Source organism: Glycine max, chromosome 13 (genome assembly GCF_000004515.6).
Source record: "Glycine max cultivar Williams 82 chromosome 13, Glycine_max_v4.0, whole genome shotgun sequence".
NCBI classification, from domain to species: domain Eukaryota; kingdom Viridiplantae; phylum Streptophyta; class Magnoliopsida; order Fabales; family Fabaceae; genus Glycine; species Glycine max.
The window spans coordinates 12,332,555-12,476,733 of NC_038249.2; the positions used below are offsets into that span (position 1 = coordinate 12,332,555).

The 144,179-nt window shown below is 35.7% G+C and overlaps 6 protein-coding genes and 2 pseudogenes across 7 annotated transcripts in view; 5 read left to right on the forward strand and 3 right to left on the reverse strand.

Moving 5' to 3' along the window:
* Window positions 1–18,835: 18,835 nt before the first annotated feature.
* SWEET30 (sugar efflux transporter SWEET30) lies at window positions 18,836–21,666 on the forward strand. Its single transcript, XM_003541477.5, has 6 exons — window positions 18,836–18,955; window positions 19,055–19,091; window positions 19,312–19,534; window positions 19,994–20,155; window positions 20,604–20,723; window positions 21,191–21,666. The coding sequence occupies exons 1-6, from the start codon at window positions 18,919–18,921 to the stop codon at window positions 21,377–21,379; spliced, it is 768 nt and encodes a 255-aa protein (XP_003541525.1). The 5' UTR covers window positions 18,836–18,918; the 3' UTR covers window positions 21,380–21,666.
* Window positions 21,667–51,151: 29,485 nt separating this feature from the next.
* LOC100794839 (pentatricopeptide repeat-containing protein At3g02650, mitochondrial-like) lies at window positions 51,152–51,975 on the forward strand (annotated as a pseudogene).
* Window positions 51,976–54,824: 2,849 nt separating this feature from the next.
* Window positions 54,825–61,477, forward strand: LOC100778533 (polypyrimidine tract-binding protein homolog 2). Its single transcript, XM_003541467.4, has 11 exons — window positions 54,825–54,998; window positions 55,904–56,109; window positions 56,227–56,436; window positions 57,307–57,369; window positions 57,452–57,525; window positions 57,922–58,017; window positions 58,254–58,311; window positions 58,515–58,619; window positions 58,722–58,803; window positions 59,858–59,970; window positions 60,838–61,477. Exons 2-11 carry the CDS (start codon window positions 55,924–55,926, stop codon window positions 61,135–61,137), a joined length of 1,287 nt encoding a protein of 428 aa, XP_003541515.1. The 5' UTR covers window positions 54,825–54,998; window positions 55,904–55,923; the 3' UTR covers window positions 61,138–61,477.
* A 3,135-nt stretch (window positions 61,478–64,612) lies between these two features.
* On the forward strand, window positions 64,613–65,508 carry LOC102662159 (protein MAIN-LIKE 1-like). Its single transcript, XM_006595196.1, has 2 exons — window positions 64,613–64,768; window positions 64,849–65,508. The coding sequence occupies exons 1-2, from the start codon at window positions 64,613–64,615 to the stop codon at window positions 65,506–65,508; spliced, it is 816 nt and encodes a 271-aa protein (XP_006595259.1).
* Window positions 65,509–68,748: 3,240 nt separating this feature from the next.
* On the reverse strand, window positions 68,749–69,246 carry LOC106795611 (uncharacterized). Its single transcript, XM_014766202.1, has one exon. The coding sequence runs from the start codon at window positions 69,244–69,246 to the stop codon at window positions 68,749–68,751; it is 498 nt and encodes a 165-aa protein (XP_014621688.1).
* A 2,946-nt stretch (window positions 69,247–72,192) lies between these two features.
* Window positions 72,193–86,906, forward strand: LOC100794322 (ATP-dependent zinc metalloprotease FTSH 11, chloroplastic/mitochondrial). The gene is made up of 17 exons (XM_006593693.4): window positions 72,193–72,892; window positions 73,600–73,753; window positions 75,433–75,525; window positions 75,682–75,767; window positions 75,867–75,990; window positions 76,435–76,554; window positions 76,885–76,935; window positions 77,287–77,348; window positions 78,491–78,548; window positions 78,668–78,793; window positions 78,866–78,946; window positions 81,527–81,656; window positions 81,763–81,911; window positions 84,527–84,808; window positions 85,074–85,163; window positions 85,281–85,334; window positions 86,430–86,906. Exons 1-17 carry the CDS (start codon window positions 72,369–72,371, stop codon window positions 86,583–86,585), a joined length of 2,340 nt encoding a protein of 779 aa, XP_006593756.1. The 5' UTR covers window positions 72,193–72,368; the 3' UTR covers window positions 86,586–86,906.
* A 17,021-nt stretch (window positions 86,907–103,927) lies between these two features.
* LOC100793800 (nuclear transport factor 2-like) lies at window positions 103,928–112,593 on the reverse strand (annotated as a pseudogene).
* A 31,410-nt stretch (window positions 112,594–144,003) lies between these two features.
* The window catches only part of LOC100813825 (abscisic acid receptor PYL8), a 3,863-nt gene continuing 3,687 nt past the window's right edge, over window positions 144,004–144,179 (reverse strand). For both annotated transcript variants that reach the window (XR_417452.4, XM_003541451.5), the window contains one exon: window positions 144,004–144,179. This exon is cut by the window's right edge. The gene's annotated coding sequence lies outside the window, so the exon portion shown is untranslated.

Sequence of the window (144,179 nt, forward strand, 5' to 3'; positions counted from 1 at the left end):
AGTTTTGGCCTATTAGAGGTTAATGTGAATCCTGTAACACCTCAAATTTTAAACTGAAAATATTGCTTGAAAACACTTTAATTTAATTTATTTTAGAATTATGCGTCACTTTTTTTTAACTGTTACTTATAAATAATAAAAACATCTTCCTATACTATTTTTTAAAAAGAAAACGCGACAGTTAGAAAATACTAAATAGTTGCATCAAATTAAAATAAATGCAAATGTAGAGTAGTTCAGTTTCTATACATAAATAAAATAAAACTTGTCGGTGGAGAAAAAATCTCTCAAAATACATCAAAGCAGTAAAGAAACAAGGACTAGAACATTACCACTTATCACACTAGAAGGACAGAATTAACTAAAATGTGACCTTGGAAGAATCGTCTCTCTCCTCCTCAGACGTCGGTTCCAACAACTTCAGTAATTCTCGGTACTCCTCCATCCCCTCGAATGACATGACCGAATGGTCACCTCAGTCCTCTATAACCTCCATTGGGTGTACTCGATGCACGTTGTATCTGGTCTATCAGTTGGAACTACATGGACTCAAGTATAGCAGGTGTAACATGTTGTTCGTGTTATGGTGCAGGGCCATACCTGCTCTCTTTGTAAGCTACACTGAGCCTACAGATGCCTCAATGTACTTGACATCATCAATACCTAAAAGTTGTTGGTTGTAGGGGTAAGTCATCTGCTCCTTGAATGCCACAAACAGCAAGCAATAGTAACACAAACTTAAAACATACAATCTACGTAACCATTGTATGTGGTTATCTAAACAAACAACACTCTCACATCCTAAGCGTGTAACTATCACACTTAATTCGTAATAGGGCTCAACCATTGCCATTAGTCCTCCTAGGTCTTGATGGTCTTACAAAATCACGTGGAAGACCATCGGGAGTAATCGCTACATACGGATACATCATACACCGACCCCTCATCTCCCAACTCAAAAAGCATAGTCTCGAATCCCGTCAAGAGTAGCAAAGTGGGGCCTGTGAGTTACCCGCGCCAAATGAGTGCACCAAATGCCAGGTAGCAAAGTGGGGCCTGTGAGTTCCCCTAGGTTCTTCGAACGTCTCCACCCACTACACCTCACTGTATCTTTGTCCATCATTCACTTCCTCAATGAACCTCACCTTCTCACAGAAGGAAATAAAACCACTAGTTCTTTTACTCTATGTTCAGTCCTCTTGAATCTTGTCACCGCATCGCATGCACAATCCTTATTCCACATACATCAATGAACACATACAAATAAGCAAACAAGAAAGAGAGACGAGGCTCAGGCCTATGTACTACTCTCGGGGAACCACTCACGCCCCCTTAAGTGATAGAACCATTTGTCACACACCAATAGTTGGACAACATAATGACTATAATTATAGCCACCAAACATAGCAACACAATTTGTTGAGGGTCGAACACCCCTGGACCCAAACCATAGCGCGTACAAATAAAAAACAACAATATGCAGACATATATATATATATATATATATATATATATATATATATATATATATATATATATATATATATATATATATATATATATATATATATTAGGAAATAAATTTGCATGCCACATGCATAATTGTTGGAGTTCACACTCTGTCAATCTTATCATTCAATACTACTAACAATAAAATGCAGGCACACCTTTAAGTAATTTTATCAACAAAGAATCATCACAATTTCTGAACCTGCATTAGTAATCAGATCTCGCATTTATCTCAACAATATAATAGTAAATAAATCAGTAGTTCCAGAAAATAAATATTTCTCAGATAATTTATAAAGACAAGGATTCCAAAATTAAGTTATCTACTATCTAAAATCACTATTGCTTAGCTTTTCATAGTTTTGCTCTAACTTATTTTTAGCGTTCTCGGTGTTTTGGGAGTCAGATTTTCACAAATCATATATGCTACCCTAAATTTTCAAACCTAACAAACTCATTTGTAAGGTAAAAAATTTAATAAAAATAGTTCATACTACTGTAACTCAATCCAAATTCGTGATAGATTTTTCATTTTGCTAAAAGTCCTTAAACTAGTTTTGTTTGCACTTTTGCTAGGAAACTTTGATTTAAGTGAAATTTAAGGCTAACTTTATATTTTAATATGCAAAGAACTCATTTTTGGCATCAAAATCAAGGAAAATAGCTCAACGCATAGATTCAAGACATGACAATATGCTCAAAAATTTCAAAGCAATAGCATGTTCAAGACCCCCCTTACCTCTTGATGAGCTCAAGAAATATTGAAGGAGAACGAAGAATGTTGAGTTTTTCAATGTTTTCCTTCATGAGTAAAACAAAATGATAGTTTTAAGTTGTTAGGGAAGTTAGAACAAGAGAATGAAGAAGAATCAAGTCTAGGATGAAGAATGGAGCTCATTTACCTAAACTTGATGACTCAAAGGCAAAAGAACACTAGGAACAAGCTTGGAAGAAAAGCACAGCTGAACTCCACTCCCTCAAGATGGAATTAGTACAAAATGAAGGGATGAAGGCTCCAATAGAATTTTTTCCTCGCAAAGACCAATAAGCTATGGTGTAGGCTTAAATTGTCAAGGCTTTGTGACACTTGAATGACTCCCTTGGCTACCATTTTGAACATGCAAATCTATACCACAAATGGGTTTTTTTTTTTTGCAAAACTACCAAAAATAGAAGAGATAGTATTTGCAAAAAATGGGTATTGTTACTTTTTTCCAAAACTAGTAAACCTTATCTTAATCACCTAGGTTATTGCACTAATCTCCCTAGGAATACTTGTACCCAAAGTGATCCTCACATAGTGAACACATTCACACAGAATTAAATTACATTGTCACTTAGTGCGCAATGGAATTTCGCTACAGATAGAATTTTTTTTATTCAGTCAGTTTTCAATTGATGGTTGATTAATACATTCCACAACGGTTACAAAATCATCTTTGAAGCCATCGTCGTGGAAAGTGAACACTCTTGATCTTGTGGCAAGCAAATTGACGCTCTTGATCCTGCGATGGGTTTTACTCAGCCCAGGTCACTTGCTTATAAATTTTAATTTTAGAGTAATGATTGAACACATTTTTTAAAATAAAAACTTTTTTTAAAATGTTGCCTAATTAAATAATTATTTTTTGTACATATGCATTGTCATATTTAATTTAGCCCAATTTGTCAATTATATACTAAGCTTAAGAAATAGGAAATTTAAGAAAGATGTTGTCAAAGAAAGCAGCTAAACCTATACCAAATCTTTAGAGATTGTAGTCAAAATGCTTCTAACATCACCAAAAATGAAAAATAACCTTCAAGTTTTTTTCTCTTAGACGTCTTTTAGATAATAAAAAATGGTGGCCATATACTCATCCACTCAGGGAAATATAAAAATAACCTTTGAGTTTTTTCCATTTCCTATCTTTCTTGGAGTTTTTCAGTCAAAGTCAACTCCATCAAGGTATGTCATCTGATTTTGTCCTATAGATATAGGGTTTATAGTCAACATTTGCAGATGAATTATAGTAAACAAATATATATATATATATATATATATATATATATATATATATATATATATATATATATATATATATATATAAGTAAACCAGTCACTGATGTAGGTCATTTAGATTTGATTCATACCTTGTTTTGGTGAATAAGCTTTATGGCCCATAACCATTCTCCATTTTCAAAAACACAAATTCAGAAAAATTAACATTACTAGAAAATAGGCTTTCAGCATCGGTTATTAAGTACTTTCAACATCGGTTATTAATCGATGTTGAAACTACCGACGTTAAAAATCTCAACATTAACATCAGTTTTACAAAACCGATGTTAAGTATTTTACACAACATCAGTTTTATAAAAAAAATGATGTCGTATCATAAAAAAATAACAAAAAAATACGTGGTTTTTTTTTATGAAAATCGATGTTGTCAGTCAACAGATAAAAAATCGATGTTATTGGTTTTCATAAAAAAAATTGATGTTATTTTGAATGATAACATCAGTTTTTTGGAAAACCAATGCTGTCAATAAATTACTAGCAAAACAGGCCACGAACTGTGCTGAGTGCTTAAATTGTCATACAGATTCGTTTCATCACTGGTCAGTCCAAGCCTAAGATTTCTTTTCTCTTTACCAAATTTTGGATACAAACTATTAATCTTCTTCCACTGAGAGGAATCATCCAGATGGTAGAGCATTCTATCACAATTTCTCCTATTTTCATGCCATGCCATGTAAGGTCTTTTGCGTCATCTGCATTAGCAAACAGATGCTTGGACCTTGGAATGATCGGAAGATACCATAACACCTTTTCTGGGGGGCCTTTCTTGGTGCTTTCATCACTGCTACACTCATCATCATCCTTCACTTTGTACCATGATACCCCACACGTGGGGCAATTGTGCATTTCTTCAAATTCATTTTTGTACAATATGTAATCATTAGGCCATGCATGAATCTTCTGGTACTCCATACCCATCAGCAAAGTATTTTTTTCACTTGATAGTAACTTTTTGGCAACGTGTTTTCCTCTGGAAGCATATCCTACACCACCTAAATAAGTGAAGTGAAGATTTTGTCACTCCACCCATATTTGGCCTTGACATTAACCAGACTTAACATTGCTGACAACAATGTCAAAGACTTCTTGCACCCCAGATACAAAGGCATCTTCGAATCACTTTGCAATGTATCATACATAGAGGCAAATGCTTGCTGAAAAGATTCTTGTCCAGAATCACAAATCATTTCCTCTAAGCAATCTCCCATTTGTACATCAACCAATTCAGATTAGGACTCCCTCTGCATGTCTTTCAATTCACCATGTCATAGCCATGTTGTATAATTCTTCTTAATCTCATCACACAGTAGATGTTCTCGTATGTCATTGAGTAGTTGTTGTCCCTCGTTCAAACAGTTTATACAAGGACACAAATATTTTCCATCCTTATTCGGTTGACTTCTTTCAAAGGAAAATTCCAAGAATTGTTCAACACCTTCCCCATACGCAGGACTCATGCGACTTGCGTTCATCTAACTTCGATCCATCTAATTATTAACTATGTGATACTTACAAAGTTTTTTGATGCATGAAAATCTAACTTTTCATTAAAGGTGTGGACTTATCTCATTCAGGAAGACATATTTTTATAGTAAATTCATACGTTAAGGTTAAGTCTGTTTTCTTAAATTTGATGAAATTTTGGAAACATTTCGCATTGTTCTCCAAGTACATGATATGAAAATGGTGAGATTAATTCCATGACAATCAAGTATGCACTCAGAGAACAAAGAGAAATGCATTGTACCGGAATTTCATCAAATTTAAGAAAATAAACTTAACATTTATGCATGAATGTATTGTAAAAATATGACTCTTCCCAAACTGTCCAAACGGACAATTCAAGATTCAATACAACGATTAATGCAAATTGTCCGCAAGAATCATTGTATTCAATCTCAAACAGGATTTTAAGGTTCACTCATCATGAACATAACTTGTATATAAATCAATACTCATTAATCACAGTCAAGAAGTAATAAACGCATTGTTACCAAACAACAACATCAAAACTTTATGAAAAAAAAATGCACCTGTGATGATGATCAATATAATGTCCAACAATGAATGTCGTGATCACAATGCAAACAACAAAATGAAAAAGGGCTTACAAATTACATTGAAGATTAGACACCTTTAACTAACAAATCTTAAGCAACAACTTCATGACCACTGACTAGCAACCAATAAAATTTTATCCCATTAAATAATGTCAGCTACAAGATTAACAAAAAAATACACCTACTTCTAAAAGAAAAAAAAAGGAAAAACTAAAATAATTTTTTTGTAAGTTAAAATTAGCTTATGCATAAGCTAATATGTAGACATTCTCTCTTATTTACTCTTCTAAAAGTTGATTTTAACTAATGCATAAGCTAATTATGGGAGAAGCATTTTTCATTTTTCTCAAGTGGAACCTTAGGAGAGCAACACTTGTTTACTCCATGTTATCTCTTTTTAATGTTTAATTTCAGTTCATTTATCCATTTATAAACGTGTTTAACACAAATAAAAAGAAAATGAACTGCTAAACCCCAAATCCAAATTATCCATATGGACTGAACTCAACATATCATAAACATAGAAAACGAAAAAAAAAAAATCAAAATCAAACCTATACTATAGCAAAACTAGGACAAATCAAATCTTGTGGAAATTAGAAGAAACCAAGTTTATGAACTCACTGTGATGATTATATGATTAAAGTTTTCAACTTTTTTTTTGGTCTTATATAATTAAAGAATAATAAAAAAGGCAAACCTTTAGCTGGTGCAGCTAGGAGCTAATTTACAATGATTCAACTAATCAAAATGATATACAATACCATTCACCACCTCTACAGCAAACAAGTACACCACATAGAATGAAAACATGCTAAATCATAGACAATTTTTCCTTAGTTCATATTCATCTCCTTACAGTTACAAGTTACAACATCCTAGCATTAACTTATTTACCTCTTCTACTGAGAGGGAGGGTGTATGGATATAAAGTTTCCTGGCGCAGTCAGCACAGTCCAAAAATAGAGCATCAATCCAAGAAACAAGTCAATCACCACATGCATCAATCATCATTCCCATAAACATACATACATATACATACACCATAACTTGAAAATGCATCCAGTTTCAATTAATGCCTGATGAATGACACCTGCATCTAATTTCAGAAAATGCACCGCAACTTGAAAGAAAATGCTTCAAACATATATACATATAGATACTCATAGTCAGAGCTAGCTAGTGAGCTTAATTAATAACAGAAGAAGTCTTCATGTTGCCTCAAAGGCTACATAAACCAACAACATTCAATCCTAACCATTAACTAGTTGGTGGTCTAGGAATGAATATGCAAAATCAGTTGCTTCATAAACTAGTTACACATACACATTTCATCAAATACATTGTAAACAATATATATATATATATATATATATATATATATATATATATATCAAACACTTACCAGGCTTTACTTCTTTTATATTGCGTCTTGTCAAACTAACTGAAGGATGAAGACATGAAGACAAAGGAAACGATAAAGGGTCCTGTGAGACTGAGAAAGGAAGAAGGAGTTCAAATGACAATGCAAGAAGGAGAACAAAGTACCGAAACACGAAGATAGGAGAAGAAACCTAACCTTTCGTGAAAACAAAGTTGTAGGACCGCGAGAGTCACAATGAGGTTGCAGCGTGGCACGACTGAGGGTGACAGTGATGTTGCAATGTCGTGAGAGGTTCCAATGCTGGCGGTGACAGGGTTACAGTGCCATGAGAGGTTGCAAATTAGAGTGCCAAAGCGTTCGAGTGAGACTGATTAAAATGAGAGTAAGAGTGATGAGAGTGAGAGGTTTCAAAGTTACTGAACTTCAAGGTTTTCGGTGCCATACAATGATTAAAAGATCCCACAATATTGTTTTTTTTTAAAACGATGATAACGAAGTAACCTCAACATCGGTTTTTCAAAAAACCGATGCTGAGTTTTCTTTACATTCTTCGGTAACATCAGTTTTTGGTAAAACCGATGTTAACTTAACGATGTTAAAGTCATTATTTGCATTAGTGAAACATATATATATATGTGTGTGTGTGTGTGTGTGTGTGTGTGTGTGTGTATTTTATGGTCTCGATGTCTAACAGTGTTCCATCACCAAACCATTACAAAATATAAAATATACAAATTAGTCACGTACATGTAAAATGATTAAAAAGTGATAGTAGAATAATAATTGAAACTTGTTAAAGTAAATATACCATGATCCATTCATTCTTGACACCTCCACTGACTATGTTCCACATCCAATGCATGACATAATAGTCACACTCATAGCCTCTGCTTTGAACATGACTCTAAATTCAATATGAAATATACTTAAATCCCATAATTACAAAGTTACAAAATATCACTAGTCGGATTAAAACATTGATTAAATGACTAACCTTTACTTTAATCCAGTGAGGTTCAAGTTGATCAAATTTACCATCCAAACTAGTCTTCAATCTCTTCATTGCATTGGTTAAATTAACATCAATGTATATAGAAGGATAACAAGATTTACGTATCCATGATAAGAATAAAGTAAGTGAGTTATAATTTAAAACTTAACTTGTTAATTGTGGCTTTGATGCGAAAGCTTCTTATGCAAGGAACAAAACCATGCAACAACATTGTTCCTAGGACATACAACGACAAGCTACCAATAGCCTCTGCATGTTAGAATAATTAGCTACTTATAATGCAAACATTTTTTTCATAGTTTGTTATATTTTACTTATTGATTTAAGTAAGGTCCTAGGCAGACCTCTTTTTGTGATTCCTTCACCCATGTTTCAATGTAATGTTGACATTCATCGCGTCTATCCTTTGCATTGTGTATGGACTAAGGCTCAAGAAATACATACCCGGAACCATGACCCAACCTTATACTAAACTCATCCATAAACCTATTTTTAACATTACAAATCAAAATTGTTAATCATACATATCATAATGAATATTAATTATTAGTTAATGAAAGTAAACCTTGAAATACAAATCACTTACATCATCCAAAACTATAGTATAAATATGTTCAAACATTTTTAACCTGATATTATCTCAATAAAATTAGAATATGCTATGAAGAAGGATGCTTCTACATCCGGAATCCCAAATTTAGTCCCATCCCACAACAACATAAGAGGATTCTCGTAAAGATCATACAGATTTTTAATCAAATCACCCAAGGGATCAACTCCATCAATGATTTTCGACCTATGAATAGGTTCAAGTTGTTTCTTTGGACATATTTGTGAATCCTATTTAGGTAATAAACAACAAAATTAAGTAGTGAAAGTAAATATTTTTTAACAATATAAGGAATGGGCAATGCAAATAAACATAACTAAATACCTCATTTGAAACAGGTTTCACAAGATGTCTCGACCATGCAATAAATGTGTCAAGGGTCTGTTGGACATACTAAATTCTTTGAGGAGGGAAAAGGGACTTGAGCGTCACCGTTGTAAACTTTTCCATTACTCACCTTGACCACATCATCTATATAAGACACGTTGTGTATGGTGGACGCCCACTCATATACTTTTCCCAAGGCCACCAGGCGTGTAGAATGATCATGTTGAACGTACAACCCCATAGTAGGCCTCACATCAGCAACATGCTCTTCCTGTGATGGATTGACAACAGTTTCAGCATAACTCTCCTTTGTGCTCACATGTGCAACTAATAATTGTATATTCGCCTCAATCGGGGGTGAGTGTTGCAGTGCCATTTGGGATAAGTCAATTTTGATGGCCTCCTTCAACTCTCTTTTCATTTTCTCCAAACTGTATTTGTTTTTCTCTTATGCTTATCTCCTCCACTCTTCCCTAAGGTTTCCGATTATTTCAACCAACTGTTGTGAGCTGATTGATGTAGAGGAACTGTTGGAGGCCAATGGCTGTCCAAAGTATTGGTTGATTGTCACACTAGCCCCCGCTGTAGTCGCCTAATGGCAGTATTGAGTATATCGTCATAACCATGAGGGACAAAGCTGCCTTGTGTCGTCTGTTCTTGTAACGAGTTTTGTAACAACCACGACATGTACATAGATCTAATGAGGTTGTTGTTATTATACAAAAAACTTGCATGAAAATAAACCTTAACATGAACTCACAATTTTATCAGAAATTTCTTGTGTTGCCTTAGATCTCATCTGCATATATAGCTTTGTGTGTGCCATCTTCCACTTTGCATGTCTTGCAATGGGAGATGGAAGGTCGATGATCATTGTTGAATCCTTAGTAAACATTGCTTCCTCTTGTCTTCTCTTCATTTTCTTCTCCATGAGGTTCTTTTCAAGCAAATCATAACCCCCACGAAACAGTAAGTAGGGGTAGTCATTGAATTTTTGAATTTCCTGATGCAATCCTACCCCACAAGGGCATTGGATAGAAGACTCCAAGAAGATTGGGCTAGAGACGCAAGAGAAGGCCCTAGGATTCTCATGAACCTCAGGGTAGATTTTTTAGCCCATGGGCCAAGGTTGGGTCCACTTATCTTTGTACATATTAGATTAAGGTTTCATTATTTTTGGGCCTTGTATTTAGGGCTCCATAATATAGGTAAGGTACCCTAGAAATGTAGGAATTTTCAGCCCTTGTATTTTAGGGCACCTAGACTAGTTTTTGTATTAGGGGTAGTTTTGTAATTTCACATTGATTAAGTGAATATTTGATGTGTGTGGTTAGAAATAAACTTAATTGAATTGAGAGAAGTCTAATCCAATTAATTTTAGAGGGGGAGGTGAGAATTTGTTTGCTACACCGCATTGCCACATCATATAGTCACACTTTGTGCATGTCCTTCATGTTTTACATGCCTCATGACACCTAAGCACACTTAGTGGTGAATCTTAGACTTGATCTTGGATTTAGGGGCTGGACCATAGCTAAAATTCACTAATCATAATTAGTGAAATTTTGGCTCCAAAATTTGGCTCCACAAATTCAATATAAAATTCAAGTGAAATTTGAATAGAAATTCAAATTTCCCTCCAATTTTGTGTGACACTTAGGCTATAAATAGAGGCCATGTGTGTGCATTTTTTCAACTTTGATCATTTGAGAATTACACTTCAAAGTTCAGACCTCTTTTGAGGAGGCACAAAATTTCGTGCTCCTTTTCTCCTTCTCCCTCCACTCATCTTCTCCTACCTTCAAGCTCTTATCCATGACTTCCTATGGTGGTGAGCTTCTTCTTGACTCATCTTCTCCTTGAAGTGGCGTCTCCTCTCAACTCTTCTTCTTCATTCTGTTGCCATTAAAATTCAAGAAGCAAAGGACTCCATTGATGAAGAAGATCCAATGCCTACAAGCTCCAATGGAGCTACTTCATTTCCTAAGCCTTTTTTCTGACTCCTTGTGATAAATTACATAGAATTTCAGCAAATTAATGAAATAAAATTATAAATTTCAATTTCAATTTAAAGAAAAACACATCCACATTTGACCTGCCAATTAGGGGTTTTGCGGCTTGCAACAAATTCATCCCAAGTTTGTGGATCCAAACCATACTTAACAGAAGGATCTTGATTATCTTGTCCTCATTATCTGCTTATACGTATTTAGTGGTCAGGGAAGACTTAAATTGCCTCCATCTAGTGGTCACCGATAGCATCACCTTCTTCTTGGCATTGGATGCTACGAGAGAAGATATTGGTGGTGGTGATAGCAATAGCAAGTTCAAACCTCTTTCAAGTAATTTATAAGTTGAGAAAGAAAAGAAAAGAAGAAAAAAACACCAAATTTGTTTATTAAGTTATACATTTTTTTACCTTAATTCAGGTTTCAATGTTGTTATTTTGTACCTATTAGTTCATGGAGCATGCGTGTGACTGAATAGTTTCAAATCCCAATATCTTTAAGATGTTCGGGATTTGTTCTCTTCTCTTTTTTACATAGTCAACTTTTCATGTGATCCTATTGAAATTGAGAATCCATTGAACTAAAAATTAAACTAAAGTTATTGTGACAAATGAGAATATTAAATATGTTTATTTGATTGTAAGACTTGTTTTCTGCTAATAAATGGTTAAATAATTTAAAAATAGTATAATTAAATTTAAAATTTGCATTGATAAATTATTAAAAATAAGTGTTTCTTTTGTGTAAATTTTTGCACACCTAAAACACATGAAAAAATATCATATATTGACAAAAAAAATTTATTAGGTACTAGTATTTGGTACGGTTAAGTTTCATTCATATAATTCTTATATGAGAATAATAAATTAGTGCTTTTAGTCCTCTCTTTTTTAATTGAGATATTTCATCATTCGATTTTAAAAATAAAATATAATTTTAGTCTCCTATTTTTTAATTGAGACATTTCGTCCCTCATTTTTTTTAAATTACAATTTTATTCCTTATGATCAATTTCAAACGTTAATTTATATACTTTGTAAACATTAACCAACAATTGTTTGTTTATTATACACGTGACACATGTTTTTTTAAAAAAATTTAATTGCTAATAAACTTACTTTATTAAAAAAAGTATAAAAGTAAATAGTTAACAAGTCTAAAATTAACCTAAGAGATTAAAATCGTAGACTTTTTAAAAATGGAAACAAAATGTCCCAATTAAAAAATAGGAAAATAAAATTACAAATTTTTTAAAATGAAAGAAAAAAAAATTTAATTAAAAAATAAAAAAACTAAATTTACAAATTTTAAAAAAAGAGGACAAAAATTATATTTTAACCTATATACTAAGTGTAGTCAGATATTATACATCAAGACCACATTGGAGTCTTTGAGGAAAATTGTCCCCCACTGACTTTAATTTTTTGTTAACGTAATATACATGTATAATTTGAAAATTGCTCCCATATTTAAAATGTATTATAAAATTCAATATATATTAATGTAATGCCCCCATAAATTTATGTACTTGGGTATTGCTCCCAAGTCATAAAATTTCTGGATTCCTTAGTAATTATATATCTACATAAATAACATAATATATATTACACTAAAAAAATGTGTATTGTATTAAAAACATAATATAATATAATAACATATTTATCTACTACTATAATAAATCAAATTATCTAAGACACAATATTTATATTAACATTTCAATATCAATCATAAATATACGTCACCTATTCACACATGATATATATTGATTTTTGTCACAATTGGTCATTAGATGGTTTGGTGCATGGATGATCTTTTTCTTTTTGTTACATTTCACTCAAAGGATTGAAGGGAAATAGTGCATCAAGTTGTTCCTCCAAATGAGGAAAACCTAGGAGAGCCACTGACTCCAACTACAGTTGATGTATGATCCATACTAGACCTGACCAGCTGTCCATCCTACCTCTTTTACATTCTTGATAGTTCGTCTTTGTCTCAGTAGAGTCTTTCAATGACATGTTTCGATTCTCTTTTTCATTACTTAGAAAAAGTGAACCACCGATTCACATACAAGATATTATCATTATCGAATATGAAATTATTTAATCTTAATCAATAATTTTCAAATTGAATTTTAGATATATAATTATATCGCACATACTTAAAGGGAGAGTATTACTATTCATAATAATGTTGTCAGTCTCAACAAAATTATCTTATGTAGAAAATGCCTATTATATATTTGTGAGAAAATAACTTCTTAACTTTTATTTTATTTTTTGCTTTAATTTAACATTTTTCACTATAATTATATCAAACTGTAGTTGTATGGTTCCATCCTAATCTAAGAGTGTAACAATATATTCTCCAACATACTCTCCTCTTTGTATCACATTCTATATTATCAATTAAAATTTATAATTTTATAAGAGAGATTTGTTAATTAAATAAGATATTGGACCCATTAAATTCTATAAATTTTAATAATAAGAGAAAATATATTTAAAATATTATTTTATTTTTCTTACAATTACAACAATGAGAATCAAACTTAAACTTTCATGCATTTACTTAAATCCACTAGGTCTAGTTCGAATTATTATAAATCTATCACTGTGTTCGATTCTCAAATAAAAAAAACGACTCACGTACCAGTAAACTAACCGTATTGGTTCCATTAAAAAATGTGTTTGCCAACATTTTTTCCTAACGTAAAGAAGGTAAGAGACCAAATTAAAGAAAAGTGCACGTACCCATGACCACCGAATGATTAGTTAAATCACGAGGCTGCATGATTAGCTCTGATATTTAACAAAAACTCTGAAGTATGGAAGAAAGACCAAAGTGAAAATGATATATGCCATGCGTATTCGTGGATAATAATAATGATAAAATAATAATAATAATAATAATAATAATTGTGGATATCATATTGCCATCTACAGAGCAGTAGCGCAGTTGTGTGTTCATACATGGACACATGGCAATGCATGTCACTACATCATGTTATGAATTACTTCTTGTTTTGATATGCCTCCTAATACAGCAGCATATATCCATATATATCACTTAATTATTTGTTAGTTACGCTATAAGATTTTGATTTTTTAGGTGCAGACCCTGTTGTTAGTCGAGACAGAAATTACTAGAAGTTGGAAAAAGGTTTTGCACATGTGGACTTGAAAAGGTATTGGAAGAAACTTGATTGGTAACTTCAGAAATATGGAAAATAAGAAAATAAAAAAAGCAAGAAAAACATTGCAAGTAATGGAAGAAAGGACAAAGATATTTAATTTCCCTTCGCCCGTTAATATGCAGTCATTTTATTAAACTAAAATAAAATTTAATTAGGTGAATCTTGAGGGAAAAAAATTAGCCATGACATGTCAAAAGGAGAATGCTTTTTTTTTTTTTTTAAATGGTAAGATTGGAATGGGTTGATCCAGAGACTATGGTTTCCTGCTTGATCGAGACAAATCTATCCTGTCATGAGATCTCTATCTCTCTTCGAAATTCAAATTCATATAGAAGTTGTTCTTTAATTTCTGGTGAATTCCCATCCATTATTTTTTGGTCAATATAGAAGTTATTCGGTACATAAAAATCCGAGTCCCAATTTTTGTTTGCATATGCATGTGACAAATAAGCGTGTATGTGTTACTATAATAGCGTCAACGTCAGTGTGGATTTTGTGCTTCACAAAAACACTACGCGTTAGCAATGCTTCTTTTAATTGGGATTAGCTAGGAACATATTCTGTGTTCTAAAATATAGATATTTTGTCTTGGGAAGTAAAACACACTGTGTGCACAAGACTATAAATTATTAGTTGATTTATTAACAACACGATATTTATGATCTGATCTTAACAAATAAACATGTAATACGTAAATAATTTAATATTTTAAATTGATTAAGATCATTTAAATTAAAAAATAATATAATTAATTTTTATTAGGTGATTAATAAATATATATTTAAATTAATAAATATATCTTTAATTATTTATGTGTCATATAATTATTGATTAAAATTATAGATAATATAATTATTTTAAACCATCTAATAATTTATCACACATATAAAGCATCCCCTGCTCGAAGATCAATATTCCAAGAATGGTGTAGATCAAAAAGTGGATATTGGATCAATGGTCAATTCAAATAGATAAATAATTTTTTTTCGTAAAATAGAATAACATTTTTCCTTTAGAATTTCCAAACCGTCTGATTAATTCTTCTAAAGAAATGTCTGATTAAAAATAATATAAACAATTTAACAATTTCAGTGAATTATATTTAAATTACACATACTTTTTTAGCCTTACATACTTATATTTTACAATTGAAATCACATATTTTATTCATTTATCCCTTAATTTATTTATTTAGTTTTGCTGAAATATTTTTTTTAGGAATTTAAAGGAAATACACCAACAGTATAATATTTTTACATTGGCATTTAATAATATATCATTATATAACAAAAACAATTAATTTTTAATAATTACTTAAAAATTATTTCAAAAATAATTTTTAATTAATTAATGATATAAAATATTTACTAATGATATATCAAAAATAAACTATTTTCTTAACGATAGTTAGAAAAATAAATAAAAAAAATAAAAATGAGGACAAATGATTTAAGGATGCTAATTAAAATTAAAATTTTGCTCCAACAACTAATAAAAAATTTAACATATATATATATATATATATATATATATATATATATATATATATATATATAAACATGTCAGTGAAATATGACTCAATCTTATTAAACAAAATGGTAAGTTCAAGTCTTATAGGTGAAAAAAAAAGAGAGAAGATCTTTCGCTGAAAATGATCAATCCGACAAAGATTAATCATGTGACGATTAAAAATAAAATAAATTTAACATTGTCTTTATATATCCAAAGTTATTAAGATAAATTTTACTTTTAATTGAAAAAATGTAATATAAAATGTCTAAGGTAAGGTAATTAAAATATATTCTTTACATATAATTGAGAATTCTAATTGATTTTTGAATTTGAAATAAATTATATTTGAAAAAGAATATTCATGTGTGCTCAAGAACTCAGACAAAAATTGATCACCATTTTTAACAAAGTTACCTGGTAACAATATCATTTTCATAAAAAAAAAAAAAAATTATTATAAGTTCCCTAGTAATGGAGAAATTGGCCCCACCTGCACTGTATATGATAAAAGTTGCACTGTATACGATCATTCAAGTCAAAAGAAAGCCGTGCTGTAAATTTGACACAGTGGCTAGCTGCAGCTGAAACATGCAACTGGAGAGGATTTTTGTATGGACAACGATGCTAGCTACGACATAGCCTATTCTAAGTCATTAAATAATAATATTCTTCTTGCCTAATACTACAGCATCACAAATGCAGAACCAAACACACAAGAAGCATCAGAAACCCTTTGCCCTGTGGTCTGGGTTGCGGATATCTAATTTCCAGTCTGTTAAGGCCATTAGCAAATTAGAGGGTACATTGACAAGACTAACAAAAAAAGGGGTTTAAGATCACATCCTAATTAACAAATTTTTGAAAAATTTTTTCTGGCTGTTTCCCGTTGAATTTTAGGAGGGTATATGTCTAACCAGAAACATGAAATACAGATACGATACGAATATTGGATACATACGTATTCAATACAATGATACGGTAATTTTAAAAATACACCCGACAAGATATGGGTAAGTTATATATTTAGATGACTTAAATATGTTTAACTCCTTAGAAAATTATTGATTTTTGTTTTAGTTATTTTTATAAATTTTTTGGTTGTATCAAATTTTTTATATATTAAAATTTTTATTTAAGTTTTTATCATCGATTAAGTGATTAAGTGATGTCTTGATATTATCTTAATGGTTGAGATATATATTAGAAAAATTTGAGATCCAATATAACAACAAAATTATTAGATATTTAAAATAAAAATAAAGATTTATCAGGAATTTCAAACATATTAATTTAAGATTATTTGCATATATATAAAAATTCATAAAACATAATACATATATAATCGTAGTTCTATAAATTCAAATTATGAGCATATATCAATGAGTGATTGGTTTATTTCATAAGTAAAATTTGTAACTTGAATTTTATGAATGGAAATCTGGGTTAAAAAGGAACATTCAACTAAAAGTAGTAAGATAAATTTCCTTAATCATCAATAAAGTTAATATAAAGTTAATGAATATTCAGACCAATAACATAGTTATTGAAAAAAAAATAAAAACATACTTTTTGGACATTACTAATTAAAAATAAATAAAAACTATAAATCATTGTGACTATAAATTATTTCTTACTATTTATAAATAGAAATAATATTATTAATCTCATTCCTATCTTAAAATCATCTATAAAGAGGACAATATTCATTTTTAGTTCATTAATGGACAATTCTTCATGTTTTTATATTATACATGTTTATAGATCTAATGTATCTTAACTGAATTTTCATAAATTTTCTATTAGGCTGGGATACGTCAGCCATATTGTTCATACGTATGAGAGAAGTATCCAAATGTATTGGTATTAAATATGTATAGGATAGAGATACGTGCGTACGTATAGTAAATTGAAGTATCGGTATTTCATTATCTGAATGATTCCCACCTTAATTTGTGGATACCATAATTTTTTCTTTCATGATCTTGAGGCATCACCATCATCATCCAAGATAAACCCACTTTTTTTAGCAGTGAACTGGAATAGTGTTGAGCAACTGAGTTGCTTAACTGCGCATCACTGAAATCCTTTGGGTCAGATGAATTTTTTTATATTCCATATACTAGAAATTCTTCTTTGTAAGGTTCAAAGAATTCTTGGTGATGCGTGAATGAGAATAATATAATAAAATCTATATCATGCAACTGTACAATCTGATCGTTATTTCCTTTTCTATTGGATGTTCCCATTAGGTTATTGGCTTAGCTAATAAAGAATTGGTGCATCTGATACACACGTATTTGCTTGCTGTAGAAGACAAACAAAGAGTGAAACCAATGATAATACAATACCATGCCACACCCTATTGACATGGAAGAATGAAAAACAAAAACTTTGCCCCATGGAGCAAGATATTTTTTTTTTCTTTCTTTTTTTTGCTTTCTTAATACTTGAAAAAACATGAAGATGAAAAAAAAAAGTTTTCATTCTAAACATAGTAAATTCTGAAGCAGTAATCCACAATGATCTTAATCCGTGGCATGCCGATTAAATTCCCATATCTCTAGAAAATGGGAGCCACATCATCAAGAGCAGAGAGCACTTCATTTAGTAATGTTTTTTTAACGCATTATTGGTATTATTAATGCTTTAGCAACATAAAAGCAGAAGGCACTTATCAAATCATACCCATAAAAATAAAGAAGTAACATACATAGCCAACAACAATATTCAAGATTGTTTCAATTTTTAAAATTGCACGCAGGAGATTTTGTCCAAAACGGAAGGTACAAATCTAGTGCCATCTACCACTCTCATCAAAGTTAGTAGCAAATATGAATCCATGCTATTCAGTAATATTAGCCATTAAATTAACGGAAAAAGAAAAAAAAAACAAATACAAAGGGGAATTTATGTTAGCCGTAGTATTGAGCAAGTTGAGAGAAAAGCTTCTCAATTTGAACAATGTTTTGCGTCCACAAGTTTATTAAAGACACAGACAGCACTTCCTCTCTCTCCCTCTCTTCCTTTTTTTTTTTTTCATATTCTGCTTTCATAATATTCTTATTTTACCGCAATATTTTAACTGCCACTTGTCGTTGAATAGTGCCCTCAAAGCCTTATAAATAGAGCATCCTCAAAAGGGTCTCTTCATTGGTACACATAACTTACCCTTAGTATTAGAGAGAGAGAGAGAAACTCTTAAGTGGCACTCTCACTTCACAATAGAGTAAAGAGGTTAACATGGCAGAGACCCTTCGTATGGTTGTTGCTGTTATTGGTACTTGTTTGTTCATTCATTCCCTAGCTTTTTAGCATTATTGGCCATTAGTATAAGTCTTCGACAAAAAAAAGTGACACATTTGGGTGTTTCTTGCAGGGAATGTTGCCTCAGTGTCTCTTTATGCTGCACCAACGTATGTTAATGTTACATTCCACCACTCCAAAATTGTGTTTGTATCCGCGTTTAGCACGTTGAACGCCAAAGCTTCCTCTCAGGAAAACGAGGAAACTCTAGCGTTCAAGGTGCATTACAATGCGAGAAATACTTAAACCAAACACACTAATAGTTGTTTTTATCTCCTCTCTTTTTTAGTGATCATAAATTAATTAGCATTGACCTTTTTGCTTGTGCAGGGTTACCTTCAAAAGGGTCATAAGGAAGAAAAGCACAGAGGAGTTTTCATGCATTCCTTACATCATAGCACTGCTGAATTGTCTCCTTTTCACTTGGTATGGATTGCCAGTAGTAAGCAACAAGTGGGAAAATTTCCCCCTTGTCACAGTTAATGGAGTTGGGATTCTTTTTGAGCTATCCTATGTTCTCATTTATTTCTGGTTTTCTACACCAAAAGGAAAGGTAATTTGTATACATGCTCTAACACCCTCTTTTAAGACTAAGTTCTTCTCTCCATGCATGCATAAAAAAAAAATCTTACTAAACTTTACATCATTTTCTAAGTCAAAATCAAAGGATTCATACCCAAGCAACATCAGTGATACATGCATGGAAAGTTTTCATCATATATTAAATTTCTTCCAAAAACATAGGGAATGGTCAAATATTAACTCTAGTTACCAAAAGAGTTTAGTTGAATCTTCTGGTGTTCAATTTCTACGATAAAAAAATATTAACTCATTTCTTGGTCACTAAACCACGAAATAAAAGAAATTAGATAAAAGGCACCATGTGACTTAAGAAACACATATTTGGATTTGTGCTTGAACAATATTAATTTATGTGTTCTCTATCAGATATAAAAGATAATGCGTGCTTCACATGATTGTATGGCTTCTGAAAAACTTGAAATTTTTGCAGGTGAAGGTGGCCATGACAGCAGTACCAGTTCTTATAGTGTTCTGTGTGATTGCTGTTGTATCAGCTTTTGTCTTCCCGGATCATCGCCACCGGAAGCTTCTGGTGGGTAGCATAGGCTTGGGGGTGTCAATAGCAATGTATGCATCTCCTTTGGTTGTAATGGTGAGCCATCTTCGTCTTCCACCGCACCGCATCTTTTCCTTATAATATATAATATTGAAACACGGAAACGCAAAACCGAAACAGGGGAACAGAGTAGTTCCATCATGAATAATCCTAGTAGAAAAGAAAGGAAAAAAAAAAAACCTTGTGCTTCTTATCTTATTTTGCCGTTTTCCATGTTTTTTTATTAGACTAAAATGATTCTTGATCAGTTTATCACACTTAGTGACACATGACAAATTCTACTTAAGCTAAAATTAACATTGTTTGAAAAGAAAAATCTAAGAGAAAAACTAATTTATTACTTTAAGAAATTAAAGTGAAATAGATAAGGAAAGTATAATAGCCTAATAAAAGAAAAAATGCCATTAACATGTTTATCCTCTGGTGTTTTATTTTTGTCATTAGCCTATCGTTACATAATCTAATTTTTTTGACCTTATTGCAGAAGAAAGTGATACAAACCAAGAGTGTGGAATTCATGCCACTACCTTTATCTTTCTGCTCATTCTTGGCCAGTGTACTGTGGCTGACTTACGGACTCCTCATTCGGGACATTTTCGTAGCGGTTTGTAACATAACTATTATTTAATTTAAGAGTTTAACAATGATACACTAACAATCAATAATAATTTTATACTTTTATTTAATTATAAATTATAATTATATAATCTTTAAAATAATTATCATAAAAATTAATAAACTTATTATTAAAGATGATAGATTATAATTGAATGATGATATAAAATTATTTAATTTACATTGTTACATAATTTTTTTATTTAATTAATCATTAGTTATATTATTAAAAAAAGGTTAATGTTTATGTATTGATAATATAAAACAAATTTATAATGTTATCTAATCACAAATCTCTATTTAAAATTTTTTAAAATAATTATTTTAAAACACAATAAATTTATCATACATAAATAAAAATAAAAATGTAAGACTTTTTACACTTTTGTGCCTAATTTTTCTCTATTATAAATTTCACAAATCTTAGGATGTTGTGTTAATGCTCATCTGTCACAGGGGCCAAGTGTGATTGGAACACCCTTAGGCATACTTCAACTAGTTCTCCACTGCAAATACTGGAAGAGGAGAGTTACGGAAGAACCTACCAAGGTGGAATTGCAGAAGGGGAACAACGCAGAGAAATTGGACTTGGAAAATGGACATGGAAAAGAATGTGTCACAGTTCCTAGTAACTTCAACTCATGATCCATGACAACCAAGATTGAAAGAGATTTGAACTGGTTCCTCTAGGATTAAGGATTCCAGTTTTTATATATGTTCGTTTCATTAACAAAAAATAAAAAGGCAAAAAAAAAATAATTGTATTAATTAACTTGGTCCATTCAGCTAGTGCGCTTGTGGATATATTGACCACGCAAATTAAAATCATAGTTGCCAAGTGAATGCCCTGTTACATGCTTTCTTTTCGTGGGAACTGGTTTGTGCCACTTGGTTATGTTTATGAATTAATCGAATATACTTCGATTTAACCAGGCCATATCTTTATAGAATTTTAATGAGGAGATTTATATACAATGGTGCATGATTCTTAGATTTATGTTAATAGAGGCTCGGCTAGACAAAGCATGATGAGGGAGTATTATAAATTATTTGGAGGTAAAATAAATGGATTTCTACACATGCGGATGTAACACTGTTCCTGGTAAGTAATATATTCGGCGGGAACATCCAAACTTTTGAGGGGGCAATAACTTGGACATTGCATATAAACTTTGGCTTTTTTAAAATTTTGTTTATGATGCGAATAATTATGATTATACAATTTCTTTTACTACATCATTATGGTCAAATAGTAAAAGGTTATTATTAAATAAATCTCGCTTATAAAAAATGTAAATAGAAAATATTTTTGAATTTAATAATAATTAACATAAAGTTATACTTAAAGGGATTTTAATTAGTTGACATTGTAAAAATAAGCTTTTTTTACAAGCTGGAAAAATACACTTAAAAGCGTATCAAAATTAAACTCTTGCTTAAATATACTTCTACATTACTAAAATAATAGTATTTCATGACGCTCCATCGACAATGATTTCCCAAAAATCGTCGTCAAAGAAAATGTAGTGATAATATTGTAATTAAAATGAAATGGGTGACATCAATTTTAATAAAACCGTCGTGGTTGATTATGTTCAACAATGTTTTTTTCGAAAACCAATTGCGGTCTTTTGGAGTTCAATGACAGTGATTGTAAAACCGTCGTGGTTTTCTAAAATACATGGATAAGGACGCACCCTTGTCACTACTCAAACCTCTAGGTCTCTCTCTTAGCCTCTCACTACTTAGCCTATAGGTCTCTCTCTCAGCATCTTGTGCCCTTCACAAATTGTTTATTGTCACTGTGGTGTGTGGTGCCTTTTCTGTTGTGCTGCTAGCTTCGTGCATCTCCCACTTGGCAAAGTTCCTCTATCTCGTGTCCTCTTTGTGGGGATATGCTAGGTGCACCCAGCAATTCATTGAAAGGTCAATTTTGCCCTTCATTTAAAAAAATAAAAAGCATTTTTTCCCTCTTTCGGAAGCATTCTTTCTTTTCACTGAGTCTCTTCCGCAAAAGCTTCTTCTCTTCTCTCTTCCCCGACGAGCTTCTTCTCCGCGAGGCTTCTCTGGCAGCCCTTGGACCCATTTGCATTCGAGGTAGGTGGCCTTCTTCTTAGCTTTGGTTTTGTTATGCACTACATTAGGGTAGGTTAGTGGAACCTTAGGGTAGAAGACGGAACCTTAGGATAGAAGACGAAACCTTAGGGTAGAAGACGCCGGAAAAATGGCGACAGCTTGGTGACGGTGGCTCCTTCCGGAAGACCCGTTAGGGGTTCTTCTGGAACTTCCGGAAGATTTCCGAAAGAATAGTTGTTCTGGAACCATTGAAACGTCTTTCAGAAGTACTGGTCTTCCGGAAAGCTCCCGGAACACCTATTCCGAAAAGTTTCCGGAACAAGTGGTTGTTCCGGAAACATTCCGGAAGAAGGGTTCTTCCGGATGACCTTTCAGTGGTTCCGGAAGCACTTTCCGGAAGAGCCCTTCTTCCGGAATATTTCCGGAAGAACCACTTCTTCCGGAAGTTTTTTTTTTTTTAAAGATTGTTTTTGTTAATTAAGTTTGTTATTTTTGTTACTTGTTTCAGTTTATTTTTTATATCATTTTAGTTGAGTATTTTACTAATTATTTAATTTTAAATTACTTATGTATGTTTTATAAATGAAGTAGTTAATTTTTATAAATAAAGTTGTGTATGCTTGGAATTTTTTTTCCCATTTTTGTTTTATTGTTATATATAATTTAAGTTGTGTATGTTTACTAATTATATATTTTGAAATTAGTTGTGTTTTTTTTGTCTATAAATAAACTTTTTTATTTTATTATAAATAAAGTTGTTTATTTTATTATAAATGAAGTATTTTTATTTATAAATGAAGTTGTTTAATTTTTTTTAAAAATTAAGTTGTGTATGTTTAATAATTAATTATTTGTATATTAGTTGTGGTTTTTTAGAAATGAAGTTTTTTTTTTTAAATTAAGTTGTGGATGTTTAGTAATTAATTATTTTTATATTAGTTGTGTTTTTTTTCTATAAATGAAGTTGTTTATTTTTTTTTTAAATTAAGTTGTGGATGTTTAGTAATTAATTATTTTTATATTAGTTATGTTTTTTTATAATTGAAGTTGTTTATTTTTTTTAAACATTAAGTTGTGGATGTTTACTAAATAATTGAGTTGTGTTTTTTTTATAAATGATTTTTTTAAAATTAAGTTGTGGATGTTTACTAATTAATTTTTTTTACATTAGTTGTGGTTTTTTATAAAAGAAGTTTTTTTTTAAATTAAGTTGTGGATGTTTAGTAATGAATTATTTTTATATTAGTTGTTTTTTTTTATAAATGAAGTTGTTTATTTTTTTTTTTAAATTAAGTTGTGGATGTTTACTAAACAATTTAGTTGTGTTTTTTTTAGAAAAGAAGTTTCTTATTTTTTTTTAAATTAAGTTGTGGATGTTTACTAATTAATTTTTTTTTACATTAGTTGTGTTTTTTTTTAAATGAAGTTGTTTAATTTTTTTTAAATTATGTTGTGTATGTTTTAAAATTATTTGATTTAAGTTAGTTTTATTTGTTAATAAATAAAGTTGTTTTTTTTATAAAGAAAATTGTGTATATTTTGACCGAAAAAAATACGTGTTCGACATGATTTGCAGATCATGGCCAGAACACGAGGTTTAGGTCGTGCCATAGGTAGAGTTGTAGGCAGAGATAGACCTGCTGACCAGGATGCTGCTGATGTTCCCGAGAGGCGTAGGCCTACTGCCTCAGCCCGTAGGCTACGCGTTCATCAGATGACTACGGAGGGACGTGATATGGCTGAGGACGTCGCTGACATGACTGACGATGTCCCTGAGCAGGCTGCGGAGGCACCTGAGATGCGTGCGGACGCACAGGGTGCTGATAGTGGTGAGGGGTCAGATGGTGATGATGCTGCTGAGGGATTCCCTGGTGGTCCACGTGACCCGTCAGTGCTCACATCATTTGCCGAGCATGTTGCACATGCCGTTTGGAGTGGACAGGTATTTTAATTTGTTAATTATTTATGATTGTTGATTTATTTGTTTGTGATTAATTTTTTTTAATAATTGTATAATTTGTACTTCAAATCAGGAACGTCCTGATTTGAAGTTAGTGTCACATGGGAGGAAGGTGACACTGATTGGGAGGCCAGTGCCTGAGATTGAAGACCTAGTGGCTGCCACAGGATTAAGTCCACTGATAGATTGTTCAGTTATTACTGGCGATCCTGGACTTATATCCGCATTTGTGGAGAGGTGGCACAGTGAGACTAGCACCTTCCACCTTCCTGTAGGAGAGCTGACGATCACATTGGATGATGTGTCGTCAATCCTACATTTGTCCATCACTGGCGCCTTGCACAGTTTCCACGCTCTTTCTACGGAGGAGGCCAGATTTTTGCTGACGAAGTTGCTGGAAGTGTCTGCCGAGGAGGCCAGAGCCGAGACAACACTCACATGTGGAGCATATGTATGATTAGGATGGGTTCGAGACATTTATGAGACGAGATGTCAGGCCCGGCGGTTGATTGTCGCAGCTCGCGCTTATCTGCTGCACCTTGTCGGTTGTACTCTTTTTGCTAATAAGAGTGCAACATACGTGCATGTGGTTCACCTTGACGCTTTCCGGGACCTCGCTCGTAGTAGTGGTTACGCTTGGGGAGTTGCCGCGCTGGTTCATATCTATGACCAGTTAGATGAGGCTTGTAGGACCACCACCCGACAACTTGCGGGGTACTTGACGCTACTTCAAGTAAATTTTGTGTTTATTAATATGTTACGTTCAATTATGATTTAAACATGTTTTTATGTTATGTTAACCTCAATTATTGTGTAGTGCTGGATCTATGAGCACTTCCCTAGTGTGCATCAGTGCGTGACTGATGATACATACCAGGAGACGTCCCCACGTGCTTCCCGGTGGTTGACGTCGAAGGCGCACATGAAGGGAATCACAGGAGCACCCTACAGGGCACGTTGTGATGGTTTGACCGTCACAGATGTGTCCTGGTTTCCGTACACGGAGCATCGGGGGGTTAGGGCGTTTCATGAGATTTCATCTTTCCAGGGTCAGTTGAGATGGGGTCCTATGGTCGTCACAGCTCGACCGGAGAGGGTGGTACGCCAGTTCGGTTACATCCAGAGCATCCCTCCGCCGCCTGTTAGTGCACGATTGTCACACGATCAGATAGATGACAAGTGGATGCAGTTTGCGGATCACTTACTACCTGCGGGTCAGCTTTGTCTAGTGCCTGGGCAGGTATCTGCGGATTACATGGAGTGGTTTTTTCGCATATCTCACCCATTCATGAGACCGACTCAGGCAGGTGACCAGCCGAGGGATGCACCAGCTGCAGACCCTGAGGACTACATACAGTCGCCCAGCCCCCAGGTTCCAATAGCATTTGACCCCCCTCCACATGTGGTAAGATTATTTGCGCGTTTAATGTTTTATGAGTTGTTATTTATTTTAAATTTCATAATAAATGTTTTTAATGACTTTGACAGGATGATTACGAGGGATATGAGACGATTGCACAGAGGTTGGAGCGTGTGCTCAACCTTAGGATAGTCACTGCAGGCACAGAGTTATATGACATTATGCAGGATTGCCTGACGATCGCGAGAGGGGGACCTAGTGCTGATGGGACTGTCAGGGCTCGTCAGAGACACCGCACGGACCATTGATCATTGTATTTATTTTTTGTGTTGTAGTTGACATGAATATTTGTAATTATTACAGTTTTTGTTTAATATAGTTGACGTGTTTTGCATAGTTTATTATTTTATAATATAGTTTATTATTCCGATTGTTTGTGGTCCTTAAGCGAAGTTTACGAGTGTTTTAAATTTATTTTTAAAAAAGTGAACCTAGAATCATGAGTTTTGTTTGTAAGAATTACATAAAAAATAAATGTTTTTAAAATCATTCATAATTCATAATTCATAATTATGTGTTAGTAAGATTTTTAAAGTAATTATGATATATAATAAATTATGATTCGATCATAATTTACACCATCAATATATAAGGTCGTACAAAAAACTAAATATTAAAAAAAAATTGACATGACAATGAAATCGCCATATAAGATACTACAAGGATGACTTTAAAAAAAATTCATGTTCAAGTACCCATGTTTGGGATTTTTTTGCGTGGGTGTGCCAGTGCCGTGAGACAATGGAGGGCGGCCATTTCTCATGTTTGGACATCAAAGAACCCAAAAAAAAATAGTCCCGTTCCCCGGTTCCGTCAACTAACACGTAAAAACAAAGCCTGGAAATAAAAAAAATAGGAAATCGACCCTTTTCCATGTTCAAGTACCCATGTTTGAGATTTTTTTGCATGGGTGTGCCAGTGCCGTGAGACAATGGAGGGCAGCCATTTCTCATGTTTGGACGTCAAAGAACCCAAAAAAAATAGTCCTGTTCCCCGGTTCCATCAACTAACACGTAAAAACAAAGCCCGAAAATAAAAAAAATAGGAAATCGACCCTTTTCCATGTTCAAGTACCCATGTTTGAGATTTTTTTGCGTGGGTGTGCCAGTGCCATGAGACAATGGAGGGCGGCCATTTCTCATGTTTGGGCGTCAAAGAACCCAAAAAAAATAGTCCCGTTCCTCGGTTCTGTCAACTAACACATAAAAAAAAGCCTGAAAATCCAAAAAAAATGGGAAATCGACCCTTTTAACAATTAATTTTTTGGACCACTGAAACAACACATTCAACTTTATTATGGGAATTAAACACGCCGTAAACAGATAAAAGTTACATCAATGAAAAAGCAAAAAAGTAAACATCACATTCAGTTGTTTAGCGACGTCCCAGTGACCTCGTCTTCGATTTTCACAACATATTTAGTAAAGACAGCTAAAATTTCTATTGGTCCATATTTTTTCCAGTAGTTAGATTGTACTAACACCTTTAGCAGTTCTTTGTTGGTCATCAGCTCATTTATTTCATATTTTATAACCGTATCTGAATACTCAAAGTGAGCTGGTTGGCAGAAAAACAATCGTCTTACCGTTTGTGATTCATGAATTCCAAGATGGGGAATCCCTTTAGGTGCAACTTGCTTGATTAAATTCTTCAGTTCATCGATGGTACATGTTGAAGGAATTTGAAATTTCTTAGGATTTTTTCCTGTGAATGCGCATCCAACAAATTTGTTCTGCGGTGACATGTTCCATTTCCCGTTGTAATACAGGATCGCGTCATGAGTACGAGCCATAGTGCGTTCAAGTAAGTTTATTATTCCATCTGGTGTTCTTCCAACGGTGCATAATAACTCAATCGGATCAACAAAAGAAAATTGATCATTACACATTAACATTGTGTTGACATCGTCATCATTTATCAATTTCATATACTCAAAGCGAATTTGGTTACCTGTATCGGTGAATGGCTTCCGGTAGTGAATTTCATCCAAAAATTGTTTGTTGGATAGCTGAAGGGTATTGTGTATTCTGGTTTTTAGGCTTGCAAAATCACAGCTATTTGGTACTCGAATGGGCACCGGAGTTGAAGTTTGGAAGTAAACCCCAGTATCATTGTGAATAATCGATCCATTTGGAAAAATGAAAGCCAACCTTGAGTTGACAATCGTCTGACTGCTAGTTTCTCCTAAAAATGCCATAGTTTGTGTATCAGTTGGGAGACTATTTGAAAGCAAGATAATGTGTGATTTAGTAGCCTAGTCTGTCATATATATAGATGGTTGTGACCGAGCCATTGTTTAACTTTGTTTACAAAAAAATAGACACGCATAAATGTGTAGTCAAGTCAGCCAATGTGTTGTCGCCAATGTGTAGTCAAGTCAGCCAATGTGTTGTCGAGCGACTGCTAGTTTCAGAATGTGTAGTCAAGTCAGTCAATGTGTTGTTGCGCTCAAACTATAATACGCATGCATGTCATTATGTGTTGTCAATTATGACAATGATGTATGCTGCACGCGTAAATGATTTTTGTTGGACCAACAATTTCCTTGCTTAACCAAACGAGTACTTAATAATATTAATTGGTTAGTAACGGGTTACAACAAATTATATCGCATAATGAATACAATTACATAAACAATGCATGTTTAGTCTTCATTTAGGTCTATATAGTGTGTTTTGAATGACATCAAGCTTGTGTATTGTTGCATTCTACTAATATATGGAATTGCCCACTGCTTTGCCTGAGAATAACAATTGCTTGACCACAACAACGCTGGAGGCGGCAAGGGACAATGGTATTTCAAATAAACCTGTTGTACATGAACAAACATTATATCATGCGCTGACCGTGCCAAACGAACCAGCGAAGTCATTGCATAATTGTTATACTAACTATATTCAATGTACCTGAACAAAATGATTTTCAAACATGTGACCGACACATATGATGCGGTGGCCAAAAGAATCAGGTGGTGGTTGACTTCTAAGAGGGAAAAATGTCATGCTTTGTTGTCGGGACAATGATACAAGGATTACGTTATACCGTGAAGCAATCACATATCCTATGTCCGTTATATCCATCCACTTGTCCACACTAACCTGAATGAACCAAACATACATATGTAAGTAATTTAAACATTGTTATTAAAAAAAATTAACCTAAAAACATACCTTTGAAAAGCCATCAACAAGTAGGGACAACTTTAATTGTTCAAATCTCTCTGTGCCACCGAAGAGGTTCATGTACTCATGCGACCACGAATCTTCCCCCATACCTAATAAAGTGGCAATGGACCGATATCCACAATTACCGTCCGCTTTCACATCCACAACGTCACGAATGAAACCTTGAAAGAATGACGCAAATTGATCCAACATCGGGATGATCCTTGTTGGCTAAGGCAGTTGAGAACATGATGCACTTCGTTTCACTGGAGAGTTGCTGCTTTGAACAGAATGAAAAGCATCAACATACTCCCAGTAAGACGGATCACGCTTTGTGGATCTTTGACTTCTTTTCATCGGTTTCTTCAGTGCACCTTTAGTGTTGACCTTTGACGGAGGAGGGCACATAGAGTTATGATTAGGTATGCAATTTGTCGAAGTTTACTCTTCAGAGTTACTTTGCCAGCCACATCAAGTTCATCAAACCTTTTAGATATGATCTCTATCTCTTCCTTGATGGTGACTTCCGTCTCACATAACCCTTGGTCTGAAAAGCAAAGTCTCCTCCAGAAAAGATGGACTGACTCCAATGGGATGTTGCCAGCAGTATACCTAGAAAGCTCACATGCACAAGGAAGACCGTGCATGCTTCTCATCACACAACCACAAGAAGAGAGATTGTTGTCGAGATAACGTAGACGGTCAACCTCAGAAGCAATCTGATTTAAAGCATCCCTTGAAACCATCCCAAGAAGCCTCTTGTATAAGGTTTTTTTATATACATGCCCAACCACATGCGTACTGGTTTCAAAGGATGCTTTAATTTCGATGTGTTGCAGCGTGATCATATTGTTCATGGCATCGCAAACACTACATAGGTCTCCAACGCTATTTTGTAGTACTCTTTTGAGAGCCCAATGAGCTGATTCAACCCTACATTTAAAATACACAACAAACATGAAAATATACAACAATTAAATACCATTTAATACTAATCCTTACTAACAAATAAAATCAGTTCTTAATACCTGTTTGTTGTTGTGTTGCCTAGGTGCATGACCTTATTCGTCCATGCTGTAATAAATTTTTCCTTGTGGGGGATAATCCATGTGTCGTTAACATAGTCAATGAACATCGGCCAAGGCAAACAAGCAACTTGAAACTTCTGATGTGACTCATGGAACTGGTGTTCGGACGGACAATCAACCAAAGTATCCCAGTTATCCATTACATAGTCCCATGCATTTTTTTCCCGATTAAAGATTTGCACTTCGCCTTCACATTCTTATCGATATGAAACCTGCACAACAAATTAGTAGACTCGGGAAACACAGTTTTCACTGCATTCATCAGTGCTAGGTCTCTGTCAGTGACAATAACAAGAGGGAGGCGATCGTTTCTTAAAAATAGGCCTCGAAATCGTTCCAAAGCCCATACAATATTATTAACACGCTCAGCCTCCAGATATGCAAATCCAGCAGAGAATGTCATCGCCGTTGGTGTCACTCCAACAAAGTCAAGTAGTGGGAGTCTGTACCTGTTTGTTTTGTAGGTACTGTCTATAAAAAACACCAGATGACATGCATTGCATAACTTTACTACATCTGGGTGACACCAAAACAAATCACACACCACAACTTCATCCTTCAATCTATGCCAATGAATGTATTGATCACGTTCGAAAAGCTTCATCAGATGCTGCATTTCGGTATCAGCTCCTCTTATTGAAGAACGATATGCACTTCTTGCATTATAAATTTGCTTTATCGTGGTGCAACTGTCGGCATTGTGTTCCTTCAACGTTAGCAAGATGTTTTTCGGTTTCACCATCGACTTTTTCATATTAGCAATAATTTTCTTTTCTTCCTTAGTCAATCGCCCGGCGTATGGATGTCCAACTAAGGACTTCGCCAATTCATGATTGTGAATCCCACAGATCAACTTCACCATCCAACCTTCCCCTCCATGCACTGGTTTCCCACGAAGTCTGAAGGGACAACCACATTTCCTACTCCCAGTGTCTTTTCTAACGAATTCTTTATTTCTACACTTGTACGTACCACTCCTTTCACACCCAATTAAGACAAGTGAACTTCTTCCTCTGCTACCGGTCTCTGTGTCAGACCTCATAATCACTGCAACAAATCCATTTTCATGGGCAACTGTTCGAGCCCATTGCAAAACATCATCTCGAGTAGCGAATACCTACAACGCAACCCTAACATTTTAATTTTCATACAAAACATCAATTCAACCAAATGACTCAAATTATCTATGATTACCTGAGACGTATTAAAAGCATTTGAACAATCCACATGTGGTTCATTCACCCCACATTCTTCTTGATTATCATAATCATAATCCATATGAACTTCTTGTGACATCGCAAAGTCATACCTCCATTGATCTTCGTCCATCTTAAGGACATATGCATCATACACAAGTACATTCAAATTATCATATAACCACATCCAAAAATTTACTACACCTTAAATAACAAAAATATTAACAGCACATATGCATCATACACAAGTATATTCAAATTATCATATAACCACATCCATAAATTGACTACTTACTAACTAACAAACATACTAACAACTAATACAAATATATTCTAAATTTATAACTATATTATTTACTTAAACTAAACTTATCACTATAATAAACAACTAATAAAACATTTTTCTACTACAACAAAATACAATTAAGTTACCTAAATCATTTAATATTATACCATTATACCTAATTAAACCAATAATCCACAACATATATATATATATATATATATATATATATATATATATATATATATATATAAATTTTAAAACAAAAATAAAAAAATTTGCTAATAATTCAACATTCCGGAAGAAGGTCTTCCGGAAGTTACTAAGGCCTATTCTGGAAGAAGTGATTCCGGAAAACACTTCTGGAAGACCTTCTTCCGGAATGGACCTTAGTAACTTCTGGAAGCACATCTTCCAAAAGTTACTAACATTCTCATTCCGGAACTTCCTCCTGCTGTGCCTAAAATTTCTTCCGGATACAGCTTTTTACTGTTTTTCTTCTCTAAAAACTAGCCGAAAAACGAAAAAAAATACTCATAAATGCGTACCTCCGACGAAATAGGAAGAACAACGACTAACAAAACTTCAAATACAGAACACCTGCTTCACCGGGACCACCAAATCTTCAAATATTTCACGGGACCACCAATGGAAAGCGCAAGGGACCACCACCGAAAGCAACCGAAAACAACAGCAACCAAAACCACCGAAAGAAAGCAGAGAAGGAAGAAGCAGTAAAAAAAGTGAGTAACGAAAGCGTGAAATCCAACCGTGCAACACGTAAATTTAAAGAAAATTACACAGGGGCAAAATCGTCATTACATATGCATTAAATATTATTTTATTTTTACTTATTATTATAAAATGAAAATTATTTTTTCTTCACTTTGTTATAAAATAATAATAATTTTTTTTATTATATATTAACTTTTGTAATAGAAATTAAATGTTATCATAATAAAAAATTTATATTTTTAATAAAATTTACGAATTAATTAATTTTTATGGTTTAAATTATACTAAATTGTCACACAAATTAATATATTAATATTTTACATGCGCGTAAAAAACAAATTATAAATATTAGTCGTAATTACGTTCACTAATTATTTAATTATTTATGTATAATAATATTAATTATTTTATAATTTAGTTTATTCATTAAAAGTAAATTATTACAAAATAAAACATTTTTTTAAAAAAAACTAACTTCCGGAAGACCCATCTTCCGGAAGAAGCTTCTTCCAGAAACATTCCGGATGACATTCTTCCGGAAGGAGTTTCTGAGTATTTCCGGAAATCACAAATTCTTCTTCCGGAAAGTTTTCGGAAAAAGGGTATTCCGGAATGTTTCTGGAAAAAGTGTCTTCCGGAAGAAGAATTCCTGAAGGGCAGTTTCGCCACTTCACTGTTTGCTGGGTGCCCCAGCAATAATGCTGGGTGCACGTAGCAACTCCCCTCTTTGTGCGATCGTGGTGCCTCCGCCATCACCACTACTTCGTCTCTCTCCATTGAGGTAAGAACCTATATCTTTAATTCCTTACTTCAAAACACAATACCAAGGACTTGTATGTATAAAAACCATTATCAAGCACTTGTTATATCCAAATTATATCGTCAATACCAAATTCCTTGCATTAGTTAAAGTTCTAAGTTAGTCATATACCGAGGGAACTCATGGAGGTCTGTGGAGAAGAAAAATGTCTGATTTAGATGGAACCAAGGATGAAAAAGACTTCCCCTTGTGGTGTTTGGACTCTGTATTGAATAATTGGTTACCTAGCTTCTAGAGAAAATGTGAAGTAAATAACATTTTGCCTTCTTGTACACTCTCATTGTTTGGTGGAACCTATGGTTGTAGTAGCAAGGAAGATATCTTTTAATGCTTCTCTTTATCTCTCTTCTTCTCTCCATTTTTATTTTCCAATGCAATAGCCTAACAGTGAATAGGCCTTATTTATGTAGGAGAATGTACATGGAGAAAAGAAATGAAAACTTTTTTGTTTGCTCAGTATTGAATGTTCACAAGATTGGAAGATTCGTCATGTTTCATTGCTTGGAAGCTTTAACATTCTCTGCTACCTACTTTTTAGCTACTTTTTTGTCACTGGTGACGGTGTTTCATTGGACCAAAATTGTTCAGTGTTGTTAGTGTGAATTAAACATTGCTTTTAATGATACTTTTTAAGATAGAAGGGTCACTCGGGGTTATAATGAAAAGATGTATACCTTCAATTAATAGTCTTTTTTTATATATATTTCAAATGGTTATAATGAAAACTAAAGAGCATGTAATCCCAATGTCTAGTCACTTTAGTTATGCTAACCAGCTAATGTATACAAATGATATTTTGTTCTCATCATTTTCTCACCGATCTAGCTTGTACCTTATGATTTAAAAACTTATATATAATGACAGGTTGGGAAGTTTTACAACTCGCTTCAACTTTTATTGGTGGCTTTGTGATTGGCTTTGTAAGAGAATGGTGTCTCACTCTTGTTTTCCTCTCATGCATACCATGCGTTGTTTTAATTGGTGGAGCTTTGTCCATGGTGATGACTAAGATGGCAAGTCATGGTAAAGCTACTTATGCAAAAGCAAGAAATGTGGTTGAGCAAACACTGGTGTTGTTGGTAGGCAAAGTATGAAGAGACACGTCCGGTGGCAAATGATGTTGTTGGTAGCATCAGAACCATTGCATCATTCTGTGCCAAATCAAAGGTGATGAATATGTACATGAAGAAATGTTTAGAGCTATAAAAACAAGGTGTTATATTAGGGCTTGTGAGTGGTACAGGATTTGGTTTCTCTTTTTTGGCTCTATACGGCACAAATGCTTTTCGTTTCTACATAGGATCTGTTCTTGTGCAACATGGGAAAACAACTTTTCCAGAGGTTCAATGTTGGAATGTTGTCTCACCAATTTACATTAAAAATACATTCATTAGACATCTTGTATGCTTTTTATTTTGTACTATTATCACTTACAAAGTTTTATATAACGAATCCAACTACTTAGTTATTGTCAAGAGGAACTCCATTACATTCATTAGACATCTTGTATGCTTTATATTTTGTACTATTATCACTTACAAAGTTTTATATAACGAATCCAGCTACTCAGTTATTGTCAAAAGGAACTCCATTCATATTTCAATACATGGATTGTAAGGCATCTTACACAAGAGAGCTATATATGTGGTAACTCTTCTATCTCCATTTTCCTCGTTGTTTACTTCTAGATTTCTTTATTTGATTTTCATTCTGACTTGCATCATAACCTTTTCTTTGATGCAGCAGTATGAAGTACAGTTTCATCTGTTAGTCAAATGTATTTTATTTCTTAGCTAGGGAGGGCTTTCGACAAGCTTGCTTCTGAATGGACCTGAAATTGTGATCCCTTATGCTTTTCAAATCGTAAAAAAAATAGTTTTAAAACTTTTGTTGCTCAAAGAATTGTATCACAACTTTCTGTTAAAACAATATTCAATCAATCACCCGAACATAGTACCCTTTTGTTAAAGTGCATCAATTTGAAATATCTTTGAAACTTAGCAAATTTATAAAGAATGCAATAGAGAGATGAGAGTTAAGGAGAAGATAGAGAACAAGATTTATACTAGTCCACTCTCTATTTCTAGAGAAGCTAATCCAGTTATCTAATTCAACCCGAATTAGATTTTCACTATGCAATGTGAGTTTTACAAGCAATCATAATTTCAAATTCTACCTAGAAAATGAAACTTAGGCACCCAACCCTAGGGTCCTTAGTGAATCTAAGCCTAAGAAAAACCTACTCTTAGCTTCAAACTAGAAACACCTATTCTAGCATGCAGTAAAACTCTTGCATATGCAGCAACAATGTCTAAAAAGCATATGACACAAAATTAAGGAGAGATACAACCTTTTCATTCAAATGCAAGAACAAAAGACTTGATTGAATGAACCTCTCTTGATCTCAAGTGTGTTTACAACTCACTAATCACATAATATTTAGAGAAACTTTGCTTTAGAAATCTCCAAGAAACAAAAACTGAAGTTTGTGAGTTGTAAAAGTTCGTTCAAAGATGTTGAAATTGAGAACACAAGGTGGGAATATCTAGAAAAAAATTATAATTGTATGTAATCGATTAAATTGGAAATGTAATCAATTATCTTTTGAAAGTAATCAATTATATTTCCCATTTAATCAATTAAAGTGTTCTTTCCCAATTCTAGAAAACAATCAAGAACAATGTAATCAATTACAATCTTGATTTAATCGATTAAAGTGCTATTGATCACTTTAGGGAAGACTTTCAAGAATCATGTAATCAATTACTATATCCTTGTAATCAATTAAACCAGAGACCTAAAAAAATAGACATAGTCTCAATATGAATTGTGTAATCGATTACAAGTATATGGTAATTGATTAAACCAGAGACCTAAAAAAATAGACATAGTCTCAATATGAATTGTGTAATCGATTACAAGTATATGGTAATTGATTAAACCAGAGCTATGATCTCTATGCAAGTTCTCAAAGACTTGTGTAATCAATTACACATTGCGGTAATCAATTAAACTAGTGAGTTATATAGCACAAATGATGTTTCTTATCTTAGAAACTATCTTCCTACTTCTATATGATGATGCACAATGTACACACAGATAGACTAAGGAAAATAAACAACAAACAATACAAATGTCACTCAATATGGAGTCAGGCATGTAAAAGTCAAAACTCTTCAAGTTGCTCCCCTATCTCTAACAGTCTGTCTATAAGTCCATTAAGCTATCTTATTAGTTAGAAGAAAATGGTTACATAAATAGGCAAAATAAGATTGTGTAGAGGGCATTCAGTGTATTTGGCAGGTTTTTGAGTGAACGAAGAGATCCTTTGTGAAGGGGAACCTTTGGGAAGACTTCTACTCTCCATTTTCAGTTATTTTTTTCAATAGTACAAGTTTACTCTTTTGATTCTTTCCATCTTGTTTTCTGGCTTCCTATGATCCTATCATCAAGTTAGTTTGGTTTAATTTAGATTTCTTACTTGAATCCTTCTTAGTGATTGGGCTTCTTCCATGCTTGATGATGAGGTATATGTTAGTTCTTTTGATGCCCCTTTGATTATGCTTGTATGATTTTAGGCTACTTTTTGTAACATGCTTTAAAGGAAAATGAGTTTTGTGTTAGGTTCAAAGCTACGGATTCATATGTGAGTACTAAGTGCTGATTGTTTTATGATGCTTTGGATAAACTATGCTACTGGCTGGAGAACGCATGTGTTGGAATTATATTAAAAAACCTGTTTATAGTTTGGTTGAAAGATCTAGAAAAAAGTTCAATTAAGTCTCTTGAGAAAATTAAATTTTTGCAGAGAAGGAAAAGTTATTGTATATTGTTAACCTTTCAATCCTTTTAAAAATTAATCCTTCATGAAAGAGAAAAAATAGTACTTGTATGGTTGGATACACCATATAATCAAGCAATATATGAACCAGTGGACAAATTAGGTTGAAAAGATAGTACTTCTTAGACAGTTCTTTGAAAACTATCTTAGAAAATACACATTCTAAGATAATTTTCAAAGAACCATCTTAGAATGTGGACTTTCTAAGGCGACTTAAGAACTTTCATGGAAAGTGTTGACTTTCCTTGATGATGGTTTCAAAGACGGTTCAAAATCGTCGTGTAAAGCATAAGATAACTATTTTTGAAAGCCACTTTTGTAGTAGTGCTAGCTATGTAAGGCTTTACTATTTTTTGAGTTGAGAATTCAAGCAACACCTATTCCTTAAAGGAAGGATAGAAAAGGTTAATTAGGTTAATAATGTGTTTGGTTCCACCTTCCAAACCTAATTTTTGATACAGTGAGAAGTTAATAATAATAATAATATCTCTATTTTGTTAATGGAATTGACAAGATTTTTTACTTTAAAATTTTCCAAACCAGAAGTAAAAGTATGAGCTCAAAAATAAAAAATTTAGGAGGGTAGTGTTAGAGGGGCAAGTAAGATTTTCTAAGTATGGAAACTTGAAATTTTATAGAAGTTGATTCCACTTGAAGAGCATAATAATATTAACGTTTAATTACCCATTTAGTCCCTATAGTTTCCAAACTTATCCATTTTAGTCTCTATAGTTAATAAGTGGCTTTTTTAGTCCTTGTAGTTTACCTTTTAATTCCTAATAGGTCCCTACCGTTAAAATTGTTTAGCACCGTTAAATTATTGTTGCCAGGACCTTGGCTCTTCTCTGATATGTTATGTTGAAGAAGAGACGACACGTTATAACCAGAGACATGAATGTTGTGTTGCTTTCTAAATATTGTGTCCCGCTGAAAACAAATCAAAATATGAAACCATTGCATAAACACTGAGAATTGCGCTTATAGCACAAAACAGAAAAGGAACCTCGAGTTTCTTATTTTGTTCCTTCTTCTTATTATTATACAGTTCAACGGACTCCTCAATGACTCGAACTTCATCATTCGACTGCGCCACAGACGTCGAACTTCTGAACACATTGAATCCTTCAACCGTTTCTTTTGTGTGTTTACAAAAATGAAGCAAAAGTGAGATACATAACATTGAATGCAAGAGATAGCATAGTGTAGTAAGAGAATGTAAATTACCGGAAGAGGTTCCCTTGCGCTTCCTCTTCTTCATCGTTGACGTTGCAACTTTCTCTTCTTCCAGAGGTTCTATTGTTTTCACGCTGAATCAGTATCACTATCTTTTTCCTTTTCAAATTTAATGGAAAAATAACAGTTCTTAGCATGTGGCATAAGAGAGGATAGATGAACGAGTAAATTGGACGAAGAGGAAAAGAGATTGGTACCTAGAACTTGGCAATATCGACACCGAACTTCTTTATATGGAAATGAATGCCGACGAACAAAAATGATGAGTCGTTCACCATTGGGAATTGGGGGAAAACAAAGCAATTAAGATTTAGGGGTTCATGTGATGAGTAAGAGTAATGGCTTTGCGGACACTTGCACTCTTCGTTTGTTCACTGCGGCCGGCCACTTCTACTGTGTTCTGCAAGGCAACCAAACCCAACAAGACAAATGTAGAGAAGGGAGTTTTGCGGTGTGGTGCGAGAAGAGCAACGAAAACACACCGGTTGTCGGTGCGGTGCGAGAAGAGCAACGAAACCTAAAGTCATGGCAAACATATCACAGAAGAGCCAAGGTTCTGACAACAATAATTTAACGGTGTTAAACAATTTTAACGGTAAGGACCTATTGGGAATTAAAAGATAAACTACAGGGACTGAAAAAGCCAGTTATTAACTATAGGGATTAAAATGGATAAGTTTGAAAACTATAGGGACTAAATGGGTAATTAAACCTGATATTAATGTTGTGTTTGATGGTTGATTGAAAAGGTATACAAACATGATGTAGTATTTGAGGTGATCAAAATAATGAAACTTTGAAGATCATGTCATGTATTCATTGGACGGTGTTAGAATCGTTAAATTTAAGATAAAGTCAAGTTATAAGGATAAGTTTGTGAAGTTGTATGCTCCTCGAAGATGTGAACAGAGGCTTAACATAGACACATGGTTTTTTATGGCAGTTATCAATGGTTTTTTTACAAGAGGTGTGAAGATACAAATGTCAACATCGTAGATAAGCTATTCAAATAAGTTGTACACTTGCACAAATCTTCTAAATCGACTATTGAGTCAATTAAACTATAAATAGGCATGACAATAGTCATATTTCCTTGGTTACAAAGATCACATGGCTCCTTTACACCAACATGTCGCACAAGGAAATGATTACCGATAAACAGGAAAATGTGTATGTTGAACTCATATCTTCTCTAATATTTCCTTTAATTTAAAGTTATAACAACTTGTAATTTAAATAAAAAGAATTTACAATTGCGATTGTGTCACACTAAAAATAAAATAAGTTGTTTGTGATTAATAAAAATTAACTATAGATAAAAGATGAATCACATTTTTTATTACTTAAACAAATTTTCACCATAAACACATGATTAACACCCAACATGGCAATACCCTACCTTTTTTTATACAGAAGGCGATATCCTATTAGAGATAAGGGGAGCAACATGAAAAAGTTTTGGAGCTTGAAGAAGTTTTGTCTTTTTACATGCTCAACTCTTTGAGTGACATTTGTATTGATTGTTGCATCTTAGTCTCCATCTTTTCATGTGTACATCATGCATCATCATGTAGAGGTAGAAAGATTATTTCTAAAGTCAAAAACTTCTTTAGTGCATAAAACTCTCTGTTTTAATTGATTATAAGGCTAATTGTAATTGATTACACAAGTGTCTGCACCATTTCATAAGGGTTTTTACCCCCACGGACCAAACTAACCTCTCGGGGTGTTAACTGCCTAATAAATTAATGCAATTATGTGTAATCACACCATGAAAGAGATAAACCTCTTGTTGGGGAAGATTCGAGAAATTCTTTTTAGATGGAAGTTTAGATGATAGAAGTAGAAGAGAGACACCACACAAATGTTAGGATATGGCATCACTCTACGACCTTAAATAAAGAAAGTTTCACTTGGTCATATACCAAAGTGTAACAATCCATTGCCATCCTTCAATGGTGCATGCGATTGGTCCCAAAGCCTTAAATCAAGAAAGTTTCACTTGGTCATATACCAAAGTGTAATAATCCACTGCCATCCTGCAATGGTGCATGCGATTGGTCCCAAGGCCTTATATTTCTCTTGTTGTGTAGAGTAATCGATGTTTTAAACAAAAAAGGGGGGGAAACCCTAGGACCCTTATTTCAATTGATTGATTAAGTGTCAAACGGCTCCACTTCCATCATCCAAAATGGTCAAGTGACTGAATCAAACAAAATATACACACTAAGGGAGTCCCCGAAGAGGTTTGCAAAAGATAGGATGGGGTTGCATGAGTTATCACATCTTTTGAAAAAAAACAGTCAATCTGTCTTTTCCACAAAAAGAAAAATCAAATCAAAATCATAAAAATAGGAAAGAATGTCATGAACATTGTACAAATTTCCATTGCATTGCATTATTGCATACAAAGCCTGCATTTACTGCATTTCAAGATGAAGGTTGCATACATCTGCATCCCAAAAAAAAATACCATGTTCATATTAGGTAATAAGTGCATAGATGAGAGGCCATCTCAAAGAGTCAACCTCTTGCTTTCTTGTAAGGTTAATGTCCTTTGGTACTTGTACCTACTGGCTCACCTTTAGAGGGATCAAAGTCCTCATCTTCAGAGGGCTCAAAGTCCTTGCCTTTAGAGGACTCAAAGTCCTCGCCATTAGAGGACTCAAAGTCCTCGCCTTTATAGGACTCAAAGTCCTCACCTTCAGAGGACTCAAAGTCCTCGCCGTCAGAGGACTCAAAGTCCTCGCCCTTAGAGGGCTCAAAGTCCTCGCCTTCATAGGACTCAAATTCCTCACCTTCAGAGGGCTCAAAGTCCTCGCCTTCATAGGACTCAAAGTCCACACTTTAGAGGATTCAAAGTCCTCGCCTTCAAAGGGCTCAAAGTCCTCACTTTTGTTTCGAGGACTCAAGGTCCTCGCCTTTATAGGGCTCAAAGTCCTCGCCTTTAGAGGACTCAAAGTCCTCGCCTTCATAGGACTCAAAGTCCTAGCCTTTAAAGGACTCAAGGTCCTCGCCTTCAAAGGGCTCAAAGTCCCCTCACTTTTGTTTCGAGGACTAAAAGCCCTCACCTTCATAAGACTCAAAGTCCTCACCTTTATCTTTCATAGGACTCAAAGTCCTCGTCTTTATCTTTCACAGGACTCAAAGTCCTCGCTCGCCTTCAGAGGACTCAAAGTCCTCGTAATTATCCTTGTCGAAGAATCAATGTCTATCGACCGAGACTACTTTAGTCTCCATTCGCTATCCAGAGACAGTCAAGTCCGATGGAACGTAGAGACAAATATGGTCATCTCCTATTTTGTCGAAGACTCAATGTCTATCGACCAAGACTACTTTAGTCTCCCCTTTGTCAACCAGAGGCAAGCGAGCCCGTTGACACGCAGAGACAAATATCGTTATCTACTCTTTTTTCGAAGACTCAATGTCTATCGACTGAGACTACTTTAGTCTCCCCTTCGTCAACCAGAGGCAAGCGAGCCCGTTGACACGCAGAGACAAATATGGTCATCTGCTCCCTTTGTCGAAGACTCAATGTCTATCGACCGAGAATACTTAAAGTCTCCCCTTCGTCAACTAGAGGCAAGCGAGCCCGTTGACACGCAGAGACAAATATGGTCATCTACTCCCTTTGTCAAAGACTCAATGTTTATCGACCGAGACTACTTTAGTCTCCCCTTCGTCAACCAGAGGCAAGCGAGCCCGTTGACAACCAGAGACCAATATGGTCGTTGTTAGTCGTCTTATACGACTAACTTTTGTATAGAAAACATTTTCTAAAACTTGTATAATTCCCCAATTTATAGTTATTTTGTAGGAATTTGTATATAAATCTTGTTTTGTTTGAATAGTTGTCTTTAGAGTATCTCCCATGTGATTTAACAATAAAATTTGCATAATTTCAGGTCAAAAGAGGCTAAAATCTTGAAGTGCTAAAAGGAGTAGTCGCGCTAAGCGGACCCTGTGGGCTCAGCCCGCATCCATCACTAAGCGCAGCTTCAGCGCGCTTAGCATGACAAGGGAATCTGGAAGAGCACAAGAATCAAGGCAGCGCGCTAAGCGCGAGATCAGCCCACTAAGCGAGACGTTTGTCTCTTGCCAGGCTCAGCGCACGATTGGCGCCAAGCCCAAATCCACTTACTCGCGCTAAGAGCGAGGGTGGCGCTAAGCGCGACGTTGCGATTTCAGAGCCTATTTAAGCCTGAATTGTTAGAATTAGGGCGAAGAACAGAACAGACGATCTTGAGAGACCAGAGCTACATATTTTTGCACAGACTTCGAGAATAGTGCTCTGGAGGCAACAAAGAGGAGTAGTTGTGTAGAGAAGCCTAAGGTTCTACATTTTTAGAGAGATTAGTGAGTGTTAGAGTGATTGTGAGGTGCAAGAAGAGGAGAAGGGATCCCCCTTCTTGTGTAAGCAACAATTATTTTGTACTCTCTATCTCATTTGTGTTAGGGTTTCTGTGTATGGCTGGCTAAAAACCCTAGTTGGGGATTTCTAATGAATAGTTCATGTAATTACTTTTCATATCTAATTAATTGTGATTTGTGTGTTCAATGCTTCTTTCAATGCTTAATTATTGCATGCTCTTGGTCTGATCACCCATTTGTGTGTACTGTTAGGTAACTTTAGCATTAGGAAATGTACCGTTGCCTTAGAACTTGATAGAAGTAGGACAAAATAACTACATTACCAGGGATGGATTGTGGGGTTTTGGTTTTTTGAATATGTTGTGATGATAATGCTGTTTAAGTTAGGCCTAGTCTTACAAGAGGGATTTGCGGATGAAGATTAGGTTAAATTAGTCTAAACTTACGAGGGATTGAGGTTTAGTACTTTAGGCTATAACATAGAACACAAGAACATGATTAATTAGAGAAATATCCTCATATGCATCAACTTGTTTGTTAGAAAGACCCAACACTTTTTACCTATTGCTATCAACTTTTACTTACTTGCATTTACTGTTTTTACCATAAGAATTAGTCTATTTTTGTTTTTAACCATTAATTATCAATGTTTGTTCCGACAATGCCTTACTTCCGAATAAAACTCTGTCTAGTAAGCAAGTTCCCTGAGTTTGATACTCAGATCACTCCGTTTTAATTTTAAATACTTGATGACTCAGTGCGCTTTTCGGTATTTCATTTCCCTTGAATATATTTGTTGAAAATTGGAGAAAAAGGAACCATATGGGAAACTGAACAGTCGTCTACACCCTTTGTCGAAGTCTCAATGTCTATCGACCGAGACTACTTTAGTCTCCCTTTCATCATCCAGAGACAATCAAGTCCGATGACACGTGGAGACAAATATGGTTATATGTTCTTTTGTTGAAGACTCAATGTCTATCGACCGAGACTACTTTAGTCTCCCCTTCGTCAACCAGAGGCAAGCGAGCCCATTGACACGCAGAGACCGACATGATCATCTGCACCCTTTGTTGAAGACTCAATGTCTATTGACCGAGACTATTAAAGTCTCCCATTCGTCAACCAGAGGCAAGTGAGCCCGTTGACACGTAGAAACTGACATGATTGTCTGCACCCTTTGTCGAAGACTCAATATCTATCGACCGAGACTATTAAAGTCTCCCCTTCATCAACTAGAGGCAAGCGAGCTCGTTGACATGCAGAGACCGACATGGTCATATGCACCCTTTGTCGAAGACTCAATGTCTATCGATCGAGACTATTAAAGTCTCCCATTCGTCAACCAGAGGCAAGCGAGCTCGTTGACACGTAGAGATCGACATGGTCGTCTGTGCCCTTTGTTGAAGACTCAATGTCTATCGATTGAGACTATTAAAGTCCCCCCTTCGTCAACCAGAGGCAAGTGAGCCTGTTGAGACGCAGAGACCGATATGGTCGTCTGCACCCTTTGTCGAAGACTCAATGTCTATCGACTGAGACTACTTTAGTCTCCCCTTCGTCAACCAGAGGCGAGTGAGCCCGTTGACATACAGAGACCAAATAAAGTCATTTTTTCCTTCTCAGAGACCTCAGTGTCTTTCGACCAAGACTATTGCAGTCTCCATGACGTCATCCAGAGACATTCAAGTCCGATGGCATGCAAAGACCGTGATGGTCACTCGCGTTGCTTCGAGACTATCAAAGTCCCCTTACCATCCAGAGACAATCGAGTCTGATGGCATGCAGAGACAAAATAAAAGTCCTCTGCCCCTTTTCAGAGACCCTAGTGTCTTTCGACCGAGACTATTGCAATTTCCATATCGTCATCCAAAGACAATCAAGTCCGATGACACGCAACGACAAAACATGGTCATCTGCTCACTTTGTCAAAGACTCAATGTCTATCGACCGAGACTACCTTAGTCTCCCCTTGCCAACCAGAGACCATCGAGTCTGTTGGCACGTATAGACAAATTATGGTCATCTGCTCCTTTTCGAAGACCTTAGTGTCCTTCGATCGAGACTATTGAAGTCTCCCCTATCAACTAGAGACAAGCGAGTTTGTTGGCATGCAGAGACCATCATGGTCATTCACTTTTATTGTTTTCAAGACTATTGTAGTCTCCGTCTTTATCCAGAGACAATCAAGTCCGATGGCATGCGGAGACCATCATGGCCTTCATCTACATTTTGAAGACGACTATGTCTTCAGTCATTGCATTCCTTCAAAAGGAAATAATGTCCTCATTTGCATTTCGAAGACGACTATGTCTTCAGTCATTGCATGCCTTCAAAGGCGACAATGACCATCATTTGCATTTCGAAGATGACAATGTCGTTAGTCATTGCATGCCTTCAAAGGCGACAATGACAATCATTTGCATGTTGAAGACGATAATGTCTTCAGTCATTGCATGCTTTCAAAGGCGACAATGACCCTCATTTACATGTCAAAGACGACGATGTCTTCATTTATATTTCGAAGACGACAATGTCTCCTGTCATTGCATGCTTTCAAAAGGCAATGATGACCTTCATTTACATTTCAAAGATGACAATGTCTTCAGTCATTGCATGTTTTCAAAAGGCGACGATGACCTTCATCTACATTTCGAGGATGACAATGTCTTCAGTCATTGCATTCCTTCAAAGGCGACAACGACCATCATTTGCATTTCGAAGACGACAATGTCTTCAATCATCGCATGCTTTCAAAAGGTGAGAATGACCTTCATCCACATATCGAAGACGACAATGTCTTCAGTCGTTGCATGCTTTCAAAAGGCGACAATGTCTTCATTTGCATTTCGAAGATGACAATGTATTCAATCATTGCATGCCTTCAAAAGGCGACAATGTCGTCATTTACGCTTTCAAAGATGACAATGTCTTCATCTCAAAGACTTCAATATCTTTTGTCCTTATGCCTTATAGGACTCGATGTCCTCTGTTTCTATGTTTTTAAAATATAAAAATAAAAAAAGTAGATATATAGAAAATAAAAAAAAGAAGAACTTCAATGTCTTCATGCTTTCACGGGTTTTGCTGCTTGGACTTCCGCTACTGGCCGGTTGGATGGTGAAATTCAGCTCGAACGAAATTGGTGTCTTATCTTTACTTCCCTTTTATCTCCAATAAAAGATAAGTAAAGAGGGGCAACTTTCATACCCTAATTTCATCTGGGGACAATTGTTTGTCGACATACGGGTTTTTGCTGGTCATGTTGAGTTTCTTAGAGCCAATTTCCATGCGATCCGTAAGATTTTGCGATGTTTCGAAAGGAAATAAGCCAAAAACTCGGTGAACTAATCAATTTAGGGGGTGTTCTTTAGCCCTGGGCCCATCTAGGCCCATCAGGAAGCTTCTGCGTGAAGCAACCAGCTCGCTTGGGCGAGCATGTTACTTCAGGCTTAAGCCACCAGCTCGCTTAGGCGAGCAGGACGGCAAGCTCCTCCCCTATTTTGACTATAAAAAGGTGTGGGAGGCTGAAGGAAGGGGTTCAGCACCCTGGGAAAGCATATTTCACTTAAAATTAGTGAAAAGAAGGAGAAAAAAGAAGAAAATCAAGGTCGAGGCGCTTCCGTAACGCTTCCGTAACATTTTGTAACCAAATCCGTGAATGTTTTTCGCCGTTCTTCATCGTTCATTGTCCTTCAACCGGTTAGTTTGCGATTTCGAAGCTTTGAATCCATTCTTGCTTTGTATGTTTTCATCTTCATCTCGTCTACTTTCGGTATTCTTGTTCTTCGTTTTAAGCGAGTTTTGACCGATCATTCGTACCGTAATCTCACTTAATCACCGTTTAAATAAAATTCAACTTATCATTTGTGTTGGAATCTCACTTAATCACCATTTAAATGAATTTCAACCGATCGTTTGTGTTGTAATCTCACTTAATCGTCATTTAAATAAGTTTTGACCGATCATTTGTGTCGTAAACTCTTTCCATCAATGTAAAATAAGTTTTAACCGGTCAATAACGTTGCAAGTTATCTTTAAAAAAGGATTGAAGATTAATGAGCCAAAACCAAATAAAAACCAACTCATAAACTTCTTCATTTCATAAAAAAAAAATCAAGAGATTGTTTCAAGGTCCAACACCTTAATGATTCTCTCCTTTCAAAAATCAAGAGAACGTTCAAGGTCCAACGCCTTAACGATTCTCGCCTGTCATAATTGAGAAAATCGTTTCAAGGTCCAACGCCTTAAATGACTTTTGTTCGCAACTAAAATCAATCTTTCATAAAAGATAAAAACAACTTAAACAAAGTTTAGTTCTTAAAGAACTACGTAGGTATGATTTCCTCATCGCAATTGAGGAATACATAGGAGCGAGAGAAACACCCTTGTCGACCCCAAAAAAGTAAAAAACATAAAAAGGGAAAAAGATAACATAAAAATGGAAAATACATAGTTTTGAAGTCATGATTTGTACACTCGATTAGAGGTTGTTGTCCCTTGTGGCGGGCGTGTGGGGTGCTAATACCTTCCCCGTGCGTAAGCAACTCCCAAACCCTCATTTTCAAAATACACAGACCTTTGACCTTTTCCATTTTTGATTTTTCCGACGTTTTTCTCGAATAAACGCTGGTGGCGACTCCGCATGTTTTCCTTCCTTGGAAGATGCACCCTTGGCCCATCCGAGAGGCCTTTTTCACGCCCCCGCCAGACGACAGGTTGCAACAGGTTGCATCCCACTAGATTCAATCCATATGTTCTGGAGGAGACTTAGTTTTTCAGACCAAGGCTTATCTGAGCCCGAAGTGACCATCAAGGAAGAGATGGAAACCATATCTAAAAGATTTGAAGAACTTGATGTTTGTGGTAAGTTTACTCTAAAGAGTAAACTTCAGGAAATTGCATACGCTGATCAAAATTCTATGTGTCATCCTCCAGCAAAGGTTAACACAAAAGGTGCACTGAAGAAACCGATGAACAAAAACCCAAGGTCAACAAAGCATGATCCATCTTACTGGGAGTATGTAGATGTTTTTCATTCTATGCAAAATAGCAATTCATCAGTGAGGCATAGTGCATCATCTTCTTACCAGCCCAATCCAAGAAGGATCATGCCTATGTTGGATCAATTTCAGCGATTTTTCCACGACTTCATTGACAACATTGTGGATGTCAAAGCTGATGGAAACTGTGGATATCTGTCGGTTGCCGGTTTATTAGGTATAGGTGAAGACTCTTGGTCGTTGGTCCACAACCACTACTTAAAGAACTTGGCAAATTCTCATATGACTATATCAAGCTCTTCGGTGGCACGGACAAATTTGAGGAATTAAGGATGTCACTACTCGTTGATGGGTTAACCAAGGTATGTAATTTATGTTTTGTTTTTTAAGAGTTAACTTTAAAATTAACTTTGACGTCTATATTTGTTTCATTCAGGTGAATATGGATAAGTGGATGGATATAACCGACATGGGATATGTCATTGCATCAAGGTATAATGTAATCCTTGTATCATTGTCTCAATAACAAAGCATGACATTCTTTCCTCTTAGAAGTCAACCACTAGCAGATTTTTCAGTGCATCGCATAATTTGTATCGGTCACATCTATGACAATCATTTTGTTCAGATACATTCTAGATATAAAGTGTTTTTTTTATATTTATGCAATCAGTTGTGGACAGTTGAGTTAATATTGTTTTTGCATATACAACATGTTTATTTAAAAGACCGTTGTCCTTTACCGCATGTAGCATTGTTATGGTCTAGCAATTGTCTTCCTCAGGCAAAGTAGTGGCCAACTAATGCAGCATTACAGAAGCTTCATGATGACATAAATGATGATTGAACATGTACCTTTTAATGGCTGATCGTTATGAATTTTAATCTCACATTTGAGTTATCTGTCTTTGTATATTTGTTGAATTAAGTTTGAACACATTAATTTTTAATTGTGTTTGCTTACATGGACAAAGACTTGCCACATAGACATATGACTAATAGTGGAAATTGGATTTTAACGGTAGGGACTTATTTGCATAACGGATGTAAAGATAGGGACCATTTTTTATATTTCAAAAAGATAAGGACTAATTTGCAAAAGGGGCCAAAAGTTAGGGACCAAAATGTCTATTTACTCTTATTAAAAATATTAAATTTAATCAAAGCTTTTTTTTAGAGAAATTTAACGAGTTTTTTTTTTAAGGAAAAGATTTAATGAGTTTTAAGAATACTAAAATTGTAGTTAAAATGCTGTAAGTAGTTAAGAAATATTTAAAGTTGCGTTAAGAAAAAAATTCTTACTTAATTGTTGCGTTAAGAAAAAAATTAATTGGTGCTACTAAAATAAAGTGCGAATGTATGATAAATCATTGTCTGAGTTGATAACACATTATGAAATGCATGCGTATTAACATAAAGCGTGACAGGACATATTAAGACTTGACAACACATTTTAATGCAAGATAAAGCATGTCATGACATTGTTGTAGTTGACAACACAAACAGAAACCATCTGCATGCGTCTCTATTTTTTAAAAAAAATTGAAGCAATGATACTGAAAATCATCTATATATATGACACACCCGAACACTGTAAAAAATCACACATTCTCTCCCAAACCAATTCTTAGAACAAAGTATGGCATTCTTAGGAGAAACAAGCAGTCAAACAATTGTGAACTCGACATTAGGTTTTATTTTTCCTAATGGATCCATTGTTCACAACGGCAGTGGTGTTTATTTTCAAATTCCCACTCCAGTACCCATTCGAGTACCTAACACTTGTGATTTTCAAAAGTTAAAAACCAGAATACACAATACCGTTCAGCTAACCGACAAACAATATTTGGATGAAATTTACTACCGGCAGCCATTCACAGATACAGGTAACCAATTTCGCTTTCAATGTATGCAAGTAAAAAATGATGATGATGTTAACACAATGTTAATGAGTAATAATCAATTTTCATGTGTTGGTTCGATTGAGTTATTATGCACCATTGGTAGAACACCAAATGTTATATTAAACTTACTTGAAGCGACTATGACCCCTACTCATGATGTCCTGCTATATTACAACGAGAGGTGGAACATGTCACACCAACATGAGTTTGTTGGTTACTTGTTCACAGGAAAAAGTCCCAAAAAGTTTGACATTCCTTTCGGATGTACCATGGATGAGCTGAAGGATTTGATCAAGCAAGTTGCGCCTCATGGGATTCCCCCTTATGGTATTCATGAAACACAAATGGTAAGGTGATTGTTTTTTCGACAACCAAGCCACCATAAGTATTCAGATAAAATTATCAAATTTGAAATTATTCAACTGAAAACTAATGATGACGTGCTAAAGGTCTTAGTGCAGTCTAACTACTGGAAACAATTTGGGCCAATAGAAATTTTAGTTGCTTTTAGTAAACATGTAATGGAAATGGAAGACAACGTGTCCTTGTTGCAAAATTAGCATTACTTAGTTGTAGTATTTCACGCAAATTTTATTTCTTTCCACTATGTTGAAGTTAATGTAATGTTTGAATTCATGTCCATTACAGAATGAAACCGTATGATTATTATTTTATGTTCATGATTTACCTAAATCAAGAAATTCGTTAAATTAAAATGATAACAGTGGGAGGAGAAAATAAATTTGTTGGTAAATAAAAAAGTATAGAAAGATAAAAAAGACAAAGAGAGTAAATAAAAAAAAACTCGTCATCTATCAACTTATCACATTTTTTGTTTTAGATTGAGGTTTAGTGATACCTACCAAATTTCTGCACCTTCCTCCCATGGGAGGATAACTTCAATTCAGGACGTTCCTGAATTGAAGTATAATTGAACAGACACTTTATTAATATTATAATTTAAATGATGAAAAATTTCAATAATAAGAAATTGTTAACAAATAAGTTAACTTAAAAATTATAAATACCTCTCTGTTCCATACACTGACTGCAACATGGTCAGCATACTCGGTAAGCACTGATGGGTCACGCGGCCCACCTGGAAATCCCTCAGCATCATGACCAGCGTCTGCACCAGGTGCATGTACGTTTGCAGCTACCACAGGCTCATCCGCTACCACAAGGGCAGCTTCCCATTGTCTACGTGTCGATGTTGTAGGCCTTCGTTGCTGGGGAGCATCATATGAATCATGACGATCCTCTCTCCCCAGAGCTCTACAATTAACCCTACCTAAGGCACAACCTAAGCCTCTAGTTCTAACCATGATCTGCAAATGTCTACCACAAATTCCATCACTAAACCACACAAATTCATCGCAATATTAACTTGTTCAAACAAAACAAAATTCAACAACTTATACCCTTCAAAAAGTAATTTGATTTTCAGGTGCTCATAAACTCTATAGTGTGTACTCGTTGTGGGAGTTAGTTAACGACATTGGAGAGAAGAAGGAGAGTGGACTCCTCAATGTCAGGATTCTAAATCAGTTCATTATTTCCTTCTCCAAGTTGCACAAAGGGAAGGCTGCATTGGAGGTGTTTGATAAATTTGAGGCTTTTCACTGTTTGCCTGATGCAGACACCTATTACTTTACAATTTTGTTGTTACGGCATATTCGAAGGTTGGGGAAATGGGGAAACCTATGGAGATGACGAGTTTGAGGGAAAGTACGGGCTGCATACCACATGTGTACACTTACACTGTTCTTGCTAGCGCTTATTGAAATGGTGGGGATATGGAAGAGGCTCCAAAGATCTTGGCAGAAGCAAAAAAGAAGCAAGTTAAGTTGAGGCATGTGATGTTTCACACTCTGATTCGTGGATATTGCAAGTTGGAACAGTTTCATGAGGCTTTGAAGTTATCTGCTGGTGTAAGATTATGGTGTCGTCCAAGCGTTGATGAGTATGACAAGTTAATACAGTCTCTCTGCTTGAAGGCTTTGGATTGGGAAATGGCAGAAAAGCTACTGGAGGAAATGAAAGGGAGTGGTTTGCATCTCAAGGGAATGACGAGGGGTTTGATTAAAGTTGTCAAGGAGATGGACAAGGAGGTTGTCAAGGCTGAGAGCATTGTTGCAGGGGTGTAAACATTGGTTGCTCCAAAGCCTTCAAGCAAAGAGACTCTATTAACTTGTCATACTCATCAACGCTTGGGCGGACACCATATACCATTTTGTTAGCAAGTTGCCATCCTAAACATATACACCATACACCATATGTTTAGCAAATTCATCACAATGTAATTAATAGCCTAAATACTTATCTAAAATATGTGGTTCGGTATTCCAATGAAATTCTCCATAACTACTTATAGGATAAGTAATTAAAAAGGTAAGAAGATTGAGTTCCTCCTATCCCCTAAAATCAACTTATGCCCTTAAGGTTTTCACTTAACCCATGGTTTGGCTTCAGGTATGCGCTTAATTAAAGTCATTTGGCTTATCTCAGATTTCATACTGCTAGGAACCAAGAATAGAAATGGAAAAGATGCTGGGACAGGAAGTCATATGGCTTAATCCTCATATGTCGTGACTGGAAAAAATGCTGGGACAGGAAGCCTCTTAGCAGCCCTAGCTGAAGCTAGCTTCCTAATTGGACTGGAAAAGAACAAGTTTACACTTATAATGAAGTTTTCATTAAGTATTTTATCTAGGCCCAGGTTTGAAATTTTGCACTTTTGCCCAAACCACATATGCAAGAGATTTTTTATATTATATGGGCAAGTTACCCTTCTGAGTTATAACTAAGTTTGGCTAGGCCATAAACAAAGCCCAAACAGGCAACATATGAGCTTAAGTAAATCAAGTCAGTTATGAGTGTTGTTAAGCTAGCTTGACTTATCTGTTAAACAAGATTCACTTCAAGTTTTATGGTCACTTTTCTTTCAAATGAATTTTTTGTTCTAGTGCCTTTACTAATTTGAGCTTAGGAAGTTTGACTTATCTATTAAACAAGATTCCATTTCTATTCTTGGCTTAAGGTTTTCCACTGAAGTCAAAAGTAATGCAAACTAAACAAATTTCAAACCAATATTAACATGTTCATGTTCAAACAAATCAAACAGTACAATACAAACCAAACAATGTAGCATAAAACCTATTTGTTCAAAGCAATATCAACATCATCAAACAATTAAAGTATGATTTGAAACTTATTTCATCATTCATTCATATTCTACTTCATCCTAAAACCCTCAAAACTAACCCTAAACCCTAATAAAAAACATTTTTCATAAATTTAAACCTATTTGACATTTTTTTAATTGATTCGTATGCTTCTTACGGATCAATTTGATCCGTATGCTTCTTGCGGATCAACTTCATCCGTAAGAAACATACAGATCAACTTGATTCGTATGTAGCTTATTTCATCCGTAACCTATGCGGATCATCTAAAGCCTATGTGGATCATCTAAATCCTAACCTATCTCTACTGCGGATCAACTAAATCCCTATGCGAATCAAATAAATCCATACACACTACACTACACCAGCAAAAATGGAACCAGAAACGCAAACGCCACCACAGGGAGGGAGAAGAGGGCTTACCTCGACAATGCCGACAAAACCCGGATGAGAAGAAGCTCCAAAGCACAACGAACACGACTCAAGAACAAGAAGACAACATGGGGCGCGCACAACAAACGGGGCTAAAGAAGAAGACAGGGGCGCAGGGGCTCAAGAAGAAGAAGGGGCTGAAGAAGAAGAACAGGCTGAAGAAGAAGAGAATCAGAGTCACGGCGTGAAAAAATGGCTGGGTGCACAAAACTTTTTTAAAAAAGGTAGGAATATTTTTATCTTTTACCTTTAAGTGCTGGGTGCACCTAGCATCACCCTAAATACAACTAGCAAAGGTCATTCCGATAAATTACAGCTCTCAATTCAATCCATAAATTATGTTTTAAAAACACATCTTTAACCGTCCAAATTATTTACTATAGATCCAAAAGCTATTTGTTTTTAGAAGAATAGATCCAAAGGCTATTAAAATCGCAACAACACCTAAACGGCTAAACCACTTGCGACAAAGTTTAAAACTATTTATTGCCTTTTCGTAGGTGAACCATTTAATTGATTGTTCACCGTAGATTTTATTTTATTTTTTAAAAAAAGCACCAACAAACATGACAAACTAAAATTTTCGAACTCAAGATTTTAAAAAAAAACTCTTCTTTCCTATCATATAAGTTTCTTAGGAATATAAAAGTAAAATAATATATTAATCACATTCTTTAATTATTTACCTCATTAAATAATTTTTTTATAAATCCTCATTTAATAGTTTAATAAAAGTAATATAATATTTTTATTATAACTAAACATATTTTTAATTTAACATAGAACCTACATTCTCACCTCCCTATGAGAATATTTTTAAAGGAAATTTGATCAAAAAATTCTCAAAAAATATTATTTCACGGGAATGTTATTTTTAGAAATCAAACCAAATATGAGGAACTGACCTTCTCAAATTTAAAATTTCTGGGAAACTACAAATTTATCTTGTACCAAACACTCCATAACACTCAAAACATTAATTATATAGTGGGATCAAGTATTCAGATTTTTTAAAGCTATGACACTAAGTCTAGAATTAATTTTCAAATTTAAGTGTATGTTTAGTTTATACTATTTGATAATTGATTCTAAGTATACAATTAATTTTTAATCATTTTTATATATTTAATTTTTATTAAAAAATAATATAAAATTGATTCTAAGTTTAAAAATAATTTTAAATTAAAGTAATTTTGAATAATATTTTTATGTTAGATCTTTTGTATTAAATTTTATCTATAACTTAATTTTATAGTAAAAAAGATAAATCACGTTATTTCAAAATTAATTTTAATAAAAATCAATTCCATTAAAACACACTAATAGTTAATTGAAATAAAAAATAGGGATAAAAATTATATTTTAGTTTTTTTTTAATTAGCAAATAATATTTAAACAAAAATTAATATGAGTGTCGAGGCTGAGCCTCTCGCCGAACACCATTGGGTTGGGTTATCTGAAGCTTTTTCAGCGGAGGAAACATAACTGCGCACGTTTGGGAACCCTATTTTGGTGAACATCTCAAGAATCAGAGTTTTTTTTACCACTATCAGGTAATTTACACCATTTCCCTAATTGCCTTTCTCGTTTTTTCCATTTTCACGCATTCCTCTGAGTCTTCGTTGAATGAAATTTAAGTGGCTCGTGTTTTGATAAATTGAACTTAAAACGGCATTGGAGATTTCGCCTATCCGATCTCCGTCAAACTGTTTCGATTCTATGCCTGCGAAAAATTTATATTTTTATTCCTTAAATTATTATCAATTTTCTGTTGTGACACGATGAAGGGCAAATTAGTCTATATAGGAACCGATTTTCTTAAAAAAGAAACATGTAGTAAGGAGACTCGATTATGTTCTTGAATGTTGATACTGTTAATTTCTTGATGGGATGCTGGTGGAATTGAAAGTTTATATAAAGCATGGTGTCTGAATTAGTAGGAACTGAGTGTCTCTTGTTGAAAACATTTTAGATAAAAAAAAAAAAGAAGATAAATTAAGCAGAATATTTATGCTTATATGATGGAACCTATGAAGCACGAACACTGCACACGGACATTTTGACACCGTTAATGTCTAAAATATAGGACATGGGGACACTGTATACACACACAAACAGGGAGATTCTAATTAAATGAAATATGGGTAACATATAACAAAATACCCAAATTGATGGTATATTCATCTTTTTAAACGAACCTTTTACGTTTTTTTAAAGTGTATTAGTGTATAAAGGTAACAGTTTAAGTCTTCAAGCGAACAAAAAGTCATTTTTGAATCAGATACCTAATAAGAAGTGTCGAACAAGTGTACAAATGTTTGGGTGTGTCGGTGTCAGAAACGTGTTTGACACGGCAACACTTCCAACAAGAGAGGTGTCCGTTCTTAATAGGATGTAACACCTAATTGTCATTTTGAAAATTCTAAGGGAATGTGTATTTGGTGATTTCCTTCAACAGGTTTAGGATTATTATCTGAAATGGCATCGGTGTCTACTCAGCAACAGTTCCGTTACACGCAGCCACCATCAAAGGTGCTTCATTTGAGAAATTTGCCGTGGGAGTGCACAGAGGACGAACTAATTGAACTTGGGAAGCTATTTGGGAAAGTTGTGAACACAAAGTGCAATGTCGGAGCAAATCGGAATCAAGCTTTTATAGAATTTGTGAGTTAATGTGCTGTTTTATTCCTTGGTCTTGTTTTGCCTTTCATATGAAGCTACCGATGTAATGGTATTAAACTATTTAATTATTAATTATAAATCATATACTGTAACCTTTAGGCAGATTTAAATCAGGCGATCGCAATGATATCATATTATGCCTCATCGTCGGAGCCTGCTCAAGTACGAGGGAAAACTGTGTATCTTCAGTATTCCAATAGGCAAGAAATAGTGAATAACAAAACTGCAGCAGATGTTGCTGGAAATGTACTGTTGGTAACAATCGAGGGTGAAGATGCAAGGCTTGTCAGCATTGATGTTTTACACTTGGTAAGTGATTGCATGTGTGCCTTGGCTATATATGCTGAAATTGTCATCATGTGTGGATGCTGGTTGTTTAGTTTCGTGATTAGGTTGTTCTTTGTCAGGCTATGGAAAAATTGTTGACATGTATGTAAATGAATCAGCAGGCCAATGTCAAGGCAATATCTGCGATGGCAGCTTACTAGCTTAGTGCTTTGGGAGAAAGAGTGCATGTGTGTTTGTCTCCTTTCTCCTTCCCTTAACGCTGCCTCTTTCTTCCCTATTCTCCCCCTTGACTCCTACCATGGTTGTAGTTTAGGATGTTGCAATTATTTTTTCATTTGTCCATCTATCTTTCATATCCATGTCGGCATTTTGCTTGTACAGTGTCTGGATTTAGATTTTGACTCTGCTTTTTAAAGTTTTTTATTTAGTGTTTGGTTGTGTTGTATACCATTTGGGGGTCTTATTTGAAGTAGGTTAATCCCCTTCTGAACATGGCAATCAGATGCTGAGTTTTCACCTAACCTGTAGGCTGTAGTTGAGGAGCTAATTTTCTTCAGAGCTTTGTTTGAATACAAGTAGGAAAGAAAATAAAACCGTTACCTTCAAAATCATAAATATTAATGTTATTTTAATTATATATTTGAAGCAGTTATTCAGTTAAGAAATTTGTCTAAATTGAGTTCACTCAGTTAAACTATATTGTTTTACCCCCCCCCCCCCCCCCCCCCTCCGGCCTGCTTCCAATTTTTTGTATGGTGAATTATCTTACTTATTTGTTGATGCTCCCAGTTCTCTACATTATACCTTAGATTACACCAGACATTGTTCATTTCATGTTCAGTTAGTAAGATTGTTAAACATCATTCTAAAAGTTGTTGTTCCCTTATGTAGGTCTTTTCAGCCTTTGGGTTTGTGCATAAGATTACTACTTTTGAGAAGACAGCAGGATTCCAGGTTTAATGATTGACCACCCTTATCTATTGTGACTTTTTCTTTTCATTCTATGGCCACAAGCTTATGCAATATACAATTGTAGGCATTGGTGCAATTTTCAGATGCAGAAACTGCTACCTCCGCAAAGGATGCTTTGGATGGAAGAAGCATACCTAGGTGACAGTTGTATTATTTGTCTGACATGGTATTTAGTTCAACTGTGATGGACATATTGGCTGTGGATGTGGTGCATATCCTCAGATTGGTCAACTATAGACTGTTGTAACTTGTATATTCACACTCTCACTTTGGTTTATTTATTATGTAGTTTATATGCTGTTTTTGAAATTGTAATTATGAATCATTGAATGTGTAAAATACGGTTAGCTATATCATTCCAACTGGACCAATCATAAGAATAAATGTGTTGAGTTCAAGTTTTTTCTACTAATTAGTAGTTATTAGCACATTCATTGGCTCTGCTGATATGGTTATATACCTTATGCATTATTATTGCTTAACTGTTGGTTGTTAATTATGATTGATCTTTGACTTTTGCTCCCTTGGTATCAGGTACCTGCTTCCTGAACATATAGGACCATGTGGCCTTAAGATCACATATTCTGGACATTCAGACTTAAGTGTCAAGTTTCAAAGTCACAGAAGCAGGTTTCCTGATTCCTCTGGACTCTGAGTTTCTTAGGCCTACATGGATCCATATTTTTATAGAATTTGTATTGCTCTTTTTACCTGTGTTCTCTCTTTTCCCTGCTGGTATTTAATTTATTCCTTATCACGGGTATTGCTGTCCATATAGTTTCTTAGCCTTTATTTTTATGGTTATTATATCACATTCTTTATTGTTTTTAATTATTGTAACTTTTCTTGGTTTTTTCTTCTTCTAGAGACTACACTAATCCTTACCTTCCTGTTGCTCAATCTGCCATGGAGGGAAGTGGACAGGTAGTGTTTTGATCATTCTGTTTTCTCTCATGTGAGTCATGACCCTTTTAAATGTGCAAATGGAACCCTCCGAATTGCTTATTGTAACTTGATATTCACCTCATACACATCAGTGAGGTGTGCCTACTACCAAGGGGTTGCCATTCATGCTGACTTCCTCAATGAGGAATGTGTTCTTAACTTATTATTTTTAATTTTTGCAGCCCATGGTGGGTTTGGATGGGAAGAGACTGGAGGCCGAGAGTAATGTTCTTCTTGCATCTATTGAGAACATGCAGTATACTGTAACCTTGGATGTCTTACACATGGTACTTTAAGTCACAGTGGCAGTTGCTTATTTCTGACATTACTGACTAATGGTACACTTTAGCTGATAATATATACCTTCTTTACTCTGTTTTCTGTGGCAGGTTTTCTCTGCCTTTGGACCTGTCCAAAAGATTGCAATGTTTGACAAGAATGGTGGTTTACAGGCTCTGATTCAATATCCAGGTTAGGTTATCTGAAAAGCTTTACCCATCTTTGTTTTGATATATATGTTTATATTATGTTTTTACAGTTGATCACTAGGGTTGTTCAAACTGGTGTGGCTGTCAATATTCTTTATATTTCCTACGGTTTGAACATTATATTTGGGAACGGTTTGAACATTATATTTGGGAAAGTATTTGAATCAAATGTGCTTTTGTGTTGCATGGTTCTGTGAAAATCTGGTTTATATGATCTACGAATTGATGAGAGGAGCTAAGTGTTACTGTGTGCGTTGGTATATATACTCTGATGAATTCCCTTGTTTGATTATTTGCAGTTTTTTTCTTAGGGTGTGTTTGGTTTAGAGGATGGAAATAGAGAAGATAGAAATAGACGAGAAATTTTTTAATTAAAGTAAGTGTAAAAGGTGAGTCTCACAAAAAAAGTACAAAATTTCTCTCCTCTCTACCAAACACACCATTAGAGTTTCTTCCCATTATGAATAAAATCTAATGTTACTTGATAACAGCAGTGATACATTGTTGAGATGATTTATTTTGGATTGAAATCTGTAAGAAAGATGACTCTAGCTTCACCTTATTCTTCTGCAAAAAAATTGTCCAAAGACACATCCTAAGGATTATGGATACTTCTCACAATCTCCTCAGCAGGGTAGAGCTATAAATTTCTTGTTGGAAAGTCCAAACGCAAAATTATACAAGGAATTTTTATAAATTTTAGAAAAATTTAGATGGTACCCAACCAGCACATGATTGACTTTTTATCCTTCGAGACTAGCTATATACATGTTTATGATTATGAGTTTGCACGATGATTTTGGCCTAGTTGATAGTTAGCAGAATTTTGCATGTTTTATTTTATAATATTATATGTTTGCGATCTTGGTGACTTGTTGGTCATGGGTTCGAATCCGGAAACAACCTCTTTGCATATGCAAGGGTAAGGCTGCGTACAATATCCCTCCCCCATACCTTCGCATAGCGAAGAGCCTCTGGGCAATGGAGTACGAAGTTTTTTTTATATGTTTGCGATCTTGATTTACTTTGGATTACAGATATCCAAACAGCTGTTGTGGCCAAGGAAACCTTGGAAGGACACTGCATATATGATGGAGGTTTTTGCAAGCTTCACATCTCGTATTCACGTCATACTGATCTTAGTATAAAGGTAACCAACCTACACAGTATAGATGAGGATTTCATGAGTAATGTTTGTAAGAGTTCAGTGTAATGATGAAAACCAGAAAAGTATAGTAACAAATCTTGTGCAACTATGATCAGACAATGGTCCATCCGTTATACAAGCAAATCATATCTAGACCTATTTGTTTTGGGATATACAGTTTACTGAACTCAACATGAGACCTCTAGTTTTGGACCGGTTTTCAGGTTGAAGTAAGCATGTAGCTGTGTCAATATATGCTGAAAAGACTTCCACTGGATCTTTCCCGATTTCCCTTGTTATGGAATTTCTTGAATGCATTAATGTCAAGTATCCTATTCCAAATATTGAATTCATATTTTCTGTTAATTATGCTTGGCAGGTGAGGGGAATTCCTTATTCTATTGGTATTGTGATAGGAACCAAGAATTGAAATGAGAAAGAAAAGAAAAGATTTTTTTGACTAGTAAGAAAAGAACAGAAAATAAGAGAGAAAACTCTCCTCCTTGGGTTTCTCCTTCACAAATGATTTTTCCTTTCACCAAGAGCTAATGCTCAATCTACAAATGATAAGATCCCTCTCTCTCCTATCCTTCTTCCCCTATTTATATCTAATAAATCCCTTTAACTAACTAACTAGCTCCTTAACCAACTAATCAATCCTAACTGTAGTAACTAACTATTAATAGTCTAACCATCTTAACTAACTTTTCCTTCTCCTTATATCCTAACATATTGATTATTGGATATTATGAAATCTTTTTCCAAGCTTTCAGCTAGTATGAGTCCATATATGGTTATTTTACTTTTAAAGAAATGCACTTCTGTTATGTGTTTGGAGGTTCAAATGTTTTGGGATTTGTGTGATTACAGGTGAATAATGAGAGAAGTAGAGACTATACCATTCCTAATGTACCTCCACCTGTAGTGAATGCTCAGCCCTCAATTTTAGGGCAACATCCAGTTCCGATGACGGGCCCTCCTCCTCAACATTACAATGGAGCTCAGTACGCACCAGTTACTGAGCAAACTCTGATGTCTCATTCTCAGGCTGGATGGGGGACAGGTCCACCTCAGTCTATGCAACAGATGCATAACCATCCTTACACGCCATCCGCCATGGTGCCACCGCAAACAACCCCTGGAATGCAGTTTCCAAGTCACATTCAATAGCTTGCATCTCATGTCTCATACACCAAGTGGTGAACAAGGTCAGTGCCATCTGCAGAAGTGAGGACTACCATTTAAATTGTTGCTTCCTATGATGTGAGGAAACTGGCGTTTGCTGATGTGATTCCGAAACTCTCATTCTCCCTTGGTTTATTATTATTAGATGAGATGAGATTTTGATATTGTGTGTAAGCAATTGGTCAAGAACTTTAGGTCGGCTGGCTAACATTGGAAAAAACTACACATTCTATTTTTCGTTTATTTTGACTTGGTTTGGTATTTGTTTTTCAGATATTGCTTTTCATAAGTTAATCAGTCAATGAAATAAAAGTTGTTAATGAAATTCTTAGGTAATATATATGTAAATCCAAATTCTGAATGAAGCCCAACGTAGTTTAGGTAATATATGGAATTTATGCTTTACATATTTGCTCGTAAAAAGTTTTCTTTTGGGGAAAAGTTATTACATTTCTCTAACACACCATTCGATCCTCGTTTCTAGCAAGTTAATCAATTTGTATAGAGAATAAATGAACATCTTTCACAATAAATTAAGGATATTTTTTTAGCAAGTAATACATCTAAAGTCCATGTTTCTTATTATTATGACCAAAATAATATACTTATTTGTTTATTATACTTCTTCAATCCTTAATTATAAGATCATTTCAGCTGATTAATGTCTTCTAAGAAAAATAGTTAATTTAGTTAATCACATAACTTTTGTCACTTATTTGTATTATCATTTTAAAATTATTTTCTTATCTTCCTATCCACTTAATTGTTTCTCATTAATATTTAGAAAGAGAATAATTAAGTAAATATGTAGGAAAAATAATTAATGTTGAGTGATAAGATAATAATTAGGATCTTTGAAATCTCGAGATATTCCTACAAGCTTGAGTCTTTGTCTCGACCATGAGACTGATCCTTATCCAATACTTAGTTATACAGTTACACTTAAACTCCTTTCCCTTACCACAAAATACATCCTTAGAGAGGGGTGAAGAACTTTAAGTGTGATGAAGTCCCTGATCAATTATTAGTCCCATGACCAACTTAAAAGATCAAAGTTTGTGGGATACCTTGAGATCCCATCGAGAACCAAAGGTCCTAATTATGATAATTAAAAAAATTACTATCATATATTGTAAAATTTAACCTTCTATCACTTTATCTGTGACAATGTGTATAATGTAAAATCTTTTTATCCTAAAAAAAGGAGCATTCAATTGATAAGAAAAATGCTAATTAGGAAAAAGTTAAATAACTAAAAGGAGAATTTATTTTCAAGTAAATATTCAATTTAGTCTTTGAATTTGCAAAGCGCTAACACTTGGGTCCCTTGATATTGAAAAATGAAATTTTGTCACTCAATTTGTAAAAAGTGTGACAAATTTGTCCCACTTTAACTCTCATTCATTAACCCAAACAAACCTGCGTACGTGTCATGAGGCTTGATTACGTGTGATGCCATGTGTGCAAATAGATAGTTGCGTCGGTGATGAATGAGATGGATTGATTTGTCACCAAATTTTCAACAAATTAATTTGTCATCATGACACCAAATTCCCCCCTCCCCCACCTCTTCTCCTCCGATCATTGTTTTCCGTGCTAGAGGATTTTCGACGATGACATTGCATTGTGTTCAATGTTTTTGAGAACATTAGTTGTGTTTCATTTTTTTTCCTTTCTTGCCACTTACTTCCTCTTGAGTGATCTCTCCCTTTGTTGAAATTTACTTTCACAAACCACTCATATCCCAAAACGCCAGATTGAGGCTATTTCCCAAAACCTAAACAACATCAAATTGACACATATTATTGGAAGTGCATTATACTTGACTAATCATCAATACAACAACAACCAAATAAAAATGAAAAAAAATCTCAAAAGAAGAAAAAAATTTAAAAATCTCAACAACAACCATTATGGTCCCTCAACCCTACCATTTTTGTTGATGACACCCCTTTGTGCCACTAGAAGCCATCGAGGAGATCCTTCTGTGCGGTGACTTCTCTATCATCCTCCCCTAGTAGGGTGACGACATCATCGCCATGTATGCGCATGTCGCTAACGAGATCCAATGGCCGCACTAGATCCATGAGTAATCAGTTATCCATAACAACAACAAGTTTCAATAATGGTTCTCTTTCACCAGACTCAAAACTTCTTTTCCATCCAAAGCTCCAAATCTTAGGAAAAGAAATCATTGACTAAGAACTTGATAACCCAACAGATGTTAGGCTTCACAAGGTGTTGTGTTCTAACAAGAACAAAAAAATCTCAAGTAACGAGACAAATTTATTTTTTTATAATTTAGAGACACAAGTATCAGCATCTTACAAATGGCAATTGCTTTGGGCACCTGCCCAACTGCTGGTACACCCAGCATCTTTGGTGAAATGGCAAAAATGCCTTTCACCCTTTTTTAAAAGCTTTCGAAAATCCCCCCCCCCCCCGGCTGCTACAGTATCTAGCCCACAGTACCATTGGTTCTCTTCATCCCCGTTCGTGTTTTCATCGTGCCACCGCCGCTCATGTTGTCGCCTCGCCGTCACTGTAGTCGTCATCGTGGTAAGTTGGTTTTTATTCCATTTACCTGGTTTTGCATTCATGGTGGGGGGGATTGGAGGGGATGGTGGATCCGTATACAACATATGGATTGGGAATCCGTATGCATCATACAGATCCCTAATTTGTAATTTTTTTTGTTTGAGTTAAAAATAAAATTTTAAAATTAAATAATATTTTAGTTTAAAATTTGCTTTTGTAATAAGTAAATGTTGTTATTTTTTTGTGTAATTTTAATTAATTAAAAATAATTATTTTTTGTAGTTGATTTTTGTTAAGAAATTAAGTAATTTGTTTATTTTAAAACAAATGTGTGTGTGTGTGTGTTGTGATTTAATTATTTTTAAAAAGTATTAGTAAATTAGAATTTGTTAAATTTGTTATTTTAATTACATAAATATTAATATTTTGCATTAAGAAGTTTAGTAATTTTGTTATATTTGATAGTTTAAAAAGTGTTTTATAAATTTGTTATATATGATAAGTTTCAAATGTTTATTAGTATATATTTGACAATTTAGTAATGATATGGAACTATAAAAAAAATGATCATTAGTCAATTTTCATTACTTTAAGTTTTCATTAAAATTTAATTGAAAATCAAAATTGTAGTTTTATTTTGACCATTACTTTAAGTTTTCAAAAAAATTTAATTTTTTTATTGTGATAGTAATTTGGGATTGATTGAAGTATTGTTCTTTTGCTTACGAATTTTTATGACTCCTTTAATGTGCAGATCATGGTTGGAACACGAGGTTCAGGTCGGGCTTTAAGAAGGGTTATAGGAAGAGCCCTAGGGAGAGATGTCAGACGTGATGTAGATGATGCTCTCTAGTGGCGAAGGCCCACAACATTCGCATGCAGGAAACGGGAAGTTGCACTTGTTGTTGAGAATGTTGACAATATGGATCATGCGGATGAGGAGGTCCATGAACAGCCTGATGAAGCAGTTGGTGTTGATGTGCCGACTAATGCCGAGGGTTTTCCAGGCGGACCCCACAACACATCAGTGTTGCAAGACTATGTTTATCATGTGCCCACAAAAGTTTGGAGTGGAGAGGTATTTGTAATTTTAAATAAATTTTATTTCCGTAAGTAATTGTTAATTTTTGTTAAAATGATTTATATTATCATTTCCAGGAACGTCCTGAGCTGAAATTATGCTCCCATGGAAGAAAGGTGGAGAAGTTTGCCAAGCCTGTCCTTGAGATCGAAGGCTTAGTGGCTGCCACAGGATTAAGTCCTCTGATCACATGTTTGCTGGACACTAGTGATCGGGGACTTATGTTTGCTTTCGTGGAGAGGTGGCATAAGGAAACCAGTAGTTTCCATCTGCTAGTAAGAGAGGTGACTATCACCTTGAATGATGTGGCCTCATTGCTGCATTTGCCTATTACAGGCACATTCCATAGTTTTGAGTCTCTTCATGTGGATGATGACATCTTGCTGCTAGTGGAATTGCTTGAAGTAAGTGGTGAAGAGGCACGAGTTGAGACAGTACAATGTCAAGGGGCATATGTTCGACTTTCCTGGCTGCGAGACATATATCGAAGCAAATGTGATGCAACACAGTGGACACCCGTAGCTTGTGCGTATTTGTTGCACCTTCTTGGTTGCATACTCTTTGCTAACAAGAGTGTGACACGCATTCATGTGGTATTCTTGGACGCATTGAGGGACTTGACGCAGACTGGAAGCTACGTATGGGGAGTTGTTGCACTAGTGCATTTGTATGACAATCTGAATGATGCGTCAAAGAGCACGACCAGACAACTTGCAGGATACATCACACTTTTATAGGTCATTTGAATTTTTATTCAAAATATATATTTACTTATTTACTCTATATTGAGAAATGTGTTTAATTGATTTGTTTGGAAAATATGTGCAGTATTGGATCTACGAGCACTTTTCCTCTGTTGGTTGAGTTATTGTTGTTGAGGATTATGATGAGAGGAAACCACATGCCTGTCGTTGGAAGTATGTGAAGGCATTACCAATATCAACGTATCGTAGGCGGTTGGATAGATTGACATCTGATGTTGTATGTTGGATTCCATATGGTGACCACCGTGCATTCAGAGAGTTTGAGGTTATCTCTTTATTTCCAGGCATATCAACTAGGGTCCGTCTACTGTCATACACCGACCGGAGAGGGTTGTACGACAGTTTGGGTATGTGCAAACCATTCCTCCACACCTTAATGCTCCTTCTCTCTGTATAGAAGACATTGATGATAGATGAATTCAGTTTTCTGAATACATTGCACCGGTTGGTCAGATATGTGTAGCGCCTGGGCAGTGTTCACCAGACTACATGGATTGGTTCTACTCGATATCTCATCCCTTCATGAGTCCAACACAACCTAGGGATCCTCTTAGATAGCCCCCCGTGCAACAGCATGACACATTTGTTGAACCATATATTGCTCAGCATCCAGTGGCGACAATGAGTATGAATGAAGCAGCTGAAGATGCACATGCTGGTGTAGAGCGGCCTCGACATGCAGTGGTAAAATAATTTTTCAAATGTAATTGTTACTCAATTTATGTGAATTCATTAACCCTTAACATTATTTGTTTTTGTTTTTAATCATGTTGTAGGAGGCTTGCCAAGCAATACCAGAAAGGTTGGAGCGGTTGCTCAACCTAAGGATAGTCACTGAAGGTACAAAGACATATGATGCCATGGAGGACTGCTTGCGGATCGCTAGAGGAGTGATTCCAGACCACAATGTATATGTGTGGCACGATGAAGGCGGTGTTGGAACCCGGCAAGTGCACCAGATCGCGCAAGTAGTATAAAACGGTAAGAACCGAGTATCGAACTCTCGGGAAACTTGTGTTACTTGGTAAAACTATATTCAGTGAATAGGTGTCTAGTATGAAAAGAGATGTGTTGACTATGAACATGTATGTAAACTAACTATTAAAAGGAAAATCACGTGAGTAATGATGTGTAAAGACAAGTAGACAACACGTTGGTCTTCCTCTTAGGTGCCTGATGTTAAAAGGATATTCTCTACTTAACAATGCTCACATGTTCTATGGTGTCTCCTAAAATGCTAAACCCTGATTCCTCATGATAGTCTAGCCTAATCCCGATCAAGCATCATCCTCAGATTCCTCTTGTTGGACTAAACTTGACCAGAACCGCATTAAGACAAACATACAAACAACTAGGCTACTGTACCCCGATCCCTCGTGATAATACGATAAACTAGCCCTATCCTATCAAGTTCTAAGAATCAGACCAGTTTCCACTGTTGAATGATCCTAACAACACATGCATCTACGTGATCAAGGAAAAAGCATGCTAGAATGAAATACTGATAGCACAGAGAACACATAAAACATCATTAAATAGATATACAAGTATTTACATCAAGTACCTACAAGGAAGAACCAACAAAGGATTTAGCTTTCTATATCTGGGAAGCTTCCTTTACAACAAAGAGAAGAGAAAAATAAAGGATTGAAGAAATACAAGCGGTGAGGATGTCTCCTCCACCTCTAGAACCTCACAATCACTCACAAACTCATCTCAAGCTCTCATGACGACTTCCTCTTCAAGCTTCGTTCTTTGCACAACAAAATCTCTCAAAACTCTCTGGATTCAAACCCTTCTCTCTCTAGAATCTCTCACATGCAGAAGCTCCTCGATAAAATGGCCAAAATCCCTTCCAAAATCTGATTTCAGGCTTAAATAAGTGGCTTTGTTTGTGCTAGCATGCTTAGCGCGAATATGGACCGCTCAACACGCATTAGTGGATTTCGGCTTAGCGCGTGTTTTTCTCACTCAGCGGATGGGCTCAAGCGGTGCGCTTAGTGGGATGAACCCTCGCTCAACGAACATGCACAACTCATCCTTCTTCCATAATCTTCCTTGCGCTCAGTCAAAGGAGTGGTGCGCTCAGCGGATGGCTCGCTAATCCAGAAGATTGGCTTAGCGAGCAGATGAAAATCAGCATTTCACAAACTTGCCTAATTGACCTAAAAATGAGAGGAAATGATTATTAAACACACAAAGTGGAAGTACTAAGTATTTATTACCTATCTTTAACAAAAAGTAATTACAACGCTACAAAATAACCATAAATTGGAGGAGTTTGATACAATTTACACAGGTTTTATACACAAAAGTTAGTCGTATTCCTTGACTAACAAGCGGCACATTGAAGACGCATGAAGAGTTATTTTAGTTACCTTGTTTTATATAATTTATGGTTTTATATGATTCAGCAACGTTAATTGTTTAAGTTGTATTTTTATTTTTTAATTAATGACGAATTAACATTATTATGTTTATCCTTTAGTAACCCTAATTAGTGAAACTAACTTAATTATTTAAGTAACACTAACAACGTGATTATTGGATTCAATGTCACATACAGACACTAAGTAAGTAAATGTCAACGTTGAATGAAACACGCGTAAATCATCATTTTAGATCACAACACATAAGTAAATGTTTAATCTTCATCTAAATCAACATATTTTGTATTCAACCTTGACAAATTTGTATACTGTTGCATTCTACTAATATATGGTGTGAGCCACTACTTTTCCTGCTGATGACAATGTGTAGACCATAACAATGCTATTGGCGGTAACGAACAACGATCCCTTAGAAATACCTATTACATAAGAACACACACATTAAAAATACCATGGTGTAAATATTTTCACAATAATTACACAAAAAGGATGACTTATGCATTTACCTGAACAAAATGATTACCATACACATGACCGATACATATCACACGATGCACCAAAAAATCTATTGGTGGTTGACTTCTAAGAGGAAAAAATGTCATGCTTTGTCGGAGTGGCAGAGAAACAAGGATCACATTATACCTTGATGCAATGACATATCCCATGTCAATTATATTCATCCACTTGTCCATGGTAACCTACATGTAACAGTTAACAAATTGAATTTAGTTAATGCAAATTTAATGGGACAAAACATAACATTAAAATTATATACTATACCATGGAATCCATCAATAAGTAGAGACTGCTTTAATTCCTCAAATCAGTCTATACCACCAACTAGGTTTATACAGTCATCAGACCATTTTGTAAGTTCTTTAAGCAAATGGTTGCGAACCAATGACCATGAATCTTCACCCATACCTAATAAGGCAACAACTGCACGATATCCACAATTACCATCAACTTTCATATCAACAATGTTTACAATGGAATCATGAATGCATGGATGAAATTGATCCAACATCGGCATGACCCTTCTTTCAAATGGTTGCTCAGATGATGATGCACTACGTTTCACTAACGAATTACTATTCTGCATAGAATGTAATGCATCAACATACTCCCAGTACGAGGGATCACACTTTGTAGATCTTTGTTGCTTGGTCACCGGTCTCTTCTGAGCACCTTTTGTTTTCACCTTTTCTGGAGGAGCACACATAAAGTTTAGATCAAGGTAAGCAATTTTCCGAAGTTTACTCTTCAAAGTAACTTTGCCACAAACATCAAGCTCTTTAAATCGCTTGGAAATGGTTTCCATCTCTTCGGTTATGCTTACTTGTGGCTCATATAACCCTTGGTCTGAAAAACTTAGCCTCCGCCAAAACATATGGATTGTCTCAAGTGGTATGCTACCAACAACATATTAGGATAGCTCACATGCACATGGAAGACCATGAGTAGTTCTCATCACATATACACAACGAGAAGGATTTTTGCCTGCATAATGTACACGCTCAAACTCAGGAGCAATCTGATTTAAAGCATACCTTGATACCATACCTAGTAGTCTCTTGTATAAGGTAACTTTAAACACACGTCCAACCACATGTGTACTTGTCTCAAAAAATGCCTTAAATTGAGTGTGTTGCAATGTGATCATGTTGTTCATGGCTTCCTAAACACTACATAGGTCTCCAAGGCTATTTTGTAGTAGTCTCTTTAAGGCCCAATGAGCAGACTCAACCCTACATATGAGATACACAACCAATAGAAGAAACACATTATTTTTTTTATGCATTCAATCATAAAATCTGACAACTTTATATATTTAAAAATTTCATACCTGTTAGTTGTTGTGCTTCCTAAGTGCATGACCTTATTCGTCCAGACTTTAAGAAATCTTTCTTTATGAGGAATGACCCATGTTTGGTTGACATAGTCAACAACCATTGGCCATGGTGAGCAAGCAATTTCAAACTTCTTAAGGCACCCATCAAACTGTTGCTCGGAAGGACAATCCACTAAACTTCCCCACGCTTCCATTACATAATTTCATGCATTTTTTTTACCAACAAGGGTTTTACACTTTTCCTTGACATTCTTATCAATGTGAAACCAACACAACAAATTCGTGGACTTAGGGAATACAGTTTTCACCGCATTCATCAATGCTAGATCTCTGTCGGTAACAATAATTTTAGGGAGTGCATCACGTCCGAGGAAAATATCATTAAACCTTTGTAGAGCCCAAACAATGTTATTCAGACGTTCTCCCTCTAAATAGGCAAAGGCAGCCGAGAATGTCATCCCTGTTGGTGTCATACCAACAATATCAAGTAACAGAAGCCTGTACCTGTTTGTTTTGTAGGTACTGCCTATCAAAAATACCAAATTACAGGTATTGGTTAATTTGACTGCATCAGGATGACTCCAAAATATGTCACGCACAACATCTTCATCCTTTAATATATGCCAATGAATATATTGATCCCGTCCAAGAAGTCTCATTAGTTGTTGTATTTCAGTATTACTACCTCTTATGGAAGAACGATAAACATTTCTTGCATTGTATATTTGTTTGATTGTTGTATAACTATTGACATTGTGCTTCTTCAACGTTAGAAGAATATTTCTGGGTTCGACCATTGACTTTGTCATATCAGCAACAATTATCTTCTCATCCTTAGTTAGTGTACCAACATATGGATGTCCAACTAAAAACTTTATCAATTCATAATTGTGACTCCCACAGATTAAATTCACCATCCATCCTTCGCCCCCCACAACTGGTTTTGCACGCAGCTTAAATGGACACCCACATTTTCTAACCAAATCCTTCTTCTTGGCCCTATGCTGACTCCTCATTTCACAACCAATTAAAACAAATGAGGTATTTCCTCTAATTCCATTATTTGTGTTTGACCTCATAATCACCGCCACAAATCCAATTTCATAAGTAACAAATCGAGTTCATTACAGAACATCATCACGGGTAGCAAACACATACAATGCAATTCATACACCTTTAGTCTTCAACAAACGTTCATTTAATTACTTTAATAACAATAAATCATATTAATACTTACGAAGTATTGAACGCATCAGAACAATCAACATGTTCTTCATTCACACCACCTTCGTCCTCATTTTGGTCATCCATATAAACTCCTTCGGACATTACACTATCATACATCCACTGATCTTCGTCCATTTTCACAAAAAATTTCAAAATTTCAATAACAAACAAAAAAACCCTAACCACACCAAAATTATACCATCATATAATTTTTGCCTTTTGACTACACTTATTAATATAATACATTAAACTAAAATAAAAACGAATAACAACAACTCTGTCATAATTTTTAAACCCTAAATATTACTTTATTAGTATACAAACTATAACTATCAAATGAATATTCTTGTTATATCTATTTAAAAGTTTTATGCTTATCAATTGTAATTTTTCTAACTAATTTTTTTAAAAAAACATTTAAATTAAAAACAATAATTATCAACCTTACGGATTGGTAATTCGTAAGAAGTATACAGATTCACTCTTTTACGAATTTTCAATCTGTAAGTTCATTTAATTTTATGAATTACCAATTCGTAAAACTAAATTAGCTTACAAATTACCAATTTAAGAAATAAAATAATAAAAGCTTACCTCCTCCACTGACCAAACAAGTCATCACCACGACCACCACTTATCGACCAATCACCAAGAACGCCAAACTCTTGCCAATAACCTCTCAGGCAACAAACGACGGTGAATGAAAAAGAAAACAAGGAACACAAAAGCTCGAACACAAAATAAAAAGGATACCAATATTTATAAGCCATGGGTATAATTGGTATTTAAAAGTTTTTGCTGGGTGTACCAACAAATCTGCTGGTGTCCCAAGCAAAATCTCTTACAAATTCAATGACTAAATTAAGTATTTATCCTTTCTTTTATTATGATAATAAAATTACATTGTTATTTTTTTATACTTTCCAATTATTTACTTAATAAATATTTTTTAATTCCTTAATAAGTGTCTTAAGTACACTTGGTAACTATACCCTATTGATAATGATAATATCCCACACTCAAAACAAAGAATCTACGGAGGCTGCTTCAGTAGTGTGATTATGAAATGTCCACGATATGCTGAAGAAGCAATAAACGAACAAGAAACGAACATTTTCAATCCAAGCGTAATTACTAATTATACCACCAAATAATATTATCAAAATTGTACTAATAAAAATCCATACACGCACAAAATCTCCAAAGCCGGCGCCAATTTCAATCCCCGGATAAGGTTTACTTTTCTTACACCCTCCTCCTTCTTCTTCTTCCCCAAATACTCTCCACAAAACAAGAACCAAAACACAGAGAAAGAAGAGACACTAACTCCTCTGTGAAATCTAAAGCGTAATATTATTAAAACAATGGCCACACTCCAAGCTTCCCTTCTCTCCAAACCTTCCCTCCCATTCCCGTTCCTGTCTCCGAACCACTCCCCATTCTCCCTCTCCTTCCCCCCCACGCGCCGCGTCCCTTCCACGCTCCTATGTTGCACCTTCCGCCCCGAACCCAACCCCTCTGAACTGGAACCCGAACCCGGTTCAGCCAACACCGAAGAAGAACCGGGTATAAATTCACCCGAAGAAGAAAAAGAAGGTGCAGCTTCGGTTTCAGATTTGGGTTTGGAAGAAGAAGGCGCCGAGGCTCTCGATAGTGGCGCTGATTCGGAGAAGATTGCGAATGGAAGGCGGCTCTCGATAGTGGCGTTCTTTGTGGGGCTGTGGGTGAAGGCGAGGGAGAGTCTGAAGAGGGCCTTTTCGGAGCTTCTTGATTGGTGGCCGTTCTGGCGCCAGGAGAAGCGCCTCGAGCGGTTGGTCGCCGACGCCGACGCGAATCCGCAGGATGCTGCCAAGCAGAGTGCTCTGCTCGTTGAACTCAATAAGCAGAGGTGTGTGTGTGTGTGTGTGTTGGAATTTGGAAGTGTTGTTGTTCGATGAATAATGGTGGAGAATAGAATGTGCAGGTGGTGGATTTTGTTTGTTGAGTTTTGGTTCTTGAGCAATTCTTGCATTAGGTAAAAGTTAAACTAATATAACTCAAGATGCTTTGAAGTAGTGATGAAGTTTTGAGCTTTGAACTCAATAAGCACAGGTGTGCTTTGGAATTTGGAAATGTTGTTTGATGAATGGTCAAGAATAGAAGGTGCAAGTGGTGGATTTTGTTTGCTGAGTTGGTTCTTGAACAATTCTTGCATTAGTACGGTGACTGTAGGTAAAAGTAAAAGTAGTATAATTCAAGATGCATTGAAGTAATGGTAAAGTTTTGAGCTTTGGTTGGTCATGCATGTGCTCATGAAAGAGTTGTTCTGGGTTCGTTAGGTTTTACATTCAGTGCTCTGTCATTTCTTTTTTATTCGGTCTTGGATGTTAAATGATGGTGTAGGATAGATGAAAAGTTGTGGATTGTAGTTAGATACATGGATTTGGTGTTATTGGAGAGTGTAGTTCATGTAATGCTTTACAGAAAAAAAGAAAGATGTGACATTAGGGAAAATTCGGCTAGGTAGACAATGACACATAGGTTTTTGAACTGGAAGTTTTTGTGTCAAAGCTTGTTAGCATATATTGATTTATTGATTAAATGTATTTTTTCTAGTCCTGAATCTGTCATCAAGTGGTTTGAACAAAGGGATCGAGCTGTGGACAGTAGAGGGGTTGCGGAATATCTTCGAGCTCTTGTGGTCACTAATGCTATTAGTGAATATCTTCCTGATGAGGATTCTGGAAAAGCTTCTAGCCTTCCTACCCTGGTAATCATTTTGAGCATCATGTTCTTTATATCCTGCTTTTCAATTTTTAGCCTGTGTAACCAAATTCTTACTGCTGCATTTTCATTAGTAGAGGTGGAGGGGTTTCCTGTGCATCTTGTTTGGCATCTATTTGTTAATAATAATATTGGTCTGTTCAAAAGTTTATTCTGTTTTATTTCCATACGCATCATCTAAGATATTTGGATTTGTTTTGTAATACGTAATTCAATCTGTGACTGTTTTGATCAAAGTGCTTAACTGATGTCTGTTTTATTCTCCTGGTGAACTACATTATTTTTTTTTTTGAAAGGATCTCTTTTTCTAACAAAGTTATAAGTTTCATGCAGCACATCTAGTTTTTGACATTTGTATTTGTGTTAGAAAATTAATTTTATTACAGATCTCTGTTGTATTTTCCTTATTTATTGACTATTATGATTCTAAGTTTTTAAACTTAAGTTTTTAACTTGCTCACTTAGCATATCCTAGAGTGCCTTTATGCATACTTTTGGAGGATGATGTATTCCTAGTGGGAGAGTCATTGAAGGGGAGGGGAGGGGGGGATTAATGGTGAACTAGAACTATGGAGAAAAGCTTTGGAAGCATATGGTTTCAGATTACATAGATGTGAAATAAAAGATATAGAATATACTGGAGATTATACCATTCCACAAGTATTGAGGTTTAACTATCTTTGATCTCTTTATTAGAGATGTTATAACAGTATACAAGCTGTCCATATGTGTTTTCACCTAATAGCTTAAGCTTTTGGTATAGTTGGTTCGTGACACTATCAATCAAGATGGAGAAAATTGTCAGAGATGTAAACCATAAGATTCAGAGCTGTCCATATTTGTGATTGAAAGATGCTTTCTGAGCTTAAAGGGAAATTTTACCACACAACCATAGGGCCTGTGATACTGTATGGTACTATATGTAGGGCGGTAAAGAGCTCACAAGAGCATGAGCTTAGTGTTGCAGAGATGTGGATGTTTTGGTGCATAAATAGACATACAAGACATGATAGGTTAAGGAATGAATGCATTAAGAGAAAGAAGTGATAGCATCTATTGGGGAGAAGATCATAGAATCTTGTTGAAACTGGAGGATGTTTGGCCATGCGAGAAGACAATAGAAGCCTCACTGTGAAAAGGGGACTAGAATCACTACATGCAAGATAGTCCTATTCCTATAGTTGATGATGATGATAAGGGGAAGCCAAGAAAGATTCTAGATGAACTCTTCGAAACAAAATTAGATCTAAAATCTAAATAGAGTTTTTTGAGGATTTGTTTCATGACATAACACAATGCCATTGTTTGATCATATAATTGACTCACCTAGTTGGAAGAGACTTTGGTGGTGGTTGTTATTATTTTTTTTTTGTTTTGCATAAAAGATTTGGATACTTTTTAAGTACTTGTATACAAAATTTTTGGCAGTATTTCTCTCACATACGTTTCTGGATCTTGAGTTATTTGGCACTTCCTTTTTGTCTTTAAACTCATGATAGATTTATAATGGACCCTAACCGATGATTCTTGTCCTCCTATTGATTGCAATTTTTCCTTTTGTGCACATAAACTTTCTTTTGATCACAATAACAGCCTTTTGACTTTTTTAGGTCATTATTTACTTGTGTTATATCATGGGCAACTAATGATAAACATATTTTTCAGTTGCAAGAGTTGAAGCAGCGTGCATTGGGTAACTCAGATGAAACTTTTGTTAGCCCTGGAATATCTGACAAGCAGCCACTACATGTGGTTATGGTAAAAAAATTTGCAAAAAGCTTTCTCTATGCTTTGTGCTTTATTAGTTATAATTTTTAAAAATTGTGGAATAAAATTGTTTAGTTTTTCTGTTGTAACCCAGATTCTTTTTGTTTAGTTGTTCTCGGAATCTCATGAAGCTATTTCCTCCTTTAGGTTGATCCAAAAGTATCAAATAAGTCACGTTTTGCACAAGAGCTTATCTCAACTATTTTGATCACTGTAGCTGTGGGGTTAGTCTGGTATGGGTCTTTAGTTTCCCTTTCTCCCTCTCTTTTTCATGTATAAGCATCCACTCTTTGATTTTAATATACTTGTATTGCTACTACACATCCTTTCAGGTTTATGGGTGCTGCTGCACTTCAAAAATACATTGGAAGCTTGGGTGGGATTGGACCTTCAGGAGTTGGATCAAGTTCTTCCTATGCCCCAAAGGAGCTAAATAAGGAAGTGATGCCTGAAAAGGTTAATAATCTGTTCTTACTTCTGTTCTCAGATTTCTATTTCTGTACCTCTTAAATGTTTCTGTGATTGAATAACTTCAATTTGGATAAGCTAGAATTTTGATTGCTAGTGAATATTTGAGTGAGAAGATTCTAGGTGGAATAGGCTAATGAGCAATGGCATGATATATACTATACCCTCCATAATCCTTCCTTTATCTAAATAAAATAATCCTAGCTAATTATGCCTTTACTTGCAATTTTGTGGACCAGTCAACGAAAAAGTTGGAAAGTTTTACCACCCCATAATTTCTGAAAGACATCTGACATTATAAATTTATAATTAAGTCAGTCATTTCAAGTTTCCTTAGCCTTGTGTGTAGAATATACAGTAAACCAAAAGTTCTTCTACGCCTTATGTGCTCACTTTTCTTATCTTTCTCTATCACACTTTCTTTCCTTGCAGAATGTAAAAACCTTTAAGGATGTGAAAGGTTGTGATGATGCAAAGCAAGAACTTGAGGAAGTTGTGGAGTACCTAAAAAATCCATCTAAGTTTACACGCCTTGGAGGAAAGTTGCCAAAGGTCTGAAGAGGTTAATTTGTCATTTTTTTTTCTTTTTTTTCCTGAGCTTTTTTCATATTCCTATTTTCTATGTATAGACTTATTCTTATTTCTTGGTAGGAAGAACTAATTTTCCATCTAATGAACTGATTCTCTTTAATCCTTCTCCATATGCAAATTGTGTTGTTCACAGTAACATGTTATGTTTTGGTCATCATAATATTATGTTTACATTTTTCTTGCATGCTATGCTGATCAATTTGCTTGTCTTTTAATAAGATATCATACTTTTTTTGTGTGTATTGGTTATGTCTTGTTCTTCAACTGTGGCTAAAGTGTTCCTCTTTTCAGGGGATTCTTTTGACAGGAGCACCTGGAACTGGAAAAACTCTGCTAGCCAAGGTCAGTTAGTTTCGTCTTGTCAGACACATTTTTACAGTTTTTACGATGTTATTGTATTATACAATTTAGAACCTATTGGTCTTCTTCTATATGCTTTTGGGATTCGTTATCATTCTTAATATGCCACACTACACTGTTATATGCTTTATTCTATTAGGAAGTTCAAGGAAGGATATAGATGGACTTTGGTTCTTGTCTCTCACTTTGATATTTTCTTACACTTTGCATAATTCTTCTGATCTGTGACTGTAACTGAAATCCTACATTATTGACATCAACCTTTTGAGTTAATCAATTGAAATTTATCATTGTTATGATCTAATAGTGTTTGCTTTATCTGGGACCTTGAAGGCTATTGCTGGAGAAGCAGGTGTCCCATTTTTCTATCGAGCAGGCTCTGAATTTGAGGAGATGTAAGTCTTCTTTCACTTTTTATGTTTTCAATAGCTTTAGTTTTTAGCATTGAGCACAGTTATATATAGTCTCTTGAGATCAGAAACAAGATATTGCACAGTTATGCTGTAATGCAATGTGGGTAAATTATAATTCATTAGTTATTTTGAAAATAAGAACATACAAAGAATGCTTTTGTATTGCAACCTTGATAATGAGAATACAGTAGTTGTCAATTGATAGAGAATATGTTTATGCTTTTCTGTTATTGATTACTAAATGTATTTTATTATTGTTATTCTAATCTGAACATACTCTTATCAACTTTACTGCTCAATCTGTGTCAGCTCTTAATTAATGAGGAGTGTTGCACTGTTGCATTTCTTTGATCCTCTTTTCTTGGGTGGGAGGGGAGAGGAGGATAAACATCTTTTTTATATAGAACTGAATGCATTGCTTGTTGGTTGTTAGATTCCTAAATTGATGTTGAACTTCTTAACATAATGAACTTTGTTAAGCTATATGAAAAAAAATTTAGTACCTTCAAGGGTCCCCATTTTTCTGCTGAACTCTAAGGAATTGGCTTCTTATGATATTTATTGCTAGGGAATAAATCCAAATAATTGAAACATGCAAAATACATGAAGCAGAATGATGAGTTGTTAACATTCTATAATTTCTTATTTCTGTGATATGTGTAGCACTCTACCTCGGCAGATTAGGTGCTAAAATGTTTTCATGTCATCTAGGGATGACAATGGGTAGAGTTGTTGGGTAGTATACTATAGTTCCCGTCCCTATACTCGCGTTTGAAAAAAATACATGTACCCATCTCCATACTTGTGTAGGTAGCAACTCTGATCCCAATCTCTATATCTGCTTGGTACCTATATATTCATACCTGAACCCATCCCCATTAAATTTTGTGGGTAAATCCCCAGCCCTGCCTCAGCCCATCCCCATTGAGCAAGTGTTTATCGTACCCATTGCGCTATAGGCTCTGGATAGAATTGTCATCCTTAATTAAGTATTTATCCTACCCATTGAGCAAGTATTTTGCATGCTGACATATACTGTAGCAACTAGTGTCACATTAAGGAATGTTGTGATATGTTGGCTGTTAGGGATGTTCATTTTCATATCACTTTTCTTTCATGCTCAGGTTTGTTGGAGTTGGTGCTCGACGTGTTAGATCCTTATTTCAAGCAGCCAAAAAGAAGGTCTGTTGACTTTTGCTAATGGTATCCTTAAATTGTTTGCAAAAGAAGGTCTGTTGTGACATGGGTCCTTTATTTTTTTCTGATTATGGAATATTTATTTCCCTTTTATCTTTCTGTAGGCTCCTTGTATAATTTTTATTGATGAAATTGATGCTGTTGGATCAACAAGAAAACAATGGGAGGGCCACACAAAGAAGACATTGCATCAGCTACTTGTTGAAATGGATGGGTTTGAGCAGAATGAGGTATCTTTGAACAGCTTGGAGTGCAATTTGTTCCTCTGGTTTTAGAAATTGATTCATTATTTTATCTTCTAGGGAATAATATTAATGGCTGCAACAAACTTGCCTGATATTCTTGACCCAGCTTTAACGAGGCCTGGCAGATTTGATCGGCATGTAAGTCCTATTTATTTTTCCCAATAGATGAAATGATGAATCTATTAAGGGAAATAATATAAATAGAAAGAATGATTATGGTTAGTCTTAATCTACAATACTGATGTAATGTGGTTTTCTTAATCTCTTAATGCGTGATGAAATTATTTGTGTTCAGGCAAGGAAGGAGGAAAAGAGAGAAATGAGTTTCCCAATAATCATGTTCTATTAGACTGATTGATACGATGTGTTATGGTGTGATGCAAAATACTAACAATAATGGTTCTATTTATACTTATAATTAGATCTAGTAACACTAATGTAATATTACTAGTAAATCCCAAGTCTGATAAATATTATAAGACTATTAATTAAATAAGGAAACAAATGAGGGAATATGATGAGATAAAGAAGCAGTTCCTGACATGATGAGATAAAGAAACAGCTCCTGACATTTTCTCTATTAGATACTGATTGATTTCTCAATATATATATATATATATATATATATATTATATTTCTTAAAACTTTTTGTAGATACTCTTAACCCTCAGCAATATATTGGGATAGGATTACATCAAGGTTTGGCCTTAAGTTCTTGTCTAATTTAGTATTGGATTTGCATACCAAGGGCATAAATATTTATCCCTAATTGCTTGCTTTTCGTAGATGATATAGTTTTGATTAGGTCAAGGGAACCAATTAACTCTAAACTTGCATTTTTGAGACATACTTTGGAAACAATGTTTTCACTTAAGAGTTAAGATAATGTATGTGTGTTGCAATTTTAGCAAGGAGGAAAATGGCTTGGAAGTAAATATGGGAAAAGATGTGATACCATAGGTTTTTAACTTTAAATATATGGGATCAATATTACAAAATAATGGATAAATAAATGAGGATGTCACACATAGGATGCAAACCAGATGATAAAAATGGAGAAAGGCATTGGGGGTTATTTGCTATTGCGATCACAAAGTACATACTAAGATCAAAGGGAAATTTTATTGTATTGTTATACATTCAACTATACTTTGGTAGTTAATTTTGGGCTTTAAAAGGACAAAAGAAGGTGAGAGTAGCTGAAATGAGAATATTAAGATGAATATGTGGTATTGAAAATGTTGTATGAGGAGATATTTATGACATCGATTGAGGAAATAGATGGCAGAAAATTGGTTAAAGGTAGTTTGGACGTACAAAGAGGGCCATTGGAAGCATGATAAGGACCCAAGAACTTGTGGAACCCTCCCTTAAAAGCTTGCTGTTAAGGGAGGTGAGCCAACCCACTTAAATACTCCTCCGAGGATCGCATACTACTCCGGGAATCTAGAAGAGAGAGAGGGGGGGGGGGGGGGGGGGAGGTTGAATAGATTCTTTCAAAAACTTTGCCACTTTGTTCTTTAATTCAATTAAAATGACCCTTTTTGATTAATCAACGTTTTCTCAAAAAAATTGTTTTAAAAAGATTATCACAATCAAGAAAACTATGAGAACAAGATCATGTGAAAAATAGAGTTTTTATGACCCTTTAAAATCAATTCCAATACCAAGATGAATCACAAGACTAAGGGTTTGAGAGAAAGAAAATCACACAAGAGTTTGCAGTGGTTCAGTCCATACAGAACTTACATCCAGTTGTTCTAAGACCTCTTAGTCCATACAGAACTTACATCCATACTGTTCCTGCATATTCCGTCCAAGCTCAAAGTGTTTGAGCCCTTTTCCACTGCTCACCACCTTGAGCTTGTGCATGCCAGGGGGGTGGGGGTGAGTATATTACTCTCTCTAAGTGACAGCTGTCATCAGTTAGCTTGGGTCCCTTGTTGTAGTCTTTAGCTAACTGATTTCAGTTAGTTAATGGTAAGTTATTCTCAGATTAGTTACAAGTTAGTTAGGGTTTTCCCTGTATAAATACTGCCTTTGTATCAGATCATTATAATTTTTTACCCATTAAATAAAATTCAGAAATTCTCTCTAAATTTTCTCTTGAGTTGTCTGAACTCTAAACCCTAATAGTGGCAGTTAATAGCTGTTGTGGAGAAGTTCTTTTGTTGGACATGCTGAGAGACTGGCACATGCTTTTGCTCCTTGTTCCAGATTTTGGGTTTCTGGGCTTCCCTTTGGAGTAGATTTCACTTGATTGTGAGGCAGTTCTAGGTTTCATTATGTATTTTTTTTTTTGCTCTTCAAGCAACCTAGCGACAATATGACAGATTAAAGCTCAAGCATTCTATGATAAGGTTAAGGTATGCTTTGTAGGATATAATATGCTCTGCTTATGTTTGTCCAAAAATAAAAATTAAAACATCCATTAAGGAACCTTACAATAAACATTTGTTATAAAATATTTAACTACAATGCTGAATGTGCAAGTTAATGTCCTATATAATATGGGAGTTGCTATGGTAACCTTTATATGTATTGTACTCAAGGGAGTTATCAGGCATTTTTGGATTGTTAATTTCAGAATAAATATTAAAAATGCGTTTAATTATCAACCATTAAAATTACTTGACAACCTAACCTGGAATCAAAAGTACTGGAGTAAGTGCCCACATAATATAGAAGATACAGAGACTAACAAATTGCCGATACCAGATTGTTGTACCAAATCCAGATGTGCGAGGTCGGCAAGAAATATTGGAACTCTATCTGCAAGATAAACCTATAGCTGATGATGTAGATGTTAAAGCAATTGCTCGTGGTACCCCAGGGTTTAATGGAGCAGGTGAATTATAATTTATTTATGTGAGATGACTTTTTTTATCAATGCAAATCTTATAGTCCTCCAAGTTTCTGAATGACTTTTTCTATTATATACTCCCTTAAACTAGATCTTGCGAATTTGGTAAATGTTGCTGCCATTAAAGCTGCAGTTGAAGGTGCAGAGAAAGTAACAGCTGCACAATTGGAGTTTGCAAAAGACAGAATAGTTATGGGTACTGAGCGGAAAACAATGTTTATATCTGAAGAGTCAAAGAAGGTATGTGTATATGCCAGGATCTGGTTTAGTACTTAAAACATGTAGGTTGTGGTTTATATGATTGATCTAAACTATAGGGTTGACTCTTGTTTTTAAAAGAAAAAAGTTCCTCTCAAATTTAGAAAGCAAAATTAGTATTTTGGTTGTCTAATTTTAACTCAGGTTTCAGTTTAGTCCTTTAAGTTTTTGTTTTTTTCCCACATTTCTCCTTGCTGTTACCTCTATTACAGAAGTTAACAAAGCTAACTCTTGTTTCCATATCAAACCATTGAATCAGAAACATATGTATCACAAACAAAATAAAGAAAAGAAAAAAATAACTCATTTTGTTGCAAGCTTCAAGTTCAACAACTCTTTGCCATTGTTCTCCCACAATTTAATAGAGGTTTTTGAACATTGTTTTGCAATTTTTGAGAAAAAACACAAACTTTTCTCTTTTGCTCTAGGTTGTCAAAATCCCAATCATACAATCATACTCATAGGATTGTACAATCCTACGAATTTCCAGCCATTTCCAATCTCGTTCACGCCTAGTATTACAAGTTGGTTGGATGGGAGTAGGATCATCTTGATTACTTGTAAACTTGCACAATCAGTGAGTTTTTTCGAGTTTTGAATCTATGAGCTTCTGTGGATTGGGTTGTGCAACCCAGAAGAACAAACCTGTGGTGCGTCCTTTTTCGTAACCAACTTCTATTCTCTCAACTGGCGTTAGGCTACTAATGCAAGACACTCACTATCAATTTAGTCTTCTCTCCCTCTCAATTAAAGTTTCCCGTCACCAATGTGCTCATGTTATGCTCTGTTCTCTGTGTTTGAGAGAAAAATTCTGTGTTGTTGTTATGCTCTGTTCTGCGTTTGAGCTTTCTCTGATCTTTTCTCTCTGTTATGATCTTGTTTGAGCTTGCTGCTGTTCAAGCCTGAGTTTGCCTATTTGAGTTGTGATCTTGTGTCAGTGTGTTTAACATTTTGCTGTGTTTGTCCACCAAAGACACATTGCCTTCTTTTGCTGGGCAGCAGTCTTTACATGTTCTAAAAAATTATGTATTTTATATTATGCATGACCTTTTTAAAATATCATTTGCTGATATAAGAGATATGATATTACAGATGACGTTTTCATATTTTTTTAGTCCTTTTTAAAGTTCAATTGTGTTATAACTTTTAAAGACCTTATCATATGTATATATATATATATATATATAAGGAGATCTCAATTTCTTACAAGTGTTTGGAAGAAAAAGAGCAAAAACCTAACAAAAGGTTACTTTAGTGTGTTCTCAGAAGCAAGAAACAGTAACTTTTGAAAAGAAACTTGAGAAAAGTTATATCAAAGAAGTGGTTTTTACAAAGCTGATCCAAATGCATCAAAGCCACTATATTTTTTAACCTTATTGTCTTAAAATTTTTGAGCATGAGATTTTTGCGCTAAATTATTTGAAAAGTCCTGAGTAAACACATTAGGTTTAACCTCAGTATACTAAAATTACTAAAACTGAAAATTTAAGCATACAATGAATTTTTGTTTGAGAGAAGACATCAACTTTTATATTACAGGGAAAAAAATGATTGGCAGTCTTATGAATAGTTAGTTTGCCAAGTCAGTTGTTAGCTGGTGAGTAGGACATGTATAGGTAAATTTGTTCTTTAATAAAATTATCCTTGTATCTTATCTTGAGCCATTTTTCTGAAGTAACATTCTTCTTAGAATTTGGGTACGGGCCTAATTCAATCAAAAAAACTAGCTCATAGGGTGAGGTTTTTCCCAATACACCCCTCACGCCTAGCACTTTTGGACTTGGTCGTGGATAATATGGTGTATGATCCTTTTAATTGATTTAGGATAGGCTCTATTACCATCTTAGAAAGGGGGTTATGGACCTAACTCACTCCTAGAAAACTGGCTTGTAAGGTGAGGGTTGTCTTCCACTTATATATACTATTTTTGGCCTCATCATTGGTCGATGTGGGACTTGGGTTTTTTCCAATACATCCCCTCATGCCCAACACTTTTGAGCTTGGTGCGTGGATGGCATGGTGGGTGACCATTTAATGAATCTAGGATAAGTTCTGATACCATCTTAGAATGTGGGTATAACGATTTGTTGTTGGACTTATCGTGCCACCTGTTATCGAGATCGGATCACCCAAAGATGTTCAGTGCTTAACTTCACGCTCGAGATGCTAGTCCTTTGCGTGAGGTGTGTGTTGGAAATCCTCACCCCATGAGCTAGCTTTTGGGGCTGAGTTAAGCCCAAATCCACCTTCTAAGAGTTGTTTATGAGAAATGTTAACAAAACATTCTCTGATGCACTCTTCTCGATGTACTTTATTTATTGGTCTCAATGATAGTAGTGTGCTGACATGAGTATGTTGAAGAGTTAGCAATTCATTCCTGACCATTTGATGGCTCAGTTATATAAATTATTTTAGCATCTTTTAAATCTATGATATTTGTTATAATCAGACTGTGTTTGTATAATGAAATTTTCTGTACCCTGTACTGATCTGCAATCATCAGTATATAGCTGCTAACTAATAACCTTTGGCTTACTGCTAATAATATGAATTTGATGTATGCTTATATATGTTATTCGTGCTTTTGGAAACTTCAGCTTACTGCTTATCATGAGAGCGGTCATGCAATTGTTGCCCTTAACACCGATGGTGCGTATCCAATTCACAAGGCAACAATCATGCCACGTGGATCTGCTTTAGGAATGGTCACTCAGCTTCCCTCAAGTGACGAGACATCAATAAGCAAGAAACAGTTGTTAGCTCGCCTTGATGTTTGTATGGGAGGAAGAGTTGCAGAGGAGCTTATCTTTGGCCAGGATTATGTCACAACTGGAGCAAGTAGTGATCTCCACACTGCTACTGAGCTTGCCCAATACATGGTAATTTTCTGCTCCCTGTATTGTGTCATGTGCAGTCTTGCATCTGCTAAACTAGAGATCACTTTTATTAAAAAATTATGCTTGTATAATATTTTCTTGCTGGTTGTTTGTTACTTGGAATATTCACAAGTAGTAACAAAGTAATTTACAACTATCGTCTCCCTAAAATTATTAGATAGACAACATTTACAAATTTCGCTGAAACTCTGAACTTATCTTTTAATTTCATGATGAGCTTTGCGTTGTTTTTTCCTCTATGCACAAGGTATCAAATTGTGGGATGAGTGATGCAATCGGGCCAGTTAATATAAAAGAGCGACCAAGTTCTGAAATGCAGTCACGTATTGATGCAGAGGCAAGTGTTGTGAATTTATATACTTTAACTAAAAATATCATGTTTCCATTATTTGCTTCCTCTTCTAAGAAATGTTTTATCAAAAATAAAAGTCATACACCTCTACCTATTCTGCAGGTTGTGAAACTCCTTAGAGAAGCATATGATCGCGTGAAAGCCCTTTTGAAAAAGGTTTGTCTGATTAAATTATTGTCTGTAAATTTTTTCTTTAAAGTGGAAACCTTTTTCTTTCTCTTTTGGGTTTGTCTGAGCGTTTTAAAAGAATAGTTTCATCAAGAGAAGAAGTTATAAAAAGGTTTGGAGAATAACAAATTCCCTTTGACACAAGTGAAAAATACAAGGCTAGTAAAAAAAAACAAATCAATAGAGGAATGCTGCCAATCTGTTCGGATCTGGATGGCTATAAACTCTTCAAGCTTCTAACTTCTTTTATATTACATTCTGTAACTTCTTGCATTTTTTAGGTTATCTTTATTAATTTATTTATCATGATTTAATGTTAATGGTGGACATATTTGAAGGAACACAAGCTATTACTATCTATGCTTTTCCTAAAAAATCGAGAATGTCAGTTAAGAAGTTTTATACTTAAAAGAGCATATTAGTTTATAAAATTAACACAAGTTAGTTCACTGTTAGGTCTGACTAATGAGTCTTGTACTATAGGAGTATACTTACTTGATAGAGTTCTTTCTTTTCTTAAGTCTTTGTGTATAGGCTTAACTATAGTTTTCTGCTCTTGTAGTTAGTTAGCTAACTAACTATAGTCAGTTGACAGTCCCAACTGTAACTACCTATATAAGCTGAGGTGTAACTGAATCTCATCTGGGTTGAGTCTTATCACCTTTATCCTCAAATTCTGTTGTGAATTTTCTTTCTCTCTCTGAGATTCATTTATGTACTTGTCTCCAGTGAGTCTTATACTTAAAAGAGCATATTTAGTTCACTGTTAGTGGACAAGAACAAATGCTCTTGATGTGAATGTATGGTTGGTTTTTAAATCAAAATGAACAAGTGTCAAATGGAATCAATAATTATTTTACCCTGAAAAGAAGGATTGAATGGTGCTAGTTACAGCTTTATGGCTTTCTTTAGGCTGGTGGATCATTGACCTTGACCTATAGGAAAATTAGAACCAAGAGCAACTTTTTTTTTTTAATCTGAATGACATTGATTAATAAAAGTTATCACCTTGAGCAATGATATAGATCTGCTAGTCTTGCATATGGAAATTTGTAACACTAGTAACTTCTGACATTTTTTCAGCATGAGAAGGCATTACATGTGCTGGCAAATGCATTATTAGAGTATGAGACACTTAGTGCAGAAGAAATAAGGAGAATACTTCTCCCATATCGGGAAGGATGGCTGCCAGAACAACAGGAACAAGAAGCAGCAGAAGGGGATCTGGTGTTGGTGTAATTGTTCTCTCCACTTCCTGTCTATTACTGTACTATTTTAAGAGAAGCACTGTACAGTATACCTAGAAGCCCTACAGGTATTTTTCTTAATCTGGTTTCTGCAGCTTCCCTCCTTTGTGCATGCCATTCTCGTTGTATGATGCATATAGGAAAAAGGATACGCAGCGTTGGATATCTGCGAAGCAACGATTCCTGTGTACAACAGCAAGGGTCTGCTATTAGAGTATGATCGCCCTTTGCTAAGGGCCTGAGGGCAATATTTTTTGGTGAGAACTGTGTAATATGTAGGAATTTGACATTTTCAGAAATGTGTTTTATAGCCTACGCATTCTTCATTTTTTAAGAATTTATTAAACATAAGCTTTCTAGCATATACTGCTTGAATTTATTTAATAACAAATAATAGATAGATCCTGGGTTTAATATACTCCATGCACACACACTGGGTGCAACCACCGATGATTTAATATAGTGTAGTACATCGTGATCTTAATTCAGGGTAGAGCTTCACCCATATTTATGTTGAAAGTTTTTCTAAGTATCTTCAAAGTGATCGAGGTTTATTTGGAATTAGTAGGTTAAAATCTCAACTCAATTCAATCTAAATTATATCAACGATGCACACATTTAACTCAGTTTATGTATTCTGGTGTGTGCTGAGTCTACAGTTAAGAGGAAATTCACTTAAACAGTTTGTGAAATCATTTGTCCTTTTGGTGTTTTAAACTCAATGTTCCACTTGCTCAATACAGCTCCCAGTAGCCCGCAAATGTCTAATGGATGGATCCTCTAAGGGGGCTTCAATTTGGTTTGCTCATTCCATTGCATAATAATCTTTTTGAGTTTTGACCTCATTTGAAAGGTAAATAAGGAAACCCAAAATTTTGATAATTTTAACTTCCAGATACCTATGTATGGAATACACGAGGCTTTTAAAAAGTGCATAAAATTTGTAACCCATTTTTTCAATATAACGGCAGTTTAATTCCTACTGTCTTTATGATCTGGAAGTTTTTTTTTTTTTTTTTGTTTTATGAAAAATGATCAGAAACTTAAAGAAACAAGTAAAATTCCACATTGATTTGAGAATTTAATTTCAGTTAATTTATTTCCTAATTTATAAAGCTTTTGCTAAATCATTGCTGTTTACTTTTTTGAAACTACTACTATGTTTTTATTGTTATTAAGAAACAAGTGATGATATTTTGCAAGGTTAGACATTAGTTCTTTTTTTAAAAAAATATTTGAAGATTAATGTAGCCAACATCCGCGGATGTGGATAATTGCAGTTTTGGATGATATTTTGCGGGCTTATGCTTTGGGCACCAGCTGTATTGTTGGTACACTCAACATTTTAAGTGAAGTGGTGAAAATGTCTTTCATTTAAAATTTTAAGAAGCACTCCCTCTCCCTCTCTCTTCCTCATGTGCACTATTGAGTTTCCTTCCTCCTTTGTGTTGTCTCTGTGATTTGGAGCTTCCATACCTCGTTTGCTTGTGTCGTGCCGTCACTCCGTGCCTCGTCGTGGTCGTCATTCCATCGTCTTAAGTGGTCTGGGTTCCTCCCTCTTTATTTCTACATTTGCGTCAGTAAGGATTGAGAGTCCGTATAACACATACAGTTGACAATCCGTATGTCTTATACGGATTGTGAATCCATATAATTCATAAGAATTAGTAATCTGTATGACTTATACAGATTATCTAATTTGTGAATTTATTTTAATTTTTTTATTTAAATTTGAAAGAAAAAATTACAAATTTTAAATAAATTCATATTTTTGTTAATTTTTTTGTAATAAATAAATATTGTGTATTTTTTTTTTGTATTTTTATTTAATTAATTATATTTGTTTTTTGAAGTTGGTTTTTAATTAAGAAGTTAAGTAATTTGTTTATTTTAAAATAAATGTATATGTATTATTGCGATTTAATTTTTTTTGAAAAAGTATAAGTAATTTTGTTATATTTGATATTTTAATTTTTTTTTATAAATTTGATAGATATCATAAATTCCAAATTTTTATTAGCATATATTTAACAATTTAGTTTAACAAGAAAATGTAAATTTGTAAAAGTTCCTTTTAATTAAAATTGGATTGAGATTGGTTCAACAAGGAACCAATACACGTATTTTCTCAAAATGCAAAAAGTTCCTTTTTCTTTAAAATGAGTTCAATACATATAGTGTAGTTGAGGTGTAGTTGAAAATGTGCCAATTTATTTAATTAAAATTACAGAAATAGAAAATATTTGATATGAGTCTTCAAATTAGTTTGAGCTTTCAGCAATCAAGATTCTTGGGAGTGCCTCTAGGCCTTTATCCTTCTTCACTTGGGCCTTGTCAAGTATGACTGTTACCATCTATTGGAGGATATCCTCTAACTGTTTGATCCTACTCCTGGTCATAGGTCCCTGTATTTAGGCAGCTTTGGGATTCTCATCACTTCACCTCCTAACACTGATTTCGCTTGCAGCTTAAAGGGACACCCACATTTTCTATTGTCAGTCACTATTCATACTAAATCTTTCTTGTATGCCCTATATTTTTCACTGCTCTTACAACCAATTAAAACATATGAAGTCCTTTCTCTCTTTCCAGTATATGTGTCTGACCTCATTATCACCGTCATAAAATCAATATAATACGCAACAGAGCGGACCCAATGCAAAACGTCATCACAAGTAGCAAACACCTACAAAAGGGATAATACATGATATTTTCAAACACACTAGGTTCCTTTCCATTGTTTTCATTCATATTAACTTCTTCAAACATTATGTCGTCATATATCCATTGATCTTCGTCCCTCTTAACAAAACATTAAAAAAAAATTTTAATGACAAACTAACGACCCCTAACGACACCATACATAATTCTAATTATTTATAAATAAATCTATTTATTTTAAAAAGTTTCCATGTTGAAATTTATTTTAAAATCTTCTACACTAGATAAGTATGTCAATCTATCAATAAATATGTTTTTAACATATACTATCACACGATTTTATTATTATTTTTATTCCATATACTAAAGTATTACATTGAAATTGATAAGCATATATATGAAAATTTATATCTAAATTTTCATAATGTAATAATATTTACACAAATATTAAAAGTATAACTAAATTTATAAAATAACATTAAAAATATTTAGGTTATATGGATTGATAATCCGTATAACTTATACAGATTGTCAATCCGTATGAATTATACGGATTGCCAACCCGTATGTTTATTACAACATAGATCTAAGTTGAAGTTGTAGACGAAAAAAACTTACCTCCTCTATTGTTGCACCGCAACACCCACGATGACGATAATCACATACTACGAATAACCACGCGATAGTTCACCTTGACCAAACCAGCCACAAGACGAAATGAGGAGCTCGGCTGAAAGGATACGAGATTGAATGGTGTATGAAGAAAAAAAAACCAACAAACGTAGAAGAAAAAGTTAACAAAGGTAACTTTGGAATTTTAAAAAAAATTGTTGGGTGTAGAAGAATTATGTATGATAGTTGGGATTTACTATCTTCTGTCATTCCTTAGCCCACCTTTCTGAAAACAATATCTACAATCGTAGGGATGATGCTAGCTTCTATAGAAATGCTCAATTACATGCTAGCTTTGGTAGAAATTCTCACAATTGATTAATTGAGAAACATGAGGATTGAAACTTACATGCCAACTTTCGTAAAAATTCCCACTTTCACCTAATACTACCACCATCTTTAAAACTGTCATGAGTAATGCTGATCCAGGAGTGTCAAACAAATGTGTTTAATAAATTTTAAATTTAATAATTATTTTCATCCCAATAACACAAAAAATTAAATAATGATCCAAATAATGCAATTCAAATTATTTCACCAATGATACAAAACATTATTCATGGTGAAAAATCGATCCCAAACCGATTTCTCACCTACAGTTTTTTTACTTACCTTATTATCCAGATAAGGTGTTTTTTTTAAACTCAGTTCAGAATGTGAACTAAGTGTTTTTTTTTGTTATTTCTTATATTTTTTAATTAAATTGTTATTTATTTTCCTAAAACGTTAGTAAACTCTTTTTATAATATAATTAGCTAATTATGAGTTAATATATCATATTAAATAGTAAAACTTAATCTAAATTGAAATTACTACTATTATTAAAAAGACATTATGATTGAACTTAAATGATAATCCATAAAATAAAACAAGATTCCACATAAAAGAAGATTACCTATAAAATTCCTAAAACATACATAATCAACATCATATAAAACAAACATAAACGATAAATTCATTGCTCAAACATACTTCATGACATGTTGCACGCACAAAATACATACTTCTTGATAAGAGATCATTTCTCCTTTAGAAACACCTATGTCAAACATTAACAACATATGAGCATACAATGCAAATTTGTGAATACCAAAATTATTGGTAACCTAAAATGCAAAATACCTTGACAACATTGTGCAGTGTAATATTCAAATAACATTTGGAGTGAGGAGGAAAGGGACAAAACACAACCGCCTATAGAGTATACCATTCATTTCAATAAAAAAATAAAACTCTATACGACACATAAAGTAAGAAATTAACAAGAAGAGTAAGAAACTTACCTCTCATAGGATTAAGACTAAACCAATAGTTATATATTGACCAAAATCTTGATCTTCTATGATTGTCCGTCACAAAGTGGGATCAATAGTACCTGTATGATCCTGAAATTAAAAGTCTGATGAATGAATATCCCAAAAATAACAATGTAATCGTTAGAGACCAAATTAAACTTGACTTCCTTAAGTGTAACTCTCATGTCGCAATACCCATTGGAGGTACAAGTTTTGACAATGGCGACTGTTAAAGGTACACGATCAAAAGTATAATCAATGGACCCTAACGGTGTCCTGTGAGGTGTGTCATCAGCATTTACCAATGCTACAATTATACGAATTCAATAATCAATTGAATGTTTAGGTGTATCAAATACAATAAATATTTTACAGTGGCTGACATTGTGATCGAACGAAATCTAAAGCATATAAGCATGGTTTCATGTTAAATTTACGTTGGGTTACTTGGTGGGAACACATTATGAATTCTTGAGTTAGGAGTGACTCCCTAGAATGTCGATTCACCATGACAACTTGTATGACCCTTGCGAGACTGGGAATAAGGAATAAGTGTTGTTGAATTGGAGGATGACAAATTTGGGTTAGAAGGGAAAACAAAGGATGGGAGGTTGGAGTCATCAATGTCGAGAAACTTCCATTGATTATTGTCCATGATGAATGAGACTTTGTGGAAAAAATAATTGGTTTAAAGATGATGAGATAAGATGATCTACTGTTTGAAGATGATATAAGATGATCTACTGTTTTCATATGAGTCATACCAACGAATGAGATGGTATCGACAATATAAACAATTTAGATTGAGCATTAATCAATTATGTTTGGTTTGTGCTATGATTGAGCATGTGGTTGAGTCTTGACCTGTAGCCTATCACATCACCGCGTGGGATTCCAAAAAGCCACAGGCCTTTGCCACTCCATCTAGTTAAATGTAATATGTTAGTGTCAAACACATTACCAAAAATGGACTTTGTTTGAGTGAGAATTTTTTGTTTACCTATTTGCAAATGGATATGACGACTAGTGCTTGAACCTTGGTTGAATGAACGTCCTGCGATACCATGCTCAAGACTGTAATAGTAACAACAATATACATCCCATTTTTTTGGATGTGGGATAAATAACCCCACACATTTCTCTGTACAAATGTGCTAAACATGTCAAACCCTAGTTGTATCAGCAAACCTGATCAAGATCTGCTAACAAGGGTAGATACATCAGGTGAACTCTATTCCCTAACTTGTCTGGCATCAACTCCCCACCAATCATTCCTAAAATGTTTGCTCTGCAATGGGCTGCTGGTTGTTGTGGTGTAGGTTTTGCTGGGAGAGTCAACATGTGTTCTTTTAACCATTTTAGTTTAAGTGTTGATCCCACCAATGCATTCTCTAGGGGAACAACACCTATATATTTTGCACACATTTGTTCCCAATCATAATATGTTGGGCTAGTAACTATTCTTCCATCTACGTGTAAACCCAATTGAAGAGCAACATCTTCCAAGGTGATTGTGCATTCACCAACAGGAAGATGAAATGCGTGTGACTCAGGTCTCTAGCTTTCAACCAAAGCATTCACTAAAGAATCATTGATTTTAACTTGTCTAAGCTTTGCAACATCTGAAAACCTAGCTTGAACTAACAAAGGTTCAATTTTGGGATTTGGGAGAAGGCATAACATAAGCATATGGCTAGATTACATCGTCTGTTACCTGCAGAAATCAAAATAATAACAACGTCATTATTTGTTAATCATAACATAATTAACATTAAATTAAACAAAATGTATTACATACTTCTCCAAATCTATGAAGGTGTTGTTTCCAAATAAGAGGAGCAGCTGTAGTTGCCATGATTTAGGCTTTGGTACTAACATCAAGAAGAAGTTAAAGAGCGATATATGAGAACGAGAAAATTGAGTCTATCAGTGAGTGTATATAATGACAATACATGCATTGTATTTATAGAAAAAATCTAACAGTAACATAGTTCATTCGGTTGGATCTTGGCCATTCAATGTGCGTTGCTACAATTGGTGATATCTAGGTCGTTAATTTTGGTGGGATCTTGGGCATTCAACATGCGTTGCTCTAATCGGTGATATCTAGGCTGTTGATTTTGTCAGTGGGATCTTGGCTGTTGAACTGCGTTGCTCAAATTAGTGAAATCTAGGCTGTTCATTTTGTCAGTGGGATATTGGTCATTCCTTTTGAAGTGTATTTGATAAGCCATTAAAAATTATAAATATAGTATGCACTGAGACAGTTTGATCCATCACTTTAATCAGAAACCTTTCTACAACCCTAAACCCTAACCCTAAACCCTTAACCATGACTTCATCATTAGTCAATGCAATTTTGTATTATGATGGCACCATCATAACGACTAAACATGGTTCAATGTTTGTAAGTGGTTCCCTAAAGGCCATTCAACTTGACAACAAAATGTCATTTGATACGTTGAAGCAAGCTATTGGAAGCAAGATTAGTCTACCAAATGGTAAAGTGGTCAAGGATGCACATTTTCGATTACCTGTATCATTTGTTGGTGATTTTGGCCACTACAAGCCATGCATGTTGCGCAATGATGAGGATGTAATGACTATGTTTTCCATGTTCATAGAAATCTCCAAGCTCACATGCCTGGAGTTATATATTACCACTGTAGACACAACCACACTAACATGTGAACATCCACCACTAATTTCTACCAGCTCTGTCAATTTGGAGGGTTTGGATGAATACCTTGATGAAGCAATGAACCTTGAATCGAGTTTTGAAGACCCCCCTCCCCCAATTTATTTGATTGCTATTTTATTACTTAACGATTTGTATTCGTCATGTGTGTTTTGCATTGCTGTATTTTTGAGTTATCATCATGTGTGTTTTCATGCCAAAAATTTGAAGGATCCGATTAGAATCTTAAGTTTTAGTAATTTTTCTTGTTTTTTCCCCTAATTCTTTAATGTGTTTGAGGGTCGAATCAAGACCTAAAATTTTCCTTAATAGCTTTATTGACATGAAAACAATGGGAATGGAACATTATTTTAACAAAAATATCTGATACAAATAAAAATCTAAGTGCCCAAACTTACCCACATGGATTGAAGTCTTCAAGTTTTAGTAATTTTTCTTGTTATTGGAAACTTTGTTAATGTGTTTGAGGACTGAATCGAGACCTAAACGTTGTCTTAATGGATTCATTGACATGAAAACTACGAGAATCAAACATTATTTTATCCAAAACAACTAATACAAATAACAATTTAAGTGCCAAAAGTTGCCCTCATGGATTGAAATCTTCAAGTCTTAGTAAGGTCAGAGACACTTTTGTTTACGTCAGTGCATCATAGACATTTTTGCTTTTTGCCAGTGTGTTAGAGACATTTTTTCTTTACGCCGTGTGTCGGAGACACTTTTGTTTTATGTTAGTGCGTAAGAGACACTTTTGCTTTATGACAGTGTGTCAGAGACACTTTTACTTTACGACAGTGCATCAGAGACACTTTTGCTATTTGCCAGTGGGTCAAAGACACTTTTGTTTTAAGCTAGAACGTCAGAGACACTTTTTCTTTATACTTCAAACCATAACCCTATGTCATAAACCCTTAACCCTGACCCCTATATATAGAAGTCATATTCACTTTTGTTTAACACATCCGCGCAACACTTCCTTTCTATTAGTTTCTTCCAACTTTGCAAACACAAACCCTCTGTCACATTTCTTTCTCTATTACACAACATGTCTTCCTCTTCTATCAAATGGTTAGGGCACTACAATGGTCAAATAATAAAAACAAATGAAGGGGATATGTTTCAATGCCCCCACCCATTTTTCTTTCAAACAAATCAAGGTCTCACACTTGAAGCCTTGAAAAGAAAAATCCACGAAAGGCTCCATCTTTAACCACTAGATCAAGTATGCGATATTTCATTCTGATACCCCACAAGTAGTGGGGCACGAAATGCTCAAGTTTACAACAGTGTAACTTGTTGACAGTGAGGATGCTAAAGGTCTGATTTCTGCTATTCGCCAAAGTGAGATTCTTCAATGTTGTGAATTGTATGCAAACATTGAGCTATATACACTTTCCACCCTAAACCCTCAACCAGTACCTCATCAACCACAATATTATCCTCAGTCCCATTATTTACACACACCTGATGCAACCTAAGATACTTTTACTTTAACCCAACCACAACAAAATTTATTTAAACCAAACACATCTTCTTTTACCCAACTTCTTTTTGCACCATTTTCTACCAATTTTTTTTAACTCACAAGCATTTGATGCAATTGAGGATCAACCTCACCCATACTTGAGTACCCTTGCAGTAGAGCCTACCTCATCAACCCAACCAAACAAGCTTGAGTTTACAGCAAAACCTGACTTACCTAATGAATAAATCGGTCCCTTTAGTGAGGAAAAAGATGAAGTTCTACACAATCAAACCCAGGAGGAAGATGATGACGAAGAAGCTGAGCTTGTTCCACCAATCACAATCATACCACCACACATGCAAAATTTTGAAGAATCTAATTTTCAAGATTCTGAATACGGCCATAGCTTATATCGTGAAGAAGTCTGACATTCGGTGAGGACTCTCTTTGAAAGGATGTGTTTTCTGACAAAACAAGAAGTACAACATGTTTTGCAGCAATACCATGTGATCTAAGGAGCTAACTATAATGCACAACTATCAAACCCAATAAAGCTAATTCTCATTTGTGATTATAATAGTTGTGCTTGAAGGTGCATGGCATCATACATCCTTGCAAGTAAGTAGTGGGAAATAAGAAAGCTCCATGAACCCTATACATGTTCAAATCCATCAATCTCACAAGATCATGGAAAACTGTCATATTTGCTCATCAGTAAAAGCATCCACAACTTGATTGAAAACGATCCATCAACTTCAATGCCAACCTTGATAATACACATCAAAGCACTGAAGGATACACCACCATGTACCACAAAGCATGGTAGGAAAAACAAAGGGCTATTGAAAACATTTACGACAACTAGGAAAGATCGTACCATGATTTATTGAGATTGTTACAAGTTATACAATAATTTCTTCCTGGAATGGTTGTGGAGAAGGAAACATTTCCAATACCACCACAAGGAGGTCAACCAATAAAGGGTTTCGTGATGTTCCATCATCTTTTTTGGAGTTTCAGACAATGTATCGATGGGTTTCAAATTGCAAGCCTATGGTTCAGGTTGATGGAACATGATTGTACTGTAAGTACAAAGGGATCCTCCTTGTGGCAGTTGCATAAGATGACAACCATAAAATTCTTCCAATAGCCTTTGCTATTGTCGAGAATGAATCTATGGGAGCATGACACTTCTTATTCCAAAATTTAAAAAGGCATGCCACCCCACAACATGGTCTTTTTTTATTTTAGACAGACATGAGTCAATAAAAAGTGCCTACTAAAGACGTGATAGTGGATGGACATCATAGAATTTTGTGCATGTGTTCTACATTCGACACATTCCACAAAATTACATGAGGAGGTACAAGAACAATGCCATCAAGAAACTAATTATCAATATGGGTGAGTGCCAAACTTCTTTCTCTTCATTTTAAATATCATTTCATTTTGTATTATTCAAAATATTGAAATTGTATTTTTATAACTATTCAACATATGCAAGGACAAAGCCTACGTTCAATCACTACTACAACATTCCAAGGGAGGAAGTAGATGCTAACCGAGCAATTAATTGGCTAGTGAGATTCTGGGAGAAAAATAGACTCTCCCATAGGGTGGTGGCCGACGATGGGGGCACATGACCACCAATCCTGTTGAGTCAATTAATTCGGTACTCAAGAAATTTGCCAATAGTTGCGCTAGTAAAATCAACATATCTAAGGTGTAATGCAATAATTCTTCAACAAAAGAGAGAGAGAAGCCACAACAATGCTTGTATCAACCAAGTTTATATGCAAGTACTAAACAAGGTCATCAAAGACGTACAAAGAAAGGCAAACACTCATACTATTCTTGAGTTCAATTGTTGTGATACATGGTTCTTGGTCTAGGAGACAGTAAACCTGAGAGAGGTTCAATTTGTTGGAGATTTCATGGTCAGGTTGGATGAATGGTGGTGTAACTGTGGCAAATTCCAGAAATTACACATGCCTTGTTCTCATGTTGTTGCTACTTGTAAGCATACTCGCCATGGGTCCAGGAACTACATATGTCCTGTGCATATGTTGGAAAGTGTCTCCAACATGTATAGAGAATTGCTTGCAGAATTACACAATGAAGCATATTTGCCACCATGTCACAAGCTAATAATCTGCCTCGACCCTGACATGAAAAAAATTCTAAGGGTTGTCCTATCTTTTCTCGTATCCACACCGAAATGATTATCCAAGAACTAGGTCAACCAAAGCGATGTTCCGTGTGTCACATCCCAGGTCATTCAAAGAAAAATTGCTCCCACTGTGTAAACTCAAGCCAACAACGTTGAATTTATGTTATATTCTTTGTATTTTAAAAATTTTGTTGTATTGTTTCAAATTTAAATATTTAAGTTCAATTTAACTTGTTGCTATATTTTTTTTTATCTTCTTTTGCTCATTCAATTTTCTAACTAAAACAAAATATAATTAATAAGTAAGAAAATATATGATCACTTAAAAATATATATGCATTTTTCTTGAAAAATATATTAAATAAGTAACATAATTAATAAAAATATGATGTAAATCATAACAAAGAAAATTTTTAACTAAATTTAAATACAATATAAATCATATGGAATTATATTTTTTATAAATATTTAACTAAATTATATTTATATTGAGTATTTAAATATATGCATTTTTCTTAAATACTATTTTAGATAAATTATATTTTTCATAAATTAATATATATATATATATATAAAACAAATTAAAACAAAAAACAATTAATTTTTCTAAAAAAATAATAGAAAATAATTTCGAAAAAAGAAATAACAAAAAGTAAATAAATAACCAAAAGAAAACTCTGTTCACATTCTGAACTGAGTTAAAAAAACCTTATGATATTAGGAATCAATTTCGTTAGTACACACACACCCACACACCCACACACCCACTCCGTTCACATTCTGAACTGAGTTAAAAAAAACCTTATGATATTGGGAATCAATTTCGTTAACACACACACACACACACACACACTATCTAATTTATTACACATTATCTAATTTATTAGTTATACCCAAGAAACTATAAAACTTAATTGCTTATTTTCATGCACACACACACATTATCTAATTTATTACACATTATCTAATTTATTAGTTATACCCAAGAAACTATAAATTAACTTAATTGCGTATTTTCATGCAAATAAAAATTAGTATTCAATTCTAACATTTTGACACTAAATAGGAAGTCAAACAATTAATATGTTTAACAATTTTTTTAATTTTGTTAAAATTTAATTTAAAGAATTATGAATTGAATCATAAATTGTTAGATGGGATATTTTTTAAATATGTCAAACTATTTTCTTTACATAATTCACATAATTAATAAATTAAGACAATATAAAATTTAAGAAAAAAATGTGTTTCAATAAGAAATTAAACATATCAAGGATAATTATTTTATATATTTTGGATAGAAAGTTGAAAAAAATATCCATATTTAAAACCTTTTAAACATATATTTAGTTTGTCTTTCTTTGGACTTCTATTTAATTAGTCTGCGTTTTTGTTTTTCATAATAATGTTAGAGACAATTAGTTTCAAGAATAAATTTCAAAACTTTAATAATTAACCAGGGAGAACTTGTTAACATGATTTTTTTCTCTGTCTTGAATACATCTCAAATCTTTGTATAAATTCAAGGATCCTAAAATGTTTAGCTCCGTGGAGTGTAAATTATGCACACTATCAAGTTCACTTCGAGAAAGATTATTTGTGGTTATAAAATTATGGATTTGTGTTAGTTCTGTATGATTCACTTAGTCACAACTGGACGATCCACTCTTATCCCTAATTTTGATTATTACATGGTTATAAATTGTTGATGGATTAATTAATTATTCTTAGGTGAAACGGGACTTCTACATATGAGAAAACGTGGCAATTATCTATCTTAATGTTGTTATTTGTTGCATCCATTCACAAGTGGAACTTAGTTTTATTAAAAAGTAACACCCAACGTCCAATGTGTTGTTATAACCAAGCCTCCACTCTAATGTGAAAACTATACACTGTGCTCCTTTTACACAAACTATTTTATATCAAGTATAAGTGATGCCCAATGTAACTGTTGAATCCACCTCCCTGGTTTTAGTTATGATAAACCATTAGCAATGCAAATTGAAAGGATGATGGGTTTAAGTGATAACTAATATTCTACTTAAGTGTTTTAGTGCTTATTACTTTAATAAGTAGACATGTTCATTCATTTTGAAGTGTTCAGAAAGGTTTAGAACTACTATTAAAGTTGAGAACTCAAAAGATGTTTTTGAAGCCCATCAAAAAGATAAAAAAAATGCTTCTCTTTGGGTACTTGTCTTTTTAGCAAGACACTGGACAACAAGTTCTTACATAGAAGATTCATCAAAGGTTACATGAAGAGCATATAGAATCAGAGTGAATCTATGTCAAAGTCTACATCAGAATGATGAAGACCTTGACTCTGAATAACTGAACATTATAATGGTTTAGAATGACTCAGAATGCATCACAAGAACAACATCATATCTTCCATATGATGCCACAATAATAGAGGACACATTAGAAGATTGAAGTTGAACAACATTTCATTGTTCGAAGGTACTTCAGAATGCTAAGTGCATTAGTTGATGCAAGAGTAAAGAAAACAAGATCTGCCCATGAGAGGTTTTGATGCACTACTGAAGAAAGGCCATTCCACGACAGTTCTTAGTGACATACAAAGATGGTTTCGAACCATCTTTGAAAGCAACGTCGTAGAAAGCCTTCAATTTCAACGATGGTTTCTTCAAAATCGTCTTAAAGAAAGATCCTTCTGAGATGGTTGATAGCTAAGAACCATCTTAAAATTGTAGCTTTTCTAAGACGATTCCTAGTCTTAGAATGGTGCTTAACTAGCAGACCTGTGTAGCAATTAAGAAGCTGTATAACATGATAATGTGACCACGATTTTAAATTGTGAACATGTATATATATATATATATATATATATATATATATATATATATATATATATATATATATATCCCCATTATGAGAAATTGACCTTTTCCTAGAAATCTATTAAATGCTTGATATTCAATCATATTCGGTCCTAAAGCAAAGGATCAAACAATTTAGACACATCCTTAAATAACTTAGTATTCAACTAATAAATATTCAACAAACATTACATCCTAATCACAACAGTACTTTCAATTTCACAAAATGGAACCTATATACTCACATCTAAGTTTTATCAATACCAAAAAAAGTTAACAATGAAATTTCCGCTCCCCGCTAGATCATCATCAAGCTAGGCCCCAAACTACAATCACCATCACACCTTGTCACACTAAGATCCTATGATGTATAGAACAACAACAATGCAATGGTTAAGTTCCTCTGATGTACAGCACCAGCCACAACAAAGTGTTTCAAACAATATTCCCATAGGTGTGAAAAGCTATAACAATTTCCAATGTCAATAGCATGTACAACCCCATAAGTCTTCTCCAAGCACATATGCCATATTGCCATGTCATTTAGAACTTAATACTTTAGGGTTTAACCTAATACCTAATAGATATACATGGACATTTCAATACAAAATACCAAGTGTTGCCACAACAACGATGCCCTAGCGTGTACAACCATAATTCAATCACTCTGATCACTAATGTATTGCACAATTTTTTGTTAGGTGCACTCCAACATTAGGAATTGCAGCAAGCAACAAACATTACAAAGATTTCTTATTAACCATTAAGTAAAACCCACATAACTTGAGAAGCCAAAAGTTTTGAGAGTAAGAGACAAAAAGTGAAGTAGAACATTACTTCCTCCCCGAGCTGCACCTGTGACACCCTCTACCCCTCACATATATATTAATAAAGGAATAAAAATTCAAATATTAATTAAAAGTATTTAAAAAAAAATTTTAAATACAAGCTTTTCAAATGGGTAAAAGGCTCACATTCACTTTCTTCTACATCATATTCAAACTTGTCCAAATAAATAATAAAGTCATCTCGACTCAAAGAAGGTCATCTAAGTCTCATACAATTAATATATAACCTATATCCTAATGTCACATCCTATTAGAGCGTGGTGTTCCCGTGTCCTCTAGCATGAGGTTCTTCATAGTCATCCACCTATTCATCTGCTCCCCCGAACACAAAGTTCAAGATCATCATAGGATCCAAACACAAACAACAAACCGGGAGTGAGTTATCACATTTCTAACTACTAGAGAGAAACAACACAACATATAGTAGGCAAATACAATTTACTTAGCATATCTCACATTATTTCATCACTTTGTCATTCATCAATCACACTTTTCATCCATCAATCACACCTTTCAATCATCAATCACTATACATAGGAATCACACACTCCGATCAAGACATAATAACATATCAATTTCATAATAAACAATTAGCAAGCGTATGCGACAGTTATGCTAAGACTCAAGCCTATATGCAATGTGGTACCATGTCAGTGAAAAACCTCGTCGGGCGCCTAGGAGTACATGACAAGACAAACCACACAATAATAAGTCAAGTCACTCTCACTAGGTAATATCATAGGGAGACCAGTCAGGGTCACAGTGTTTTGCGAGAATGCTCCAACCATATGGGATCAACATAGGCTTAAAGGAGCACTCAAACCGTGTGACCCCCAAGGCCTACACTCCGAAGAGTCCGTCAGGGCCTCTCCTTCCTGATTCAAGTCCAACCCATAAAACATTTTAGCACACAGACTCTATCTATGAACTGTACAAAACACACGACTCCTCAATTGTTCTCAAAATAATTTTAACTCATCGCCCTTTAAGGGTCTTATCATTAACTCGTCGCCCTTAAAGGGACTTAACATCAACTCGTCGCCCTAAAAGGGACTTAGCATCAACTCATCGCCCTAAAAGGGACTTAGCATTAACTTGTCGCCCTTGAAGGGACTTATGATCGTGTGATTGTACAATTCATAGTTCACAACTCAATGCACACAACACTTCAATGCACATATATATCTCAATCATATACATACTCAATTTATCACATACACTTAATCCCAATCACAATAGTATAATCTCAATTTAACATGTTATCACACCTCATGAATCATATACACTTTATCTATGAACTATGCAATACACACATTTACTCAATTGTTTTCAAAATTATTTTAACTCGTCGAGTTCCCACAGTGGATCTCATCACAATACTCGTCGCCCTTAAAGGGTCTTACAATTGTGTGATTGCACAGTTCATAGTTCACAACTCAATACACACATCTCATCTCAATACACATGTATTTCATCATCCGTCACATGTTCAATTTATCACACACTCACAGTTTGAATCATCATTTCATAACCTCAACATAACAATTTATACAAAAGATTTTATCACAACATGGGATGTAAAGCCTCTAAAATAGTTTCTCACAATTGTATCAAAATCAATTAATCAAAATCATGGGTTAAACACAAAGACATCAAGAGCACTCAAGTTTATCAATCAATTCTCATCAGGACATCAATTGGTACATAGAACACAATAATATTGCATTCATAATCATAAAGAAAAATTATAATTCAATAAACATCCTAAAATAAACTCAAATTTAGTTCTCTAAGGATCCCTATATATGTTCTCACTAACCCCCAATTGTGAATAACTCATCCCTTACCTCTGAGCGGACTCACGTGTCTTTAGCCAATGATAGTAACATCTCTAGCGGTTCCCTGAGATTCCTTCAGTTATTCCTCCGACTGCTCCGATAGAATTCTCAAACATCAAGAGACGGAGAAGAGATTGAAACCTCCACTTGTACTATCTTCATGCGATTCCTTTTACTTCCTCCATAAATATTATCTCAAAAATCCCAACGGTTAAAGTGTGCGTAATTGAATTTCGAACAACATATCCAAATTTCATAAAAATCCAACGGTTAACGAAACCAGGATCGTAGTTTTACCAAGACAGTTTTGGGTTTCTGCGGGAAATTAAAATGCTACAATGCGAAGGGTTTTCCTCTAAGCTCAGATATGATTTTGAAATTCCCAAGGGTGAGAATGTTCGAAATTGGGTTACACGTGGTACTCAAATATCACGACGATCCAACGGTGAACGAGTCCGAGATCGTTGTTTTTCTGAGACAGGTTTGATGGGCCGTGGGAAAAAGAAATGGTTTTGAAAGGAGAAGGGAAAAAACGAAAATGAGGCCAAAAAAAGGCACATGACTTAACATAACTATTTATACCTAGGGTACTCAGCCTATTATTTGCTCTATATTTATTTATTTATTTATTTTATAAAAACAAACTCTATTTTATTTTCTATCAAACAAATAAATGAAATACCCTTTTTATTTTCTCTCAAATCATTATTTTAATTAATAATTATATCTCCTTATTTATTTATTTATTTATAAAATCTCATCATTTTTCTAAAACTCTATTTATTTATAAATAACAATCCTTTTTAATCTAGATTATAAAAATTGGGATTTGGCCTCCGCTCCTCTATGTATACTTGTCTTCACATTCAACAAATGCATAACAGACTCCAATTTCCTGTACACGTCAATTTATACTTAGTTTTTTTTTTCGTAGATGGATATATGAGCATTCAGTGTAATCCAAAGAGAGGAGTTAACTTTCAGACCCTAATGAATATTCCATCTGGCTTAATTCTGCCAAAATTCTTGAATTCCTGATCAATCTCCGCTTCAGTAGCATTAGCAGGCAAGTTTCCAAAATAGACAGATGTTAATTCATCTGGAACAATTAAGATCAGAAATCAACTTGATATTTTAATTATAAAAATTCTAAGACAATATAAAGTTCAAATATTAAATGATGTGAGTCATGCAACAATGTTAATAGTTTCCAAAACGCATGAACAAAGCAACTATTTTACCATAAAAAGAATGCTAATATTTTCATTTCTAATACTTTGGATCGAAAGGTTTATCCCCCTCCTAACCACCTCTGAAGTCTCTGCCAAAAGAAATTTCTAATGCTAATATTTTCATTTCTAATACTTTGGATCGAAACTCCCACATATTAGCATAAATGACACGAGTATTCAAATATATGAAGACGCCAAATATGCCAAGAAAAGAATTGTAATATCAGGAACATAAACTAAACCTTCTTCTAGTCTATAGCCTTCTGCTGCCTCGGTCCCTGACTCGGGAATATACATAGAAGCAGAGCTTGACTGCTGAACAGCAGGCTGTGCTACATGGTTCAACTCTGAAGGAGGTGGAGCACTTTTGAAAGAATGTGGAGCATGCTTTGGAGCAGCTGACAACACTAGCAGCCCTTTGGAAACTCGTATGTCGTAACTGCAAGTTCATTGTAACATGATTAAATTAAGACAAAACGCGAAAGTTAAAAATATAATTGCTCTTTATTTAGGTTTAAATCCAACATACAGCAAAGGACAATGAATTAACACTTTTCCAATATTTGATGCCTAATACTACATTAAAGACAGAAAGAGGAGCTTTCAAAGCAATAACTTCCACCAAATAAGAAAAATGTATTTCTTGACGACCTTAATCTTTGCCTCCCTTCATGCTTAGATTTTCTTCCAGCATCTAAGAGACATATAATTTCTGCCTACGGCCAATCCCACAGAAGCAGATAAATGAACGCTAGTAGCCCAGCCAAAAGTCTACATCCCTAGGAGTTCTCAATGAGTGTCGCAAGACACAATTTTTTTATTGCAGATGATTTCGAGAATTAGGACTATGCAAATATAAAAAAACTACCTAAAAGATTGTTTTGATTAGAAAGTGAGTATTAGTTACTCCAGTGGTGTGGTACCTTTTTTATGGATGGTGCATAGTTAGACACAAAAATCAAGTAGTCAGAAAAAAAAATACATGTAAAGAAAGTATTACATACAATAGATGCATATGTTTTCTTAGGAGGCTCCTCTAAGGACTCTTCCACAAGAGCAACAGGGGGTTCTTGGATAATGTGTGCAACGGTATGAATTGGTGGAGATGCCTCCTGTACGGAAGTTTCCTCCACCACTATTTCGGTTTCAAGTTCTTCTTGTAGCTGCTACTGGTGCTCAGGAAGACTATACTTGTCCACTGGATCATCATCTATATGAACTGAGTTGACATATTTCCTGGCTTCTTCCTCTAAGCCGTAGTCTGAAACTGCTAAATCAGAGACTCTGGACTCAGAAAAACAATATTTTTGGCAATGAAAAATGATGCAAGACATGCACAATATTTAACTGATGCTTTATATACATGAAATTTAATTTTAAATCAGAGTGAACAAGGACTGAGAAAATTAGTCACACAAGCACTCATCTTTTGGTTAATAAGAAAGGTGTGCATAAAATTCGTTCGTAAACATTGTCACCAGGAAACCTATATACTATCCAGCTATGCCCTACTACTAAAAAAATATTTTATTAAATAAGAGCCATTAGATGCACACAGATCATGAATCTCCAAACCAGATGCTAGGATAACAGACTGCAGCAAAAATATTTCCAGTTAAACTAGTCAAAAACAAATGTCATGAAAACATAATTGAGCAATTAATTTACCTGGTGGCTCAGCAAGAGAAGCAGAAAGATGTGGTTGTGTGTCAATCGTTTTGGATGCCACTGGTACCAGATTTGGGCTCGTTACTCCATCATCAATGAAATGAAACATATCATTCATTACAAAGTAACCCTTCTCCTGAGGAGCAAGAAAGAAAGTTTGAACAAACTTCGGCTTCCCACAGACATCCTTTATCTTCACAAAACCTGAGACCATCACAAGCACACCTCCATCCAGAGTCAAGAGAATTGATTGTCTTGATCTCAATTGTAGTAAAATTCAGTAACGAGACAATTGAATGAATTTGCTGCATGAGGGAAATGTAACACGTTAGCTATCAGCCAACATTTTTACCAAAAACAAAGAATGTAAAAAAAAAAGAGCACACCAAGAAATACCAAATATAAGGGTATGTTTACTTTGAGTCACTTTCAGTTACAAAAAATGCTACCTTGCTTTCACTTTGTTTCCTGTTTTCAAAACTTTGTACAAGAAACAATGGAAGCTGGTCTTGTAGCTAGATCATGCCTACGAAAACAGGAGACCTAACCCAAAAGCATTTAGTGTCAATCGTTCATCGGACACCCTCCCATTGAGATTTGTAATTTTGATGCAGCATCGACATGTTAATACATAATGAATAGTATCAATTACTTAAAAATTGACAATAAACAAAATAGAAAAATAAAAGCTTCATATCAAAATACATGAGTATAGTTGTTGAAACTATTTATGTGGATGCGAATTGGGCTATCATCAGTACTATCCAAATCCTCAACTCGACAATGACCTGCAAAATGGGCAGCATTTTTGTACAAAAAACTCTTATCCTACGATGCAAGTACCCATTGCAAATAAAATGCATTGTCTAAGGCCTTTGATGCAGACAAAATGAAATAAACAAATATGTATATTTATTCTCAAATAATTGTCGATAATTGTATAAACTTGTTTATAATGTTTAAATTAAACATCAAATACACCATAGTGGTTCGTCCTATATTATCTACACCTTTCTAAATTTAGTGTTTTGAACTTTTACAAAATATGTTGTCCATTTATTGTGAAGTGTTGTTATGGTCTCGACGTCCAATGGTGTGCCATCACCGAACCACTACAAAATATGAAATATACAAATTAGTGACGTACATGTAAAATGAATAAAATGTGATAGTCAACTAATAATTTAAAGTTGTTAAAGTAAATATACAATGGTCCAATCATTCTTTAAACCCCTGCTTATTATGTTCCACATTCAATGCATGACATAATAGCCACACTCATAACCTCCGCTTTGAACATGACTCTATAATCAACATGAAAAACAATTGAATCTATCAATTACGAAGTTACAAAACATCACTAGTCAAAAAAAAGCCAACCAATTAAAAGACTAACCTTTACTTCAATCCACTGAGGACCAACTTGATCAGTTTTACCATCCACAGTAGTCTTTAAGTCTTCATTGCACTGGTTAGAAAAAAAACATCAACGTATATACGACAATAACACATTTTTCTATCCAAGTTTACAATAGATTAAATCAATTAAATACAAAACTTAACTTGTTAACTGCAACTTTGATATGAATATCAGGCTTTTTACGCAACGAACATAACCAGACGACAACATCGTTCTTAGGACACAGAACAACCAACTGCCAATGGGCTCTGAATTCATACTAGGTCAAACACTCTTTACACTCATTTCATAAATTATACTTACTGATTCAAGTAAGCTCCAAGGTAGACCTCTCGTTGGGAATCCTTCACCTATGTTTGAATGTAATGTTGACATTCAACGCGTCTATCCGTTGCATTGTGTATGGACTAAAGCTCGAGGAATCCATACACCGAACCATGCCCAAGCTTGAACTCCACTAATCCAAAAACCTATTTTCAACATTTCAAATGAAAATTGATAATGATGTATGTTATAGGAATATTAATTATTAGTCAATGATATGAAATTTACTTACATCATCCATAACTGTAGTATAACTATGTTCAAACATTTGTCACCTGATATTATTTCATTTACATCAGAATATGTTAAGAAGAAAGATGCATCTACATTATCCCAAATTTAGTCCCATCCCACAATAACTCAATAGGCTTCTCGTAAATATCATATAGGCTCTTAATCAAGTCACGTAAATGATCATCTGCCGCAACATTATTCGACCATTGAATAGGTCTAGCCAATTTATTTGGACTAATATGTGAATCCTATATGGTTAATGAAAAGAAGAATTAAACTAATGTTATTAACTAATTTATACCAATCTACGATTGTCTTAATACATGTTAAACAAAATAAAAATTACCTCATGTGATACAAGTTTCACAAGCTGTGCCAACCATGCAATGAATGTGTCAAGGGCCTGCTTGACATACTGGATTTCTAACGTTGGGAATGAGACTTAAGTGTCACCGTCAAAAACTTTTTCAACACTGACCCTTACCACATCATCTGTATAAGCCACACTGTGTATGGTAAACCCCCCGTCATATATTTTTCCTAATGGCACCAGGTGTAACATCCCATTTTTCATAAGCTAATTTAAAAATAATTGTTATTTATAAATAAATAGAGTTTTAGAAAAATGATAAGATTTTATAAATAAATAAATAAATAAGGAGATATAATTATTAATTAAAATAATGATTTGAGAGAAAATAAAAAGGGTATTTTATTTATTTGTTTGATAGAGAATAAAATAGAGTTTGTTTTTATAAAATAATAAATAAATAAATAGAGTAAACCTAGCTATAAATAGCGTTAGGTCAGTTTTCACACTGAAGGTGCCTCTTCTTTCCCTCATTTTCGTTTTTCCCCTTCTCCTCTCAAAACCCTCTCTTTTTCCTGCATACCACCAAACCTGTCTCAGAAAAATGATCATCTCAGACTCATTCACCGTCGGATTGTCGTGAAATTTATGCACCAGGTTCGCAACTCAATTTCGAGAAATCTCACTGTTAGGAATTTTGAAATAATGTCGAAGCTGAGAGAAATATCCTTCGCATCGTAGCTTTTTCTTTTCCCGTAGAAACCCAAAACTTTTTCGGTAAAACTAAGATCCCGGACTCGTTAACCATTGGATTGTAGTGAAATTTTGATATGTTGTTTGAGAGTCATTTCCGCACGTCCTCACCGTTGGGTTTTGCAAAGTAATGTCTATGGAGAGAGAAAGATGAATCACACGAAAAGAGACCTCAATCCCTTCTCATTTAACCCTAACAGAACAACCGGAGAAGGAGCTCTAGAGAGCACCAAACACACCACAATTGATAATGGAGAATGCTTGAGTGACTACTTCGAGGTAAGAGATGAGTTATTCACAATTGGGGATTAGTGAGAACATGTGTAGGGATCCTTAGAGTATCAATTGAAATGGGTTTTGGGGTGTTTCCGCCATTTTTGATTCTATCATTATCATTATAATTGTGAATTATATATGTTTGACAAACCAATTGTTGTGAAATTGATATGCTATTGTGTCGAGTGTGAACCCTATAAATCGAGCATTTTTCTAATTAGCATGGATTGATGAAATAAAGTAAGAAGAAATTTAGAGTGAGATATTGATTTTGTATTTTCTCTTTTCATGCTTTTTAGGTTTTTTTTTATATAGTTTAAAATTAATATCATAATTGAAATTGACCAAAGTGTTCATATAATTATTTAGAATTTGTGCATTGAAAGATTACTTTGAAATTCGTGATCCAATATGATGTTTGCTAGTTTATATATATAGAATTAGTTATATATTTATTTATATTAATATTTTATTTAAATAATATTGTAGAGTTGTTATAAATTATTAAGTGTTGGAGTTTGAGAATATTATGGTTAGATTTGATGAACATGTGTATGTTGTACCTTATGAATATCATTAGAAATGTTATGAGATGTTAAATTATGGGTATGATATTTGGTTGTGAATAAGTGGATGTGTTTAACACTTGATGTTACAATAATGGTATTGTGAGCTGTGAATTATAAAATAACCCGACCAGTGTTTATGCGCAGTGTTAAAGAGAAAGTGTAGGTTCCTAGTTAGGAACCGATGTTAAATTGTAGCACAATGTGTTAAACGTGTTTGAATCATGAGTGTGAGGTCGTTGTATTGTGTAATTCATGAGCAGTGTTTATAAATAGAATATGTGATGATTATGGAATAACATGTTGCTTTGAGATTATAATATTGTTATTGAGATTGAGTATAAGTGTAAAGTTGAACATGTGTTAATTTGTGAGATACGTGTAAACATGTGATGGTGGATTGTGACACTATGAGATGTGAAATTGTGAATGAGTTTTGGTTGTGGATATGTGTGTAGTTAACACTTGATGTGACATTACTTGTGTTTTAAGCTATGAATTGTACAATAACCCGACCAGTGTTATCTTGAGAAAAGCGTTGATGCGAAGTGTTAAAGAGAAAATGTAGGTTCCTAATTAGGAACCAATGTTAAAGAGAAAGTGTAGGTTTCCTATTTAGGAACCAGTGTTAAATTGTAGCGCAATTGTGTTAAACGTGTTTAAAACACGAGTGTGAGGTCGTGGGTATTGTATAATTCATGAGCAGTGTCTGCATGCAAAATTATTTTAGGGGTTGGACCTGAATTAGGAGGGAGAGACCCTGACGGACTCTTCGGAGTGTAGGCCTTGGGGGTCACCGGGTTTGAGTACTCCTTTAAGCCTATGCTGATCCCATATGGTTGGAGCATTCTCGCAAAACATCATGACCCTGACTAGTCTCCCTATGATCTTACTTAGTGAGAGTGACCTGAAAAACCCATTGTGTGGTGTGTCTTGTTATGTACTCCTAAGCGCCCAAGGTGGCTTTTCAGTGACATGGTACCACATTGCATATAGGATTGAGTCTTAGCATAACTGTTGCATACGCTTGCTAATTGTTTATGATGAAATTGATGTGTTATTATGTCTTGATCAGAGTGTGTGATTCTTGTGTAATGTGATTGATGATTGAAAGGTGAATTTTGAATGACAAAGTGGTGGAATTATGTGAGTTATATTTAAGTAAGTTTTATTTTGTTTATATGATATGTATATCTAGTTGTCTTGCTTCTCTATTAGTTAGGAATGTGATAACTCACTCCCCGTGTGTTGTTTGTGTTTGGATCCTGTGATGATCTTGAACTTTATGTTCGGGGGAGCAGATGGCTAGGTGAAGTGCTTTAAGGAACCTTGTGCTGAAGGATGTCGGGACACAATGCTCTGATAGGATGTGACAGTGGGGCATAAGTTTTTATATTAATTGCATGATGTTAGTCTATTTTATTTTATCTCACTGATTTAACAAAATATTTTTGTAAATTTTGACGGCCTTATTTTGAGCCAAATATGTTTTAATAAGTTTTAATTGATAATAGTGAAGTGAATGTGAACCTTTTATCCATGTGAATTTGGTTACCGATATTTTTATATATTTTATTTATTTATATATATGTCGGGGTAGAGGGTGTCACACCAGGTGTGTACAACGATCACCTATGCAATATGTTCTTCCCCTGATGCATTGATGACAATTTCAACATTGCTCCCCTTTGTGCTCACCCATGCACCTAATACCTGTATATCCGCCTCAATGGGGGGTGAGTACTGCGATCCCCTTTGGGATAACTCAATTTTGATGGTCTCCTTCAACTCTGTTTCATTTTCTCTAGACTCCATTTGTTTTCTTCTCCCAACTCATTCCTCCACTCTTCCTTAAGGTTTCTGATTATCTCATTCTTTCACTCTTCCTTAAGGCTACCAATTATCTCAGCCAACTGTTGTTAGGTGATGAATGTAGAGGAATTGCCGAAGGCATGTGATGCCCTTTCGTAGTAGTGACTGATTGTCACACCAGACCTTGCTGCACGAACACGACCTGCATGCTCCGGTCGCCCAATGGCATTGAGTATGTCGTCACAACCATGGGGAACAAAGTTACCCTGTGTTGTCTATTCTTGTAACAAGTCCTATAACAAGAACGACATACACATACATCAAATGAGCTCATTCTTATTATAGGAAAAAAATTATTGAAATATACAAAAGTTAAGCATTAACTCACAATTTTATCAGATATTTCATGTGTTGCCTGAGATGTCATCTGCCCATATCGCTTTGTGCGGGCCAACTTCTAGTTGACATGTCTTTCAATGGGAGATGGGGGATCATCAATCAATGGTGTATTCTAAGTCAACATTGCCTCCTCTTGTCTTTTCTTCCTTTTCTCATCTAATAACTTCTTTTCAAGCAAATCATAACCCCCATGAGAAAGTATGTGGGGGAAGTCATTGTATTTTTGTATTTCCTGTGCCTTTTTGTCGATTCCCTGTCATACAACATATAGAATTTGCATGTAATTTAATTCAAATGAAATGATATATTTTCAATTGAAAATTAAGGTAAAATACATCGACATTTAACCTGCAAGGTAGGGTTCTTGTGGCTTGTAGCAAATTCCTCCCAAGTTTGTGGATCTAGACCATATTTTACAGAAGGAGCCTGTTTATCTTCACCCTCAGTGTCAGCATAAATAAATTTTTTGGACAGGGAAGATTTGAATTGCCTCCATCTAGTGGCCACCGTCGACATGACCTTCTTGGCATTCGATGCTTCTGGGATATCAAATTTGGCATGCAAAAGAAATTGTTGTGTAATTATTGAATGTCAACATTTTCAAGTGTTCATAACAAATAATTAAATACACCTCCATGTTAAGTGGACTTACCAAAATGTCATCCCATACTAGGTCCTTTAGAGATTCTAGTACATCTTTCCAATTTCTATGTACAATAGAATTCTTTTCTCTGGCTACGACCCCCAGATAGTTGTGGAACTTCTCTTTATGTGGGCCTGATCCTCTCCCAGTTACAGGATCAACGTTAGTCGTTGGTCTGGGATGATTCTTGGTTCTTAAAGTCAACCTTCTTAGCATTGTGGATTGTCTACTCTTCCTAGACGTAGCCTCTAAATGACCATCTGAATGTGGAGGGGACCTTGGTGGTGTTCCCATGACCTTGTGTAAATAAAACAAATTCATTAATGTAAATTGATTACAAATAGCATAAATTGGTTACAAATTCTAAATATGCACATTAAATAAATTTGTTGCAAATAACATAATATGATAAACATTACTTTGCTTTCTGCACAATTACGTAGGAATGTTCTCCCATAAACCTTCACCATGATCATTACGATTTGCATGTGTGTCATCCACCTCATTTTCTTCAATATAGAAGGCATTTTTGTGGAAAAAGAAGGTGTCTCACAAATGTGAAGTGTTGAATCATCATTCTGGTGACTGATACCAATTGGTCTTGCTTATAGAACCACTGACAATCTTAAATCACATGGATCTTGGATGTAAAACACCTGTCTGGCTTGTTCTACCATAATGAAAAGGTCCATCCTTGTAAGCCACCTTATTAAGGTCCACTAAAGTATATCCCAATGGATCTTGACACACACTGGTATTTTCATTAACCCACTTACATTTAAAAACTAGCACTCTAAATTGACTATAATCAAGCTCCCAAATTTCTTCAATCACTCCAAAGTAAAGCATTGAGGCTTGAATCGGGTTGTTATCTGATGCACTACAAAAGTGTTCAGAATCAGCCTCAAGACTCACCCCATTATTTTGCACACTACTTTTATTATCTTGTGACTTTGTATAGAATGAATAATTGTTTATATAATATCCCTTCCAAGTGGGGACATTAAGATTTGGGCTAACAACCAATAGTCTTAATGTTTTAGAAGCACTGCCATTACTAAAGATTATTTCTTTAAACCAGTTTATGAAAGTTTTTTTATGCTCTTGCAACACTTTCATCATGTTCATTATTGGGTGAATAGCCACAACGTGTTCTTTGTGAGTAGGTATGTAGAGAAGAACCTCTTGTGTGTTATTCAAGATATACAAATGCGCTTGTGAGACCTCCTATTGAGTCATTGTTACAACATTGTATCCTGGTGTACCCTTACCTCCCCGTGTCTAGTCATGATGAGTTTCAGGAAGCCCAACAGATTGAACTGTTTTAATGTACCGCGAACAAAACTCAATAGCTTCTTCAACAACATACCTTTCAACAATGGAAGCTTCTGGTTAGTATTGATTCTTGGTATAACCCTTTAAGACCTTCATGTACCACTCAACTAGATACATCCACTGTAAAAAAATAGGACCACACAACCGGATTTCCCTCATGAGATGAACAATTAGGTGAACCATTATGTCAAAAAATGATGGAGGAAAATACATCTCCAATTAACAAAGAACAATGGAAGCATTATTCTCCAAATCATCCAATTATCGAGGGTTAATGACTTTGCTACATATAGCATTAAAAACAAAGCACAAATGAGTTATGGCAACCCTAACTTTGTCAGACAAGATATCGTGAATCGCTACAGGCAAGAGTTATTGCATTAAGACATGACAATCATGAGACTTCAAGCCAACCAATTTGAGATCATTTAGGGATACAAGGCTCTTGATATTTGAAGAGTATTCTTGTGGGACTTTTAGACTCCGCAGACATTGACAAGAGCTTCTATTCTCTATTGTTGACATGGAGTGACATGTTGGGGGTAGAAATGTTCGCCGACCTTGTGATATTGGATGCAAATGCTCTTGTATTCCCATGTCAATCAGGTCTTGACAACATTTCAAACCATCCTTTGTCTTGCCTTTAATGTTAAGAAGGGTGCCAATTAAACTATCACAAATATTTTTCTCGACATGCATTATGTCTAGACAATGACACACATGTAGATCGGACCAGTATGGAAGGTAAAAGAATATTGACCTTTTCTTCCATATGTTAGTCTCAGATGATGGCTTCTTTTTGGTCTTCCCAAAGATAGTTATCATGTCCTTCACCCGATCATAAACTTCATTTCCAGCTCATGGTCTATGAGCACTTTCATTCTCCTGGCTTCCATTAAAATCTTTCTTTAATCGTCGGTATGGGTGATAAGGTTTGAGAAATCTTCGGTACCTAGTACATATTGTCTTCTTGCCATGTTTAAGTTGGATGAAGCTCGTGTTTCTCTCACATATAGGACATGCGTGATGTCCTTTGACACTATATCCACTCAAATTCCCATAAGCTAGAAAGTGATTAATGGTACAAAACACCATTGCACGTAACCTAAAGGTTTGCTGGAGATTCCCATCCCACACATCAACCTCGTGTTCCCACAATTTTCTCAAGTCTTTAATCAACCGAGTGAGATACACATCAATGTCATTCCTTGGTAGCCTTGGACCCGCTATAATCATACACAACATATGTATTTTTCTTGATGCACAACCAAGGAGGGAGGTTGTAAATCATCAGCAAAACAAGCCATGAACTATGGCTTGTGCTTAAGTTATCAAAAGGATTCATTCCGTTCAAAGCAAGACCAAGCCTTAGGCTTCTTGCCTCGTCCCCAAAATGTGGATACAAACAATCAATTGTCTCCCATTACGGAGAATCGGTCGGATGTTAGAGCAAACCTTCACAGGTTCTGCCATCTGCATGCCATGTAAGGTTTTTTGCATTATGTCCATTAGCAAACAATCGCTTAAACCTTGGTATTATTGGAAGATACCAGCACACCTTTGCTGGACGACTATTGTTTGTGGTTGCATCATCACTGCATTCATCCTCCTTTTAAGGGAGGGCGAGGCAAAATAAAAAGAGCGTCTTCCAAAAAGGAAAATACGCGGGAGTCGCCACTAACATTTATTCCAAGAAAACGTTAGAAAAACCAAAAAGAGGTATGTGAATTTTGAAAATAAGGGTTCGGGAGTTATTTACGCATAGGGAAGGTATTAGCACAACACGCGCCCGTCCCAAGGGATGACAGCCTTTAATTGATTGTGCAAAAAAAAAAAAAAACGTAACTTCAATATTATTAAGTTTCCCTTTTTATATTTTTTATTTTTTTAGGATCGACAAGGGTTCTACCCTTACTCCTACGTATCTTCAGGTGCAATGAGGAATTCAGACCTACGTAGTTCTTTAAAAAAGCAAGAAAGTTGTGTATTGAATTGGTTTTAGGCTTTTGAAAGATCCATTTTAATTAACAAAAACAAAAAGAGGTTGTGAAGGCGTTGGACCTTGAACAATCTCAAATGGCTTTAATGGAGAGAAATTCAGTTATATGTTGATTTTATTTCAGTTTTGTTTATTGACTTTCAATCTCTTTAAAAGATGGCTTGCAACACTAATGGTCATTTAAAATTTACTTTACAAAAGAAAAGAGATTACAATGATAGAAGAAGGAGATGAAGATGCACGAAACAACAAAGAGGACCCCTAAGGGTGCATAGACCATGTTCAAATCTCTAAAAACAAACACTAACCGAATGACGAACGAAGAACACGGAGTGATAAACGGCGTAGGGATTGATTACGGTCATGATTTGGTGGCGCCTCAGCCTTGTTTTCCTCTTCTTTCTTCTTCTTTTCTCTAATTTCTCTCAATTTCTTCTTTACTCAATGCTGGAACCCCTTCCTCAGCCCCCCTTCACGCCTATTTATAGCAAAAAATGGCATTTGGGACCATAACAGCTCGCCTAGGCGAGCTGATGCTTCATCCTGAAGTAACTAGCTTGCCCAGGCAAGCTAGTTCCTTCAGTCCTAAGTAATTTGGGGGCCAAGGCGAGCCAGAGGCTAGCCTAGGCGAGCTAGGGTCCAAAAAATTCCCTGAAATGACCTTTTGGTATCTTTCGCATCCTTAACCAAAACATTGAATGATCTTTCATCTTGTGCGGTAACCGGTGTTGAACAACACAGTTCGGTTAGTGAGAATCAAAACATCAGTGAATGATAGTCCCTCGACGAAATTATGGTCTGACAGTTGCCCCTCTTTAGTTATCTTTTATTGAAAATGAAAAGGTCAGTAAAGATAAGGACACTAATTTCATTCGAGCGATCTTGCTATCCGACCAGCAACTGGCGAAAACCAAGGAAGTGAAACCTGTAAAAAAGAATAAAAGGATATTGGCATGAAGTATCAAAAGTGTTAAACAAAAGACGTTGTAGTCTTGCACAACAAAATAGGAGACATTGAAGTCTTCAAATGTAAAGATTAAAGACATTGAAGTCTTGAAATGTAAACATTGAAGATGTTGAAGTCTTGTAAATGTAAAGACTAAAGACATTGAAGTCTTGAAATGTAAAGATTGAAGACATTGAAGTCTTGTAAATGTAAAGACTGAAGACATTGAAGTCTTGAAATGTAAAAATTGAAGGCATTGAAGTCTTGAAATGTAAAAGATAGAAGACATCGAAGTCTTGAAATGTAAAGACTGAAGACATTGAAGTCTTGAAAATGTAAAGACTGAAGACATTGAAGTCTTAAAATGTAAAGACAGAAGACATTGAAGTCTCTTAAAAATTTCACTAAAATGCGAACAGGCTTGGTTAAGAAACAAACCCCCCAAACCGCTCAGATCAAACACACATTACACAGATAGAATTTCTCATAACCAATAATGAGATTAAGACAGTTGCATTTCATTTTCAAAGGAGCATTAGAAGAAACATTGGGTCCAACCAAATAGAGGAAAACCGCACAAGGTGTATAAAGCTTCACACATGTAAGTGTTTTATCTTAATTCCAAATCACTGATATGTCATAAATCGATTTTGCAAGTCATTTCCCATCAAATTAGGATAATGTGCATAATCATCATGGATCAATAGGACTTTTTAAGATCGGACTTGTAGGAAATTTTGTCTTGGGTCTCTATGGTCTTCCCCCCCTTTTTTTGTGTGAGTTTGAGAGCAGACACAAAGATTTAGTCAGTAACTTAAACAAACGATCATTTCCTATCCCTTCATGTCTTGACCAAGTTACTATTGTTCCCCTTCCTTTTTACTCTTTACAACAACTCTGTATATGGTTCAGACATTGCTTGTTCCAGAGAACTTGTTTTTCTTTTCTATTTTCCTTTTACTTTTTTTATATTTTTGATTGATTGATTCTTTTCTTCTTTTTCCTTATTCCTTTTTCCTTTCTTCATTTTTTTTCATTTTCCTTTCTTTGTTGTTTTTTTCTTTCCCTCTCTCCTTTTTTTTTTTTTATGAACATGACTAACCAAAAGATGATAGAAATCCCCCTTGGAAGATACCCCTGCTCTCTTATCCTAGGGTAAAGTAGGAAACTTCTATCCTAGGTCAGGGTTCTGGTAAAAAATCAAATGTCTGGCTCAAAAGGCTTGCAAATGGAAGAAAATAGTCTATATTGGGACGACTGTTTGGCCAATGGCTTAGAAAGAAAGGAATGCCTAGATCACCTCCATGAATCACATGCTATGATAATTAGAAATTCATACAAAATCAATCATAGATCATACCCATGCGGACAATCAACATAAAATTTATGGTCACACAATCACTAAGGCTTAGGGTCTGTTTCCACATTCAGATCAAATCAGTGTTTCGACAATTGTTCTTTTATCAAGTCCATGCAAAACATCCGAGTCCATTTTGGCATTCGGGAAAGTCTTTCATTATTTTCACCCTCTAGGTACACATTTTACCCCCAAAAAAAGCCCTTTTTGTTGTGTTTTGATCAGCAAACTTTTCAAAGAAAACTAGTGATTGTTTCTTTTTAAAAGCATGTTGGTTTTAGAGAAAAACTGAAACCTAGGCAAAGTTGTAATCTGAGACTACACTATCAAAAGAACAAAAGGCGTGTGAAAAATAGAAATGAAACCACGCATAAGTTTTTTTTGTTTAGTTTTTTTTGTTTCAACCAATCATCACAATGAAATAACATAACAAATGTACTGAAAGCGATAAATAAGATAAAGACAAGTTCACAAATTTAGAAGGTTCTGGTCAAGAGGCTTAGTCTCCTCAAAGGAAGAAATCCATCACATCTTCCATGTCTCCGTCTTCCTCAACTTTGTCTTCATTTCCTGGGGCCTCTGTGGGACTTGCCCTCGCCTGAAAAATAGGCCTATCCCCAGGCCATGCAACAGTGGCTTGAACTGCTTGGGAGTAGGCCATGGGTAAGGGTTGGGGTCCTGGCGCTGCTGATGTAGTGTATACTGATAGAAGCTATCATTCAACTGCACCTAGCCCCTATGGTTCGCTGCCTGCTGGTCAGCCAAATGCTGCATGTAGAGCTCCATTCTTTGCATGTGAACTGAGATGGACCCTAGAGATGGTGGCTGATGTGGAGGTGGCAGTGGTGCGCCTACGACCGGCTGCTGCTGATGGTCCTACCCCAACTGTTGTGCCTGCCTTGGCATGCAGTACTTCTCAATGAAAGACCTATTAATGGGAGGCTGGATGAGCTTTGTGGGCATAACCAGTACCCCATAGAACTGGCAGAGACCTGTGATCAATGCTGGAAATCCCAGTGTCCTATTGGACTTTTCTGGGTCCAATGGGTGTCTCGAAGGTGCGATACCTACAAACTGGTATATGGTATCCGAGATAAGCTGTGCTACATGAACATTGATCTAGATCAGGATAGCGTAGACCAACTGGCATTTAGGCGGCGGGAGATCAAAATTATGGTCACTAAGAAGGATGTTGCTGAGGAGAAGCATCATCCAGATCTAGGTCAAGGTGGTCATGCTAGTGCGCATGATCTGCACCCACCTTCCTGTCACGCTCCATGCAAAATCATGTCCTGAGGAGCACAGTAGCTGGCCTATGGCCTCTTCATCAAAACCTGAGACCTAGCTTCTTCTTTCGGTGTATTCACAACGCTGCCCCTCCTGTAGGACCAAATGATGCCCCAGGAATTGGTTGATAGCATCTTCATCATAGGGGATCCATTGGCCCCGCACCCAGGAGTGCTTATCCATGACTCCTTCTTCCATGGGCCAGGCATTTGCATAGAACTTGTTAGTTGGTCAATATGACTAACTTTTGTGTAAAAAAACTATTGTAAATTGTATACAACTCCTCCCATGTATAGTTGTTTTTGGTAGTATTGTAATTACTTTTTGATAATTTAGGTAATAGGTACTTTGTATCCCAGTTTTGTGTATTTAATGATCATTCCACTTCAATTTCAGGTAAAATAGGCAAGATTAGTGAAGTACAGATTTCATGAACTCGCTAAGCCACTCATCATTTGGCTAAGCACGTCATCCGCTAAGCGCACCATCTGATGGCTAAGTGTCATACCCTAATTTCGTCCGGGGACCATCCGTTGTTGGGATGCGACCCTCGTTTGACCACTTCGAGGTATTTGGCACCCATCGTTAGACAATTTGTGAAGTTCCGAGACATGCCAGAAGCCAAAAGAAAAGCGTTGTAGCACAATCCGTGAAGTTCCGTGACATGCCAGAAATTAAAAGGGAGTGTTAGTGTGCAATCCGTAAAGTTTCGTAACGTTCCGGAAGGCAAAAAAGGGATGATTTCATAATCCGTAAGGTTCTGCAACATTACGGAAAGAAAACAAGTATCGTTACGAAATTCGTAACTTTCCGTAACTTTACGGAAAAAGAATCACCAAAAAAGGGCAAGGGGTGTATTTAGTAAAATAGGGGTTTAAATAGCAACCAGGCCCACTTGGGCCTTCCAGGATGTTCCTCCAGAAGGCGGTTGCTTCTGGAGGAAGCAACCTAGCTCGCTTGGGCGAGCTGGGTGGCAAGCTTCTCCCCTATTTTCCTATAAATAGGGGGAGGAGTGAAGAAGAAAGATGTTCAACCCTCCTGGTATCTGAGATTCACTTAAAATTCGTGAGAAAAATTGTTTCTGTGAAGAAAATCCAAGCCGATGCGCTTCCGTAACGTTTCCGTGGGTGATTTCACGAAGATTTTCAACCGTTCTTCGACGTTCTTCGTTCGTTCTTCATCGTTCTTCGGTCTTCAACCGGTAAGTTCCTGAAATTGAACTTTTCAATTCATTCTATGTACCCTTAGTGGTCCTCATTTGTTTTCACGTGCTTTTATTTTCATTTCATTTACTTTCCGTACCCCCTTTTGACGTGCTTTAGTCATTTACTTAAGTCATTTTCTTGCCTAATCAAAAATAAAATAAATTTCCACTGATCATTTGAATTGTAATATCCGTTAATTTCTATTAAAATAAAATCCGACTGTTCGATCATGCCGTAACCACGTTGGAAACCAAAAAGAGGTAAAATAATAATATAATAATAAAAAAATATCTTTTAGTAAAATAAATCAAAAAAATCAATCGGACGTTTTTCTTTGGGATTTCTCTTTCTTAATCGAATCGACTAATAACCAATGTGAAACTAAGGCTAAAATCAATTCATAAACCAAACTTTTGTCATCGCCTAAAAAAGCCATTTTCAAAGGTCCAACACCTTGCAATTGTCTTTTCCGCTTTTATTGGTTAAATGTAGATTTCTAAAAAGCCTAAAATCAATATGTAACTTTGTTACCTCTTTCAAAAATAAAGAAATCATTAATGGTCCAATGCCTTAATGTTTTTTCTCACTTTTCAAAAGAACAAAAAAGATTGTCTAATGGTCCAACGCCTTAAATGACCTTTCATTCAATAAAAACATATCTTGCAAAAAAGGATAAAAAATAACGTAACCAAAACGCTTCGTTCACAAAAGAACTACGTAGGTCTAATTTTCTCATCACAATTGAGGAATACGTAGGAGCAATGGGAAACGCCCTTGTCGACCACAAAAAGATAAAAATATAAAAAGACATAAAAAAAGACATAAGAACGTAAAAAGGGAAGATAACATAAATTGAAGTTATATTTGCACATTTGATTAAAGGCTGCCATCTCTTGTGACGGACGTGTGGGGTGCTAATACCTTCCCCGTGCGTAAATACAACTCCCGAACCTTTCACTTAAAGTTCGTAGACCACGTCTTTTTCGATTTTTCCGACGTTTTCCTCAAATAAACGTTGGTGGCGACTCCGCGCGTATTCCTTTCTTGGAAGATGCACCCGCGAGTCACGCGTCGCCCTCTCGCTGAAGGGTAGGTTGCGACAGTTGGTGACTCCACTGGGGACTGTTTTTAGAGAGTTAGGCCATTTAATCTTGTGCAATGTTTTATCATGACTTTCTCCTTTGTTGGTTTCCCTTTATTTTCTTATGTTCTTGTATATAAATCTTTGATGCTTTTAGTGTTTAAAAATGTATGCATGAGGTAAATATTTATTCATTTCATGCATACAAACACCAACACTATTTGCACACACGGTGAGTTGAAAAAAGGCCTTATACCCGGGTTCATGGGAACATAAGGAGTGGAAGTGAATCTGTGATCATGCTAGGTCTCCGACTTGCTTGATTATAGTGAACCCTCATCTAGAGTTTTTCTCTTTGATAACATATTGTTGCTAGTAGTCCCTACTGCTTCAATATGTTCTTCAAAGGGGATGATCCTCTAGAGACCATCAAGAGAGATATGACCACCTTGGGGATTATCACTAAAAACCTTTTTAGCTCTCTCCCATATAGGTCCCTTGAATAGGGGCATGAAGCGGACACGCTGCGTGCCATTTTCACACTGCCATGCATAAGTGTCACGTACCCTTTTGCTTATATTTTATGAATATTGTCATACTGTACAATCCCGTGTTGCGCCTTTCGCATATGCATCACGCACGGATTCTGTTTTGATCCCCTCTCTTTGGCAAACCAACAGAGGGTCCGTGCCACCTTCTTAAATACGGAGACAATTTCCCAGGCTCCCGTATTCATAAATTGCATCTGTGTCATATGCATTTCTTCATGCATTCATCCATTCCACCCATGATTGATATCAGAGTTTTGATTCACACCGATTTTTGTTCACTTTAGTAAAACATAGGATCAAGTCAAATGCCTTCACTTAAAAGGAGGTTCTATCAAGTCAAGGTCAAGAGCCTAGGGACCACCAGTCTAAAGGAGTTAGGGCAGTTAATGGGTTAGCTCCAACGGCAAGCTTTTCGCAAAGCTTACGGTAAAATCTGGGACTTAGCCATGGTATAAGTCTCCACATAGGCCATTGCATCCCTTGCCTAGTATTATGATCGACCGTTGAGGTGCTTCACCTTTGGGGACTTCCAGCTATCACCTATGGTAGAAGAATTTGAAGAGATCCTAGGATGCCCTCTAGGGGGAAGGAAACCCTACCTCTTCTCAGGGTTCTATCCCTCATTAGCTAGAATTTCCAAGATAGTCCAAATCTCGGCGCAGGAATTAGACCACAGGAAGCAAGTCGAAAATGGGGTGGTTGGAATACCGAGAAAATATTTAGAGGCAAAAGCTAGAATCTCGGCAGGTAAAGGCGAGTGGGCCCTGTTCATAGATATTCTCGCATTGTTGATTTTCGGAGGAGTCCTCTTTCCGAATGTGGATGGGTTGGTGGACCTGGCAGCGATCGACGCTTTTCTCGCCTATCATAACCACAAGGAAAGCCCGGTTGTCGCTATGCTAGCCGACTTATATGACACCTTCGACCGAAGATGTGAAAAGAGAAATACAAGGATTGTTTGCTGTACTCCAGCTCTTTATGTATGGTTAGTTTCACACCTTTTTCGCCAAGAGGTGAGGCATGCTTGCCCGCTAGAAAGCCACCGTTGATGCACAGAGAAAGGAGGGGCAAATTGGGACCAACTCCTAGCAAGCAAAGAAGGAGCATCTGTCAACTGGTTTCCTCGATGGAAGGAAGGAAGAACCGGAGTTCATATTTCATGCGGAGGATTTCCAATTGTTCCCTTGATGGGGACGAGGGGTTGCATCAGCTATAATCCCGTTCTTGCTATAAGACAACTTGGCTACCCTATGAGAGGGGCGCCACTAGAGGATGAGCTCGCGCCTGTCGTTTCACGAGGCTTCAATAAGACCAACGTGGAGACACTTCAGAAGGTCTGCAAGGCATGGGAGGTGTTGCAAAAGAAGGACAAGGAACTCAGGGGCAATAACAATGGGCCCATTGGTGGCTATCGCAAGTGGTTAAAAGCCCACGTGCAAGGTTTAGATTGGCTTCCAAGTTTGAGAACCGCTAAAAGAGAGGAAGTTGAGGCACCGGAGGAAGACGAAGAAGTACAGGCCCTTAGGGCGGAACTCGAGCAAGCCCAAATAGTTAAAGAAAGGTTCAAATCAGTAGCTCTTAAGATCCGAAAGGAGAATGCCGAGCTGAGAGATGTAAACATAACTACCACCAAGGCCTTGGAGCAAGAGACAAAAAGGGCTCGTAGGGAAGAACACGGCCGGAACAAGTTCTGAGGGCTTTGTGGGGCAGTAACAGTGAGCTTAAGCTCCGGAGAGAGGAAAGGGACCAATCACGAGTAGACAGTTTGATCTTAAAAAATGAGTTGAAGGTTTGCTCAAGGTCCAAAAGAAACTTGTCTCAGCGGTTATGCGAAACAGAGACCAACATGTTAGCTATCATCAGCAAGTACCAAGAAGAACTAAATCTAGCTACGGCCCATGAGCATAAAGTGGCGGACGAGTATGCCCAAGTGTACACGGAAAAGGAAGCTAGAGGAAGGGTGATAAACTCATTACATCAAGAGGCAACAATGTGGATGGACCGATTTGCTTTTACCTTGAACGAGAGTCAAGAACTTCCCCGATTGCTAGCCAAGGCCAAGGCAATGGCGGACACCTACTCCGCCCCCGAGGAGATCCACGGACTTCTCGGCTATTGTCAACATATGATAGATTTAATGGCCCATATAAATTAGAAACCGCTAGGAAGTTTGTGTTGTCGCTCAAATCTTGACTAGTTATGAACTTTCTGAATAAAATGAGTTTATCCCGCGTTTTTACTTCTAAGATCAGTGCGAATCAAATCACTCCCGCATTTCATCTCTAGCATGCATTCATATCATGCATCGCATAAGCATCTCTTCATGGCATCATAATGAACATATCGTTCCTGCATTTGTCCGTTATCATATTCCAACATCACATTTTGCATGAGTCATTGCATCATCATGCATATGCGTTCAACATACTTTTTGTTCTACAAACTGTATATCTTTTGTTTTCATGTTCGCTCATGCATGATCCTTGCATTTTCCTCTACAAAACAAAAACAAAAATGGAAGCATGAAAATTCATGATACATTCTTGGTTGCATATATTCGGTACCATGAGCCAACCATGTTGGGATCATAAACCCGTTTCACTTAAAAACAAAATGAGTGAACATGGTACCTAATGCATGGTTAACTAGGAAATGATGTTTCTTCGGGCATCTCAATTTCATAATTACATTTTCCATGCATAGCTTGAAGTATGCCCGAGTCATTCATCCCTATGAAAGGTTGTTGAAGTATTGGCGATCAGAATTGCCATTCCTTGGATTATAGGGTTGAAATAAGCTCGTGCTTTTTTTGAAGAAAGTTCATCAAGTCAAGTTGAAGTATGGAAGTAACCATCTTGCAAAAATTGGGGCAAAAGATGAATCGAGTTACATCACTGCTTCGTTTATTGCCAAACACATTTAGGACTGTTGATGTCCTTGTTACTTCCATTTTCACCTTGACCAAGATGTCATGGACCATGTTGAAAAATCTAAATTGATTCAACCCCATGTCCTGCGTAAAAATTCGCAATACTTCAAATTGTGCGTCATTCACATACATCAATCCTTTTCATTGGTTGCATTGCTCATTGCATTCTTTCCTTGAAAAAAAATGAACTTAATAGTTATTATTAAAAAGAAAAAACACGCTTTACGGTGCCCTTACCGAACCTGTGCTAGAGCTAGAGTAATGGGTGAAGTAGAGGAGGTGCAAGAGCAGATGAAGGCCGACATGGAGGCCATGAAAGAGAAAATGGCCACAATGGTGGAGGCCATGATAAGCATGAAGAAGATAATGGAAGCCAATGCGGTTGCAGTTGCCGCTACCAGGGCTGTTGCTAAGGTGAACCCGATGCCCCCATCTGATCTCAACCAAATGAGTCATCCAACCTTAGATATGGTGGGCAAAGATTTGGGAAGTACGAGCGGCCCCCATTATGTGCAAATTCAAAACAAGCACGCCTTCACGCCATATGGCTTGCCTTCCAACTATACACCACCCAATGTGGCGTACACTCCCAATGAGAATGTCAATAACTCCACTCTGATACTCATTGAGAGCCAACAACCTCAATCTGATCATGCACATGTCTCTTAAACCGTGGGGGGGGGGGGGGACACATGAAATTCCCCACTACAATCTAGCCGACTTCGAGCCTTGCCTCGGATATGCCGCGGAAGGGCAAGCAGTTGGCAGTATACCCCTGCAAAACACTTTGGAGGGCCCTTAGTATCACCCACAACTACACCTCTTGCATTCCACAACAAGTAAAAACCCTCATGCTATGGAAGAAATGGGAAATTTGGATCATCTAGAGGAAAGGCTCAGGGACTTTGAAGGAGGTGAAGATTATGCCTTTGCTAACCTAGAAGAGTTGTTCCTAGTACCCAAACATGGTCATTCCCAGGTTCAAGGTGCCAGACTTTGACAAGTACAAGGGGACTACTTGCCCCAAGAACCATCTAAAGATGTATTGTCGGAAGATGAGGGGCATACGCAAAAGATGAGGAACTACTGATACATTTCTTCCAAGAAAGTCTTACTGGGGTAGCTGTTACTTGGTACGCTAACTTGGAACCTTCTCGAGTCCATGCTTAGAAGGACCTAATGGTTGCCTTCATTAGGCAGTGTCAGTATAATGGCTTCAGATAGGATGCAACTATGGAACATGTGCAAAAAAAAGCATGAATCCTTCAAGGAATATGCCCAAAGGTGGAGGGATCTGGCAGCCCAAGTGGTACCCCCAATGATGGAAAAGGAGACGATAATCGTGATGGTAGACACATTATCGGTATTCTACTATGAAAAGATGGTGGGCTACGCACCTTCAAAGCTTTGCGGATTTGGTCTTCGCCAGTGAAAGGATCGATGTGGGCCCGAAAAGAGGCAAATTTAGTCATCCTGCTTGGACAAATGAGAAAACTGGGGCAAATGAAGAGGGTGAGAATGAAGGAGAAACCCATGCTGCGATTGTCGTTCCTACATGGCCAAGTTTCCCACCAATCCAACAATGTCATTACTCAGCCAATAACAACCCTTCTCCTTACCCACCACCCAACTATCCACAAAGGCCATCCCTAAATCAACCACAAAACCCACCTACCACACAACCAATGCTAAACACCACCTTTAGCACAAACCAAAACACCAACCAAGAAACGAATTTTGCAGCGAAAAGCCTGTAGGATTCACCCCAAATTCCGGTGTCATATGCTAACTTGCTCCCATATCTACTTGATAATGCAATGGTAGCCATAACCCCTGCTAGGTTTCCTCAACCTCCATTTTTATGAGGATACGACTCAAACGCAACGTGTGCTTATCATGGAGGAGCCCTGGGGCATTCCACTGAGCATTGTAGGGCCCTGAAGCGTAAGGTGCAAAGTCTAATTGATGCGGGCTGGCTGAAATTTGAGGAGAATCGCTTGTGAATCCTGACATTGACAAGCGACACCACACATGGTACAATTTTGAAAACTGTTGTTAGATGTCTCTAATGACTCATCAGGATTTTCAAGTTTATGCCATTATTATAAACCACAGTTACAATGCTAAAATGGATGAATTTGACATCCTTGTCTCTCTCATCCTCTCACAAACACATCTTTGCTTATTCAACTTCCATCGGAATGTGAGTGTAAGCCACTGGTTTGTTTGCTCAAAGCGACATGCGCTCCTGAGTGTTTACTTCCAAGACCATTCAATCAGAAATTACTCGTCTTGCACGTTGGTGGGGGTGCCGTAAAACAACGAGTAAAGTTCAAAACAAATAAGTTTCAAAATAAAAAAAAGGGGTAAAAAAAAAGCATTTGATTGACTGTGTTTTCAAGACGTTCATGTGACCTCATTTTATCATTCTGAAAAGTTTTTTAGAGAGAAATGAGTTATCAAGAATAGGATGTTGGACAAATGGCCTCAGTTATCTTAAGAAGGGGGGGGGGGGTTGAATTAAGATACAAAGACTATTCCCCAATTAAACTTTCACTCTTTTTTTTTGGGATTGACAATGTACCCTTAACATGAATTACTCAAAAGACAATTCAAAATAAACTTCTTTAAAGAAAAAGATAAATAGCAATAAATAAAAGAAGTTTAAGGGAAGAGAGGAACGCAAACTTGATTTATACTGGTTCGACCACTTCGCGTGCCTACGTCCAGTCCTCAAGCAACCCACTTGAGATTTTCCACTCTCTTTGTAAAACTCCTTTTACAAAGTCTGAACCACACAGGGACAACCCTTCCCTTGTGTTCAGGAATCCTCTACAACAAGAGACCCACGGTCTCTTAATCCCTTTTCAGAAATAAGAAGAAGAGAAGAAGAAATCTCTCTTAAAAGAGATAGATTGTACAATGAAGATCAATCAAAATTCCTTATTAAATATGCAAGTGGTTGACCAAGGAACCTTTTTGAGAGGATAAAGACATTTTAGTTCAGAAAGACTCTTAATCTTTTGAGAGGATAAAACTTTTTGGGCAATGAAAACTCTCTTTAAATTCGTGTTTCCAAGTCACCTTTGATGGCCATTCATAAACCATTTGAATAGATGTGACTCTTGGAAATTATTTTTTGAAAATCCCCTCTGGTAATCGATTACAAGACTTGTGTAAACGATTACAGGTTTTAAAATTTGAATTAAAACGTTCAATAAACTCTGGTAATCAATTACCATCCATGTGTAATCAATTACACATTATAAATTTTGAATTCAAATTTCTAGTGACTGTTATAAACATTTTCAGCTGCTGGTAATCGATTACCAGAGAGTAAATCTCAATTTGAAATGATTTAGATAGAATTCTTTGGCCAAACCTTTTGCTTTTTCAATTTGGAAACTTCTTCCTAAGATTATAGAGATCAACTTGATCATATATCTTGATTTTCTTGGATTCTTGGATTCTTGTCTTGAATAAAACTTAGAAGCACTTGATCCTTTAGCATCATCAGGACATCAAAACATCTTGCTTCTACATAGGAGTCATTTGACTTAATCCACCAACTGGAAAAATCCTTCAACTATTTCTCGTCCTTGGAAAATTCTTTTTTGCAAGAATCAACTGTTTCTTTCATTCTTCCTCACTACAAGGCTGTGAAAACAAGGCAACGATGGATACCTCAAAGCCCTACACTGGGGCAATGAGGGGCACCATGCATAAACCTCAAGTGAACCTAGGGGTAGATTAGAAGTTCTCACCCAATAGGTTCCCTGCTACAAGGTCATGACGAAAGACAATGATTGGTACCTCAAAGCCTTACACTGGGGCAATGAGGGGCACCGTGCATGAGCCTCAAGTAAACCTAGGGGCAGATTAGAAGTTCTCACCCAATAGGTTCCCCGCTACAAGGTCATGACGAAAGATAACAATTGGTACCTCAAAGCCTTACACTGGGGCAATAAGGGGCATCGTGCATGAGCCTCAAGTGAACATAGGGGCAGATCAAAAGTTCTCACCCGTCGATGTTTTTAAACAAAAAAAAGGGGGGGACAAACCCTGGAATTTCAATGGATTGATTAAACGTCAAATGGCTCCATTGTCGTCACTCCAAAATGGTCAAGTGACTAAATCAAATAGAACATACACTTTGAGGGAATTCCCGGAGATATTTACAAAAGATAGGATAAGGTTGCATGAATTATCACCTCTTTCAAAAGGACAGTCAATCTGTGTTTTCCAAAAAAAATCAAAATCAAAATCACAAAATAGGGAAAGAATGTCATGAACATTGTACAACTTTCCATTACATTGCATTGTTTCTTATGAAGTCCGCACTTACCAAATTTCATGACAAAGGTTGCATGCATCTGCATCCCTAAAAATCATGTTAACTGCATAGATTTCCTACATCTAATGTCCAAATCTTGTGAATTTGGGATGACCGGCCCTCTCGATGAGTCGATCTCTTGCTTTCTCATAAGGTTGGACCCTTGGGTACTAGTACCTATCACCTTCAGAGGACTGTACGCCCTCACCGTCAGAGGACTACACGTCCTCGCCTTCAGAGGACTTCACGTCCTCACCTTCAGAGGGCTACACGCCTTTGCCTTCATAGGACTAGACGTCCTCAAATTCAGAGGACTACACGTCCTTGCCATCAGAGGACTGCACGTCCTCGCCTTTAAAGGGCTATATGCCCTCACCTTCAGAGGACTACACGTCCTCACCTTCAGAGGGCTTCACGCCCTCACCTTTAGAGGGCTACACCCCCTCATCTTCAGAGGACTACACGTCCTCACCTTAAGAGGGCTGCACGCCCTCGCCTTCAGAGGACCAAACATCCTCATCTTCAGAGGACCAAACATCCTCATCTTCAGAGGACTACACGTCCTCATCTTCACAGGGCTACGTGTCCTCGCCATCAGAGGACTCCATATCCACACCATCAGAGAACTCAAGGTCCTCCGCCCTTAATGCCTAACCGAGACTTGCACTCCCGGTTAAAGGGCCAGTAGTTTCTTTTTATCAGTTTCTGGGCCACCCCTGATATTGGAGGGCGACCAACTGTGCAAGCACAGCCAGAGAGGGAGGCTATCACGCAGCTACTATGCATACCGGGGCAAGATTTCACCCGTACCGCTGCGAAGAGACAAGTGTGGATCATGCGCACCAACATGACCACTCTTACACAAATATGGATGATGTTGCTACTTAGCAAACATTTCGTCCAGCGACCGCAATGCCGATCTCCCCCTGCGAAAGTATCGGTTGGTCTATGCCGTCACGACATAGGTAAGTATGCATATGGTTCAACTGATTTTTAATGTCATCTATTGTTTGCAGGGATTGCGCCCACAAGACACCCAACAGACCCGGAGAAGCCCAACAGGGCCCTGGGGTGTCCAGCTCTGGTTACGAGCCTCTGTTAGTCCTACAGGGTGCCCGTTCCCCCCAGCAAGGTCATACCGTCGTAACATAGGTAAGTATGCACTTCTCTCAACTAATTTCTGATGTCACCTATTGTTTGCAGGGATCGCGCCCGCAAGACACCCAGTGGACCCGGAGAAGTCCAACAGGGTCCTGGGGTTTCCAGCTCTGATTACGAGCCTCTGTTAGTTTTATGGAGTGTCTGTCACCCCCAACAAGGTCATTAGGCCCTACATTAACCAGGCTTTCATCAAGAAGTACTGTGCTCCCAGGCAGGCGCAAGGCGAAACACCACAACAGCCTGGGGATGGCCGGCAGCGGGCAACAGACGCGCCGCCACCACCTCTAGAGTTCACCTCAACTCATCCACAAAAAGGTTAGAGTGTTGCTTACGACACATGGCCGACCAATAGGCGACCATAGTCCAAAGCCAAAGGTAAGCAAAAGTACTAGGTCCGTGACTGACAAATCATTAGGTGTCCAGCTCAAGACGTTAAAGAAGCGCTACTAGGAGGCAACCAAGTAACTTTTGAATCTCTGCTTGTTATTTGATCACCTTTTGTTTCGCAAGTTATAGTAGGACACACCTAGTTGCTCATGATCCTAGGAATTTAAATAAAATGAGCACAAGCTTGGAAGGTAGTCATACCTCACAAAATATATGTATGTGTGTTTAGGTAGTGAAAATACCTTAGATATGCATGTATGTAATTTATAGCAAAAATACCTCACCAAAATATATATATATATATATATATATATATATATATATATATATATATATATATATATGTATGTATGTATGTATGTATGTATGTATGTTTAGGTAGCAAGATACCTTTGATATGCATGTATGTAGCAAAAATACCTCACAAAAATATACACGTGTTTAGGTAGCAAAATACCTCATGAAAAAAAAAGAAGAGAGAGGAAATGAACAAATGATAAATAACTTTAAAAAAGGAAAAAAAAAAGAGGAAAAGGAAAAAAGAGCAAGTAAGGAAAGAAAAAGAAGGAAGGAAAAAAGAAAATAATAAGAATAAAAAGTGTCTAGCTAAAAAATAACATACTCGTGAAAATAGATAATTTCCAACTTTTATTTTAAGAAAAAAATTCGCTGATCATAGCTAGTTTTTGAAAAAAAAATGTGTGTACACAGTTGAAGGGTGAATGCTGTGAAAATTTTCCTGAACACCCAAAACGGACTCAGATGAATGCACAAATTGATAAAAGAACATATTTTGGAAACATTGGGTTGACTTAAAATAGAGGAAATGAATCCTGAGCCCTAGCATCACATGACCATAAAAATTTGACACTTGAGTGTCCACATAGGTGCATGAATGACTAGTTTTGCATAAAATTTCCAAATCATCATTGTTGCATTTGGGTCATGGAAATAATGTGGGGCATCCCCTTTTATCCCTGAACCAGACTAACACCCTGACATATATCATGTCCATCCGTTCTACAAGCCTTGAGCCAAAGTCCCAACTCACCATAAACCTTGCCCTCAAAAGAAAACAAAAAAAAAAAAAAGAAAAAGAAAAGAAGAGAAAAGGAGAAAATGAGAAAATTCCCGATCAAAAGAATCAGAAGAAAGCAAAAAGGGAAAATTCCCAATCAAGGAAAATGGGGGAAAGCAAAAAAAGAAAGAGAATTCTCGATCAAACATCGGAAGAGAAAAGAAGAAATATGCATAAAGGTCTTAGGACCAGACAATATCTGAACAATACAGATTTGTCATCAAGTAAACAAGAAAAGAAAGGAAACCACAACCTAAAGTGGTCCTCTCCCTTTGATTGCCAACCAAAATCTTGTGTGTCAGCGACTTTTTCGCCCTACACTAAACAAAAATAGAAAAGGAAAAAGCCAAAAACACTCAAAGCCAAAGTTCCATCCAAAAAACACCATTCCCCAAGAAAAGTCCTATTGATCCATGATCACGCATGTAATCTTTGATTTGATAGGAAATGATTTGCAAAATCAAGTCATGACATATCTATGGTTCGGAATTAGGACGAAACACTTACCTGTGTGAGATTAATACACTTTGAGTGATTTTCTTCTATTTTTGTTGAACCCAGTGTTTCCTCTAAATGGTCATTTAGAAACGAAATGCTAACATCCAAAATCTCATTTGTGGTTATGAGAAGATTTCATTAGCATACTCCCCTTCCCCGGTAGACACATTGTTTTTCATCCGAAAAGCATATGTTGCTCTGATTAGTTGGAAGTTTTGTCTCTTTACTAAAGCATGTTCGCATTTTAGTGAAGAAAACACCGAGACTAGTTTTAGTCTCACAAGTTATCCAGAACTACGTAGGTCTGAGTTCCTCATTGACGATACGTAGGAGCAAGAGCCTCGCTTTTGTCGGCCGCCCCACAATTTCTGTCATACTGACACTGGAGTCACGTGACATGTGGAGATACCCGAGTGGTTATCCGTTTAAACTTTCTTTTGCTATCTCTAAGACTCAAAGCATGATAGCACGCAGAGACTAACGTCATCTTCTGCACCCTTTGTCAATCGCGGCCAACAAGCCCGTTGACACGCGGAGATTTACGTCATCTTCCGCGCAGACAATTTCTGTCATACTGACACTAGAGTCACATGACATGCGGAGATACCCAAGTGGTTATCTGTTTAAACTTTCTTTTGCTATCTCTAAGACTCAAAGCATGATAGCACGCAGAGACTAACGTCGTCTTCTGCACCCTTTGTCAATCACGGCCAACAAGTCCGTTGACACGCAGAGATTTACGTCATCTTCCGCACAGACAATTTCTATCATACTGACACTGGAGTCACGTGACATGCGGAGATACCCGAGTGGTTATTCGTCTAAAATTTCTTTTACTATCTCTTAGACTCAAAGCATGATAGCACGCAGAGACTAACGTCGTCTTCTGCACACTTTGTCAATCGCGACCAACAAGCCCGTTGACACGCGGAGATTTACGTCATCTTCCGCGCAGACAATTTCTGTCATACTGACATTGGAGTCACGTGATAGGCGGAGATACCCGAGTGGTTATCCGTTTAAACTTTCTTTTTCTATCTCTAAGACTCAAAGCAAGATAGCACGCAGAGACTAACGTCATCTTCTGCACCCTTTGTCAATCGCGGCCAACAAGCCCGTTGACACGTGGAGATTTACGTCATCTTCCACGCAGACAATTTCTGTCATACTGACACTAGAGTCACGTGACATGCGGAGATACCCGAGTGGTTATCCGTTTAAACTTTCTTTTGCTATCTCTAAGACTCAAAGCATGATAGCACGCAGAGACTAACGTCGTCTTCTGCATCCTTTGTCAATCGCGGCCAACAAGCCCATTGACACGCAGAGATTTACGTCATCTTCCGCGCAGACAATTTCTGTCATACTGACACTGGAGTCACGTGACATGCAGAGATACCCAAGTGGTTATCCACACTTTTAAAACTTTCTTTTGCTATATATAAGACTCAAAGCATGATAGCACGCAGAGACTAACGTCGTCTTCTACTCCTTTTGTCATCCAGAGGCGGCGGGCCCGATGACATGCGGTTATTCGCACGCTCGATGAGTGATAAATGCGCAGAGACAAATTCTGCGCCCTTTATCATTCAAGAGCAGCAAGTTGGGTGGTAAATGCGCAGAGACAAATTCTACGCCCTTTATCATTCAGGAGCAGCCAGTCGAGTGGTAAACACGCATAGACGAATTTTGTGTCCTTTGCCATTCGGATTTCGCAAATTGGGTGATAAACGCGCATAGACGAATTCTGCGCCCTTTATCATTCAAGAGCAGCAAGATGAGTGGATAAATGCGCATAGACGAATTTTGCGCTCTTTATCATTCAGGAACAACAAGATGGGTGGTAAACGCGCAGAGACAGATTCTGCACCCTTTATCATTCAGGAGCAGCGAGTCGAGTGGTAAACGCGCATAGACGAATTCTGCACCCTTTGCCATTCAGATTTTGCAAAATTGGGTGATAAACGCGCATAGACGAATTCTGCGCCCTTTATCATTCAGGAACAGCAAGTTGGGTGATAAACGCGTAGAGACAGATTCTGCGCCCTTTGTCATTCAGATTTCGCAAGTCGAGTGATAAACGCGCAGAGACAGATTTTGCGCCCTTTGTCATCCGGGGACAGTAAGTCGAGAGGTGGGCAGAGACAAATTATGGTCATTCCGCGCACCTTTTCGCCATCCAGAGGCGATCGTGTCTGGTGGCACGCAGAGACAAATTATGGTCATTCTGTGTCTCGTCGCCCAGGCTCGATCATGTCCAACAAAACGGAGAGACAAATTATGGTCATTATGCGTCTTGTATCAACCAAGGGGAACAAATTCGAGAGTATCAGGATGATGTGTCGGTACTGATCATTTTCAAATTTTTGTAGGTTCTGCTGGCAGGGAGGTTCACTGGCCGAATGGTGTTTCGCTCGAACGAAATTAGTATCTTATCTTTACTTCCCTTTTATCTCCAATAAAAGACAAGTAAAGAGGGGCAACTGTCATACCCTAATTTCGTCCGGGGACCATCCGTTGTTGGGATGCGACCCTCGTTTGACCACTTCGAGGTATTTGGCACCCATCGTTAGGAAATTTGTGAAGTTCTGAGACATGCCGGAAGCCAAAAGAAAAGCGTTGTAGCACAATCCGTGAAGTTCCGTGACATGCCGAAAATTAAAAGGGAGTGTTAGTGCGCAATCCATAAAGTTCCCTAACGTTCCGGAAGGCAAAAAGGGATGATTACGTAATCCGCAAGGTTCCGCAACATTACAGAAAGAAAACAAGTATCGTTACGAAATTTGTAAGTTTCCGTAACTTTACGAGATTCAATTAGGCTTTACAACTAAGTTATGTAACTTAAGCAAAAGTAAAGCGTAAAAGTAAAGTATACAACGGAAATTAAAAAGTGTAGGGAAGAAGAAGACAAACACAAGAGTTTTATACTGGTTCGGCAACAACCCGTGCCTACATCCAGTCCCCAAGCAACCACCAGTTCTTGAGATTTCTTTCAACCTTGTAAAATCCTTTACAAGCAAAGATCCACAAGGGATGTACCCTCCCTTGTTCTCTTTGAACAACCAAGTGGATGTACCCTCTACTTGAACTGATCCACAAGAGATGTACCCTCTCTTATTCTCAGTTACAACAACCCAAGTAGATGTACCCTCTACTTGTACCACAAAGGATGTACCCTCCAATGTGTTAAGATAAAGAATTCTCAGGCGGTTAGTCCTTTGAATCTTTGTAAGGGGAAACAAAAGATATCTCAGGTGGTTAGTCCTTTGAAATCTTTTGTTTAAGGGAAAGGGAAGAATCAAAAGAATTCTCAGGCAGTTAGTCCTTTGAATTCTCTTGGAAAGGGAGAAGGGAGACACAAAAAAATTCAGGTGGTTAGTCCTTTATTCTTTTGGAAAAGGGAGAAGAGAGACACAAAAAGAATTCAGGCAATTAGTCCTTGTTGAATTATTTTTGGCAAAGGGAGAAGAGAATGAAAAGATATAGCATACTTTTGTTTTCTGTAGAATTTTCACTTGCAGAAGAACAAGGTTTGGAAAACAGAAAACTTAGAAAGCTTTTTGGAAAAGGAAGAAGAAGAAAGAAAGATGAGTAGGAAAGAATTGTAAAGGTAGTAAAGGTTTAAAGATTTCTCAAAAGTTGTTCATGAAGTTGTTGTGAATGCAAGTCAAGGTCTTGCTTTTATAGACTCTTCATGTCTGGTCAAGAAAACTATTGGAAGAGTTATAACCTTGAGAAAATCATGTCAAGAGTTACATCTCTTGACCTTTTATTCAAAACTTATCACTGGTAATCGATTACCATAATCATGTAATCGATTACACAATGCATTTTATGAAAAGATGTAACTCCTTACAATTGAATTTGAATTTCAACGTTCAGATACACTGGTAATCGATTACCAATATATTGTAATCGATTACACCATTTAAAAATCATTTGGAACGTTGCAAATTCAGTTAAAAACTTTTTTGAAATCAAATTTTATCACTGGTAATCGATTACAGGAAACTGGTAATCGATTACCAGAGAGTAAATACTCTGGTAACTTAGAAAAATTTGAGAAAACTCTTTTGTAAAACAAAATTGTGCTATGTTTGGTTTTTGAAAAATCCTTTTCAATACTTCCCTTGTGAAGTCTTCTTGATTTCTTCTCTTGAATCTTGAATTCATCTTCTCTTGAATCTTGAAATCAACTTCTCTTGAATCTTGAAATTAATCTTGATCTTGAACTTGTTGACTCAATCTTGAAGTCATTCTTTTGGACTTTTTGTCATCATCAAAACTTCTTGATTCATACTTGAATGATCATCATGAAGCTTGCTTCTACAGTCTATTGGTCAACCTTCCCATTCTTCTGTTTTGCAGGTTACAGGTTGTACCATTTATGGTGAGGCTCATGAATTAGGTCATTGCATTCCCATTGAAGAACACACTCAGGAAGTTCATTACATGGGAAATCAATAGAGGCAAGGATGCAACCAAGGAGGATTTTTAGGGTTCCAGCAAGGTCCCTACAATCAGCAAGGGCAATGGAGATCACACCCTGGCAATCAATTAATTAAGGACCAGGGTGGACGTTCCAACAGGCCACCTCAACAAGGGCCAAATATTTTTCAGAGGACCACCAAAAAGGAGGAGACACTAACTCAGTTTATGCAAGTGACCATGTCCAACCATAAGAGTACTGAGTCAGCCCTAAAAAACCATGAGATCCAGATGGGTCAACTGGCTATGCAGTTAGCTGAGAAGTTGTCCAGCAGCTTTGGAGCAAATACTCGGAAGAATCCCAAAGAAGAGTGCAAAGTTGTTATGACAAGAAGCAGGAAGCTTGTTGTTCGCTTTCGGTAAGTGCACCGAATCGCGCAAGTAGTATAAAATGGTACGAACCGAGTATCAAACTCTCGGGGAACTTGTGTTACTTGGTAAAACTATTTCAGTGAATAGGTGTCTAGTATAAAAAGTGATGTGTTTACTATGAACAGGTGTGTAAACTAAGTATTAAAAAGGAAAATCACGTGAGTAATGATGCCTAAAGACAAGTAGACGACACATTGGTCTTCCTAATAGGTGCCTGATGTTAAAAGGATATTCTCTACTTAACAATGTTCATGTGTTCTTTGGTGTCTCCTGAAATGCTAAGCCTCGATTCCTCATGATAGTCTAGCCTAATCCTGATCAAGCATCGTCTGCAGATTGCTCTTGTTGGACTAAACTCGGCCAGGACCGCATTAAGACAAACATACAACAACTAGGTTACCGTACCCCGATCCCTCGTGATAATACGACAAACTAGCCCTGTCCTATCAAGTTCTATGCATGCTTAGTGCTTGATTAATTGTCTCTACGCTTAATTTACGTTCATGCTTAATGATCAGTTTCGTTCATGATTAATTGGTGTATGTGTTGCTTAATCACATAATGACAACCTTATGTTAAATTTCGCTTAGTAATTTAATTTAGGGTTGGATTAAGTGGTTGAACTGATAAAGGATAAATTCTCGTAACCTAGGATAAGAGACTTGCTTGTGAATCAAGGGGAAACGTGTTTTAATTCTGATATTTTCTAATTAAATTTGCTCGCTGTTTAATTTACAAAAACAAAAAACCCCCCGCCCCCCCCCCCCCCCCCCCCCCCCTAATTCGTTACTGCTTTATCACTATCTATTATGAGCGTTGGTTGACCATTGCTTGTTGGGAGATGACCTAGGATCACTTCCTAGATACTGCATTTTTAATGTTTATTTGATTCGGGTACGACCTTGATCAAAGGCCAATATAGGTGTCTGCCTTAACTGATCCTTAAGACACTGAAATGCAAGCTTGGCTTCCTCAAACCAAGAAAAACTATCGTTTTTCAACATGTCATTTAATGGTTTGGCTATGGTGTTATATCTCCGTACAAACCTTCTATAATAGCCTGCCAAACCCAAAAACCCTCTCAACTGTTTGAGGGTCTAAGGAAGTGGCCAATTCCTCACTGCTTCCACCTTAGCAGGGTCAGTAGAGACTTCCTCTCTAGTGATAAAATGTCCTAAGTATTCTACTCGAGTAACCCCAAAGTAGCACTTAGATTTCTTGGCCAACAAGGCATTTGCTCTCATGGTAGACAAGACTATTTGTAAATGATGCAAGTGATCCTCCATGCCCTTGATGTAAATCATAATGTCGTCAAAAAAGACCAACAGGAACCTCCTCAAGTATTCTCGAAACACCGAATTCATTATGCCCTGAACTGTGGCAGGGGCATTGGTTAAGCCAAAAGGCATAATGCAGTATTCATAATGCCCTGAATGAGTTTTGAAAGTTGTTTTATGTACATCTGCCTTCGCCATTCTAACTTGATTATAGCCAGACCTCAAGTCAATTTTGGAAAATATAGTAGAGCCATGTATAGTCATTCCATGAGGACAATTTATTGAGTCCCACATTCTTCACATACGCATTGTGCCATTGGAGAGCTTTGCCTTCAAAATGGACCACAGCCAAGCGCACCTTGTACTCTTCGGGGGTTTGATCAACCGAAAAGAAAGTGTCACACTGGATGATCCAATTCTTGACACCCTCGCCATTGAATCGGGGAAAATCCAAGCGTGCAAGCCTAGTGTTACACGAATAGGGCCGGGAAGACGCGCTAGAACCTGATGAGCAAGAATTTTCGTGGCGTCGAAACATATCCTCGATCGTGCACTGTAACGAAGCTCCAATATCCATGAATTGTTCTTCCATTCGCGTATTGAGACGTTCTTCAATTTCACAAATATGTGTTTGATTTCTGGTATTATCAGCCATGGCGGAGTCGTAGCTTGGAAGGTCACGCTCTGATACTAATTGTTACGATTGTTCTAAGAACGAAGGACCTCGAAGAATAACTAAGAAAAGAGTAAGGAATCCACGAAATAGAATGGACACTGAACAAGGGATCTTTACTGATTGAATTGGAAATTACAAAGAGAATTTCTTACAAAAAAAAATGAATGAATACCCCGATGCTGAAACTGCTATATATATATATATATATATATATATATATATAATATAGCAATTCAGTTACAATTTAACAACTAATGGCTGAGGACTTGCCACTTGTCCTAAGGCTAACTAATTATTTTTATGATCCCTGCATCAATAGGTTTCTCAACTCGGAGGAACTTATGGATCTGTGGAATATATCTTCTCAGTGGGTAGGCTTAAGGGATATCTCCAACCACTATGCAATTATCCTAAAAAATGATGTTAAGGAATAGGATCCAAAACCTTTTCGATTCTTTAGTGGTTGGTTGGAACACCCAAAATTTTAGGAGGTAGTATAAGAGTGGTGGAATCAAAACTGTGGTAGGCTGGAAGATGTTTAAGGTAAAGGAGAAGCTTAAGGGCCTCAAACAACATATCAAATCTTGGAGCAAGAACACGTTTGGGGAGGTAGATTGTCGTATAAAGGCAAAGGTTGACCAAATGGAGGAGCTGGATATGAAGCTGATTGAGGGCTACTAGCAAGCGGCAATACAGAGACAACAATTACAGCAAGAATTTTGGACCACGATCAGAGTGAAGAAGAGCATGATCTGGCAGAAATCAAGAGCGCGTTGGGTGAAACTTGGGGATTATAATACCCAATTTTTCCACTCTTGCCTTTGAACAAAATGTCAGAAGAATAAACTAAAGTGCGTTAATTCTGATGCAGTTATATTGAAGATGTGGTAGGGGTTAAGGAAGAAGTTAAACGCTTCTTTTCTAACATGCTTTAGGAGAACTATGTTTCACGACCCCAGATGGAAAGGGTGGATTTCAAACAGATAAGCAATGAGGATAGTAATTGGTTAGAAGCTCCATTTTCTTGTGAAGAGATCAAAGCAATTGTTTGAAGCTGTGCTGGAGACAAAAGCCTTGGACCATACAGCTTCAACTTCGATTTTTTCAAAGCTTGTTGGAGCACGATGGGAGCTGATATTTGTGAAGGCATTCAGGAATTTCATGGCAGTGCATCATTGCCTAAAGGTATCACTTCATCATTTACTACTCTTATCCCTAAATTTGAGCAATCGTAAAGCTTGTCGGAGTATCACCCTATTTTACTCATAGGTGGTCTTCATAGGATCATTTCGAAGATTCTGGCCAATAGAATGAAGGCAGTATTACCTACTATTATATCTCCGCAACAAATAGCCTTTTTACCCGGAAGGAAAATCCATGATGGTGTGGTTGTTATCAACGAGTTGGTGGATTGGGAAAAACGACAATGTAAGAAGATGCTTATCTTTAAGGTTGATTTCCAGAAAGCGTATGACTCGGTCAACTGGAGGTTTCTGGAATACATGTTACTTCATTTGGGGTTTGGCCAAAAATGGAGAAGATGGATAAAAGCTTGTGTTTGTTCATCAAGAATCTCTATATTAGTTAACAGAAGCCTGACGCAGGAATTTGAGGTCAAGAGAGGGCTGAAGCAAGGAGACCCTCTAGCTCCACTGCTCTTTTTTGTGGGCTATTTAGGCTATTTAGGAGTGTAGTCCATGGTGGAATTTTTAAACCATGTAGGGTGGATAATGACATATTTTTCTCTCTTCTACAATATGCTGATGATTCCATTGTTATGGGAGAAGCGGAACCTTTGGGCTATTAATTAAGGCCATTTTTCGTAGCTTTGAGCTCCTCTTGGGGTTGGCTGTTAACTTTCATAAAAGTTCTTTGTATTGGATCAACGTGGATACTCTATTCCTCCAAACTGCAGAAATATTTTTCTTATGTAAGGTTGGTTCGGTACCTTTTAAGTTCCTTGGTTTGCCAATTGGGGCAAATCCAAGGCTGGCTTTGACATGGAAACCAGTGGTGGACAAGACCAGAAAGAAGTTATCAGTGTGGAAAGGGAAATCTCTGTCTATGGGGGCAGACTTGTTTTGATAAATTCGGTGCTGAGTAGTCTGCCACTTTATTATTTTTCCTTTAATAAAATTCCCAAGAAGGTGCTTAAGGTACTAGTGCGTTTGCAGAGGGAAATCTTATGGTGCGGAAATTCAGAACAAAACAAAATCAGCTGGGTGAAATGGGATGCTATATGTATACCTAAAGCAGAAGGTGGTTTGGGGGTGAAAAACCTGGAGATGTTCAATTTGGCGCTACTGTCAAAATGGAGGTGCAGATATCTGGAGTAAGCTGCTATGTTTCAAGTATGGCGTGGATCAAGTGTGTAGAAACCAGCATCGGTTCCTATCTGCAAATCAGTCATTATGGTGGCGAGATGTGGGGATTGAGGGTTGTTTCTCGGGTAGGGCTTCAAGCTGGTTTGATGGCATGCTGGTTAGAGATGTTGGAAAAGGTGACAACACTTTATTTTGGTATCATAGATGGCTGGAGGGTGAGGTCTTGAAGGATAAATTTCCAAGATTATTTCAAATTACAGAAAACAACGATGCTTATATTGCAGAGGTGATTGTTGCGACTAGCGAAGGTTCTGAGTTTAGATGCGCAAGGAGGAGACGTCTTTTCGTTTGGGAACCATAAATCTTACGGGAAAGCCAGTTGTTGCAGGGACTTAACTTTAAGTGGGATCAAAATGACTCGTGGAGATGGAATGATAGAGAATGCTATGGGATTTTCTGAGGCATCAGCATTCAAGGCTATCGTATCGTCATACCAAATTGCACAAAATAATCAACTTTTTCCTCAGATGAAGGTTTTTTGGAAATCAGATGTTCCGTCCAAGGTTCTATTTTTTTCTTGGAGATTATTTCATGATCGCTTAGCTACGAGGGAGCAGCTGCAGAATCGTGGTGTCTTGAATCTTCAACAATCTGGTCTGTGTTCTTGGTGCCAACAATCAGCTGAAACAATTAACCATTTGTTTTTCCTTTGTCCAATTGCTAATCAAGTCTTTTTTGGGTAGAGGCATGTAGTTGTTATGGGATAGTATGGTGAAAAGCATTGGTATAGTGATACCTTTGGTCTTTGGATGGTTTTTTGGGGATGCTTGTACATAGTAACTGTACAACTTGTACAAGTTCTTCTATATATATATATATATATATATATATATATATATATATATAACAACCTATGCAAAAATAATATACTGTTGTTATTCTGTCCAATTAATGCCGCTTATCCAACATTTCCCGTCCATTTTAATATGGATTATCTTTAATAGACATTACCAAAAGTTTCTACAAATAACAACACATTATGCATTTTTTTTTTTACTTTTTTTTTTTTCATTTCTGCATTCATTTGTGATCGGTTTCCTCCTTTTGTATTATATTATTCTATTCAATATATGCTGAGTATCTAAAAAAATTATTTTTTTTTTTTAAGATGAATGATACTAGTTCATAATTTAATTGCAGGAAATAAATAATAAAATAATATTTGCTCGATCAAAATGTTAGTAAGCAATGTTTTAAAATCCAAATTGAATATTAACCCATAAAAGCACTACTTGATGGTTCATTAGTTTAACTAATGTTATATATTATGATTAGATCGGTAATAATAAAAAATGTGTTTACAATTAGATAATATATTAAATAGTAAACAACACAATAAAATTAAAAGAAAACAAGCACGATTTTAAATTAATATAAAATAGGCATATTATATATTTTCTAGCTAATAACTATCATAATCATAAAAGTCTAAGTGATAAAAAATTAACATACCATAAATGAATAAAAAACAAAAACTAGTTCATATTGGTTCTGAATAAATTTACACCATTTCAGACCAGCTCACCTCTAATTTTAACATTGACTAGTTCGATCAATTTTTTCAGCTACAGAATACTAATTAAGAAGGATCCATTTCTTTATCCAAAAAAAAGAAAGAAAGAAAAGAAGGATCCATCTCTTCCTCTTTCTTTTTTAGTTTTTTTTACGACGGATCCAGCTCTTCTAACGACTCACTTCTGAATAAAAAATAAATAATTATAAAAAGTCAATCATCCATCTTTCAAGAGCGGTGCTAATGCACAGAAATTAAAAACTTAAAATGATAAAATTTATATAAATAAAACTTAAATGATAAAATTTACAAAATAATAAAAGTTAAGTGATAAAATTTGCAATTAAACCTAAGAAGTATTTGCCGTTAATTTTTTTCATTAACAACTATCATTACTTACTTTATCCTTACTTAAAAGAAGTCAAATCCAAACGAAGAACTAGATCTCGTAGTCCGATTGAAACATTTAGGAATAGTTCATACTTTGCAATAAGATAGTACAAGTTTAAACTTGAGACTTATTCTTTCTATCCCTCCCGATTGAAACATCTTCGGAATAGTGTCATACTTTGCAATACGAGAGTACAAGTTTAAACTTGAGA

Coding starts and splice junctions, on each gene's coding strand:
- SWEET30 (XM_003541477.5), top strand. CDS start 18,919: ATGGCAGAGACCCTTCGTATGGTTGTTGCTGTTATTG. Junction 19,092..19,311: donor TCTCTTTATGCTGCACCAAC/GTATGTTAATGT, acceptor TTGCTTGTGCAG/GGTTACCTTCAAAAGGGTCA. Junction 19,535..19,993: donor TTTCTACACCAAAAGGAAAG/GTAATTTGTATA, acceptor AAATTTTTGCAG/GTGAAGGTGGCCATGACAGC.
- LOC100778533 (XM_003541467.4), top strand. CDS start 55,924: ATGGCATCGGTGTCTACTCAGCAACAGTTCCGTTACACGCAGCCACCA. Junction 56,437..57,306: donor GCATTGATGTTTTACACTTG/GTAAGTGATTGC, acceptor TCCCTTATGTAG/GTCTTTTCAGCCTTTGGGTT. Junction 58,312..58,514: donor CCATGGAGGGAAGTGGACAG/GTAGTGTTTTGA, acceptor TAATTTTTGCAG/CCCATGGTGGGTTTGGATGG.
- LOC102662159 (XM_006595196.1), top strand. CDS start 64,613: ATGGATCATGCGGATGAGGAGGTCCATGAACAGCCTGATGAAGCAGTT. Junction 64,769..64,848: donor CAAAAGTTTGGAGTGGAGAG/GTATTTGTAATT, acceptor TATCATTTCCAG/GAACGTCCTGAGCTGAAATT.
- LOC106795611 (XM_014766202.1), bottom strand. CDS start 69,246: ATGGAAACCATTTCCAAGCGATTTAAAGAGCTTGATGTTTGTGGCAAA.
- LOC100794322 (XM_006593693.4), top strand. CDS start 72,369: ATGGCCACACTCCAAGCTTCCCTTCTCTCCAAACCTTCCCTCCCATTC. Junction 78,549..78,667: donor TTCAAGCAGCCAAAAAGAAG/GTCTGTTGACTT, acceptor ATCTTTCTGTAG/GCTCCTTGTATAATTTTTAT. Junction 78,794..78,865: donor ATGGGTTTGAGCAGAATGAG/GTATCTTTGAAC, acceptor TTTATCTTCTAG/GGAATAATATTAATGGCTGC.